The 124,206-nt window shown below is 54.4% G+C and overlaps 34 protein-coding genes across 34 annotated transcripts; 14 read left to right on the forward strand and 20 right to left on the reverse strand.

The window, feature by feature from the left end:
- Window positions 1–1,762: 1,762 nt before the first annotated feature.
- On the forward strand, window positions 1,763–2,705 carry J7T54_000742 (uncharacterized protein; the record flags this gene model as incomplete). The annotated part of the gene is made up of 3 exons (XM_051509398.1): window positions 1,763–1,791; window positions 1,858–2,219; window positions 2,293–2,705. 3 exons carry the CDS (start codon window positions 1,763–1,765, stop codon window positions 2,703–2,705), a joined length of 804 nt encoding a protein of 267 aa, XP_051359564.1.
- A 2,226-nt stretch (window positions 2,706–4,931) lies between these two features.
- On the reverse strand, window positions 4,932–5,432 carry J7T54_000743 (uncharacterized protein; the record flags this gene model as incomplete). Its single annotated transcript, XM_051509399.1, has 1 exon — window positions 4,932–5,432. The coding sequence occupies one exon, from the start codon at window positions 5,430–5,432 to the stop codon at window positions 4,932–4,934; it is 501 nt and encodes a 166-aa protein (XP_051359565.1).
- A 513-nt stretch (window positions 5,433–5,945) lies between these two features.
- J7T54_000744 (uncharacterized protein) lies at window positions 5,946–6,479 on the reverse strand (the record flags this gene model as incomplete). The annotated part of the gene is made up of 1 exon (XM_051509400.1): window positions 5,946–6,479. The coding sequence occupies one exon, from the start codon at window positions 6,477–6,479 to the stop codon at window positions 5,946–5,948; it is 534 nt and encodes a 177-aa protein (XP_051359566.1).
- Window positions 6,480–8,529: 2,050 nt separating this feature from the next.
- J7T54_000745 (Arabinose-proton symporter-like protein) lies at window positions 8,530–10,581 on the reverse strand (the record flags this gene model as incomplete). The annotated part of the gene is made up of 2 exons (XM_051509401.1): window positions 8,530–9,318; window positions 9,376–10,581. The coding sequence occupies 2 exons, from the start codon at window positions 10,579–10,581 to the stop codon at window positions 8,530–8,532; spliced, it is 1,995 nt and encodes a 664-aa protein (XP_051359567.1).
- A 4,398-nt stretch (window positions 10,582–14,979) lies between these two features.
- Window positions 14,980–17,724, forward strand: J7T54_000746 (uncharacterized protein; the record flags this gene model as incomplete). The annotated part of the gene is made up of 1 exon (XM_051509402.1): window positions 14,980–17,724. The coding sequence occupies one exon, from the start codon at window positions 14,980–14,982 to the stop codon at window positions 17,722–17,724; it is 2,745 nt and encodes a 914-aa protein (XP_051359568.1).
- Window positions 17,725–17,843: 119 nt separating this feature from the next.
- J7T54_000747 (Interferon-induced GTP-binding protein Mx-like protein) lies at window positions 17,844–20,323 on the reverse strand (the record flags this gene model as incomplete). The annotated part of the gene is made up of 3 exons (XM_051509403.1): window positions 17,844–18,124; window positions 18,173–18,407; window positions 18,503–20,323. The coding sequence occupies 3 exons, from the start codon at window positions 20,321–20,323 to the stop codon at window positions 17,844–17,846; spliced, it is 2,337 nt and encodes a 778-aa protein (XP_051359569.1).
- A 1,285-nt stretch (window positions 20,324–21,608) lies between these two features.
- J7T54_000748 (Quinate permease-like protein) lies at window positions 21,609–23,336 on the reverse strand (the record flags this gene model as incomplete). The annotated part of the gene is made up of 2 exons (XM_051509405.1): window positions 21,609–22,757; window positions 22,815–23,336. The coding sequence occupies 2 exons, from the start codon at window positions 23,334–23,336 to the stop codon at window positions 21,609–21,611; spliced, it is 1,671 nt and encodes a 556-aa protein (XP_051359570.1).
- Window positions 23,337–24,614: 1,278 nt separating this feature from the next.
- On the reverse strand, window positions 24,615–26,013 carry J7T54_000749 (Bifunctional polynucleotide phosphatase/kinase-like protein; the record flags this gene model as incomplete). Its single annotated transcript, XM_051509406.1, has 3 exons — window positions 24,615–24,798; window positions 24,976–25,255; window positions 25,308–26,013. The coding sequence occupies 3 exons, from the start codon at window positions 26,011–26,013 to the stop codon at window positions 24,615–24,617; spliced, it is 1,170 nt and encodes a 389-aa protein (XP_051359571.1).
- A 773-nt stretch (window positions 26,014–26,786) lies between these two features.
- On the forward strand, window positions 26,787–27,641 carry J7T54_000750 (Mediator of RNA polymerase II transcription subunit 18; the record flags this gene model as incomplete). The annotated part of the gene is made up of 1 exon (XM_051509407.1): window positions 26,787–27,641. One exon carries the CDS (start codon window positions 26,787–26,789, stop codon window positions 27,639–27,641), a length of 855 nt encoding a protein of 284 aa, XP_051359572.1.
- Window positions 27,642–27,724: 83 nt separating this feature from the next.
- On the reverse strand, window positions 27,725–28,287 carry J7T54_000751 (uncharacterized protein; the record flags this gene model as incomplete). The annotated part of the gene is made up of 3 exons (XM_051509408.1): window positions 27,725–27,955; window positions 28,012–28,130; window positions 28,182–28,287. 3 exons carry the CDS (start codon window positions 28,285–28,287, stop codon window positions 27,725–27,727), a joined length of 456 nt encoding a protein of 151 aa, XP_051359573.1.
- A 1,123-nt stretch (window positions 28,288–29,410) lies between these two features.
- J7T54_000752 (longiborneol synthase) lies at window positions 29,411–30,009 on the forward strand (the record flags this gene model as incomplete). Its single annotated transcript, XM_051509409.1, has 4 exons — window positions 29,411–29,496; window positions 29,576–29,601; window positions 29,655–29,761; window positions 29,836–30,009. 4 exons carry the CDS (start codon window positions 29,411–29,413, stop codon window positions 30,007–30,009), a joined length of 393 nt encoding a protein of 130 aa, XP_051359574.1.
- A 3,150-nt stretch (window positions 30,010–33,159) lies between these two features.
- On the forward strand, window positions 33,160–34,215 carry J7T54_000753 (uncharacterized protein; the record flags this gene model as incomplete). Its single annotated transcript, XM_051509410.1, has 2 exons — window positions 33,160–33,274; window positions 33,668–34,215. 2 exons carry the CDS (start codon window positions 33,160–33,162, stop codon window positions 34,213–34,215), a joined length of 663 nt encoding a protein of 220 aa, XP_051359575.1.
- Window positions 34,216–35,125: 910 nt separating this feature from the next.
- On the reverse strand, window positions 35,126–36,490 carry J7T54_000754 (uncharacterized protein; the record flags this gene model as incomplete). Its single annotated transcript, XM_051509411.1, has 1 exon — window positions 35,126–36,490. The coding sequence occupies one exon, from the start codon at window positions 36,488–36,490 to the stop codon at window positions 35,126–35,128; it is 1,365 nt and encodes a 454-aa protein (XP_051359576.1).
- Window positions 36,491–38,802: 2,312 nt separating this feature from the next.
- Window positions 38,803–39,216, forward strand: J7T54_000755 (uncharacterized protein; the record flags this gene model as incomplete). Its single annotated transcript, XM_051509412.1, has 2 exons — window positions 38,803–39,034; window positions 39,104–39,216. The coding sequence occupies 2 exons, from the start codon at window positions 38,803–38,805 to the stop codon at window positions 39,214–39,216; spliced, it is 345 nt and encodes a 114-aa protein (XP_051359577.1).
- Window positions 39,217–39,439: 223 nt separating this feature from the next.
- J7T54_000756 (uncharacterized protein) lies at window positions 39,440–40,378 on the reverse strand (the record flags this gene model as incomplete). Its single annotated transcript, XM_051509413.1, has 1 exon — window positions 39,440–40,378. One exon carries the CDS (start codon window positions 40,376–40,378, stop codon window positions 39,440–39,442), a length of 939 nt encoding a protein of 312 aa, XP_051359578.1.
- A 347-nt stretch (window positions 40,379–40,725) lies between these two features.
- J7T54_000757 (uncharacterized protein) lies at window positions 40,726–45,417 on the reverse strand (the record flags this gene model as incomplete). Its single annotated transcript, XM_051509414.1, has 7 exons — window positions 40,726–41,342; window positions 41,391–42,024; window positions 42,092–42,246; window positions 42,385–42,844; window positions 42,918–43,000; window positions 43,720–45,128; window positions 45,185–45,417. The coding sequence occupies 7 exons, from the start codon at window positions 45,415–45,417 to the stop codon at window positions 40,726–40,728; spliced, it is 3,591 nt and encodes a 1,196-aa protein (XP_051359579.1).
- Window positions 45,418–46,321: 904 nt separating this feature from the next.
- Window positions 46,322–47,766, forward strand: J7T54_000758 (uncharacterized protein; the record flags this gene model as incomplete). Its single annotated transcript, XM_051509416.1, has 5 exons — window positions 46,322–46,475; window positions 46,690–46,783; window positions 46,832–46,991; window positions 47,038–47,138; window positions 47,196–47,766. 5 exons carry the CDS (start codon window positions 46,322–46,324, stop codon window positions 47,764–47,766), a joined length of 1,080 nt encoding a protein of 359 aa, XP_051359580.1.
- Window positions 47,767–52,077: 4,311 nt separating this feature from the next.
- Window positions 52,078–53,813, forward strand: J7T54_000759 (uncharacterized protein; the record flags this gene model as incomplete). Its single annotated transcript, XM_051509417.1, has 2 exons — window positions 52,078–52,459; window positions 52,522–53,813. 2 exons carry the CDS (start codon window positions 52,078–52,080, stop codon window positions 53,811–53,813), a joined length of 1,674 nt encoding a protein of 557 aa, XP_051359581.1.
- Window positions 53,814–54,963: 1,150 nt separating this feature from the next.
- Window positions 54,964–55,705, reverse strand: J7T54_000760 (uncharacterized protein; the record flags this gene model as incomplete). The annotated part of the gene is made up of 2 exons (XM_051509418.1): window positions 54,964–55,364; window positions 55,432–55,705. 2 exons carry the CDS (start codon window positions 55,703–55,705, stop codon window positions 54,964–54,966), a joined length of 675 nt encoding a protein of 224 aa, XP_051359582.1.
- A 1,693-nt stretch (window positions 55,706–57,398) lies between these two features.
- Window positions 57,399–61,117, forward strand: J7T54_000761 (uncharacterized protein; the record flags this gene model as incomplete). The annotated part of the gene is made up of 5 exons (XM_051509419.1): window positions 57,399–59,877; window positions 59,943–59,951; window positions 60,539–60,752; window positions 60,802–60,924; window positions 60,985–61,117. 5 exons carry the CDS (start codon window positions 57,399–57,401, stop codon window positions 61,115–61,117), a joined length of 2,958 nt encoding a protein of 985 aa, XP_051359583.1.
- A 340-nt stretch (window positions 61,118–61,457) lies between these two features.
- On the reverse strand, window positions 61,458–63,509 carry J7T54_000762 (uncharacterized protein; the record flags this gene model as incomplete). Its single annotated transcript, XM_051509420.1, has 1 exon — window positions 61,458–63,509. One exon carries the CDS (start codon window positions 63,507–63,509, stop codon window positions 61,458–61,460), a length of 2,052 nt encoding a protein of 683 aa, XP_051359584.1.
- A 2,267-nt stretch (window positions 63,510–65,776) lies between these two features.
- J7T54_000763 (Snf7 protein) lies at window positions 65,777–66,415 on the forward strand (the record flags this gene model as incomplete). The annotated part of the gene is made up of 1 exon (XM_051509421.1): window positions 65,777–66,415. The coding sequence occupies one exon, from the start codon at window positions 65,777–65,779 to the stop codon at window positions 66,413–66,415; it is 639 nt and encodes a 212-aa protein (XP_051359585.1).
- Window positions 66,416–66,592: 177 nt separating this feature from the next.
- J7T54_000764 (F-box and WD-40 domain protein 1/11) lies at window positions 66,593–69,430 on the reverse strand (the record flags this gene model as incomplete). Its single annotated transcript, XM_051509422.1, has 2 exons — window positions 66,593–68,319; window positions 68,857–69,430. 2 exons carry the CDS (start codon window positions 69,428–69,430, stop codon window positions 66,593–66,595), a joined length of 2,301 nt encoding a protein of 766 aa, XP_051359586.1.
- Window positions 69,431–72,675: 3,245 nt separating this feature from the next.
- On the forward strand, window positions 72,676–75,767 carry J7T54_000765 (Rho guanine nucleotide exchange factor-like protein; the record flags this gene model as incomplete). The annotated part of the gene is made up of 4 exons (XM_051509423.1): window positions 72,676–73,692; window positions 73,756–73,998; window positions 74,047–74,233; window positions 74,284–75,767. The coding sequence occupies 4 exons, from the start codon at window positions 72,676–72,678 to the stop codon at window positions 75,765–75,767; spliced, it is 2,931 nt and encodes a 976-aa protein (XP_051359587.1).
- Window positions 75,768–77,925: 2,158 nt separating this feature from the next.
- On the reverse strand, window positions 77,926–78,453 carry J7T54_000766 (uncharacterized protein; the record flags this gene model as incomplete). Its single annotated transcript, XM_051509424.1, has 3 exons — window positions 77,926–77,991; window positions 78,042–78,122; window positions 78,223–78,453. 3 exons carry the CDS (start codon window positions 78,451–78,453, stop codon window positions 77,926–77,928), a joined length of 378 nt encoding a protein of 125 aa, XP_051359588.1.
- A 6,008-nt stretch (window positions 78,454–84,461) lies between these two features.
- Window positions 84,462–85,541, forward strand: J7T54_000767 (uncharacterized protein; the record flags this gene model as incomplete). Its single annotated transcript, XM_051509425.1, has 3 exons — window positions 84,462–84,486; window positions 84,552–84,958; window positions 85,023–85,541. 3 exons carry the CDS (start codon window positions 84,462–84,464, stop codon window positions 85,539–85,541), a joined length of 951 nt encoding a protein of 316 aa, XP_051359589.1.
- A 73-nt stretch (window positions 85,542–85,614) lies between these two features.
- On the reverse strand, window positions 85,615–88,061 carry J7T54_000768 (Histone chaperone-like protein; the record flags this gene model as incomplete). The annotated part of the gene is made up of 4 exons (XM_051509427.1): window positions 85,615–85,960; window positions 86,547–87,561; window positions 87,614–87,904; window positions 87,974–88,061. 4 exons carry the CDS (start codon window positions 88,059–88,061, stop codon window positions 85,615–85,617), a joined length of 1,740 nt encoding a protein of 579 aa, XP_051359590.1.
- Window positions 88,062–88,207: 146 nt separating this feature from the next.
- On the forward strand, window positions 88,208–88,994 carry J7T54_000769 (uncharacterized protein; the record flags this gene model as incomplete). The annotated part of the gene is made up of 3 exons (XM_051509428.1): window positions 88,208–88,237; window positions 88,472–88,809; window positions 88,856–88,994. The coding sequence occupies 3 exons, from the start codon at window positions 88,208–88,210 to the stop codon at window positions 88,992–88,994; spliced, it is 507 nt and encodes a 168-aa protein (XP_051359591.1).
- Window positions 88,995–91,086: 2,092 nt separating this feature from the next.
- On the reverse strand, window positions 91,087–92,937 carry J7T54_000770 (dual specificity phosphatase 12; the record flags this gene model as incomplete). Its single annotated transcript, XM_051509429.1, has 4 exons — window positions 91,087–91,385; window positions 91,464–92,251; window positions 92,372–92,647; window positions 92,933–92,937. 4 exons carry the CDS (start codon window positions 92,935–92,937, stop codon window positions 91,087–91,089), a joined length of 1,368 nt encoding a protein of 455 aa, XP_051359592.1.
- Window positions 92,938–95,049: 2,112 nt separating this feature from the next.
- On the reverse strand, window positions 95,050–96,991 carry J7T54_000771 (uncharacterized protein; the record flags this gene model as incomplete). The annotated part of the gene is made up of 3 exons (XM_051509430.1): window positions 95,050–95,506; window positions 95,559–96,557; window positions 96,612–96,991. 3 exons carry the CDS (start codon window positions 96,989–96,991, stop codon window positions 95,050–95,052), a joined length of 1,836 nt encoding a protein of 611 aa, XP_051359593.1.
- A 7,076-nt stretch (window positions 96,992–104,067) lies between these two features.
- On the reverse strand, window positions 104,068–104,814 carry J7T54_000772 (uncharacterized protein; the record flags this gene model as incomplete). Its single annotated transcript, XM_051509431.1, has 1 exon — window positions 104,068–104,814. The coding sequence occupies one exon, from the start codon at window positions 104,812–104,814 to the stop codon at window positions 104,068–104,070; it is 747 nt and encodes a 248-aa protein (XP_051359594.1).
- Window positions 104,815–108,695: 3,881 nt separating this feature from the next.
- Window positions 108,696–111,479, forward strand: J7T54_000773 (Sexual differentiation process protein-like protein; the record flags this gene model as incomplete). The annotated part of the gene is made up of 3 exons (XM_051509432.1): window positions 108,696–108,821; window positions 108,885–111,224; window positions 111,276–111,479. 3 exons carry the CDS (start codon window positions 108,696–108,698, stop codon window positions 111,477–111,479), a joined length of 2,670 nt encoding a protein of 889 aa, XP_051359595.1.
- Window positions 111,480–111,890: 411 nt separating this feature from the next.
- J7T54_000774 (uncharacterized protein) lies at window positions 111,891–120,388 on the reverse strand (the record flags this gene model as incomplete). The annotated part of the gene is made up of 2 exons (XM_051509433.1): window positions 111,891–117,065; window positions 117,116–120,388. 2 exons carry the CDS (start codon window positions 120,386–120,388, stop codon window positions 111,891–111,893), a joined length of 8,448 nt encoding a protein of 2,815 aa, XP_051359596.1.
- Window positions 120,389–122,914: 2,526 nt separating this feature from the next.
- J7T54_000775 (Extragenic suppressor of kinetochore protein-like protein) lies at window positions 122,915–123,800 on the reverse strand (the record flags this gene model as incomplete). The annotated part of the gene is made up of 2 exons (XM_051509434.1): window positions 122,915–123,580; window positions 123,756–123,800. 2 exons carry the CDS (start codon window positions 123,798–123,800, stop codon window positions 122,915–122,917), a joined length of 711 nt encoding a protein of 236 aa, XP_051359597.1.
- Between the last annotated feature and the right edge of the window lie 406 nt (window positions 123,801–124,206).

The following is a 124,206-nucleotide window of genomic DNA, read 5'->3' on the forward strand; positions in this document are numbered from 1 at the left end:
CCCCCCCCCCCCCCCCCCCCCCCCCCCCCCCCCCCCCCCCCCCCCCCCCCCCCCCCCCCCCCCCCCCCCCCCCCGGCGTGATCGATCTGGTCGATTGGGATTCGATATCGCGTTGACCTGCCTCGTGTTTGGCCAGCTTCCGTTCATGCTGAAATGAGATAGCTGTCCTACCTCCAGCCGTTCAACTCGGGTTCAATCCCGCGTCAACAGCGCTGCCTCTGCAAGCAGCCGCCCGGTCATCTTTCCCGAGTGAATCAGCCACTGACCATTGCACACATGCCGGTAGGTCGATCGGACGTGGCTCAAACTCAACAGAGCCTTGCCAATACCTGCCCTTGGCCGCCAGCCGGACTGCAAGTACTTGTACGACGCAAGGCACCCCGCGTGTCTCACGCCCGGCTTGCGAGCCGAGGAGTGCCTGACAAGTCTCATTCATGATCTGATGCATGCCCCTTGCGAGACACGCTCCGGGCCATTGCGCAGCTAAAAGCTGGAAAGGTCTCGGCTCCTGCGAGCGCTGCCGAGGTTCCCCTTGATTCATCACAAGACATCAACAGGCGTCATGCTATTTGCTGATATCTAGCGCAACCTACACGTTCAATTGCGCCAGTAGATCAAACACACGACAAGTGTCTCTGCGAGGCCGCAAATGATTCGTACTACCCGCCCTGCCGAGGACCTCACCCGTCTACATGAAGAATGGTCGCCTTGCACTTGAAGAGAGCTGCCCGAGGTGGCCAGAAACAGCCCCGAGACATGGCAGCGGCCAGAAACCGCACACACGCAGCATCAAGGCTTCGGTCCTTGGTATTACTCCATACCCTAAAGGGAAAGGTCCGGTCGTTGGAAGGGGTGTGAATGAGCGATCGAGTACTATCGTGGCTGCCACAAGCTCCGGTCCTCAAGCTTTGAAATGCCATGTCCCACCCCATGGCTTTCGAGGAATTACGAGCTATCGCGTCTTCAGGTGAGTTACTCGGTTTATAAATCCAGGAAGAAGCTCGAAACGGAACACGTCCCCTTGTCTTGGCGGCGTTGTTTTGGTACCGAGTCCTCCTTCCGGTCAACAGGCGACAATATAATCAGGGCTTTCAATTGATAACTTATAGCCAATTCATGCTCTGCGGTGTAAATCTGCTTAGCCCGTGTGAGATATTGCAACGATTGTTTTCCTAGTGATCAATTACACCATTTGAATTCACAAATTTTAATCAGCACCCACTTCCTTTGGCACCGAAGAGATTCAAATTTCAGAGCTCTTGACTACCTATAAAGGCACTAGCTGTCCATTTATACCCGTCTACATTTGCAGCAGTCCGTGCATCACTTGATGACTGCAAAGAACGAACAAATATACTACGCCTCTTCCTCGGACCCGGATGACAGGCCGTATATAGACCCACATCGGGTCCGGGCCCAGTCTAACTTACCCGGCACCCCCAAACACGATTGGCCCAGGGGGCGAACTGGGCAAGAGGGATCTACAGACTATCCAAAGAAAGATCAATTACGTGTAGACTATGCAAGGGAGCTATTTCTTAACAAAAGGCAACGGAGTTTGATTGAAGACAGCGTGAAGTGTATGTTTGTGTCAGCGTCACGCCATGCCATGCGGGGTAACTTATGTATTCACTGGGACCAACGCGTCGACTCTTGGTCAGCTTCGTGTTGATATCGTCCGTCTTTCAACGTTTGAGATCTCATCTTGACCTCACAAGTGAAGAACCTTGCACACACGAGTACCACCGACCAAGACATCGCAATGGCCAAGCTGGGAGCTCACGGGTGCGAGTGAGTACCTGTCCACCACCATTGATCCGCACCATAGACCCTCGCAAAGCTCACAATGCCACCCAGCTTGCGCGAGCTCGCACTGCGCATTCTTACGCACGAGCCTGAGAAGACGGAGCGCACACCTAAAAGAGTCCGCGTCGTCTACAATCATGCCTTCATCGCTGATGCCACGGATGCGCTGCTCGTCTGGGAGCATCCGTATTATCCGCAGTACTACCTTCCCGAGGGAACGCTACAGAACTGCACGCTGTCCAGCAAGCAAGACATTTCGCACAATGGAAAGATTCTCGCCTCTGTCTGTGAGCTGACCGTGGCGGCCCACGACGGGTTGGACCAGGTCGTGACGGACCGCGTGCTGCGCTTCCACAACAACACCGCCAATGGTGCCCTGGCTGGTAGGCTCCGACTCGAGTTCGGCAGCATGGGTCAGTCACTCCCCGTCGATAACAATAGCATTTCTACGTGGGGGCATTCCGAGCTGATCCCCGCCTCCCTCAGATCGATGGCTTGAGGAGGACATGCCGATACACGTCCACCCCAAAGACCCCTACAAACGCGTCGACGTGCTGCCCTCGCAACGGCCTATTGAGATGAAGGTTTCCGGCAAGACAGTGGCCAAGACAAATTGGGCCATGCACCTGTATGAAACGGGCCTACCCGTGCGATACTACATGCCGCTCAGTAGCGTCGATCAGTCGGTGCTACGCAAGAGCCCTCGGACGACAAAGTGCCCGTACAAGGGGGAGGCGGAGTACTACGACGTGATCGTGGATGGGAGCAGGCACGAGGGTCTCGTGTGGTACTACCGACACCCGGTGCCCGAGTGCGCCTCGATTGCCGAGCTCGTCTGCTTCTACAATGAGCAAGTCGACGTCTATCTTGGTGGCCATCTCCAGCGCCGCCCACAATGAGTGCCGCCCTTTCTGATCCCGGGTCCGTCGATGTCGCGCAGCTTTGACGTCGATGAGCCGAAGAAGCAAGGACTGCGACGTTGACGCCCCCGACACGGGAGGTGGGCGCCGGCGATAGGTAAGAGTGAAACGCTGCATGTCTGGGCCTGGCAATAGTCCCACATGAGAGTTTCCGGATCACCATCGGCGAGCCGACTGGCTTTCGCGTCTGGGGTTGGCGACTCAGTCATGAAACAGTACGGGCACCATGTCCAGCTCAGATTCCTGCAAATCGCATCCAAGTGTCGCGGGCCCGGTTTCGCGCCGTTCCTTTTAGAGGCCATGGCCCACGAGTCAATTGGCATCTGCTATTTCGATTCTCAGGTTCAGCTATTTTTGGGGTAGAGTCGCAATGAAGAAACTTGGATCTGCATGAGCGCGCATTACACGCTTCATTCTTAAAGTGCCACTCCCCATGTCTCGCAGGAGTCGTCTTGTGGCTTCCTTTGGATGCAGCGCTGGTGTTCGCCATGTTTCCTTCGTAAACCTCACCATCTTTGTTTATTTCCTTGTGTCGTCTGGCGCTGGCCGCCTTGCTTAATATTTCGTGCCAGCCGTGTTGGACACCCATTCTTGTCACCCACCACAATAGGCGAGCGAGCGGCTCAGTGAGATGGATTGCTCCAGCGCGAGGTCAAAGGAGGAGAGGTGAACTCGATATCGACATGTTACAGAGTACGAGCTATGCTGACGGTGAAAAGGTCTGGAGGGCCTCGGCAGTTTCGACGCCGCCACCCGCTGAAGCGTCAAGCACCCGGATCGAATGTCGACTCCGACTCCGACTCTGGAATCGAATCAGGACCAGAGTCAGATGACGAAGACGACATCTCGGATGGGACGAGTCCAGGTCGGCCAGGAGATAACTTGGGCTTGCCAAGCCTCCAGCCGCAGTCCACAAGAGGAATAAGGTCAAATGTACCAATCTTCTCTCCGATCGTGCCTCCACGATCAACACTATCTGGAGCACCGGTCGTGCCTACGCTATTTCCCAAGCTCCCGGAGACGACAGAGAGAGAACAAGAACAGGATGTGACGGTTACACGCAGCTCGGAAACGACAGAAAGGACAAGGTCGCAAGATGCCCCAGCCGGTAGCGTGACCAGAGCTCCCGAGTCCACGACCACGGAAGCAATGACTTCCCTCACTGAGGACGAATCGACAAGACCTGGAGCCACATCGATCGAGGACGATGTCAGAACGACCGATATCCCAGAGGATCCCAGCACGTTCGTGACTTCGGTTTTGGAAAGCACGACCGCGGCTAGTACCGCAGTCGAAGCCCCTGAACAGATTGGAAGCTCGTCCGGGACCAATACCAATATTGGCACCAATGTTGGCATCCTCATCGGAACAGTGTGTGAGTTCAACGATGCTCCCTATTTCCTGGAATACATTCTGACTTCAGTTCTAGCACTGGTTGCGTTGCTGTTCGGCGTGGCTATTTTTTTCTACAAACGGAGGAAGGGTTCCAAACATGAAGAATTGACCGATCCCCCCCCTGTTCAAATCACCACGTCCGCGCCGCGTCCTGACCCGGAGAGTGGAATGGGCGGACTAGGTCACAGCGCCTGGGCCAATCGTGTCTCGCGCACCCGAGTTGGACTGGGTAGTCCCACGTATGCGCTGCGTTCACCGGAGATGGCGCAGACGACTGGAGGATATGGCGCCCCTATACCGGGATTCTCGCCAGCCACGGTCATGCGCGATCCCGGCAGGCCTATTGCGAGACGGTCGGAAGTAGGGTCCGAGGCGTCTTCACCTTATGGTGGGGGTCAAGTTACGGGCCATCTCGTACCTCCCTTGCGGTCTGACATTCCCCGATCCCAAACTGGAGCCTATGCGTACTAGTGAGTAGAAGAATGCCTCTGGAACAAGCAGTGTGTCTGTTCTCCCGAAACAAGTGTGAAAGGCAGTCTTTACTTATCCTCGTCTTTGACTGAGATATCACAATCATTAAACCGTTTAGTAGATATAGATAAAATTGGCTTTACTTTCACTCAGCTAAAGGGGAATCTAATCTGCAGAGAAAAGTGCTAGAACGTGCTCACCAAGTCCCCCGATCTTGCCTCGTGCCGTACCTGATATTGCCCGCACATATTCTAGATTCACGTCTTTTTGACCCTTCTCTGCCGGACATGTGGAGAACACTAAAGAAATGCCACAGCCGGTCAGCAGCGGCTCGAAGATTTAGCACAGGCTAATTTCGACCCAGGCCTCATCGCCCTCTTGCTCTTCAGCAATCTGCCCCATACCAGGTGTCTTTGGGGCCTCGACGGCGTCTCCTGCCTGAAGAAAAACCCAGTTATCAGTCTTGACGGGAGGCAGCTCGAGCATTTCAGGGGTAGCCCAGCCCTCCTTGCCACAGTACTTCATGGTGTCTAGAATGTGGCGGTTAGCATTGACAATGTTCGAGTTCTTCATCTTGGCTTTGGTGAAGCCATTTAAGGAGGCCTTGTCCGTCGCGAGACGACGGGCATGGCATCGGGGGCAGATGCCGCCCAGGGGCGCGGTGGACTCTAGGGCCTCGGGCATGTAGGTAACGTAGTGGTGGTTGCGGGCGCAGAGGTACATGTCGTGGCCTTCGGGGTTCTTGCACCAGTCGCGGAAGACAGTGCTAAAGACAAAGGTATGGCACTGCTCATCCTTGGTGCCGCAGCACTTGACAAGGTGGCCCAGGTAGCCACACATCTCCAGACTTTGGTAGAGGACAAGTGTAGTGTAGCGTGGAGTAGAGTAGAGTAGAGTAGAGTGTAATAATGTTGGTTTGGATGGCAAAAAAGAAAGAGAGAAAGAAATGAGATTGTGTTGCAAAAATCGAAATTGAAATACCCGTCGAAATCCAGGATTCACTCGCTCGATCTTGTCGTGAGAAGTTCTGGTCGTTCTCCATACCAGCTGAGCTGGGGACAGGTCATCACACTTGGGTACACGCTACCGGCAACGGAGTTCTTGCTGAGATAGACATGAACAAGCCAGCACTGTAACAGTCTACAGCGTATGAGTGACTTCGATGAATGAGAGACTGGTCAATGTTGGAATAGCCAGCGTCGGTCTCGCAGCAGTCATGTTTGTGAAAGATCGCGTCATAGCCTGTGTACAAGGGGTTGCATGTAGAAGGACAGTATCAATCATGAAAGCTCCCAAAATCCTATGGACGAATTGCCGCTGTGCCATGTATAAGCAATATGCTGTTGGTGCAGCTCAACCCCCAGTCTGACCCTCGCGAGCCTCCACAGCGTCAACCATATCATAATCGCTGTCTTCAGAGGGCAAGTCGACTACAACAAATTCGGCGTCCAGCTGGATACCCTCGGCGCCGCCGTGAAGAGTGGCAATCTCCCAGCCCGTGGAGCGAGCCAGAGCAGCCGCCGCCAGGTCTTGAAGGGTGATGGGACCGTACTTACCAGTGTAGGCATGCGTATTCAGGGGCGAGCGGAAGAAGTTAGCCAGCTCCTCGTCACGCTCATCATTGCCAGTGAAGCCGCCCAAGGGATATGAGCCGTTGGACTCCTCTTCTTGCTCATAAAAGCAAGACTCGCAAATGCCGCCCAGCGGGGCGGACGCCTCCAAAACCTTGAGGTACTTCTTAAAGTGCGGGCTGTTCTTGCACTCCGTTGGGTTAGCTGGATCAGGGTTGGCACATTCTGTCAGCTCGGTGACTTCGTAGACGAACTTGTGGCACTCTTTGGCCTTGGTGCCGAAGCACTTGATCAGGATTCCACGGTAGACACACATGGCTTGATAGAGAGTGTTTAGTTGGGGGTTTGACCAGAGAATGGATACTTGGGACCTTTGAAGTGGTTGGTTGACTGTTGCACGGCTCTGTCTGCAATGTAGATGGAAGCGTGAGGATGAGGAGGAGTGACAGTTGGCGGCGAGGAACTCGACTTTTATACAACAAGGCATTGGAATCTCGGCTACATCCCTCTTGGCTTATTGAGAGTTCGCGAGCATGTCTGTGGGACAAGTGTTGGAGCACTGAAAACTATTGGACTGCAAGTGCGAACAGGCTGAAGCGCTTTGACTCGCATGCGGAACATGCACCTACTGAGAGGTACAAAGCTAGACAGCATAAGCCTGAGGGGTCAAGAAGTTCTCGCTTTGAACTGCAGTAATATTCGAGGTCCATGCGACTTTAACACTAATTCTGACCTGCAGCACTGTGTTCACCCCTGTCCAGCAAGTCGACGACCCAGTTCCATTGCTCGGATGCTCAACTTGTCCTGTCTGGGCAGCTGGCCGGCCCTAAATCATTTCGTAAAAGAATCCAACCTGTTCCTGTACTTCCGAAAGAGCGAATGCGATTCGAATTTTATCAACGGTAAAAGGGGTCTCTTCGGTATTCCGGTTGAGATCTCAACAACCATCCGTCGTGGAGCACGACTCAACAGATGTAGTATGCATCCCTGTTCGACTCTTTTAACATCTTCTTGCAAACATTGGCATTTGAACCACCCTATTGATTACTACTCGCTATTATTGAGCGCCGTGAGGTCTTGTAGTATTAAGCCCCAGTAGCTCTCAGAATGCATCGGCAGGAGAAGGGGTCCAATCAGACTGGGCATCGTCTAGGTGCTTTAGAATATCGAAATACGAAGGATTTCCTTGCGTTCGGGAAGCATGGACTCTGTGTACACTTTCAGACCCCCCTGAGATGCCGTTGGCCGCCTACTTCCAGTTGTCAATGTATGCTATGCTCTTGTAGCCCTTTACAAGGACCGCAACTGGGACATGATCGGCCTTAATGGTTTAAAGTACGGAGATTGCTTTCCATTTCCAGGGGATGATTGGAATTGCCCGATACCTCCGACCCAGGGTTGTCGAAAGATACGATGCTTGACCAATCGCTGGGACGCTGACGACAAAAATAACATGGACTTCATCTAGTTGTCTGTCTGTGGTGCCCTGGGATGGCACCTGTCCTAGCTTCCGCTCCTGCATTTTTCTTGGAGTTTTGATCATATCTAGCGTCTCGATCTGGTATTCTACCGCTTTTGAAGCATTTGGCCATGTAGTAGTTGAGGCCTCGAGGGAACTACGAGACCATCGAGCATAAATACCGTGGATTTTCAACATTGGATCTAACTCACCTAAGTACAGATCAATAGACCTTAAACCTGGATTGTACGAGCTTGATAACCGTGAAGTATGATGAATTGGAACATTGACCCTTCTAACTCCTCGGTTCACTTACATAGCAATCTCCCCATCACCATGGCTGTATTATCAAATTGGAGTATAGCAGGGACAAATCAGCATATGTTCTCCAGTTTGTACTTTTGTGATCTCAATTCTCTGGTAATCCACGCCTGACTTGGTAGAACTGACTCTTCCAGCCTGAATGCAGGGTGCTGGAGGTCCCTTGGGAGCTTTCTCGAGAACCCCTGCGGAAATTGGAGCGAATTACCCTTCCACAATATTACCCGTGTCTCACTGCCTATTCATACATCTCTTAAATAGCGAGAACTGATCATGAATCACCCATGAGCAAAAACAGGAATTCTGTTTATGTAGCGGCAGCATAGCTGAGCATCGTCACCAAGCAGAAGCATATGTGCAAGAAAGTATTTGGAGTCTAGCTTCAGAAATTCGCAGTACTTGTAGTGATAGCAAAACAAGAACTGAGATTTCTTATCAATCATGCTACGCTGCCAAGGGATTCAATAATTATGCTCCTTGACACGTAAATTTATCGTTAACACGTTACATCTCCCTCCAATTCCTCATCAGGGTATAATTTTGGCCAAAAAAACTCTCCCAAAACGATACACAATCACCTCCTCGCTTACGTGCCAACGCGCTTCTCTTCGTCCGGGTTGAAGAGACCCTCGCTGTGCTGGGCGGTGGGCTGCTCCTTACCGCTAGGTGCGTCGCTGGCGAATGAGTACAGGGGAGGGAAGGGCTCAACATCCTGACGCAGGAGATTCTTCTTGATGTACCAGGGCAGTTTCTTGGTGTAGTAGCCAGCGTGCTCGCGGTTGCGAACGCTAAAGACGTTGTCGAGCTCTTCCAATGTGAGACCCTTGGTCTCGGGGAGCATAAAGTACGTGAAGACAAAACCAATCATATTCCAGGTGGCGTAGAAGAAGAAACCACCGTGGTCACCAAAAGCCTTCGAGATGTTGGGCCAGGAGAAGGAGATGATGAAGTTGAAGCCCCATGTAATGGCCGTCGAGGCGGACATGCCAATATCGCGGAAGTGCAGCGGGAAGGCCTCTGCAGAGTAGGTGAACGGCACAGGGCCCTCACCAGGCGAGTATGCCATCATGAAGAGGTACATTCCAGTGGTCACACAGGCCAGCTTGGTGGTAGAATCTGTATTGCCGATGCCGTCGATCATAAAGGAACCACCGGTAAACCAGAGGAAGATGGACATGAGGGGGAAGCTGACGAGGAGGAGGTTTCTTCGTCCAAAAGTGTCGATGGTGTAGATCGCAGGGATGGCAAAGAAAAAGTTGATCAAGCCACCGCCCATGGACGCAAGAAGGGCTTGGTCACGAGGGAAGCCAGCCTCCATGAACATGATGGTGGAGTAATACGCAATAACGTTGACGCCGCAAAATTGCTGCATAAACTTTTGAAAGAAATCATTAGAGGTGCAATTTTGTAGAGACGGGGGCCGTGTACATACCATGGTAAACCAAGCCGACTGGGCGGCACGACGGTTGCGACGAACAGTGAAGAATTCGGTCCACTTGTGGCCCTCCTTGTTAGCCTGCTCGACCTCGAGCAGCTTGTAGGCGTAGTACATGTCGCGGGTGGCCTGGATCGGGATTCGACGAAGGCGCACCATGGACTCATAGGCCTTGAGGAAGCGGCCCCTCTCCATGTACCAGCGAGGGGACTCGGGGCAGAAGTACACCTGCGCCATAACAAACATGGGTGGGACAGCAGTAGAAGCCAACATCCAGCGCCAGGGAGAAAGCCTGCCAAAGACTGTCACATCGGAGAAGACCACCGAGGCAACGAAACCTAGACAGATACCAAACGCGGTCCACATCTGCCACATCATGGTGAGAGCACCACGGATGTTCTTGGGGGTGCACTCGGCCGAGTAGACGGGCGTCGTTGACGACTTGGCACCGACTGCGAAACCGAGGGCGAAGCGTGCAATGAGCAGGTTAACGAATGAGTCGGCGACGGCCATCCAGAAACCGGTGACCACAGAGATGAAGCAGGAGAAGAAGATGGTGAAGCGACGTCCGCCAATCTTGTTGAGGATGGGGTTTGACCAGCACCCAAGGAGGGCGGAGCAGAGGTAGGGGGCACCGTTGAGGAGACCTTGTAAACTGGGGCTATCCTCAATCTGGAACTCCTCATAGTAAAAAGTTTGAGCGCCGTTAACAGCAGTCTGGTCCATACCCTGGACAATGGCCGATCCGGCGCAGAGCGTGCAGAGGAAGTAAAGGGCAAAGGGCTGGTCCCATTTGTGTGTTTCTTCACGACGAAGGACAGCCTTTTCCTCCTCGCGGATGACATCGATATTTTCATAGGCACCGGGCGTGTGGTTGACCTGGGCGAGCAGGGCACCGCGACGGAAATCCTCGTGGCACTGCTCAAAGTCAAAGGGCTTCTGCTTCTTGAAGTTGAGCATGGCCTTTTTGCCCTCGCGCGAGCGGACGGCGTCCTTGTCGTTGTAAAGCTTCTCGTAGAACACGTCGACGTCGGCGAGGATCTCCTCGGTTGTCAGGCCGGCCAGGGGGTTGCGCAGCAAGGCAGCTGTCGAGACCTTGCGGTTGTCTAGGATGGAGCCCTTGCGAGGCTTCTCGCCGTTGGCGGTGCCATAATGGGTACTGCTCGAGTCGGTGTGCTCGGCGTCCGCGTTGGGGTTGGCCATGGTGGGCAGAGATGCTTTGCCAAATCAAAATGGTGTTGGTGGTGGTGGTGGTGGTGTTGATACTGAGTGCCAGTTTTGTTGCCTCACTCGCTTGGCAATCAACTGGATGTGAAGGGGAGCAGCAAGCCCTCAAGACGGTGCCAGCCTAATCAGCGAGTCAAACGTGGAGCAACTCGGGGAAGTGAAGAGATGATGAGTGAACAAGAACAAACTGGATGGTGAAGGGTGGGAAACCACGTAAATATACCTAGGGAAGTCGGTTCTGAACAGAAGGTCCAACCGTCCAAGACTGGGGCATCGGTAGAGTGTGGAGAAGTGGACCATGTTGATCAACTTCTTTAAACGGATGCCTGTTGGCCATCCTGGAGCTGGATGCGGTTGATGTTCGATCCTCTCAACAAAGGCTTGAGATCTAGAGGAGAGCAGCAGCACTGTGCGTGTGATGTTGACGGGCTAGGACCCGTCCACATGTACGCACACCCCTGACCATGTCCACCTCCATACTGTGCTCCCCCCTGTTCCACACACCTCCATTCCGAGCATCTTTGGAAGATCATGACGAGCCGCATGCTGGCTGGGATAATGCACGCGGCAGCACATTCGATCATCTTGCTGGACCTGGGTCGATGCTTGGATGAAGATGACGTCGATCGGCCAGCCTTCCCATCCTTCGTCGACATTGACCACAGAGGCGCTGCCCAGTTTATACTAGGTAAATGGGTTGGTCGGATCCTCTGCCCAGGGCCCTCGCTATATAATTAAAGCAACAATGTCGACATCGAAGCGGAATGCTCCGACAATTGAGTGGCACGATTGTCGAATAGCAGTCTTACTGGTCTTGCTGGAACAGTAGCCAGCTATCCCTCGCTGGTCTCGTTCATACTGTCCGTCTAGTGGCGGGCCGCGATCAGCATCTTCTAGGTGCGGTATCCATGTCCAGCGCCCCCTAAAGTAAGACCTAAAGTAAGCTTAAACTCACATTCCAGCCTATCAGACGCTGGCACTCTGGTTAGCGTCCACTGCCTAGGGCCTGAGCCTCTCCAGACCAGCGCAGTCCGGTGGAGAATAGCCCGTCATCTCTCAACCCACCCCGGTCTTGACATGCATGCAGCAACCGTCGTCATTCCGCCAACCGGCCAGTCGAGATGACGTACATCTCCAGCTGGTATGCGCCCAGCAGACTGGACATTTCAATCCCTATCTTCCTTCCGAGTGAGACATGCTAAATTACATTAAAACCGGATGGAAGGATTGAGTTAGGATCTGGGGGAGAGAAACAATATGGGCTGATCCAGTGGACCCGCCCGTCTAGGGCTCCAACGAGCACATCGTGATCCACACAGAGAAAACGCCCGTTTCAGAGAAAAGGATATAACCCTCTTGGCCAGGCTGCCGCATATTCAAAGCATGCCAAGTGCCCAGAGCCAAATGGTGCATGGGACGTGTCATTCCACAGTACAACAGACAGTGTATATCGATTTCTAAGATGTTCAAAGTCGTGTAAGCCAACTCGCAACATGCCGCCCTCGGAAGGACAAACAGTTTGGCGTGGAGAAGCGAACGAAGCTGGGTAAATCTGGGGAGTTGAGTCCCTCGCCAGTTCTTTGCAAAATGTTCACCCCGTGTGTGCATGCTTCACTCTGCCAGATGTGCTTGCGGTCATGAATCTTAATCCGATTCTCCACGATGTCCTTGTTTCAGCGACAAATGTGTTCTCTTGCTTCGAAACGATCGTCAGGGCATCAGCTTTCCTCACTTCTGAACGACCAAGGCGGCTGTGTCCCGGGGGCCCGAACCATGTGCCTGAGTAGTATCGTGGCTGCACACATCGATCTGGAGCCGGTGATGATTATGACGATGTCGTGGGCAGGATCCCCAATCAGCAGCATTCGTGCGAGCCGCGGCCGCATCGCTCTTGCGTCACCAAAAAGCCGATAGAAAGTACATGCACATGTAGCCTACGAGGAACGGCGACGCAGGGCCGTGCAACTTTTGTCACAGGCAATCGATCCGCTGCGTGATGTGAGGTCATCCTCGTCCAGTCCCGGAGACCCCTTTGCGTAGCCCACTGCATGCTCACTTGCCCCTGTCTGCATGATGTGCCCAAGCTGCAGCGACAGCCAGGGATTCCGAACCTTGCCACATCGTCAACTCACCACCTCGCCAGCCGTCTGAACTTCTCACAGTACGAGCATCGAGAAGCGAAGTTCTCCTCAAGTGAGGGTCTCGCTAGACAAAGACGAGACTAGTCCTTTCGCTTCGCTGTCTGGCCGCACGCCAATGCTGCTGCCTGGTTACAATGGAGACTGTCCAAGCCCACTTGGACCACCTGTACTGTGCGGACAGTGCGACTTACTTGTGGAACAGAGCCCAACTCCCGCGCAGATGCCGCTGCGGCTAAGGACATTTTCGTAGGGGTGTGAGGCTTGAGTCGCTCTCTCTTCTCGACAGGGGGGGGAGGTCCATGCGTGAAGCCTCGTGGAGAGATGCAGATCCTTAAATCCTTTGCAGGCAGTTCACGGAGAGCGTTTGGGATTAACATGCTGTTTGCAAGTGAAGACGCGCGCAACAGAAACTCGGGCAAAAAGTTCTTCATCGTTCATTGTCCACGCATCGAAGACATTGATCTAAACTCCGTGATTGATGGTGGGCGGCACGCACCGGCCCCCAACCTGTGGTCTTGACCTCGTCACTGGGCGGCTGCCTCCACCTCCATCACTGCGAATCGACAGTGTAATACTGTTGGCCGGTGGTAGATTGCGCATTGATTGGCGCATTCCTGCCCTCTCCATCGCGCACCGCTCAATGCATCGTTCTCTCGGCAACTGGCGACAATCTGCATTCCACGTCAGCTTTCTCGAAGAACACTCCTTCCAAGACTGGAAGCCAAGGCACGCGGCTTCATTTATATGGCTGCCTGGACTGCTTTGAGGCACCCGGGTGTCGTCTTTGAGTTCTTGAACATGCCGCCGTGGCTGTAGCGCTAATTAAGGTCATTGATTTGAGCGGGTCGATTTAACCTTAAAATCATAAGCACCCTTGGTGGAATGCTGCACGATGCAGATTGCTGGAACCGTAAGAACGAAGATAGAAAGTCGGTCAATAGATTGATCAATAGGGAGCTTGAGTACGAAGTTTGTGAACCCTTTGATCGTTGTAAAGTCTGATCACCGTTGTGGGTGTGTTGATATTGTCCTCACAAAGTCCCCAACCAGTGTTTTGTTCTTCTCACAATCATTCACAAGCAAATCCTCAGCTCTCGACTGTTTCACTCTTTGATATCTCTCGAAGACTCGTGCTTTATCGGAACACTCGCGCACAAGAACAACTGGGCAGGAACATCGGAAGGGATGCTGTATAGGGTAGGCCTGAGGGATGGACGTCAAGTCGACGCGGCCTGGGATTCTAGTCACTGGTCTAGCTCGTAGAAACCTGGATCAGAAGTTCACAACACGGAACTTCTCAAATCGTGCATTTTCTCACAAAATACTTTGTTGTGGATGACTATCGGCAACGATGGCCGCCAGCACTCGTGCTAAGAACCGGCGACTGATGTGGAAACGATCACGTGAGCACCTGAGCGCGTTCACCTCGCAGTCGCTCAAAATCGAGATGGTCTGATCACATTCTCGTCATTCCACGCGTCTCACCACGTGCCTTTCATGTGCGTCCGAAAGACAAAATCAGGCATGTTTCGCTCGTCGCCCGCAGCCGCTCGAGATCGAACACGCCGCACTCGCCTCCTCCCCTCGCATATCAAAAAATGCATATCGGTATCCTACCTCGCCTCACACGGCGGCGCTGCAGTCCGACGCAGGACACACTCGGACCCTCAATGGCACGAACGCGGCGTATAGACGCAGTATCTTAAGCCAACATCCACCAATGACCCAATGCGCTCGGCATTCGGGCAAAGACTCGTCGCATTCAAACAGACTGTTGCAACGTCTTCACTCTGGCCTCATTTCGTGCGAAATGGCTCCCCCGCTTCCCCGCATGCACGAGCTTGGGTGAGCCGACCTAACCTCCACACTGGCTTTCTCCTGACCAAGGACAGGACACCGTCACACTCCGCATTGCGTCGAGTGCCGAGGACTATTTTGCTCGCCAGGGGCCAGGGCCCAGGGTCTTCTCAGGCTAATACGGTACCTCATCTTTCGCCCTATCTTTGACCCGAGCAGAGATCACGCAGAAGCACGCCGACATGGCGAACCGGTTCGCGAGCCCGCAATTGACTTCTTCCAGGCACGGCGGAGTCAGTAGCCTACCCATGAACGGATGAACGGATCAAGATTGCAGCGCGATGGCCAGAGTATTTAAGAATGCGGCGCCCGCATAGTTCTGGAGCAAGCATCTGTCCAAGTCGACGACGAGCAACGCAAAATTGCAGCCTCGACAATGTCACAGCTCAAAGGTGCCCTGGTCGCCTTGCTGGGCCTCGTGGGCTCTGCGGTGACTGCGCCGTCAGGATGCACCAGCAACTCAGTCAAGCTGCAATGGGTTGGCGACACGCCCGACTACACTACAGGTACCACCTTCGGTGTACCTTGGCCGCAGGGCAAGTTCAAGCCCAATGACACGTCCTTCAGCATCTCGGGAGGGATGGATATGGAGTCCTGGGTCACCGGGTACTGGCGTGATGGGAGTGTCAAATGGTCCGCGCACGCAATTCCTCCCATCGAAGACGTGCAGGACGAGTACACCATCAAGGCGTCTCGCGGGTCCACTCCGAAAACGGGCAGTATCTCCGTGGACGACTCGGATTCCGAAGTGACCGTCGACACCGGAAAGATCACCGTCACCTTCCCCAAGGAGGGCAACTCTCTCATCAGCAGCATCCAGACAGCCAGTGGGAAGACGGTCGGTCGGAACGGGAAGCTCATCCTGCACTCCCAATCTACGATCGCCGACGACGCTGCCAGCCGTACTGGCACTTCGATCGACTACTTCAACTTTGAGAGCAACATTGAAAAGGTCGAGGTCAGCAAGGACTCGTCTGTGCGTGCCCTCGTCACCGTGCGCGGCAAGTACCAACTCCAATCCGGAGGCGAGCATGACGACTGGCTGCCATTCGTGCTTCGCTTCTACCTCTACTCCGAATCGGACAGCATCCGCGTCATTCACTCTGTGGTCTTTGATGGTGAGGCCGACAAAGATTTCGTCTCCGGCCTTGGCATTCGTCTCCAAGTTCCCCTCGCCGAGGAAGAGCTATACAACCGTCACGTCCGGCTGGGTGGTGTGGATGATGGCTTCCTCCACGAGGCTGTAAAGGGGATCACTGGCTTGCGAAGAGATCCTGGTGAAGAGGTCAGGTCCGCCCAGTTCAAAGGCAAGGAGACTCCCAACATTGACACCTGGGACACGCGCGTTTCCTCGCGCATGCACTGGATCCCTGACTGGAATGACTTCAGCCTGAGGCAGCTCACGGCGGATGGCTTCAGCCTGAGAAAACGTACAAAGCCCGGTCAGAGCTGGATCGACATCTCGGCTGGCACTCGCTCATCGGGTCTGGCGTACCTTGGCGGCGCTACCGTGGGTGGTCTGGCTGTTGGCCTCCGTGACTTCTACAAGCAGTATCCTTCTGGTCTCGATATCTCAAAGGCTGCATCTGACAATGGTGAGATCACGCTCTGGCTGCACAGTCCTGACGCGGAACCTCTTGATCTTCGCCCTTACCACGACGGCATGGGCCAGGACACGTTTGAGGAACAGCTCGATGCCCTTGAGATCACATATGAGGACTATGAGCCTGGCTTCGACACCCCCTACGGCATCGCCAAGACCAGCGAAATCTACATCCACGCCTTCGATGCTACCCCCTCCGCTGAGCGCCTGGGACAGCTGAGCAAGCACCTCCAGGCCCCTCCGGTCCTGTACGCTGATCCCAAGCACATCCACGCCACCAAGGGTTTCGGTTCGTACTGGGGCCTTGTGGACCGTTCTACCCCTCGGGCTGAAACAATTGAGGACAACATGGCTTTCCTCAACGAGTTCTACCAAGGCCAAGTCGATGAACGTCGCTGGTTCGGGTTCCTGCATTATGGCGACGTGATGCACACCTACGACAATGACCGCCACACCTGGCGATACGACATTGGTGGCTACGCCTGGGACAACTCCGAGCTGTCGCCCGATCTCTTCTTCTGGCAATACTTCCTCCACACCGGCGACGCCAGCGTCTACCGCTTTGCAGAGGCCATGACGCGCCACACGGGCGAGGTGGACTGCTACCACATTGGCGACTGGAAGGGCCTGGGCACTCGCCATGGCGTCCTCCACTTCTCCGACAGCGCCAAACAAGCTCGCATCGCGCAGCCGCAGTATCGCAAGTACTTTTACTACCTGTCAGGAGGCGACGAGCGCGTCGGCGAAATCCTCACCGAGACCCTCGACGCAGACAAGACCTACGGCAAGCTCGACCCCGTACGCAAGGTACGCGAGGACGGATGGGTCCCCGAGCCAGGGAAGCCCTTCACCTTTGGCCTGGGCACAGATTGGGGCGCGCTGGCTGCTGGATGGCTCATCGAGTGGGAGCGGCGCGGCCCACGCTGGGAGGAGGCCCGCGAGAAGCTCACCAACACGGCCACGGGCATTGCCAACCTAACCAACGGCTTCGTCACGGGCAGCGCCACCTACGACATTGAGGAGCGCACGCTCACAGCCCCGCCCGCGGACCCTAAAAACGAGGGCATCGTCGAGGTGTCGCACCTGTCCGCCGTCTTTGGCGCCCCCGAGGTCATCTCGGAAGCCCTGGAGTACTGGGGCGACGACGCGCCCGAGGGCTTCAAGGACGCCTGGCTCGACTATTGTTACTACTACAGCGCGCCCGCCTCCGAGCAGGAGGAGCGCTATGGCGAGGCGTTTGGGCGACTCAACCTGTACCAGGCCCACATGCGTCTCACGGCGTATTATGCGCAGCAGAAGGATGATAAGGAGGTGGCGATCCGCGCTTGGAAGGAATTTTACGAGTCGACCGACGGCTTCCTTGCGGACCAGGAGTGGGCCATGGAGGAGATCAGTGGTCCAGAGGTCCTGCTGCCGATTCACGAGGCTGCGTGGGTGTCGACGAATGCCGCTGCGCAGTATGGTTTGGCTGGTATCCAGGGGCTGGCGTTAGTGAAAGATGCTCTGGAGGAGTACTAGCCGCCCTCGTACGTAGTCGATATATCTGGTCCATGTGGTCTAAAGTGCTCATTGAAATCTGATATAGTCCCTGAATTGTCACGCCTGTTTACATCATGCGAAGACTCGTGTATTTATGTTCAATGCCATTGATAGTTCCTGATCTGCCATTCCGGCATGTTTTCACAATCTTCAACCGCCCAGCTGCCGTCTTTTGGAGGATCTTCTTCCCCAGGCAAATGAACAGCAGACTTCTTCTTCTTCGTCTTCTTTGTCTTCTTACTGATTTGTGCTGTTTCAGGTGTCTCGGGCTCCAGTTCTGGCGTGAGCGAGTCCGGGGTTTCCATTTCGATTTGCGTGTGTTCGCTGTCTGCATTGGTCCCTGGCTTTGGGGTCAACTCCTCGGAAAGTTCTGCGGTGTCTATTTTCTTGGTTAGCAGCTGAGAAGCATACGATGTTCCATACTCACAACCGTGGTTCTGTAGACTTTTGATGTCGCCAAGGCACCCGGTGAGAATGTGCAGCTTCGACTGGCTGGCTTGACGCTTCTGTCCAGAATCCTCACTCTCGCTGACGAGTTTCTCGATGTATTCGTCGGAAAAACCGTCCACGGCATCCCGACCGAGAAGGCTTGGCAACTTTTCCATGAGTTGCGGCTCGATAACGAGCTGTGCCATGTTGTCGATGAAGATTTTGGCAGCGAGCTGAGATGGGTGAGCATCTGCTTCCACAATACGCATTCGCAGAACAAGCGTCCACGGTATCCAGCTTAAAAGTAGACAGTGGCAGAGGGACTGACCTTGAAGTACGCTTCAGAGAAATCGATGGCCATGAAGCTAGCGTTATTCTCCATGTTGGGTTCAATTTGATCTTGCAAGAGAGCCCGCAACTGATCCGGCGTCACACTGTATCCACCCATGCGATTTCCTGCAAAGCAGTCCATGTGCTCTTTCAACTTGGCATCACGGCGTTCCTGCTGTACTTTCTGCACGGTATCGGTGAGGTAGTGGTTATACGTCTGGGGTATACCATTGATGTGTGGCCTGAGTATTTCTCGTGCTTTTTCAGCCATGAGGTCGGTGATCTTGTCCATCCTCTCATCAATGACACCTCTGATTGCATCCCGTGCCTCGGGGGCTGTCGTCTCTGAGAGAATGTATTTGATCAGAGAACGCGCATCGGCGGAGACACGAGCTTGGAGATGGCTAGCCAAGCCTTGCCATGGTTTGCACTGCTCTAGAAAGAGGTCCCCGATGATAAGGGGGTTGAAAGTGCCGCTTACCTCGCGGCCTTTATCCCGCCGCATCAGCTCCTTGACTTTCTCCGCATAGTCACTGCGATAGACATAGTTGTGGTTCCCGGGTTTCTCCGGCATCTCCGTCCCATCCTCCAGGATCTGACATGTCTTACCATGCTTCAACATGCGCGCCTCAAAGTCCCGGTAGTGTCTCTCAACCGTGGCGCGAAGTCGTCTAGCAGCTCCAGACTCGGTCATAGCATCGCCAAAGAAAGGATCCCTGTAGTGGCCCGAGGTGGCGGCTTCAGTCAGTCGAGTATAGTCGTGACTCACGCGACTGAGATACTTCCGGCGCAACGAGGCGGTGCTCCGCGAAGTTCCCAGAAGCGACAGCTGCTTCTCGCAGTCTTGGATGCCGGCTGTCACATCAGCCATAAGATCTGGAAGCACAGCCGAAATTTGCTTCCGCAGGATTGACGACAAGCGCGGCCTCAGCTCATTGATACCAAGCTGATGAGGACTCAACGTAGACCACGGTCCATTGGAGAAGAACTTGTGTTCCGCCTCGTCGCGCTGCTGACCGGTAAAGTCACGCTCTGGATAGTCCCGGTTGCGCAGGACGTGCCATCCCAAGCGACAAACCTTCTTCTTATTGTGAGCGAGCTCCACGAAATTGCTCTCACTTTCTGAGCCTGCATAGAGTGTGTCGGGCTTGGTGATCAGGCCCATTGTGCGCCTTCCTTTGGGATCAATTTCCGACAACATCTTGGTGACTGACTGGACAGCAATGTCTGACTTGGCCGAGATGACCGCAAGGATGATGCTTCGAGGGCGGCTCATGTGTGATCGCACCATAGAGACCACCTGGTCTCCATCGGACTCGGACTGATTGTTATCAATACCCGAGAACAGGCCGGGCAGATCAACTATCGTCAGGTGAGGCTGGTCAGAGGAACAGAGCTCGACTCTGAGAATGTCGTTACTGAAAGCGTTGGTGTCGGAGATCCCCATCCACGTCTTAGCCTCCTCAACGACACTGCTCAGTTCCAGCGTCTCTAGATCGATCTTGGGGGAAAAGAGGGCCAGTGTGTCCTTTTCGAGCTCGTTTCGCTTGGGATCCGGAGGGATAGATGCTACACACGATGTAGTGCCAGTGGTATGGCGCAAGACTACTTCAGTAGCGAAGCGGGTGCATAGGTTGTCTTTCGTGGGAAAGGACAGACCAGAGATGGCTTCCAGAACAGAGCTTTTTCCAGAAGACTGGTCGCCGCATACAATGATTTCAGGTAGGTCGACATACTTGGAGATTCCTTGGTGGCGCAATTTGTCGATGAGATCAAAGAGAGCGCGATACTCCCGCGAGCGAAGCGCGCCGACGGCCATGGCGAGCTTGTAATGTACGGTGAAACTTGAAGTCTGATCTGAAGCGACCTTGGGACAGGACTTGGAGCACCTGTCCAGTCTTGTACTTTCTGGATGCGTCAGGGAGAAGGTGCTGAGCGCGACGGCGTTGAGTTGGCACTTGGTAGCGGGGGCGATTGCATGCAGGAGGCCGGCCAGACTGCATGTGTGCCAGCCAAACACAAACACTCAGACGTCAAACAACAGTACAGTACAGTTAGGCGCCGATGCATCACAGTGAGACAGCACGGGCGGCATGCTGCGAGCAATGAGGCGCCTGCGCTGTTCCAGTACATGATGGGACACGCAGGCAAGGTTGTGCGTGCAACATGAAGTAGGCTTTGAACACCACAAATAAGCACATTATATGAACATCTACAGACATTGAATGTAACGGGTGCAGGGGATGTCCGTCATTTTGCACTTGTGAAGCAACATTACAACTGCATGAATGAGCCGCGCTCAGCCGTGATGCACCTTCACGGCAGCTGTGCAGCCAACTGCGTTTGCCTGAACCCCGGCAATCCATTTGCCCAAGACGGGCGGTAAAAACTAGGGGGGGCTGGAGCGTAATTCACTTATGAAAGACCGCGAAATACTTGGTCAGAAGACTTGCAGGTGTGGCCTCACCTTCGCCTTTCCATCACAACCCAGATACTATCGTGCTCAAGTGTTGCTTGGTCTCGTCCCTCATGCACTTGCTCGTGCTTCCACAATTTGTAAAACGTGGAAGAAAACTAGAAAACAATATCCGAAAGTCCAGGATGCATTAAATAGTCTCTAGTACCGTTCCTCATGCTGCGTTTGAAGCTTTCGTACTGATGGAGTACAGCATGGAAGGCCAAGAGGGAAGGGCACATGTCGATGTCGAAATATGGTAGATCGTTACGGTGGTATTGGCCAAGCACAATGCACTCCCCCGTCTGTGTAGTGGAAGGATGGGGATGTGCGCAGTTGTCTAGTCCTGTCGACCCCTGAGCCAAAGATCGGCAACCTTCATGGGACACCCTGTTTTGACGAGTCAGCGAGAGACAGCGAAGCACCCGGTAAGTAAAAGAACTACCCACTGCAAAGGCAAGATGCGCTTTGACTCGGGCGAGAAGGCTCTGGATGCGGACAGGGCTGGTAACAATACAACTACACACACCGCTGCGAGTAATCGCGTGCACTGGCGAGTGAAATACGACAGTCAAGATTCATGTATTCATCGCATCACGATAGATCATTCCTCGCTTGCTAAACATATCATGTCGTCCAAGCTTGAAACTTAAACATCACGCTTCTCGTACTGCTCGGTACGACCTTGCTCCTCCTCGGCCTGCCTCTGCTTCTCGTCGATCACCTCATCCTGGGCATCGGCGTCCTTGTTGCCGTACAGACCAATCCTGTACCAAGGGAGGTCGAAAAGCCTGTCCATGGACTCGAGAGTGCGGCCCGAGGTCTCGGGGACGAACAGCCAGACCCAGAGGCCACCGACAAAGGTGACGGCGGCAAAGCACCAAAAGGTACCCTTGGGGGAAATACCACCATCACTAACGGGCAGCAGCATGTTGGGCACCGCACGCGAGTTGCCGTACTGGTTGGCAAAGTGGAGCGTCATGGACCACGAGGTGGCCAGGGCACGGATGCGGAGAGGGAACAGCTCGGCGGTCAGGAGGTACTGCATCGTGTTCCAGCCGAGTGCCCAGCCCATGCCGGAGATGTAAATCATGGCAATCGCGCCGCGGCTCGCGGGCTTGAGGCTCTCGGGCAGGACCCAGCTGTCGTCGACGCCGAGCTTGGGAGCAGCAGTGAGGAAACCGGCCACGTAGATCATGGCGACGCACTGGAGGGTGATGCCGATGAGCAAGGAGCGCTTTCGGCCGATGACATCGACCAGGAATAGGGCGCAGCTAATGGCAGCAATGAGCTTGACGATACCAAAGACAGCCGTCACCAGAAGCCCCTCGCTCTCGCCGGCAACACCAATGAGGGCGAAGAGGTCCTGGGCGTAGAGGGTGATGGAGCCAGCACCAGACCACTGGGAAAGGAACTGGACCATGGAGGCCAACCACAATCGGTAGAGGTTGCTCTTGTTCATGAACATCTCCTTGAGCTTGCCGGCCCAGCCGACACCGCGGGTGGCCTCCTTCTCCATCTCGTGGGCGTTGACGATTTCCTGGATACAGTTGCGGACGTAGTCGCCGCTGGGATCCTGCTTGCGGAGCTTGCCCAGGGACTTGGCAGCCTGGTCAATCTTGCCCTGCTTCACGAGGAAGCGGGGTGACTCGTATTGGAAGAAGGACAGGATGAAGGCAATGCCGGCAAAGATGATGTGCAAGCTGGTGGGTACGAGCCATTGCTTGTGGCTCTCGCTGGAGATGTGAAGGTGGGCACCGTAGTTGGCAAAGTAGGCAAGCACGATTCCGATGTACACCTATGAGGTTATCAGTGTCATGTTCAGAGAGCGGGCGATGCGCGCAGGTTGACTCACAGCACCGGTGAAGAAACAGGTGCAAACACCACGGACCGAGGCGGGAGCTACTTCTGCCAAGTAGACAGGACCGACAACAGGCGTCATACCAACGCCGAGACCAGCAATGAAACGGCCGGCGTAGATGCCACCAAGGTTGCCCTTGACGCCAGTGACCATAAAGATGGCGATGCCAACAGCCCAGATAGTCGTCAGAACACGCGTAGCCCAGATACGGCCAATGCGATCGCAGATAGTGAAGGCAATGAGGGCACCTCCGACGGAACCAATCTGAACCATGGCCGAGACATTGGCCTTGATGTTGGCCTGTTCGACAGTCGAAAAAGACTCATAGTCGATCGCCTCCTGGAAGTCGTGCGAGTTGAAGGCACCGGTGATCAGGCCCTCGTCGATACCACGAGCGGCTCCGAGCAGGCCGAAGGAGACAACAGCGAACCACAGGCGCCAGTTGAAAGCGCCTTCGGGCTCGCCGGTGTTCTTCAGGCGAAAGATGTTGACGGGCTTCTTGACACCACCAGCCATGTTGACGGTCTTGTGAGACAGTTGGGCGAAAGGGTGAATGGAGGGGAGGTAGCTCGGACACCAAAGGGGAGTAGACCAGTTGGGGGGACCAGATCGGCTCGTCTTATATACCCAAGAGAGTGCCACGAGGTGAGCGAGGTCCACGTAAGTTAGGCGCCAGGCAGGCTCCCTCCCTCCCCGTTCGCCGACTCACCCCATACGGGGTCCCAGCAAACCCCTCACTGAATGTCGTTTCTCCATGATAGGGGCAGCGTATAAGTCTAAATCCTCCCTAGGATTGTTGCATGAGGTCCCATCATAGATGGGGGGATTACTGCCATGGCCACTAGTGGCACCCCGGAGGTTGGAGAAACAGTGATCTTGTGGACTACTCCGCGGGGCCCCCGACGGAGGGTGGGATATTTGGAGAACTAGTCCATGCGGGACCATAAACGGCGTAGATTGGGCGGCGGCACTCGAGTCGGTCGACATTAAGCATCAAACTTTGGGGAGTCTCCGAGCAGGCCGCCGCTTGGTCCTACCCAACAAATCGCACGATGAGGCCACCTTCCAGGCTTCCACGACGTCCCCGCCCCGGGGGGAAAAAGAATCTCGGGCAGTTTCCGTTGCTAGTCGCACATTAAGATGGGTGCATTGTATGATTTTGATGGAAACATGGCGCGCAGGAATCGCTAAATTCTGACTTGAGCCAGGGGAGCCACAACGGGGACAACGCGAATGGGGGTGTGAGCGCATCCCACGCGACGTCTTGAAACTCTGCGAACGCAGCTGGTTCTTCGTGAAGAGTTTGAGTGTTGCAAGAACTGCTTCTCGCCTCCGAGTAGACTGGCGGAGAGGGCTGTGGCGGCGATCTGCACAAAGAAAACCACAATGCTTGATTGACACTTGACACTCAACTCGGCACATCTCGAAGCAAGATCAACTTCCTTTGCTTGGCATGGAAAGTTGAACCAATCAAGATTTCAGGCACCTCCAATCCCGTCAAAAGTCCGGCAAAGACGGCACATCTTGCGCGGCGGACGCGTCCACAATTCCCGGCTCTGACGGCATGGCGATAGCTGACATTGCTCCACAATGGACTACCGATGCGCAACGACGCCATGCGAGTGTCGTCTGTTATAGCGACAGCCAACGATGCCGACAAAGGTATCTTTGCAGGTATCAGAGAACCAAGACCAGACAGACGTCTCAAGTGAAGTCTAACCAGAAAGATGCAAATCTAGCAGCTTGTCAGCCAGATACATGGCATGACACCTCTCAGTGTCACGTGCAGATCTATTACCCGTCCTGGGTGGACAGCCGGTGGATCGCGAGATTCGAGAACGGCGCCTTGACACGAGCAGACTGGGGCCGTCGGGCAGTCTCCGGTACCACGCTCGGATTTCTCGCGGACATCTCGCAGATATCGTGGTTCCCCTCGTAGACCGAGACAAGTTCCTCGCCCGGACGGCATTCCAGGACCCTCGTAGCGCAGCACGATGATGTTGGGCAAATGATTGCGAGATTGGGTTGGTCCTGCCAGCGAGTTCCGACATGACTGGCCGTCACGCTGACAAGTGTTGTGTCGGGGCGTTCCCCGGCCATCTCAAGTCCACCTGTGCTTCGTGGTTTTCACCAATACCTTGCCCAAATTTCGTACTCTTCTTTGGTGCCCTTGAACTCAAAGGGCATTTCGACAATGTCCTGAAATCCTTCCTCCAGACGAGGCTCCTTGTGTCGGGAGGCGAATCCACTGAAAGCCATTGGCGGCAGCACTGATCGACCTTCGCGGTTCAAGACCTTGTTCTGTGACCGGACAGCATCGTTGTGCTGAGCAATATGTATTGGCGTCTGGAACCACACGCATCGAATTGGTATGTTGGCTTTGCGGGCCAACTCGACCCAAAGGGCTCTGGTATCGGCATCTGCATTCGTATTGTCTATTCCGGGGTCAGTACGCATCGCAGCTGTGTTGCGTTCCAGTGAACGTACCTATCACGACGGACTCGCCGTCCTGGAGATACTCCCGCGCGACCTTGATACATCTATCTCGGCTCTTCAGAATGTCCTGATTGATCCGCTCGTAGCCAAGTGGTTGAAGATGTGTCCAGAAGAACGTGCTCTTGCCAGCACCCGGCGGGCCGCAGAAGAGGACAATGTCTTGTCTGTTGGCCTTCTCAAACACCTTTTGCTCGGCAGCTGCACCATTCTCGACAAACGAAAAGCTCGCCAGATCAAAATCCCTTGAAAACTCACGGGGCTTCTCCCCCAGAAAGAATTCCTCCGGTGTCTTGTATTCTATGCCCACATTGTGCGCAAAGTTGCGATCCGAGCAGCTAAAGTCCTTTTTCGCAGCAACAGCACCCGTGATGGGGTTCGCGACGGAGGCAACTCGACCGCCGGCATCGCCCACAAAGATACTCGCACCAAGATCAATCTCGTCCTCGGAAATGTCGTAATCCTCGCACATTTCTTTCCACATGCCAACCCTGGGCTTGCGGTATAGATCCTTTGCTGTTGCTGCGTAAATGGTAGTCGGCAGATTGAGCTGATTCAAGACGCCGTTGCACTTTAGCTTGAAGTCGGATACCCGTTTCTGCGCCCCAGCCTTGGGTCCCTTGTGGTTTGCATCGAAATGAAGTGTGAGCCCGGCCTGGTTTGACAATATGACGACCCTGTATCCCTCCTCCTCATACATCTGCCGTAATCTGCCAGGGACCTGGTTGCTCCACCATTTCCAGTCAGTGGCACTGTTCGCATGTGTCTTTCCCGACGCCGTCGTGATTAGCGTGGAGTCTAGGTCAAATGCTGCGATTTTTCGCCTGACTTTTGTCGTGTCCTCAGCCTGTTCTGGCTCGTATCTACCCACGAGCAGCGTTGCAAGAGAATCGTCGTCGGGCGCTCGCTCTGTCCATGAAGTCCTTTCTTTTGGTTTCTGGGACGCAGGCGTGAAAAAGCTTGCGACAGCGCTCTCTTGCGTCCTGTCAGCGTTGCTGTCACTGGCAGAAGCTTGGGAGGAGGCGCCTACTGGTTGTGCCGCTTTGCACTTTGCGCTTGAGGGGCGGCGGGGAAATAGGCGCGTCTGAGGCTTCGCGCTTAGGAGATTTCGGTGACATATCGGAGACGATACTCTAAACATTGAAGGTCTAGGTGCTCATAAAGGCAAGTTGCACGTGTCTAGAGTTGTGAACTTGTGGTTCAGGCATGCTGAGGCGACGTGAAGTCGCTGGCGCGATAAGAGTGGAGACCGTTGAGGCAGGCCGCGCCTGCCCAGCAAAGAAACGCGAAGTCACGTGCCTCAGCGTTAGACTGAACGTTGAGCTGCTGGCATCTTCAGAACGAGCCGAAACCATATTGTGATCATCATCATCTGCTCACTGCTTCCGCCTTACCTTACCCGTACGCGACCGCAAAGCGCGACTCTTTGTTTTTCAGACCAGGCTCGATCGTCGCAACCCGACCCCCCACAAAATGTACGAGTTGTTTCTCACAGCGCTCATCGAACAGGGCGATCTTGAAGCTGCCCTCTCTGTCCTCAGCGGCATCTGCGGCATGCAGTCATGGCATTCCATCCAACGCATACTCTACTTTCAATGTGCCTCGGCAACTGGGCGCCCAGCCGGGTTTCAAAACTATAAGAGCCTCGACAAACCCCTCCGACGTGACACTGAATGGTTCCTCAAGGAGCTCAACGCCGCCCTGAGCCGGCAATCCTTCATCATGCAAGCCCGGTACGACGTTTTCAAGGATCGTGACATGGGTGCCGACGCAAAGGAGATGGACTTTGACGCCATGTCGGGCATCCTGAGGTGGACAGAATTCCCCTCGGCGCCGCAGGGTAGGCCGCACATCACGCACAGGAAGAAAATCGAGCTGTGGGAGCAGAAGAAGATTTGGTCGCTCATGGCGGACAACAGCTGCATGTTCAAGACAGAGGTGATTGACGAGTGCTATCGTTTCTACCGCGAAGACGTCGAATTCTGTCTGACACGACAATTCTTCCTCCGACCGATCGAGGACTACACCCCCGTGGAACAGCGCCAGGGGCCCACAGCGCCGCCCGTCAGCCAGCTTCCCGCCTTCGAGGACCTTACACCCGTGGACGCCCAGAATCGCTGGGTGCTGCAGGTCAAGGCGCACGTCATGAAGGAGAATGACCTCGAGGCGTCGCGGAAGGCGCAAGGACAGCTCGAAGGGATCCGGGCTGAGCTGGAGGGCGTCTTTGACTTCAAATCCATCGATCGCAAAGTGCACGATACCAGAGTCGCCCAGCCGCAACAGAACATTCAAGTGCTGCCGCAAAGAGTAATGCTAGGAAAGGTCTAGCCACGGTTTGGGTATGGACTTCGGTCCCGATTATCTGACGACAATAACTACATATGAACAGGTTGGATACACTTGGTATCAACTTAGGCGAGGCCCAGAGCCTCCAAAACATCGGTCACGCCAAGCGCATCTTCAATGGATGTGATGGCTCCCCCCGTGGTCTCATCCAAGAACTCATTCACGGCGGTGACGCCCAGGCCATCCTCCAGCATGGCGATAGCCTCACCAATGGCCTGTACGGTGCCTGGCTCAGCACCGTCCTCCAGGAGGCCAAGAGCATACTCGGCAAAGGTAACGCCTAGGGCGTCCTCAAGCTAAGGCGTGTCAGTCTTGGTGCATCTTTTCTATTGGATCCCTGAAGCGGTCATACCTTGGTCAGACCACCCCCGAGGAGTTCGTCGAGCTTCTCGGTGACCTCTGTGACACCAAGGCCAGCCTCAAGGTCGGCAATGACGTTGCCAACGTCGGTGATCAGGGAGCGCTTTTCGGCTTCTTTTCCATGTCAGTGGCTGCATCGCTGAGCAGCAGGGTCTGACTCACGCAAGGGCACGGCAAGAGCGGCGCCGACAAAGGCGAGGCTGGCGGCAATGGTGAAGCGCATGTTGACTAGGTGGATGGGGTTGTTCTTGTTGAAGGACTCGAACATGAGATGGATGATTGAAACGTTGACGGCGCGAACTGGGACAGCTCTTTATAGACGCGCTTTCTAGTCCGTTACTCAATGACATAATCTCATATACGCCAGAGCTGATATCTTCCCTCGCGCTTCATTTCCCGGAAACCACCATTGCCGCGCATCATCGCAGATCACCATCCGTTCTCGATGCAGCTTATCTTGAGGAATCACACAACCGAAACCCCACGGCACCAGCTGCCGAGACTATCAAGGGATCTGCGATTGTTCCTGAGGCCGAGTCGCCCGATGCGTGCACCACCCGAACGGCTGTGTGGTCATATATGGATGTGTGGGTTGTTGAAGATCATTGCGCCATCCGGCCTCGGATTAAGCATAGCTAGGATGCTCATTTAAACTTCCCAAGAGGTTATATCTGATATCTCATTACGTATCGCCCTGATATGCCAAAGGCCCTAGCGGCAGCTGATCCCCCGTGCATCGCCACAAGAGGCAGTCGTCCACGCCGATCTTGCGGTGTCAACGGCCACCAACGTGGGAGCGATGCGTGACAGATAAGATAAATGACATGCAGGAAACAATCTGTGTGATCTTGATCACCAAACACTTTCATGGTGGCGGACGGTGCATCAGAGTGTGGTTACCTACCCTACAGAGGCCCTTGAACCTTCGCCAGACATTATCACGCAGTCATTGATGCAAGTGTTTGATGCGACTTTCCCACTTGTATACAGATATCTCAGGATAGCTGCGCCTCTATCATGTCAAAGTTGCCATGTCTAGAGCTTCGGGCTCAGGCTGGTCCCAATTGGAGTGACGTGGATACGTCTTTGTTTTCCGTAGTTTGGCATGCATTCTCAACCACAAAAACCAAACTAGTGGACACGGTGCTAAGCCCCGGATAGCCCCTGAGTATTCGCATGTGTCCTTTCCACATGGACACTTGCGACCTGGAGCGAGATTGGGGAAGCGGACTTGTATACGAAGCCCCGGATAGCTTTGGCGACCTCCCGATGCGCATGCCAAACAGATGATGCAATGGCTTGGTGCCAGTTTACTACAACTCTGCCAAATCCTCGAGAAGCGCCACGGAGGGTTAAAGACACAAGAAAGCGATTTAAGGATTGAACCTATAATGTCGAACCAAGGCCACTGCAATTGCGAGAGTATCAAGGTGACGTTAGACCCGAGGTTACAGAAGAATACAGTCTCGTGCTTTTGGTAAGCACTTGCGTTCATTGGGTGTCTTCCGTATTTCACGAAGACGTGCGAGATGAACCTGACACTGACATTCTACAAGCTCAAACTGTCAAAGAGCGGGTGGTCGTGCGTAACGAATCACCCAGTCCACAGCGCAACTAATTGTTGATCTCGTCCAGTCTTTGCACTAAACTATATCGTGGACGAGGAGCAGGTTCAGATCCACAACATAAGGGGCACCCTCAAGACATTTATTGCGACCGCAAACTCAGGCAACAAAGTTGATGTTGGTCGCCCTACGTCCCCACTTGCGCTGTTGTTCTTGACCTACGAATCTTGAAATACTGGTCTCTTGCACAGCGCTCGTTCTGCGGTGACGGTGGTAGTCCCGTGGTGACCCGCACCCCTGCCTTCCCAGGCAAGGCCATCATCAAGGCTGTCCTGTTCGACACGGTTGCTGCACCAGCTCGGGAGATCTTCACGCACCGCCGCCCTCAATGGCAGAAGGCCGCCGATGGCGCTGAGCAAGGTTGAGCGCTATCATTTATGGCGTATGTAGTTCCAAGCGGGGATATAAGGGGGTTCACTAGATTGTCGAGCACTCTCATGTTGCGATCCTACGGCTCGCACTTGTCATCGTCTACAGCCAATGCACATGTTGTGAATACCACCCTGAATGACTCTGGAAGAAGACTACTGAAGACGGACTCAGCGTGCGGCACCCGTGAATCAAACATTATTGTTCTTGGACGAGCTACGCTGATTAAAGCGATCACCGGCGACTAGTTGTCCTCCTTGATCCGCAATCGATGTATGGCTGCTCTCGGTCGTCCAATTATGTTTCGATGGTCGGACTAGGCAATTTTCTGTGGTGGGCGTTTTCATTCAAATATCTGTGCAGCACAGAGCTCAATAACCCACACCCATCAAGAAGCTGGCCATCCCCTCCCCGAAAGTGGCTCGATGATCAAAGGACAATTAAATTACTTGCATTCTGGACACCCTCGGCCCAAGCCCGAGGTCTGGTGTCTCGAACTAATGGGCTTCGACCAAGTATAGGACCACTTCGCCGTAGGACTGACGGCATCAGCCACTGCTCTATCGTAGAGAGAGAGAGAGAGAGAGAGAGAGAGAGAGAGAGAGAGAGAGAGAGAGAGAGAGAGAGAGAGAGAGAGAGAGAGAGCTGCCAATCGCGGGGTTTCGGGTGATTGATTATGACGCCACATGGATCCCAGTTCGCGATGATTCGAGGCATCTGCGGATGTTTATACCACGCGAGCACTGGAACAGTCTGGACAGCTAGCGCTGACATGTCAGGACAGTAGGGGTCACTCTAGGTGCACAATGTCAGCTCATGTCCATTAATACAATTGCAAAGACCACGATTTGACTTGCTCCAGTCGTGAGTAGTCCAGTCTGGAACGATTACTCAATGAGTGACCTCGAACGCGACTGATCGTCATGGCAGCTATGGGTCTTTAGCTTGAGTTGGAGACAGAGAAGTGGCGCGCCATTGACGATACCTGCCGGTCTGCTTGCTGCAACAGACATGGAGTCCACGAGTCCAGACTCGGAGATCTCCCATCGTGCATATCTTACCCAACCCCCGCAGACGCCTCGGGGGTTATCCGCCTCGTGGCGTGACTTACGGACCCGACGCACCTCGCACCTCGCATCCAATCCTTCCGCATTTCCACGTGGTTGGATCGCCCCAGGCATCGCTGCGCTGGAATGTGAACTTATCCACACGACAGACTGACAGCTCCAGACCAGCAATCGGCATGTATGATCAATAGCAGTACACGTGGCCGGGTGTGCGTGCAGTGCACGATGACGGCGTTCACTATTATTGGTACGTGGGAATGCTGGCAGGCACGGCATCTGCTGGTCCCCCGAGTCCAGCATCTAAGCACCGAAAGCAGCAAGTTCAACGCCCAGAGCACGACAGACAGTACATGTCCAACTGCACACGCACTGAGGCCTGGCTGCACCTGAAATCCGCCTCTGTACTTGCTACTGCGGCTGCTGGTGCGAGTAGCCAAATCCCATCGAGAACATGCAGGGTCCGTCCGCCCTTCTGTCTTTCGTGTCGTCATTGAGCATGGTCCAGTCTGACACGACCCCTCTGCAAACCGGCAATACCCGGCGTTGGCCAGTATGGGACCTCAATACCCGGTCATCCAAGTGTAGCTTTTCCTGGGGCTCAGATGATGTCAATACCGTGGTATTGACCGTGGCATCCTGGGACCTTGATTGCGTACGCGATCCTTCCGATGTTGTAAAGGCGTGATGGCAAAGGTGTGATGGCAGCATGATCTTCGTAGGAACTATGGTCTATAAACTAGTCCCAGGTCGCCAGTCATGCACAGATAGTTTGTCAGCGGAGGAAATGCACCCAATCTGAGAGAATAGGATGTCCGTTTGCAAGAGGGTTGGCAGCCACATGACTCGCATTGGATGTCGTGCATCGTGACAGGGTGATAATTAGTCGGTCACCAGAAGATGGACCCGCCCCACTCTCCAGTCCTCTGAGGCCTCGCACAGCGATGCGTGATGTCCGGACAAGCAAAAAGCCAGGAGAGAAGCCAAAGTGGCATTGAATAGCGCGTAAACTTTTGCCCATGTATCTCTCTCGGTTTCTAGTCATCCGCTTCCTATCTACAGTGTAGGTGTAGGGCGAGAAGAGCGGAGCGAGCTCAACCGTTCGTGATGCCAAGATGAGGGGGAAACGATGGATGTTCATCCACCTTCCCCAGTTTACCATGCAACGGGGGAATCTTGTGCATTCATCACTCGATCAAGTTTATCTGCGACCGGAGTGGTTGAGTACTTTACCGAAAACCACGAATAGCCGCCGCTGAAGACCTCAAGACCACTTGAGCAGGGCGTTTAGCACTTGTTGGGGGGACTGGACCCGGCTGCATATCACCGAAAACCCCGCAATGCATCGCGGGAATTGTACCGAACGGATGCTGAGGCTCTGCCTGATCTCGGTTGGGGTTAATTACATGTGATGCGATTGTCTGTCTTGCTGTTGTGTCCTGCTGGTGCTTCAGCGTCGCAGAGGGTGCGCCTTGTCTTGCGCTTATCACTTGGCTGATGTTGCAACGGCCTACCTTGGGACCTGCTGACAGACCGTAGCAGAGGAGGGAATAGAGATGAGCAGGTGTTCAAGGCACAGTCGAGAGGGCTGCAGTAAGACTAATAACACGCATTTTTACCATCTCGAGTCTCGGTGACACCGCGACACCGAGCCTAGCAGCCAGTTGCGTGGCTAGCGAAATGGCGGGATGCTAACGGCACACCCCTCGACGCTGACAGGTATCGCGATAAGCCTGGTGCTGCCCTTTGCCATTGATTGCAGCACTTTTGATTTTCAGCTTGCCGGAAAAGGTCTTTTGGCGCTGAGGTTGGTACGACACGGAAACGAGATCGAGTGAATGGACAACGGGTGATCCAGCGTCTTTAAGCGTTAGCCTTTACGATAAACTCATTCCACCACATGCAGGCTGTCATTGTTTGCTAATGGTGACACCGATAAGGTTGAATCTGGATGCTCCAGGATGACCATTGTGAGATTCACTTACTATTATTATTGGATTGCGTAGGCGAAGGAACTTGAAAGTTCCAAGAGAACGATCGGGCCTCTGATGCGGCGAGGCTTGCGCGGTTGTTCTTGGCTCGATGCGCCCGAGCCTTGTGTGGTATCTTGTCAGCATCACTCTCGCCTCTGCCAAGACCCGTGACTCTGCCTGCGGTCGCATTCGCCGAGATGACTGGGCGCAGTGCGTGGCAACAAGTAAGGCAGATTGGTGAACCAAACGTGGAAAAAGCAGCGGATCGATACTATTCAGCTGTAGACTGACCAAACTCAATGCCGACCTATCATCATTATTATGGCACATGGACGACAAGGAGATGATAGCTGCCGTGGTATCGCTGGAAGATAATGAAAGACGCGCCTGGACGCCGATCCTCCTGATGCACCCGGCCCTCCTCCCTTTCTGAGATGGACTGGACACACCCCCCTCCTCTATCTCCCCGCGCAGCGCAACAGGAACCGCCAGCCCGCCACCACCGGTACCAACCACCACCAGCAAAGTCCTTCAAAAGCATCGATCCATCCTCCCGCCCGATTCCCGCGGACCCTTGAATTCTCCTTCCCTCCCATTCACCATATCTCACAACACAGCAAAAATACGCGACACCGAAGCACGCCCGAAGAATACAGTCGCGGGTGAAGGCACACTCAATACACTGGACAACCGCACGCAGCCGAGAAGAGCAAGCGGACCGAACACGGACGCCTCCAGCGCTGGTCGCATCATCACCACGACAACGACAACCACCACCGCCGACACCAATACCAACACCAACACCACATCGCCCTCATCATCTACCGTCAATCCCGCAACGTCCGTCGATCCACCTGCTGCTGCTGTTTCCTCCACTTCATCAGCGTCGACGCAGAACATAAACGCGTCCACCATGTCTGGCGCACAATACCATGAGATGAGCTGGGTGCAACCCATCGATATTGACGACGAGGACCTCACATTCGGCGGCAAGTCCCTGAGCGAGTGGCACGAGGAAGACCGTCGCCGCTTCAGCAGTGCCAGCTCATGCGCGTCGTCGCATCACTACGCCCACTCCACATCCTCACAAGACGAGGAGGAGGAGAGGAGAGGTCGTGAACGTGTCAGGAGAAGCCACCACAACGGGAAGAAGAAGGCACAATGACGCCTTGCTTCCGTTCGTGATGAGTAGGAGGAGACCAAGCGCTTAAGCCGCTCTTCCTGTGCGGACCACCTTGCTTTGGATTTTCTGCATCATTCTTCTTTTTTACCCTGCACCCACCCACCCGGCATTAGACACTCACTCATTGGGGACGGCGTTGTTTTGGCCTTTGTTGTTCCTGCATTTCTTGGGCGGAGGAGCATTTTCTCTCATGATACCAGGAATCACTGTTTGTTTTTGGGCTTGGCTGAGTGCATGCAACTAGACTGCGCGCGCACCAGGACGCATTTTGAGCATGAGCTGGCAACATGCTCACTGAATGGCAGAAATACCATGAATTACCTTTTGATTACCATGTACTGTTTGCGTGACCTTGCAGCAACGTACAACCCCCCTTACCCCCCCAAAGCGGTGTGAGCGCAGATTTCTAGTACAGTCGCGACTCGTAGCTTTGAATCACTCAAGGGCGATCTCCCGCCGGTCTCGGTGAGCAGCACAGCTGCCGCCGCGGCGAGAGAAAAGAGTGGGCCAGCCACAGAGTCAGTCACCAGACCGGCGGCCACTGCCACCCATCGACGTCATCGACGGGCGGAGACAAGAAGTGCATGGTGGGATCATGGGAATCTGCCCTCCGCGCATCGAGGGGCAGCTGGTCTGACAGACGTGTCATCCTGACGATACGACTGACTGCCCAACATTCGGTTTCCCCTTGGGGTAAGGACGTGTCCATAGTAATGGCCGAGCCACTCTTGGCCTTACGCATTCTGTGGTCACCGGTACGACATGCTCGTATGATCAATGTTCTCTATATGCCAATTGCCCATGTATTCTCGTATTTGCTTGCCCATCGAGCCCTGGTCTACAAAGTCCCCTGGGTCTTGTATATTTATCTTTACACGGATATCTGTCTACACTATCTAGAAAAGTCCATTTCAACCAGCCATGCGTCCTCGAGACGGAGCTTGGTCTCGCCTAGCAGGTTGCAGTTCTCATGGCCCCATTTGCGCCTGTATACCTCCCGCCCAGCTTCTGTCATAACCTCGATGCCTTCGGCGATACCACGCGAGTGATAATAGAATGGTTCGCCCTGGCCCCCACGCTGACCAGTCTGCCACACATTCCGATCCCGAGAATGCTTGTAATGAAACATGTCGTTGGCCGTGGCTTGTAGTTTGTGAAAGTAGGCCAGGTCGGGCGATTCGTCGCGCTTGCTGGCCTTCTGCTCCCTTCTCGTCTTCTCCTCTGGCGGTGGCGGTGCCGGATTCGAGTCGACAAATCGGACTGGAACGTTGGGGTCGCGGTACAGGGCGAGTAGGTTCTCGAGCGCGGCGCCGACGTCTGTGATGATGCCTGCACGCGTGTCCTTGATAGACCACCTGTGCATATGCAAGCGCGTGTGCATATCGCAGTCGGTGACGTAGTACGGGATGAACGTGTCCCACCCGCCGACCTCGTCGTACGCCTCGCGGTTGACGAGCGTGAGGTGATCGTACGCGAAGAAACGGGCCGCCCAGCGGTCATCCATGTGAATGGTGTGGTTCAGCTCCTTGAGGCACAGCTCGTATACGGTCTTGTACTCGGGATCCGTCGCGGGAGGCGTGTGCTCGTTGCCGTCCTCATACGAAAGCACCAGGACGTCCATGTGGGACCAGAAATAGTATGGCCAGTCGTTCTCGTGCGCGAGGTGCGTGTAGAAATTCTGTAACTGCGCAAAGTTCATGAGCACGGGCGCCCGGACCACGTTGACGCCCAGCCTCTGCATCTCCTCGTGGTTGAAGTAATAGGGGTTCTGCAGCGTGAGCTTGCCCTCGACGTTGGCTCTCTGCACGCCCGTGTTTTCCACCACGTATATCTGGTCCGCCGGCCAGCCGGCAGTAATGTAAGACACCACAGCCTGCAACACCATCGGCCAGTTCCTGGTGAAGCCGATGAAGAGAGGAGGCTTGTAGTCCAACCCATACTTCTTGTGCACATCCTTCTTGGGCATATTCCATTTCGGTATAGGCGGCGGTGCCTCGGTCGCCAGCGAGGGGAATGGGTCTTTCACCGGGGGCGGCACCCATTCTGGTTCTGGCCGGTATTTCACGTCTGGTCTGTTATCAGCATTGGGGTCTTCGGGAGGCTGGCCGCCCCGCCAGAAGGCCGGCTTCTCGAGATATCGGTTCAGATAGCCTCGCGCTTGGTCTCGTCTCGGTTGGTCGGACGCGAAGAGTATGAATATGAGTATGAGCAAGGCAAACGCCACGAGAATCAGGCGACGGCTGCGAAAGAGGAACATGCTCGGTTTTGGGTGACCCCTTTTGGGGTCGACGTCGGTAGGACGGCCGGGTCGGGAGCAGCGTCAGTCAGGCAAGGTGGTCCAGGCGGGAGCCTGGGTCGCAGCGAACTGCACCGAAGACCAAGTACGGTCCGATTAACGTAGTTGTGCCGCTTATCGCTCGGTCGCGTGGTGATTTGCAGTGATCGACGCGTCTCGGCCTCTCAGGGCATGTTTGGCGAGTGGCCGCTTGCTGAGACTCTGGGTAGCAACTGATCGAGGAACCCTTCGCTTTGCTTTCTGCTGTGCTGGAAAGATTGTCCGGAGCGATGCCGAGCTCTGTATGGGCGATTGCGAACGGGGTTGATGATGCTGCCGTTTCTGAAGATGCGCAAAGATGCGCGTAAGCGCCCTGCAGGACGGACAGGCATGCAGGGTAGGTGGGCCAGACTTGGAAGCCTGGGGCTTGGCATGCGCCGGGCCTGCTCCAGCCCTATCCGCAGTCGTGCTGATTTGCCGCGGTTGCGTGTTGCCGTCCGGTGTCCGTGCCCGGTGTGAGCTGCTAAAGAATGAGGCTATTCGCAAGGTTGCTTATCCATTCCCTTGCATGTCGAAATTTTCACACACGTATTCGTTTTTATTACTCGCACTCACGTTCGTCCGTGCGCACATCCAGTTTCGGGAAAATCAGGGCTCAGGAGACTGGCGTGTCACCGCCATCGTGATTGATTCTAGCCTAGCTCTGGCATTCCAGTCATAGCTCCAGCTCCTGGGTCAACTGAAGCTTGTTTGTCTGCGCCGTGCATGCCAAACGCGCGTTCTGTGCGGCTTGTACAATTGACAGCTGCGTAGCCTGGCTCCTAGTTCCGAGTTTCCACATCATCAACAAAGCCCCTGACAAACGAGAAAGGCTATTTTCTTGCTCAGGCACCGGAACGAGATCCACGCATGGGAGACGATCGGACCCGCCCATCGGACCTCGACACCGGCAGCGTCGGCCGAAAGTGGCATTGCGCGGCTCTCTGATGCCGGCGAAAAAGTCATACATGCGTCAAGTTTCACAATTGATGAGATGAGAGTTATTGAAACTGTGATCCAGCTGCGGATTGCTGCCGTCCCTCAGCCCGCCATTTGACTTTTGACAGCCAGGTCAGCAGGTTCGTCTGCCGCTCGCCAGCTCGCCAATCATGGCCTGTATTCCTCTGTTGGATGGTAGTCGAGACTGCGAATGAATGTGATGGCTGACGCCACTTGTCTCGGTCCCGTGTATCCCGCGAGTGACAGCACGCACCTCTGGCAGCAATTTAGCGCAGCACCGCTCGATTTCTGCCCTGTTGAATGGATCCTGCCCGTGGACGTCTCTGCTTGATGGCGTGAACGTCGTCGTCATATATTTGACCAGACATGCTGTAGTCATGGACTAGAGTCGTCCCGCGCAGCAAATACTTGGGATCAATTGCAAGCAGGTGATTCCATTGAGGCGCACACGTGTGTGCTGTCCATGGGCCATGCCAATCCATCCGGTGCCGGACAATTCGTCGCCAATGGATGGACGATCATTGATCGCTCGCTACCTAACCTTGGGACAGCGCTGGCGGCAGACGCAGAGCTACTGCAAGCCCCCAACTGCCGACATTCCCACTGCCCTCACTGCCACGCCATGACGGTTATCACTGTACATCACCGCAGTGGAACAAGCAGATATTACTCCTGCGGCAATGATTTCAGTGACACCCGCCTGATCCGTCCAGCGCCTCGGCGTCTGCAACTGAATGACATTTCAGGCCCAACGAGGCCCACTGATATGAGCATTCCTTTTTCTTTTCTTTTCAGTCAGTGCGCCAGCGCAAGGCTAAGCTTTCTCCTGCCGCACTCCATTGGCAAGGGTGCTTCCGGGCGCTGATCGGGCATCCATCACCTCGCGAGCGTGGAGCTTGCTAGTCATGCACCAGCAAATCTCTCCTTGATGATTCCACAAGCTTGCGTATTGGCATTGCTATAGAACATGTATTAAAAGGAAATCCTGCCCGACCCTAGTCTGGTCTTCGCCCCCCCCTTGTGGCATTGAAAAGCCAACGCATCCCATCTAGCCTCACTCACCCATCTGCCAGTTACAGACAGACAGCCATTGTCCTGAGACAAAGCAACGCCATCCAAGGGCCATACAACAGTGACATTGACGCATCCACCGTCGCTTGTCTCGCATCACTACGCTCGCCAGCTTTTAATAGTCCACCGGCGCCCACACACCTGGTGTGCCCAGTAATTACTCTTCAGCTCCAACGACAGCATTTGCCAACGTGCCAGTGCCCCGCCACAATCAATACACCAAAATGTTCAACCGTTTCCGTCGAGCATCTTCCTCCTCCACTGAGAGCGTACCGACACCTGCTCGCCGCCATTCTCTCGCCTGTGAACCCGACCATTCCTGTGAAGGACTCAGCGCTAGCGACATCAGGCAACTTTGGAGGTGCATGCTAGAGCTCCAGGAGCGATATGGTTGCTACCACTCGGCCAGAATCGACGTCGCCATGGAAGCGGGTGATGAGGGTGTGGATTACATGCGTACGTTTTGCTCCCATGATTTCAACATGATTTCAATGTCCAATATCAGTACTGACTCTACATGAACAGCCAACCGCTTCATCATCGACACCCTGAACAACTCCGTCCTTGATTCCCTGCCTGAGGAAGGCTGGGAGCTGCTGGACAAATGCCTGCACCCCGAGTCGTCCCTCAAGAAATGATATGCTCGACCACTCACTCCGATAATCAACACGTCTCCCCTTCCGATACCTTGGTTCTTTCTTCTCATCACAATTGGCATTTCGGGCGTTCACAGCATACCTTTTTGGGCCACATTTCACTTCACGGATACCCCCTTTGACTCATCGCGCTCGTCGCGCTACTTGATTTACAGCATATGTCTTTACAAATTCACAAATACCTATTCTTGTGGCACAGTTTGCACTACAACGTGACCTTCATCAGAGGGTGATTTTCGCCGCCCATGTAGCGGCACTGAATCTGCATGCTCCTCAGCACGCGGCCCTTGACACCCTCATCCTCAATGTCCTGCCCCATAAACCCGCCATGCGTGCTCGTAAACGTGTACGGCTGCAGGACAGTCCACATCCGCAGCAGCTCATCCGCAGAGAGCGGTATCATGTTCGGGATGCTCCACTGAAAGGTGAATGTGTTCCTGTCCGGCGGCGGCGGGACGTGGGTGGTGTCCTCGCCGAGGGCGTTGACCGACCAGTCGCCGAGACCGGAGGGCGTGGTGAGGATCGTGTCGGCAATCAGCAACCGGCCTTGCCAGAGCAGGACTAGAGACCCGGGGAAGTGACCCCCCATTTTGATCACCTTGGTGCCAAAGATGTCTGTCTCTGTTTCGGTGATGAGCTTGCGATGCGCACTCGGCATCGTCGTCCAGGAGGCATCCTCCGCCGCCACGTACACGGGACACGCAAAGGCGCGCGCCCACTGGACGTGCGTGGTGTAGAAATGGGGATGGCTGATGACAATGGCCCGGAGGCCGCCCATGTCCTTGATCCTCTGAATGGTGGCCTCGTCGAGTAGGGTGATGCAGTCCCAGAGGACGTTGCCCTGGGGCGTCCGGACGATGATGCATCGCTGGCCTATGCCCACCTGCGGCACCGTCTTGACAAAGACGAGCCGCTCCTCGGCCTCGTACACCTCGAATTGATTGCGATGGCCCTGGGACGAGCTGCAGATGGCCTGCAGCGTGGTGAACGACTGCCCCGACCGAGGGACGTATTGCCTTACGTCATCGCAAATGTGGCATGTCTTGATCTGCTGCCGATCCGTCGCGGGGAATTGGGTGCCACAGGCTGTGCAGAGGAGGAGCCGGGAAGAGAGGCTTTGATCATAGGGCTCTGGGTATTCCATATTGCTTGCTCTGGACTGCGCCTGTTCTGGCAATATCCTGACGATGGTTTGGAGTACTTGATAGCTTAAATGGATGCCGTATTGCTGACAATTCTCAAGTGAATTCCGCCGGTCTCGGGGCAGCCAGCCAACCCCACGTTAGCGGCTCCCCACACGAGGTGGTCACTCTCATAGTGATTCTGGATTCTTTGTACGCACAAGAATTGTAAGCGAAAAATTGTATGACATGAATTACTTCTAGCAAAGCATTCGAATACACGCTGCCTTTGATGCTCCGTGTCCTCCGATCACGGTGGCAAGTCACCCCAACTCCATGTTGCCGTGTCCCTATAGCATGCAATAGACTTTCACCGCGCCTCCCACATTTGGCTTCCCATGGCAATGATACGGTTGAAAAGGTCGTCTCGTATCGTGACGGCCGTCAGTTGGAATTCCTCGCCCGACTTGGTTCGGATGATTATGCCATCCACAACCTCCTTGCCCGTGGCCCAACCGACCATCAGCTTGCTCTTCCAGCCCAGACCGCCCATCTTCTTGAGCTCCGAGATGTCGGCGATGGCGACCGTCCACGCTGGGTTGACGTCGTCAATGCTCGCCGTCCAGCTGAGAGCTGGCGTTGTCGCGCTTGATGTGATGTACGCATGTCCCTTCTTACCTCTGCACCGAGCAGGGAAGGTGACTGGGCCCCTGGGAGGCCACGGGTTGGGGCCCCTGACAGCACCAAGACGGTTCTTGGCGTGTTTGGCGCCCACCTTGGCTTTCGCCTTGTCGGCTGTCAGGGCTGTTTGGATGCCGCCCTTGGCAGTACCCTTGAAAAGGTTCAAAATCCGACGCCCCTTTTTGGGCTTCTGCTTGCCCAGGTCGTCATAGGCATCGGCACCGGCGACGGCACCTTCGTTGGCGTCCTCCTCCGGTGGACTCTCGCTTGGTTTCACGGCGTCATCCAACTCCTCTTCGGTGACCGCTCACTTGATGTCAGTATCACTTAAACCACGTGTTATGGCATGCGTACCTAGATGATCGAGATCCTGCCCAGCGGTCGGATGAGCCTCGACAGGAGGGGGTACATCGGACGAGGGAGGAGGTGGGATCGGAGCTTGGTTCTTCTCGCCAATGCGCAAAAGAGTGACGACGAGTTGGACATTAGTCGGAATGCCGCGCAGAACGGTGTGGCGCAGTTCCAAGTACTTCGGCCAGTTAGGAACCTTGTCGTGTAAAAATTGTATGGCAGGTGTCATGACCGGATCGCCGAAGAATCCGAACCCGACGGCGAAGCCCATCCCCTTGAGGAGGATGTACGACGTGGTCAAGTACGATCCGACGAGCACAGGCAGTAAGCACGCGGCAAGGGTCAGACGCGGTCTCTGACATGGGAAAGGAGGCGTTGCATCCAGAGCATTGCCAAAGCGCTCCCAAGTGTCGACAAAGTCTGCCATGGCGTGCATCACTGGCCTTGCCTTGCTCCAGACAGCCCTCGACACAGGTTCCTTTGTGCGGTCGTGCTCGTGAGTCGGTTCATTGCCATCGGACTTGTCCTTTGCGTGCGCGACATCAGCCGTAATGTCAGTAGGGTCGGGAGTGTTGGTGCTCTTGTCGTGCTCAGGATCGCCTTGCGGGTGTTTGCCTGCTGCGGTGCTGATCACCAACTTGACTACCCGTCAGTACACATGGTCTGATGGCATCAACGAAGAAGATTCATACGCCAGAACATACAGTAGAGATACTGGTGACAAAACTGTGCGCCTCTTGCTCCACGGCTTCGCCTTCATGCTTTTCCGGAGCGCCAGTCACAGAGTCATCGGAACCCAGAACGCCGGCGGGCGGCTTCTGTAGGCCCCCCGTCTTCGAGTCGATGAGAGATGGCGGCGCTGGTGGAAAACAGTAACTTCGAGATGGAGGGTATACAATCAAAACCATCAAGAACCCAACGATTGTCGGTACCAGAATATCCAGCAACCAGGCAAGCGCGTATACGCCCAGGAACGCCCAAGTCCGCTTCTGCTCACGCCACGATCTGAGTCGGACAATGTGATTCCAGAACGAGAGCAGGCTGACAAGGATGACCATGTACATCCTCTCCAGCTGCGCTCTCAGCTTCTCGGGTGAGAACTCCTCGCCTTCTGCAATGTTCATGTCCAAGCTGGCCAAGGGTGGCTCCTCGATACTTTTGACATGGAATACTTGCTTGTTGAATCGTCGCATCAGCGTCCACAGCTCCTCATTCGCAATCCCCCCCACCAGAGGCTTTGGGGTGCCCTCATCATTCCATCCCAGATTCTTCACCTCTGTGTGGTCATGGTCCACCTGGCTAACGCCTTGCTCTTCCGTCTCTGTCGAAAGTGCCTCCTCGGCGAGTGCATGGCTAGCTGTTGGATGTTCTTCCTCGTGACTCTCCACGACCTGGGGCTGATCGCCCGATGCGGCATCGTTGGCAGGTTGTCGTGAAAGGACAGGGTCAGGGGTGGCCTGGTCCAGTCTCGACGTTGCCATACTGGGTAGACAGGTTTCTTGGCAATCGCCAAGCTGTCGGCTCACGCACGGGCTGCTGCAGCAAGGTTGTCCAGGTTTTCCTGGCAATGTACTCGGGCGTTGTAAACGGGTCTATGGGTGTGCTGGGGGAAGCTAATGGTGAAGTGAAGATTGCAAGAACACACTGGCAGGATGATGTGCATTGGGATTTGAAGTGCACGTTTGCAGTTGCCATGCTTGACGCAACCAGCACCCAACCAACTCGAGGTCTACAACTTGAACTACAGTAGCTACGTCATGCTAAGAGACTTCAACTTGGCTACGAGACTAGTAGTGATATAGTGGGGTGAGGTGACTGCCCTCTGCGTAATAGTCGTCAGATATCGAGCTGATCGGATCGACAGCGGATAGCTCCGCCCAAATCTTGCCCAATTTTCAGCCTCTAGTCCTTGATGATTGTAAAATGGGATATCGAATTGAGGTGACAAGTGGCGGTGTCGTGGACGGCGATGACCTCATTGGGCTCTGGCTGCTTTGGAGGGGAAGGTAGCTGCTTACGGCCCGCCTGGTAGTAAGATTTCACATCAGCACGTGACAGGACCGAATCATCGCTAGCCGCTTGGCTTGCTGAGAATCCCGACTTTCGCATTCATTTTATCAACGGCATGATATGTTTGTGATTTGGTCAACAGAGACGACACTTGTTTGATGAATGAATGCGCAATCCGCATTCATGTGTCGACCTTCTGGCCCTCTGATGCTGAAAGCCTGGAATCCACAAGGTTCACAAAAGCGTACCTATGCGCCTTGGACGTTTGGTGCTTTGGCCCCCTTCTTTCTTATTCACGGCTCGTCGGACGCCCTGCACATACGACCATCAATGGAGACTGTCCACTCCTCGCTCCCGACGCCATTCAAAGCGTAGAAGAAGCCCTCGGGGTCCCACTTGCTCTTGATGCAGCTCAGTTGGCGGTAGTTTCTCCCGAAAAATTCCCTCTGGAAGTTTGGCTGGCGAAAGTCGGCCTCGTTCATGTACGCACCGCTGCCCGGCGTGAGTGCCTCGATTGCGGGCATGAGCTCGTTCGTCATGAGCGCTTGATTGGCAATCATGTCCTCCCAAGGAGCCTTAAAGTCCCAGGGGGTTGTTAGGGTCGCGTGGACGAGAGCGTCGCGCCAGGCGGGGAGCACAGAGTTGCTTTTGCCGGCGGCGAAGGGGCTCACGTCGGTGCCCACGCCGATAAAGATGGCACCGGGAGTAGAACCGATGAGGCGAGTGAATGAGGTGATGTTGTTGATCGAGTCACGGGGGATGAGACGGCCGCCATACTGCGCGATGCCGACCTGGATGTTGCCCAAGGGCAGAGGTCCAAAGTACTGATCAAAGTGGGTTCGGTAGTCGGGCGCCTCCGAATACGTCTCTGTGTAGGTGATGCCGAGACTCGTCAGGCGGCGGATGAAAGGCGAGAGCATGTTGCGCACGTCGGCCTCGGTCTGATCGTAGGCAGTGAGAGGGGCGATTTGGAAAAAGTCGGCGGAGAAGTAGTAGATGACAAGGGCGCCAGCATCTACCATGTCAGCCAGCTCCTCGTGGAACGCATCAATGGCCTTGTAAAAGGCAGTCGCCTCATTCTCGGCAGACATGATAACAACTGAGGCGCCGCTGCAAGCAGCATCCGCATGGGCCTTGACGGTCATGGAGGTCACGACACCCCAGTTACCGCCACCTCCTCCGCTAAGGGCCCAGTAGAGATCTGCATTCTCCTCGCAGTTGGCCTTGACAATCTCCCCGGCGGCAGTGACGACCTCCCATTCAAGGACATTGTCAGCAGAGAGGCCAAAGGAGGTCGACAGCGCCGAGTGGCCGCCGCCTTGGGTGTAGCCTCCTGCCAAGCCAACAGTAGGGCACTCGCCACCGACAACAACAAGACCGGCTTCATGAGCCGCGTCGACGGCCTCGAATCCTTGGACACCGGCGCCGACCTTGAGCGCTTTACCGTCGGTCCGGTCTAGGATCTCAATGTCCTTCATATGGTGAGTCCAGACAGACAGAGCGCCTGCGCCGGTGGATCGGCCGTTATAGTCGTGGCCGGTGTTCCGAATGACAAAGCGGATGCTGTGCTCCTGGGCAAAGGCAATGGCAGCCTGGACATCCGCGGCTGACTCTGCGCGCACCGAGTAGACCACGTAATTGCCCAGCTCGCAGGTCCGACTCTGAGGCTGAAAAGGATCACAGCTCTGGTTCGCGAAGAAGGGAGCCATGACCGAGGACGAGTCGTCCATACTGCCTAATTAGCACTGACTGCAGGATCGGACATGAGGGGACATGAGGACACTCACTGAATTCCAGCATACTGCCACTCACTCTGGAGATAGGCGCACTTCTCGCTGTCGTAGTCGGGTTCATGGCAAGGCGAGCCCAGTGGAACAGTCGCCACAAGGTGACCGCTAACGGTCGAGTTGAGTGCCTCCCATTGAGAGATGGAAGGCCAGCAGGAGTCGTCAGGCAGGCATTTGCAGTCCTGGGCCGCGACCGCGACGGCGGCCAACAGAAGTCCAAGGAGTCCCTTCATACTGTGGTCTCGAGAGAAGGAAGAGGTCGGAAAGATCGCAAAATGCAGGACAACGTCCACCACTGGACAACCGTGGAGGTTGCACCGTGTTATATACCTGCGTCCAGGGTCCAGGAACAGCGTACGGATAGATCAGGGGTATACATGTAGGCGCGCGGGGTTCGCTGCATCTACGTATATCCGTGCGCACCTCGCTTTGGTCGCCACTCATCGTGGACAGCAAGACCATACTTGGTCTCCAACACCAGAGCAACATGTCCACCGGTCCGCGAGGACAAATGGCAAATGACTTTGCACAAATGAACCAACGCTTTTAAGATCTCGAGAGTGTGGGATCCTCCTGGAACGAGAGAGGTCATTTCGAGTCTAGGGCCCAGCTTTAGACCTCAGAGGCCAGCACAACGGGAGCCACTGCTAGATTGGGATTGCAGTTCCTTTGCCGGCCTTGGCGGACCGAGGCAGATATCTTGGAAACATTCTATCCTCACTCCCTGCGCTACAACGGTTCAACAAAGGTCAAAATGCCAAAGTCCAGAAGCGGCTGAGACGATGTGGTTGGGTGACGAAGCCTGTAGGGATCACATCCCCGACTTGGCACACTTCGGTGCGGTGCACGACCAACATGCAGCGGGGACCTTTCCCGGGGAGCCTGATTACAGGACTGGTTCTTTACTTGCAGCAGAGCGAACTGTAAGCTCCCTGCATTGTCAACCACCTGCATATAAACGTACGCAGGAGAAATTGCCTGTTTGGAGACTGCTCCTTTGCCAGTGTGGCAGGCCGGCACGAAGCATGTCTCATAAACTCAACCACCTCATCAAATTGATGTCAAAATTCCGGCCCGCGATTCTTTTTGTCGAAGAGTAATAACTCTCCTGCGACGGACGGCTGTCGACAAGACAGCATGGCCGAATCGTGGACCTACAACACGCCTCCTGGCACGCCCTCGGATGGGCCCATGATCGCTGGGCTCGCGTCGGCTTTCACGGCGTTTTCTCTCGTCGTCCTTTTGCTGCGCATATACGTCCGCACAGTCTTCGTCAAGGCCATGGGAGCAGGTAAGCGGCATTATACTCACGCATGGTCTGGTAGTTGATTGACTTTCTTTATAGACGACTGGTCTGCCTTTGTCTCCTGGGTACGCCGTTCCTTCTTGTTGCCCAAATATATACCCCCCTAACAGGCTCAGATCGGATGCTGCGGATTTGCCGTGGTCACTGTCTTTCGTCAGTCTGTCGTCGAATCGCTGTTGCGCCATTACTGATGGGATAGAAACGAAATGGGGTCTCGGTTTGTTGGAACTCGACCATCTGCCGGATGAGAACATCTACTTCTTTGGTTTCTGGCAATTTGTCGGCGCGCCATTGTGAGATGCATGCTCCGTACCTTTCATTGAAACTCCTGACCTTTCTAGTTACATTATAAGCATTCTATTCTTCAAGCTCAGTCTGCTGCTGACTTACCTGCGCGTCGTTCCAGCGGGCGTATACAGCTGGACTATCGTTACCGTCATTGGGCTCTGCTTCGCATATCACGTCTGCTTCCTCATTGTCCAGATTAACCTTTGTACCCCTGTACGCACTCCCTTTTCTTGTTGATCCCGGCTGACTGACGTTGTAGCTCGCTTTTCAATGGGATCGGTCACTATCTGGCACTTGCGTCGAGACCGTCCCCTTCTACCTCAGCATGGCCTCTCTCACCATCATCTTTGACATTGTGGTGTAGGTTCGATGGGTTGAATGTATCCTCCCTTGGCAGTACGAACTGACAGTTGGCAGTATGCTCCTCCCAGTCCCCGTCCTGCTCAAGGCTCAGATCCAGCTACGGAAGAAGCTCGTCCTCCTAACCCTTCTCGGCCTTGGCATCTTCATCACTGTCATCCAAATCTTCCGCATTCAGACCGTCGTCCGTCTCGCCAACTACCTCGACTCGGCGCCCCTTATCATGTGGTCGACTGTTGAGAACAATCTCGGCGTCATTGTCGTCTGCGTGCCAACCCTCGCACCCCTTATCAAGTACTTTGACGGAAAGGTTCGGTCCAGCCGTGACAAGTCCAATTTCACCGGGCGAAAGTACGCGACGGGTAGTAGGAACCACCAAAGTTCAAGCTTCTCGGAACAGCAGTACCAACAAGCGAGCTATTCGTTGCATAACTGGGGAGGCAAGACGAATGGCATCACGACTCTCGGCCGTGGGGTCGATCACCACGTCTCGGGGGACAAAGACGATACCGCGAGCACCGAGTGTATTTTGGAGGGCTCGGGTGGGATAGTGAAGAGGGTAGAGATGACCATCACCGAGAGCAAGATCTCACAGAGCGACAGAGATTCGGATGACTTGGCGAGGTAGCTGGAACAAGAGTGTTTACGTGGCACCACTCCTCAAGACGACCATTGTCAAGAGGCAAACAGTCAGACAGGCAGGACGCGACTGTCGTCGAGGTGCATGGCATATTCAGGTCGCGATGGACCAGTAACAACTCCGACTGTGCCAATATCACATCCGAGGTGCCTTTACAGTTTGAGTACTGATAACTGGAATTTAGTAGCCAGTCGGGTCGGTCGCGGTTGGCAGCATGAATGCTGTCGACGTATATGGACGCGCCACGTCAGAGCTTATCCAACAAGCTGCCGACCCCCCAACGCTGGGTTGAGAGTTCACTCGAGAGGAGCGGTCAGTTCGACGGAGACACTGCGGCAATCAACAGCCAGTCTGGAAGAAGGCCCTCGGGGACTGCAGTATTCGTGGTAGCATGTGAAGTTCACGTTCGCTAATCGTCTGCGGCGTGCAACGTGCCGTAGCATGTGACTCGGGAACGCTTGTTGGAGGCTCTCAACGTCGGATTGGACCTGCAATTGTGTCTCCGGCCAGATGCGCATAACAGTAAGCCACCAAATCTTCTGCATTGTGCGTGATTCGTTCCATCGCTGATGAGAGGTATTATGCCAACAGCATCTAGCCAGCGCAGCCATGCGGCCGTGCACGCAAGCAGCTGCCACCTATTACTTCTCGCGCTTCCGAGCCAAGCGAGCTGCTGCGAACTCGCCGTTTTTCGTCCTGATCCTGACTGCCCTTCCAAAGTCCCCCAAAAAGGGTCGTCCGGCTTGCCAAGTTGCGAAAAAGCTTGGTAGTATGTACAAGATGGATCTTGGATAACTACCCAGTCTAGGTACCAGCTTACCCTACATAAGGTTGAGTCACTCCCAGGCTTTGCATCCGAAAACTATCGCTGCTGTGGAATGGAAAGGATTGGAGTGTGATAGCTCGGACCAGGTATTCTGCTCCGGAGTTAAAGGAGAATCAAGGCTGTGATGCATCTGTGCCGTGCGTGGTTTGTAGCGCCTTGTCAGGCTGCCCTACCCTGCGCACAAGGGAAAACGCACAATTTTGGCCCACCTCTGCATGTAATATCTTCAAGCAGAGGCAGGGTTCTCGCATGTGCATGGCTCGGTCAACATCATGGATGCATCATTAGTATCTCCAGGCCGAATTGGGTTTCTTTACACGATGCTGATGAAGGGATCGTGGCAGGCGTGCATCTGGACCCGTTGCAATTTTCTACCATAGCCCAGGCCATAGCAAGAGACAAAACACAACAGTTCCACGCCGATGAGGAAGGTGTAAATCCGCCTATCTACCCATTGTTGTCCGGCCACAACTGTCCACGATTCAAAACAAAGCGTCGGGCTTCAAGGTTTGACGCGGCGTCCGGTCACCACGTTGTGGAAGTGCGCTAGGATTATTGCGAGTACGAGCGTCCAATTGCGCGGGGTCCGCAGTTATCAATCTGTCAGTTTCGACTCTTCGAGCGTGAGGCCCGGGGCTAAATTAGTCCAAGCGCAAACGCTATTGCCATTCTTCCATCAATTCTTCCAAGTTCCAAGACATTGGGTCGGCAGACTGGCAGAGACTTGTTAGACTCATGTTTACATTTTCGCAGCCATGTCCTTATTAGTGACTCGCAGTCTCTCTGCCGCTGATGTCAGGCCCGAAGAGATTGCAAACGCATGGAAAGCAAAGGAATCGATGTCGGTCCGTAGCCATTGGCCAATCGTCTGCTCCATATTTCACGCGGCGCGGCGGTGCAGACACCGTCCTCGGAAGGCAAGGTAGCCCTGACCTGACGACTTGTCCTGCTGTTGCTCACTCACTCACGTAACCCCCGCCATATCCATCTCGATGGAAGCTCGATCTTGAAACAATGCCCACAATACAAGTCAATGCACTCATCGCAAGTCGTCCCCATCGGATGGGCAGGCATGGAAACCGCCATGAGGAATCCAATTCGCATTGTCATGCCAGAGACCACGGCATGGACGATCCACACTTGCACGGAACCTCTATCATGCAGTGACTACTGACTAGAGAGGCAGCGTCCTCGCCAGAAAGAGGACAATGCCGGAGCTGACAGCCTGACAGCCTCACAGAGCCTGGCAGTCGGTAAGGCCCCACGAGCCGGGGTCCCGCGGGACAAAGACGATGGGCCGCGACTGTGGCACTTGACCGTGATTGGAAGGAGGATTGGCCTCACAGTGTTAACTTGTTGACTTGTGATGATGCTGTGATAATTAGGTACGTATAAGTAACTGTGAGTATTGATTAACATGGCCAGCTGAGAAGAAACAACAAGTGCAGAGTCAATTGGATCCCAGCGAATGCCCCCACGGACGTCCCAGACGATTGCCGGCCTTGTTCTGAGCTTGTCTTCTCAACGCTGGAGAAGCAACGCGGCGGCTTCGAAGGGTTTGGTGAAAGAGCCGTGTTCCTAGTCGAGTACCATGCACCCACCTCGGGCAACTCAGGCTCACCTTGAGAAGGGTCCTCAGCAGGCTAGTCGAGGCGCGCATGGCCGGGCTCCCATACCATCACGTGTCCAGGCACTTTTGACGTGAACGACATATCGCGCCCGGGTGAGGCGTTCGCAAATGAGCACGCATTGATGCATTGTCAGAAAGCGTATCTGTAGCCCTGACAAATGGGCTTGAAGGTGGCTGGCGACTCGTGTGCATGCCGTGGTGTGGAAGTCAGCGGCAAGTCCTGAGGCGCTGGCTTGTTCAAGGCATCGAGCCAGAAGAAACGGAGGGCGAAACGGTACAATTGGGTGTGGGGCTTCTGTGGCTGTTCAGACTTCAAGGTTTTCCAATCCCACCAATCAAAATTGACGGGAGGGGGTTCAGGCTCAGCGGCTACCACGTCCCGACACCACCGTCGCCTTCTCCAATCGGGGGTACAAGTGATAGATAGGAAGGAAGGAAGGAAGGAAGGAAGGAAGCAACGCAGGAAGCAAGACTGGAAGGTGGTGAATGATATCACAGATAGGATCTCAATATCCGCACATGATCGATTCGTCTTTTGCGAATGCCAGAATCAATCCCTCGTGAGCTCGAGAGAGACGGGCAAATGATGTAAGAGTTGCGAAGCGTATTTGCTGAACCGCCGTGCCAGCATACGCTGTAGAACGTCGCCCAAGTGGCTGGCTGACCTGTCTCGCTCTCCACATCGCGTCGGAGAAAACAAACAGGCAAGACCCAGCGAGCCAACTGTGAGGTCCACGACAAGAGCGGTCTCAACAGCGACGGCCACCTCATCTTCCTCGTGACCATGATCGCAGCCAGCGGCTACCGACTGTTACGAGTCAACTGGTCTCTTCACCGCGATTATTCACACTCTGGCACTCAGTGTGGATAGTCCAACGGCTTCGGCAAGCCTGTGATTGGTGTGGACGGCATCAACAACTCACCACACAGGCCTTCCGCAGCTACGCAGTCGCGCCCAACCACCCACACGTGGACCAACATCCAGCACCTTGACGGCACGCTGCGTCTGATTGCTGCTCGTTTGTCCTGTGTATAATAAGAAGACAACAGAGTGTGTTTGGCCTCAAAACTTCCCCGCGCTCGTTGCTCAAACCTGTGGCTTTCCCCCTTCCTGTCAAGGCCACTGCAGTTGTCACACCCAGACGTGACCGTTCTGGCAACGCTTCACCGGTCGGTTCCTTACCTGGGCCGCTTCATTACGGTATCGATCCCTGGTGGACGGGACCCGGACCGGGCACACCCGTGCGAGCGTACCAACAGACTCGCTCACTACGTACGTACAAGAACAACCCCCGGCGGCCGTCTGGGAGACGGCCGGAAACGGACGAACGAACGAGCAAGGAAACAGCACTAACTTGACAGGCTGTATAGCACCCTGGTCCGTGACTCCGTTTGGCGTCCCTCATCCATCCATCCGCCTGGAATTTTTTTCATTTGTGTCTGGCTCCGCCCGCGGGTGGGACTGGCGCTCCAGCAAGGTTGACCCACCAGGATCCGCAAATCCATCCATCACCTTGCAGGCGACCCGACCAGGTCGAGAAGAAAACAGCGACTGGATATCGTCTCTTCTGCCGCCTACGGAAGTTCTGCCAGAGTCCAGCGCGCGCAGCCAAGCTCTTCCGCCCCAGCTTAGCCACCTTAGCTCCCGACGCACCGGCGCCCATCCTTTGCTCTTTTGACTCGACGCTGCCCTCTCCCCCATTTCTCTCACTAACAACAACAACACCACACCAAACACCAAACCCACAGCCACGCGACGACCACCTGAACGACGGCGAACGCTGAAGTTCATCGCCCGACCTCGCGTCCTCGTTGTGACGCCCGCAGCGGCAACCTGGTCACCATGGCGACTTCGATACGACCATTGCTGCTGCCGCAAAAGGTAGAGGCGGAACGCCAGAGAATCGACCAGATGTACCACCCCAACATCGAGGAGGATCTCTTCCCCTACATGTCCTACACAACAAACTCGTCTTCCTCAGATATCGTCTCTCCGGTCACGCCAACATTCTCTACACGAGGCCACTTCCGTGGCTCCAGCTCGTCCTCGTCACTCGACCTGTCCTACTCGCAGCATCAGGAAAACCCTACGTCGCCAACACAGCCACTCACCACCAAACAGAGCAAACGACAGCTCCTGCCTGATGTGCAAGAAGAACCCTACGAGCGCGAGGAGGAGAGGAGGTCCGCGAGCTACGAAGATTCGGATTTGTACAGCTGTCTATGTAAGATGAAGCCGTGTTTGCTTGGCTATCTGTCGATTTTGCAAACTAACCACGAGCGACAGGCGACGAGCCCTGCGAGCATCGCAACAGCACCGGCAACAGTCTAACCGGCGAGCATGACATCAACTACGAGCTTGGCTTTATGAGCGATGGCGACTACTCCAGTGCATCTCGCCCCGCCAAGCAGAGCGTCGACTCTCCCTTTACGGGGCTCACAGCCCGGTTCGGATCGCGCTTCAACACCATGAAACGACTCAACACAATGTCTCGGAAGCCAAGCTTCAAATCGTCGCCGACCGCCGACATGAGCTTTGATCAGGTTCTGTCACATGGTCCTTCTAGTCGATCATCATCATTGTCATCACCGAGCCAGAGCCAGCAACACGCAAACCACGTTTACGAACTGCCATCAGCTACCCATGTCCGATCACCCCACGGTAGCATGGACAGCATCGACTCACTTGGCGAGCTGGACGATGCCACCCCACTCGACCCGCGGCTCACGTTGGAGAGGGATCGCGCAAAGGCCATCACCCCTCTGTTGCCGCCGCTGATGATGTCGCCATTGGCCCAACCGCCTGCGGAATCGCCGTTGCAATCTCCTACAATTGCACCTTCATCCGCCCGCACGGAGATTTACCAGCCCACAGCGGGCCCCAACTTCTCGCGTCCCTCCATCAGCACGAAGCCTTCAGTCTCCTCACTCCGCCACCCGACGAAGACGAGCATGGACTTGCCGATTGCTTTTCCCTCGATTATGCAGCAGCACGACGAATGGTCAGACCGGCTGGGCCACGCCAACTTTACCATCATGCCCCAGCCTTACGAGATGGAGCAGGTGGATGCGGACGCCATCAACAAATTCAGGCAGGATTGGGAGGCAGCTAAGGTGAATTACACCAAGCACATTGTTCGTACTGGGGAGAACTACGGACAGACCAGCAAGATCTACGCCCTGACAGAAGCCAAGTGGGCGGAGACGGAGAGCCGGTGGAGGGCTGCCTACGAGAGCGCGACCCAGCAGACCCTGCCAGCGAACCATGGCTACACGGCAGCGCCGCGCAGCCGCAGCAGGGGTCGTGCGCGTGGCAGGTCTGGTAGCGCCAGCGCCGCCCTGAACAGACGCCCAACCAATGACGACTATTTTGCCGACATGCAGTGGCAGCGTATCGAGGACGGGCTTCCTAGCGCTGTGCCACGCATGCTGGACGAGGGCAAGTTTCCCGCCCGGGGAGACGAGGACATTGTTGGTCCCATGTATCGAGCTGTCGCCATGGAGCGTTCGCAGAGTGAAGAAAAGCATGGCGTCAGGTTTTGGAAGAACCTGGTCGAGAGGGTCGGACTCCGCAAGTAGCTGAGCCTGCCGAGGCGCTAGCTGCCTTACAGCCGGGTTGCCATGCTTCTTTGTCCAATCTCTCCCGGACTTCCTTTCCTGCTCCGCCAGCATTGATACCCCGAACTCACATCCACTCATTTCACGACTCATTTACACACGACATGCGGCTTACCAAATCAAGGGGATTAGCAAACCCGTTTCGCACGCGGAATAGGGAGCTTTTACCATGTATATAATGACGACTTGCTTTCCTTTACTGTACATAGAGGAAAGGGGCATTCACACGGAGATGAACGGCGTTTACATAATGGACTCGCTGAGCAGAACTCGGCCAGGAAAAATAGACTCGGGCGACGAATGGTCAGCATTGGGCCACGGAGTTATTTGCATTTATTCTCACTGGCAGCACTGGTTGCTGCTGTCGAGACGCGGACACAGCCAGAGCATGGCACGGGAAAGGACAGGACAGGTAGCGCGCGGGTACAACGGCTGTCACAACACTGTTCTATGATACTATACGAAGAGGAAGCGTTCCACGGAGCGCCCTGCCAGCAGGTGGACGCAATGACGAGGGGTGGGCCACTCTCTTTGGCGGCGGATGAAGACATGATGGCTGCACAAGTGGTGCAGTCCTCCAGCCCAGAGGAAGACGTGGCTAGGAGACGGGTAGAAGAGAGCCGGGGAAGGGGAGAGGGCAACACGACGCTCCCTCCCACGACAGAGCCCAGTTGCATCCACGAATCACGAAGAAATGAATTAATACCAAAAACATTTGATACAGTACATATGCAACTGTCCACATAGTGAACCCGACTTTGCGCGCTCCATGACGAATAACAAGACCATGACTCCGCGACTGTTTTGAATAGCCTGTGCAGTGTGACGCTTAAATAGACAACTCGGCACAAATATTCTTGACGGGCCGCCTTGCGGCCCGCGTAGCTGCGAGGGCTATGCATTGTCTACTCTGGAGAGTATGACAGGCCGTCGGGAGAGCACAGTGGAGGCTGGCAATGGGTGCACAAGGAGGAGCGCCACGTGTAAGAGGGAGGTGAGACGGCGCTTGCTGCACCCGAAAATAACGAAACCCCAAACGGCGACCAACATGAATGTGCCAGGTGGAGCTGAGAAACCAAGCAAGACAGAGAGAGAGAGACGGCCTCTTTTTCTACTTGAGGAGCTTCCAGGATCCCGTCTCGGCCCAGATCCTCGCGTACCATTGGTGCAGCTCCTCCATCCACGAGGGCATCGGGCCCTTGACCCCGTCCATCTTGCCCTGGCTCGAGAACAGACAGCTCTTGAGACGCAGCTCGACCTCCTCGCGTTGCCTGTCAATGGTGGCGCTAATCTCAAAGAGGCCGTCCGAGGGTCGTAGGGGCTGGTTCCTGGGCGAGTCGCCGCAGCGCACGGTGATGGCGGTGGGTGTCTTGTCGACGACCTCAAAGTGATCCGTGATGGCGGTGCCCTTTTCGTAGGTGCTGTCTGCAAGCTGCTCGTTGGTCCAGAGGTGCTGGCTCGTCTCGGGGCCGCGCCACTTGAAGTCGAGATAGCGGCGCTGGACGGCGAAGCCTGGACGGTGTGATTAGTTTCGCTGGCTTCTTCATTCATTGAGTCCGTCCGGCCATCCGTCACTCACCCCATCCGCTCCACACGCCCCGGCAGAACTCGAGGACGAGCGGGCCGTCGTTCTGCAGCAGCTCCGCGCGGATCTTGCTAAAGGGTATGCGTTTGATGCAGACGTCCTGCGTAGCCGGGTTGCGCGAGGGGTTGTGTTTTTTGAAGAGCTTTGAGGCCCAGATGGGGTCGTTGGCGGCTAGAGGGGAGATGACGGGGTTCCGGGCGGCCAGGTAGGCGGCTGCGCTCGAAGTGCCAAGCAAACCCGTGATAACCGTGGTGCGGACGATAGCCATTGTGCGGGATGATTTGAGAGTTGAAGGTCCTCAATGTTGACCATGTGCGAAGCGATGAGAGAGTCTCATTGTCGTATCTTGGAGGTGGGCTGATAAGCGAGTGAGCGAGTGGGAACGGTGATTGGCTCATGATGTGGTAACTGGGTCCATTTCATCGTGGCAAACAAAAAATTCCATGTCAAAGGTCTACATACCCTAGAGTCAGACTTTCTACGCGCACGAGACCGATTGTTAGCGCTTCTATACTGTAGGTTGTATGCTTGTTTCTTTTTGTGATCCAGTGGAATTACACTTGGTAGAATACTCACTCAATTGAATGCGGGATTAGTTGTTAACGTGCCGCTAAGTGACTAGTGGCTGTAGAAATGATTTTGCCCCTTTTGTCCAAAAGCATGTGAACAAAATCTGTCTTTAGAAAGCATGCAATGTTAATTTGTGAAATTCCTCTTGAGCCAAATCGGAGAATTTCAAATAATCAAGCAGAGCGTCGAATGACATGCGCGGCGTGATCGACAGTGTCATTGTGGATCATAATAGGAGATCGACATGCACATGGAAACTACGAGTACATAGTCACATAGTGCACTGTATTCTCTGCTGATCTTCTGCCTTGAGAAACGTATTGCGGTCCTTGTGGAATTAAAGCAAATTATTGCAAACCCGCCTGCCTATATACTAGGTGACTTGAACTTGCGGATCTTGTATTCATGCCCTATGTGACACGTCACGTGGCATTGAGAGTGACACCTGGACGAACATTCATCCTGCCCTCTATCACGCGCATGGTACCATCACTTGACAACAAGTCGAGATTCGAGGGCGGTCTGAAGAGCTTGGAAGATCAGCATCCTGCACGTCGATGTCCCAGTGAGAGTGGCCTTGAATCCTCCGGATAAAAGCGCGGGGTGTCATGTGAGGTTGACTGACGTTGCAGTCGGCGAATCTGGGCCACAGAGGAGGCAGTGACGCCGTTCAGATACTAGGGAGAACGGGCACAAGGGACCTAGAAATACCCCATGGGAACAAGATGTGGCCCCGTGGCCAGCACGATTGCGACCCAGAGGCTCAAGCCTGCCGCGAGGAAGGCCGCCAGAGGGATTTGCTTGTCTACCAAGTAAATCCGCTGTCAGCCACGCAGCCGCATAGATTCGGGCCGATATGGCAACGCTAATGGACTTGGCTCCTAGGCGCGTTTGCTCTTTAGGTTGCCCCTTCTACAGATCCGATCAATGGCTGTCTGGAATGCCTGAATAGGAAGGTTGGGATTCGATGGCTTAGCTCGAAGCGACGCTACCCCATACTGCTCGCAACATAAGCTTTGCCAGAGACAGGGGCATGCAGCCATGATGGAGCTGATGACTGACATGTGCTGTTCTAGGGAATGCTCAAGTGACAGTGGTTGACTGGTGCAGATGCGCTCTCTCCACTTGTTCAAGGTAACGTCTCACGGATACCAAGGCACTTGATGAGGAGCACTCGACCATCAACAGAAGCATTCTGATCCTTGAACAGCTTGGCAGAAACTGTGCCAAGTAGTCTGGCCAGATGAAGGAGAAGATGGTGTCGTTGATGCCCCTACGGAGAGAGAGCACCCGACTGTCAGTATAAAGCTTGCCAAATCTCTTGAAGAGAAACGATCGTGCAACCCGACTTGAGCTTCAAATCGCAGCTACATGGGCAGCTAGTCATCGTCATGAAGTTCACTACAGTCTGTGCCAGCCTGCTGTGCCTCGGGCAGGCCAACAGCTTCGCCGTTCCTCCGCTCCAGCCTCGACAGCAGTTCAAGGCGGAAGTCTTTTCCACCGATGAAATTATTCCTACCGACAGGACTGTCAAGATCGAGTCGACCCCCGTGCCTACTGGAACCCAGGAGGTACTTCCCGATCTCCCCGATGGCGTTGCGCCGCAGACGACCGGTACTGTCTACACCGAAATTTCTTCCCGGAGGAACCCACTCTTGACAAGCTCTATTTCCGAACCACGCAAGCTTCTCACGGCTGTTGCCTCACCAACCCTGGAGGCATACGGAGCCGAGATGACTACAGTTGACATGGACAAGCGTCAGAGCGCCGATATCTTCGCCAACCCCATTGGTACCAATGGACCCCCTTCCCAGATCCCGAGGCGTAGCGACCATCCCGTCTCTCGCGGTACGATTGTCAAGAATGGCGTCCTTTCCACCAACAAGTTCTACGCTGGCTTCCACTTGGGATCTCAGACGGACCCCATCTACCCCTTCCCCTATGCCTTGCAGTGGCCTCGTGGCGGGGGCGTCGCCCGCAGCTGGGGCATCTCCATCTCGCACTCTGAGGAGCGCCAGCGCGTTTTCGGCCCCGAAAAGTTCAACGGTGCGGCCGAGTACTATCTGAACCCCGTGGGCATCCAGTCCATGATCCTGTCTGCTGTCGAACTGGGGCCGGCTACGGTGATGCAGGTCGAGGATGTCACGGCCTTCTCTGCTCGCGCCGTACTCAGGCCTAGCGCTGGTGCTGCGCCCGCCGTGTCGTTTCCTCTTGTGCAGGGCATGCCATATGTGACAGGTCAGTTCACGGGTGGACGTCCCATGATCCAGACGGGCGTTTTCTTCCGCTCCATGACGCGTGTGCAGAACGACCCCAAGTCCGGCGTGGCCAAGTACAACTTTCTCCTTGAGGATGGAACTACCTGGATCGTGTATGGATATGCGACTAGCGGCAGCATGCTGGATCTCCAGCTTGTCAACCAGGGTCTCGCACAGAGCCGCAACAGTTTCACTGGCGTCGTCCAGATTGTCAAGAACCCTGGCGGCGCTGATGGTGTGCTCGACTATGGCGCTGGCATCTATCCCACAGGAGTGCGTCTGTCCGGCTCTGTCACGGGCAGCTCTGGCAGCTACTCGTTGAACTTCAACCGCGCCGGGCACATCCAGGGCAACCTGTACATGTATGCGCTGCCTCACCACGTCGAGTCCTTCAACAGCGACACGGCTGGACGTACCCAGAACATTAGGCTGGTCACCCTCACCAAGGGCCAGGCAAGACTCGTCAGGGGCAACTCGTGGACCATGCTGGAGAACAGCATCCCTACGGGCATGGACTTCGCCCCGTGGGACGGGACGACGAAGAGGACACTGTCCAGTGCTGCTAAATCGGCCATCCTGCCCATCGCCCGCTCTGACATCTCCCAGAACATGGATGTTCAGTCCAACTTGGACTCTATGTACTTTAGTGGCAAGGCTCTGGCCAAGTTTGCTCAGATTGTCTACCTCACCAACGACCTTCTAGGCGATGCTGGCCTGGCGCAAGCCGGCCTCAACAACCTCAAGGCTGCCTTCAACCGCTTCGCCAGCAACAGGCAGAAATACCCCCTGGTTTACGAGAGCGCATGGGGTGGTGTTGTCTCTTCTGCCTCCTACACAACTGGTGACGCCAACGCGGACTTTGGCAACGCCTACTACAACGACCACCACTTCCACTATGGTTATCACATCCTGGCCGCCGCGTACATTGGGCAGCTGGACCGCAACTGGATCAGCGCCAACCGCGACTACGTCAACATGCTCGTCCGCGACGTGGCCAATCCTTCCACCTCGGACACCTGGTTCCCCCAGTGGCGTAACTTTGACTGGTACCACGGCCACTCATGGGCCCACGGACTTTACCCATCCGCTGACGGGAAGAACCAGGAGTCGTCCTCGGAGGACGCCATGGCCGCCTATGCTATCAAGATGTGGGGGACCGTCACAGGCGACGCCGCCATGGTCGCGCGCGCCAACCTCATGCTCGCCGTGCAGACGCGCTCTTTCCGCAACTACTACTACTACGAGAACAACAACCCGACGCAGCCCGCGCGCTTCACCGGCAACAAGGTTGCCGGCATCCTGTTTGAGAACAAGATCCACCACACGACCTTCTTCTCGCCGGATATCGAGGCCATCCAGGGCATTCATATGATCCCCGTCCACGGTCCGACTGCCCTGGTGCGTAGTAAGAACTTTATCCGTGAGGAATGGGACGCCTTCTTCAGCAATGGACGGGTCGACCGCTTCGACAACCCGTGGAAGGGCATCGCGTACGCGCAGTATGCGCTGGTCAACCCACAAGCTGCCTGGTCATTCTTTGCGTCCGGTAGCTTTCAGGACCGCTGGATCGATGGCGGTGCCTCCAGGTCGTGGTACATGGCGTACGCTGCTGGTGAGTAGTTTCCCTGACTTGATCCCTCGCATGCTGAAGGCGCAACTGACCTTTCTTTTCTTTAGCCCTTGGCGGTGCGTAGGCGCACAAAGACCATGAGATACGCAGGTGCACAACATTGAGGAAAGGGGTTCTGACACTTATCACTGTGGTTGCATTCCTGTGGACGGGCATGTGCCAGCAAGGTCTATGCCCGGGCACATGAGATGGCGTTGAGATATGCCCATTACCTCTCATCAGTACCATATTGAGCAAAAGATGCAATGCCCTTCGGTCTGGCCCCGAAAGTCCGTACCATTCCCCGCATGCTCCCCCAGACACCACGTTGCTGATGCATGGGCCGCGCATGATACCTGGCAGCCCTGGTCTCCTTTGAATCAGCCCCCCACCCCCCGGGCTTTTTACCCCAGATTATTGCGTCACGACTCGGCAGTAGAAGCCCCAAAAGCCAACTGAGGATTCCCTCGTGACCAAGTAGAGCGTGACACAGCTCCATCTTCCGAGAATTACTCCATGTAGTCAGCACACCGACATCTCCAAAGTCCAGACGGCAAGGGGAAAGTGCCAATCCACTCGTGGCGCTATACAATTTCGTCGAGAAGGGCATAAAAACGAGCCAGGCTCCCCCTGGCCTTATGTGCTTAACTTCCAACGCCATCAGATCTACCCGACGATATGATGCTCCAAGCAAGTCTCGCCCTCGCTGCTCTCGCCAGCTTCGTATGTGCCTCACCTGTACTCGACAAGCGTGCAATCAGCTGTGTGAGCGCTGGTGCCACGGCGACTGCCCGATGGACTGACGCTGCCGGCAAGACGTGCACCTTCACGGGCATCGTGGGTAGCAACTTTGGCGCCAGCCCTTCTGGGAGCGGAGAGTGCGTACCGCAAGCCTGAGTGGCGAAGAAAATGGCTAACACGCTCCAGCTACTCATGCAACGGTCGTTGCGGCGCCGGGTGCAGTGGTACTGCTCTGGGCAATGCCTACACGCTGGACTGCTTCTCCCACGACATCTGCTCGTACTTCAACAACGCAAGCGGCGGCGCCAGGTACGTGGCTCACAAGTTACTTCACGAAGCGGTTCTAGGTGCTAACTGGCAGTATGATAGTGATCCCAACTGCGGAGCGGCATTCAATTCTGCCATTGACGACACTGCTTTCGGCGCTGTCCGAGGATGTGGCCAGACTAACCCCAATAACGATGTCTCAAAGCCAAGCAACCAGCCCGTGTGTGTTTCATAGCTGCTCACAAAGGAGAAGGACACGAAGAGGTTTTTTAAAACGTCTTCTATCTGGGTGCCATAGCGGCGACGCCAAGAGCTTCATCATTCCGTAGAATTGCCCAAGCCTCATCCGGGCCAAGTGCTTCCTCATTCCTTGCGCCTTCAGTCATCATTCCGTACAACTGCTCAAACCTCATCAGGGCGAGCCAAAAGCTTCTATCCAAAATAACAATAGGGGTATTTCCATGATCCAACGCCGACGCAATGCCACAAAACTTTCCAATCGAACCACAAACGCCCGCGAGATAATCCATGCCAAAAAGAACCAGTAGTAAGCAAACTCCAACACAACGTGATAGTCATACCATTTGAGACCTCGTTCGTGACCTGGTGATCCGAGGGGTGCCAGGCCTGGAGGAGGGGGCCACGGTGGTTTTCTTGGCCTTCTTGGGCTTGGGTGTGGCGGTTTTCTTCGCTGCCGCGACAGTCTTGACGACTGGGGCGATTTCTTCGAGGGGTTCTTTCCAACCCACGCCCTGGGTGCTGATGCGCTCGGACCCGTCATTCTCCGAGGGAGAGGAGCTCGAGTACGCCTCGAGGTACCTAGCCTGGACGACCTCGAGCGACTCATTCTTGCCGCGGTTCTTGCGCGTGTTGGCGCTGGTGCGGCGGGCCAATTCGGCCTGCTCCAGGCGCATGGCGCTCAGGCTGGGCGCCTTTCCGCTCTTGACGGCGGTGAGTATGGCGGACTTGGTAGAAGCAACTGCGCCAGGCTGCGCACGTGCTCGCACCGATCTACGGGGAGGCGGCTTGGAGGGTGTGGCTGGCGCCTCCTTTGTGATGCGCGTTTTCTTCGCGTCGCTGCCGTTCTCCTTGTCGTCCTCCAGCTTTTCCTCCAGCTTGCGTTTGGGGGGACTGGGAGAGGCGTTGGGGCTTCTTTCGCCCAGTGGCGTGCGCGCCAGGGCAGGCTTGGACTTCGAGATGAAGGCGCGCAGATAGGCGCGGCCAGGACTGTCCAGAGCCGTAGCTTTGTCCGCCATGTGCGGGAGCTGGTTGTATAATTCAACAGCCTGTGGCTGGGGCTGTGTGTCAAGCACGATTGGTGCAGAGGGTGCTTCGACCACGTCTTGTGGGAGCAAATCTTCAGCCTGTGACTGGGTCTGGATGTCGAGTACAGTAGGTGCAGATGTGGCTTCAACCACTTCTAGTGGGAGCCAATAATCAGCCTGGGACTGGGGCTCAATGTTGTGCGTAGAGGGGGCTTTCAGCACGTCTTGTGGGAGCGATATTCCATCAGCCTGTGACTGGGGCTGGTTGTCTGGTGCAGAGGGGGCTTCAACCATTTCTTGTGGGAGCAAAGAATCAACAGCATGTGGCTGGTTCTGGCGCGGGGACATGTCGCGACCATAGGGAGAGAAGTCGGAAACCATGAGGGTATCATCATCGAAATCAATGAGAGAAAAGTCCGCGACGGTCAGGGTATCGTCGTCGGTCCTCGGTGAATGAGCTAGCGAGGCGTCATAGACGGCAAGGGTATCGTCCCTTCCCACCGTCATCGTGCTGTCTTCAGAGAAGGATTCAGCATCAGGTGCTTGTTGAGGCATGAAGTCGAGGTATCGTTTGGGAAGCTTAATCCGCACAACACAACGATCGTCCTCCAACTCGGTTGAAACCTTAAAAGCAACACCTCCACACTTTGTGTCGACCAGACGAGCAAGCTTATTGACGGCTGTATTCTGACGTGTGTCGCGGAAAATGTCGTTTCCTGGGACGTGAACAGGTCCAGCAAATGGCGAAGAGACATCAGGTGATGCACCTGCTGCGTCACCAGCACAATCCAGCTTGGAAGGTGTCACGAGAAGCGAGGCAGAAACGGAGGCAGAGCGCTCGGAATCAGTGACAGAAGGCAAACTGAAGACGCGAGACGATCGGTTCAGCACCGGTGTACAGCTCAGAGCGGGCGAGCTGTGGGCCGACTCAGACGCAATGTCGGACAAAGCAGGACGACCAAGCTCAGCGAGACGAATGCGAGGCTGGCGTGAGGCGGCCAGCAGGTACATGCAGCCTGGCCGGTAGCGAAGCGCGGTGGCGTCCTCAACGGGCTCTCCGTGCAGAGTGCGCTTGGGGCGGGCGAAGTGGTCGGGGCGCGCGGCCAGCTCATTGATCGCCATGCTGTACGCAAGCTCTATCTCGAACTCCATAGGCCGCAGATTGGCGGGAGACTCAAATGCCGTGAGCCCAGGCACCTGCTCTTCCTCAACACGCTGATGCTTTGGCGTGCTGGTCGCGTGATGCTCGTCGAAGTAGTGTGAGTCCAGGCAAGAGGTACCGTGAGTTGAGGGCGCTGAGGTGACTGAATTGCCGATGGGTTTGGCCAAAGTGGTGTAGTAAGGTCGAACAGGCTTGATCATGTTCCGAGGATTGTTGTGTGGGACAAGTGACGCAGAGGGCTTGGGAATGCGATCCCAAGGCTTTAGCAGCCGGGTGAACCACCCAGAGGGCGTTGCCAGCACCCGCCCGGGCGGGGGATCGTTCAGTGGCATGGTGAGACACTGTTCCAGAACTTGAAAGTGTGAACTTGTATCGTACTTGTCAAGTTGTCAATGTGTGCGAGAATTGTATGCAGCCAATCTCTGGAATGCGTTCTTGAGTCAGGAATTATCTTGATTGACTGATCGATCTGAAAGTGAGTGGGGGGGAAGGAAAGACATCGTCTCATGAGGGCGGGAGCGACCCATCATATATACGCGGTTGCCCCAAGTAAACAATGCCAAGGATCATTCGGCAGAACCATGGCGCTAAGCCACATTTGGCCTCACCGCCAATGTCGAGGGCTATCAAATTGAGTTCAACGTCAAGGTTTCAACAAGGTTGGAATTTACAGGCGACAAACTACCACCAAGTCTGCTCAATTGACTGTCTTCTGCGTCATTCCAAAGCCAAAGCCAAACTGAACTCCCTCCCAGCCACAAAGATGCATCAGAACAGGCGACGTGGTTTCAATTCTGGTGAGGCTTGGATCAAACGCACGGACGACTGAACTCACCAACATGCGAGTTTCTCGCTAGGCGAACTTTGCAAACAGGAATCAGGACATGAGGTTGCCGTATTTCTTGCTCTTTGACTGGTCGGTAAATGGCTGTCAAAGTTCAACGCTCGCCACCTATCAAAAATTGGTGTTGCAATCACCATCAAAGATCACTCCAGGAAGGCGAGCAACACAAAGTGCAAAGTGTACGAATTTGGACGCCGCACACGCTATAGAAACGTATGGTTGATTGCGCACCTTTTGTTTTAGTTTGGCTGCAAAGGTGTCTCAACTGATTCATTTTGCCACCCTCGTCGCTGACCAGTTGAGGCATGCATCTACCGCGTACTCATATCATCTTTCTTGTCTGGCGTAGAGAGCTCAAAGACGAGTGTTAGGCAGCGCGGGTTGTACTATGCATAAGGCTGAACATAATCACGTTTGGCAATAGTTCACGTCCTTTCCTGACTGTGTGAGCTTGTTCCAAGGCTCGTTCAAGGTGCGATATAGGCATGACGTCCGTGGTGAGACATGAGCCTATCAATTCACCAGAACTACCATCTTTGCAAAAAAGGTCCGGGCTGTTCGCCGACATCCTCTGACTACCATTGGCAACGACCAGTGGAAAAAGTTTGGCCACCGGTTCAATATTGGGCTGGCCACCACGCAGCTCAAGTATGCTCGCTCTGCCACTGGGCCTTTCGCGCTGCAGGACATGATGATGGCAGCTGACAGTGAGATGAAAAGCTTACTTCTGACAGTCTAATGTCACTGCAATGGTTACAATAGGTGGCTCGTTGATTGTTGCATCGTGGGTCATCATTGCTGCCATTCATGCTGCTGAACGGTGACACCAGCGCCTGTTTGTCATGAAATAGATGTCTTTAAATCGCCAGCAAGTCTTGCCAATGGCCAAAAAAAAAAGTGCTGGAGTTGAGTATTAAGAGGCTCTGAAGGACGAAAATGTGCCGTACATCAAACGCTTCTGTCAACCTGGGCCCTGTTGCCCTCGCGCCTCATCCACGCATGGGGAGAAACATGCTTAGTATGTGGACTGAGTACTCCATCACTTTACATTGGGCAGCTGAGATAGGGATCTCATTGACCAGATATCTCATCGTGTCGATGAAAAGGTACCCGGTAAGGGTGTCGTTTCCGATTCTGTGTCAGAGGTAGACATTAGGGTAGGTCACCCGGAGCGTACGATAAGACCTATGGTGCTCTGTAGAGAATCGCACATGAATTCCACTCAAAAACCTACCCAGAACGCACTGACTTATACTAATTTACCACCTTCCAAAGTATTCTTATAGCAACTGAGCTCAGAATACCGCATTGTAGTACTGGGCACTTTGAGTCTTTGACCAATCAAGCTATAGTTCCACCTTGAACCCTTTTGAGCCTAGCGCACATGCCCCTCCCCTCCCTCCATGACCATGAGGCTCCAGTCCCTCCCACATCGCCAACCGGCAGCTGGCAGCCTGGAAGCTCAACGTCATCAGAATAGCTGCAGGCATCGTCCTATCAATCACCGACCAAGATCTCCTGACGACAAAGCGCATCAGACAAATCATCCACGCGCATCGCACATCTCTTTGAACCAGACGACACTCTTTCCGACAAGACGCCCCGAACGGTTGCGCCGCCACAATGAACCGCCTCTTTGGTGCCAAACAAACCGGGCCCAAGCCCACCCTCAACGGCGCAATTTCCAACATTGACACCCGCGTCGCCTCCATCGACACCAAGCTCAAAGCCCTCAATGGCGAACTCTCCGCCTACCAGGAGAAGCTCGCAAAGATGCGCGAGGGGCCCGGCAAGCAGGCCATCAAGCAAAAAGCCCTCAAGGTCCTGCAGAAGCGCAAGGCTTACGAGGCCGAAAAAGACAAGCTCGAGAGCCAGGTCTGGAACATGGAGCAGGCGCAGAGCATGCAGGACAACTTGAAGAACGTTATGACCCAGGTGGACGCCATGAAAACGACCAACAAGGAGCTGCGGAAACAGTACGGCAAGATTGACATTGACAAGATCGAGCGGCTGCAGGATGACATGGCGGATCTCATGGACGTGGGCAACGACATACAGGAGAGCCTGTCGAGGGGCTACGATATCCCCGACGACGTCGACGAGACGGAGCTGGACGCAGAGCTCGAGGCGCTGGGTCTGGAGCAGGAGCTCGAGCAGGAGATGGGTGGTGCGGTGCCTGGCTTTCTACAAGACGAAGTGGTGCCTGAATTTGTGGACGAGCCACCGCAGGCAGAAGACAAGGTGAAGCAGGTGGCAGGGTGAGCGTCAGCAAGGGAGTGTGCCTTCTCTTGTCCATATTTTACGTCCACATTTTGTTTCGAGCGCAATTTGAACAGATATTAGGTATTCATCTCCGCTATCATGTATATCGTCGGCTTGGTAGTAATTTTTATGGGACAGGTATGTACCGTGAGATATGCTATACACAAGACTATTCAGTCAGTCAATCGCGGCGAAGAAGCGACTGGCTTCCTCTAGCTCGGGATCTCCGTTGCAGAAATCCCACCCCACCAGGATCGAGGCCTGGCTGCAGCAGATAAGTTTGCGTGCGTCGAACTGGAGCTTGAACACGCGACACGACGCATTGTCTGCAAAGGGCAGAGGCTGACCTGGGTGAAGCGCGTTTGCGGGTGGATTGGCGTGCAGGGTTGGAACGTTACTTGGCACTGTGTGGTGCTGATGAGATTCGGCCGGCGGCGCTGGAGTCTGTGCTAGTGGCGCAGCGGGCATGGGCGCATCACCGTCGTTATCTGTCGTCGAGGTCTGCGAGCCTTGTCTGACGGATGCCACGCCCTGGGAGGCTGCAGACCCTGCCGTAGGTGCCATGGAGATGTTCGATGCCATGCTTTCCTGCCGCTGCAGTCTGCGTGCAGTCTGTAGCCCATTTACCGCTGCCTCCAACACCAATCGCAGGTCACGCCGCATATCCTGTGATGTTTCTCGATCAATGGCCTTTTGTAAATATGTGTAATGGGCCAAAAGACCTGGGTAATTCGCCAGCGCTTGTTGCAGCATCGACGATCCAGAAAGAACGACTTGGTCTATGAGCGCGGTGTAGATTCCCGATGACAGGTAGGGCTGTGAATCATGGACGTTGGGCATTGGGAGAGAGACTTGTCCCAGACCACACGCTTGCGCGACGACGCTGCTTTGCTGAGCCAGTCTCGCCACAGGGTCGGGATTCTCTAGTTCCTCCATAGCCCGCTGGTGCGCAGCCGTAGCGGCTTCGTTCTGACGGAGACGGTGCGCCGGTTTCCAAACACCCTCTTTATCGCGCCGCCAGATGATGATGCTATGGTCGTATGAACCGGAAACGATCCGGCCATACCTCCTACCGCCACCGCCATCTGGAGGCAAACTAAGATTGCCATATGCGTGGATGTCTTCAGGTCGTGATCCGCCAGCACTGGCTTCACGGGCGCGAGGTCTTGGATCTTCAAGGTCAATGCGGCCACTGTTGACAGCCTCCAAGAAGTCTTGATTAATCCGCCTCGCATCAACGATATCCTGGTGGCGACTATAAGGCAGATCGCCAAATCCAGCTTGCAGAGTGCGCACCAGCTGTTCATGGCCCTTGAGAGTGGCGATGTTAACACCCGTCGGGGCATCGAAGATGCTGACAGCGCAGTCACTGCTGCCGCTCACGATTCTTCGGCCGTCAAATTCGACGCATGCAACTCCCTTCTCGTGTGCAGGTATGGTCATGGTGCAGGTCATGGTCGGCCAGTCCCACACCTTGACGTGCCTGTCACCAGACACCGAGACAACCTGACGCCCTCGGATGGCGATGGAATTTACGGCAGCACCATGGCCTTCCAGCCTCCCAATCATGGAGAATGGTGGTTTGATGGGAAGCTCGCGGGCCAATTCCGGCTCATACCCCATGTATTGAAGCTTCTTGACGGCTGGGAGGAACACATCAGAATCGTACCCGAGCTCACCAAATCGCAGCGGTTTTCGATTGAAGATTTTGATGCTCTTGTCCTTGGATGATGTGATCAGAACGTCCTTGTCAAACTTAACATTGAGCACAGATTCGTAATGAGCTTTGGTAATCTTCTGGAGGATCTCGCCGGTAGAGAACTTCCACACAATGATATCGGAATCACTGCTCCCTGAAACGAGTAGATCCTCGGCGGGATCTGCGTCGAATTGCAGGCATAGCACTGAACCGCGATGACCGGTCAGGGGCGCCCTCATCAGTCTCCGCGTGTGCATATTCCAAATCCTCATAGACTTGTCCCGGCTCCCACTCACGAGAAAGTTGCTATCGTACATGAGGGTATATATGCATTCGTGATGGCCTTCCTCGGGGTGTCTGGGATGTGGTAGGGTGAAGGGTACTGCTTTCCCGAGTTCCCAATTTGATTCGAGGCGCCGCCTCATGTTGTATAGGTATTTCCAGTTGATTCGATAACGGGACTCGCGCGCATCCCAAGTCCATAGAGTCGATCGTCGTAAGCGTTGGGGGTTATGTGCGGTCAAAGTGGGGGGTAATATATTCTCTGGGGTCGCACACAGGTCGCGTCGTCGTGATCGGTCTGCCGTTGAACTTCGTGATATCCCTTCCTCTCGACCCGGACCGTCTGGGAAGGCCGCAACCATGCGGCTATTCGAGAAAGAGGAGTCTGGGGAACTGAAGATGCTTCTCGACCTCCCACCAGCGCCAAAATTGCTACTGGAGTCGCCTCGTGTACGCTCACTGCTGTCGGACATGAATATATCAGTGTCGCCATCGTCCCGCGCCACCCGTCGAATCTTGCTCGAGTGCCCATCGGTACTCTGCATGCGCTGTAAATGTCCTATAGACTCTGTGAGACCGTGCGTCACCCGCTGCTCCCATTTTGTGATCTCGTTGCGCACCACCTTCCAGCCCTCGAGATGGTACATTCGCTCCCATAGTTTGTAGTCGAGAGAGAGCTCATACCAAGCTCTGCACGTGCGGAGGACATTGATCAAAGAGTCGGGTTCGAGGAAGTTGAGGATCTTGAGGCAGACTTCGGTGGGCAGATAGCGGACAAAGTCGATGTACAATCGGGGGCTTAATCGTTCGACAATCTCGCAGACGGCCGCCGTGGGCAATTGGTTTAGGAGAGCCATAGTGAGCTCTTTCTTCAGCTCAAGGGGCAGATAGGCAGCGTTCGAGGCGATCCAGGCCGGCAGGTCTTCGGTTCTGACGTTTGACAGGGCGCTCGAGAGCTCGTTGTCCCCGGAAGTTCCCAAGGGATCCTCAGAGTAGCCTTCGTCGGGCTGGTGTGTGGGGGAGAAGGTGTCCATCGTCAGTCGATCTCTCTTCGACATGATCGCGTACTTCAAGCCTTGTTTGAACGAGCATCAGGTAGTAATCGACTCGGGCCAGGTGCGGAACGGCGCTTGGGGTCGAGGCGCAAGAAGGTGACAAGAATGCGACTGGGTAGATCGAGGACAGCCTTGGAGAGAGGAGAATTGAATGCTCTTGGTAGGAGCTAAATATTCTGTGGTGGGAGTTGAGTTAGAGGGGAATGCAGAACGATAGCGGTGGTCACTGGACAGTGGCGATGATGCTATTGTTGTTGTTGTCGGCAAGCAAGCAAGGCTTTTGGCGCAAGTGACGACCCAACGCCAAATACAGGGAATGAAGGCGGCGGGCGCTAGTGCCATCTTGAGGTGGGGCAATCCGACCTCAGGGACACGGACTCCGTGAGATTAGGTCACTGTGGGATGGGAACAGTGGACACAACTGTCTACAGAGTATTTTAGTACCTGCTAGAATCAGGATGATGATACCAACAAGTATACGTACAATCGCTCACAACAAGGGACTTTTGAATGTGTTTTGCACCTATGCGCTCGATCCCGCTTCTGATTACCTTCACAAAGCTTGACTTCAAGCATTTAGCCTGGTCGTGTGCCCTAAGCGTCAAAGCATAAATTTAGCTTAACCTGGAACATATGTCAGGAATTTTTTACAAGGAGTGCTGGCTTTCTTCCGAGCGGAAGTATAGAAAACGACTTAGACGGTGTTCGCCTTTTGTTTTCGTTAGTCAGAGAAACGTTAATAGCATAATGTCGCGGTCATTATTTAAGTCAGTACTTTTGTCTGTCCTGTTTGCTTGGGTTGTTCATGTTTCACCATCCACTGAAAGTTGTAAATGTATCTGAACTTAGCAGCTATACTAGTGGTCTGCGTGAGGCGATTCATTGACCTCCTAAAAAAAGAACCTTGAGGATGGCTGCATGCGCCGCTGGCAACTAATAAGCCACAAGACTGAACACTTGCTCCCCTCGCTTGAACTAATGTCGTCCGACAGAACACAAAAAGCAGCTAGGCCAGCAGGACTATAGAAAGCGTAACACGACATCTGGAGCTAGTCTCATCAAAGACAAACTTAATTCATGCCAGGGACGCGAAATGCGGAAAAGCACGACTAATAATACTACTCGAACGTGTTCTCGTGATGGGCGATGCGCCTGACAGAGCTGCCAAGCCGGCAGTGCTCTGCAAGGTCCACTCCATGATGCGAGTCGCCCGGCAATTATTACTACGCAGCTTTCTTGATCCTTTCATGGCTATTGACCCACGAGTAGCTGGAGTGATTTGCTGGCGACACGAGTGGCTGCCTACCCACATGCACTGAACAAGATCAAACTGGGAGCCCTGGAAAGGGCTTATTAATGATGACAGTATCGACTGATTTTTGAGCGGGAGGAGGAGTCATGTTCTAGGTGCGCGCTTGGCATGTCCAGTCGTCGGCGATAAAAGAAGGGCTTTGGTGAAATTGGTGTTGCACAACCGCAGATTGGCTGGATAGCGGCGCACATCTCGTCACGTCGCCCATATGTGCATTATCACATGTCTGGCCCGTCAATAAACGTGTTCCAGCGCTCCAAGTTTGTCCCTCTTCGTGGCGGATCAGATCGGGGCTACACAAGTTTGTAAATTGAGAATGCCATAACGCATCTTGAAAGATGCCAGATGCCGCAGTTATAGGGGCTCCTTGATTAGTCCGTATGCCCCATTCATATGGCAGTTCGAGGTAAGCAGATCGTGCTGTCTACACATTACCGATGCGGTAGGTACTACATGTAGACTAGCACAGTCGGGGAGCAGCGGAGAGACCCACGGGGAGGATGCGACTCGCGAGTCGTACATTGTCGCCCAGTCGTGACTCGGCGCAAAGCTGCGCTTTAAATTTGTGAGGATAATGGGCATTAGCGCCAACTGTTAGGCGAGAATGAGACAAGCCAGCGTGAACGACGCTCCTATGTCAGAGGAACTGCGCACAGCGATGAATGGTAGAAAGGGACAACATCAGCAGCGTAGTTCAGTTAAGTAGCTATGTAGTAGATGTCAAGAAATGAAATGGCAGGCAACTGTACTTGAAGTTGGCTGTTGTCAAACCTCTTACCGACAATACGGATAGTGCTGTGATGGGTAACAAGCGGCTCGAAGACGGGACAATAGCCCAACTGACTGCCAATTTACCATCATAAAACCCGCCACGGTTACTAGCCTCCCGCGTCAACAACCAACAACTAGCCTGACCGACTTCTGATCTTGCCCTCCTAACAAGCTTTCTCCTTTTGGGACAGACTGGACCCACGTGTTCGGACTCCACCAGCGGCCAGCCACCGACCGATCAGAAGGGCGGTTCAACAACAAGTCGAACGGGCTGATGGAGACATTCTAAAAACTATCAGCAGTAATGAAGATATCTAACCATCATTGTCGCTTGCTGCTCTCCTTTTTCTCTGACCAGCCTCGTCTACGTAGTGTGCACAGGCAGGCAATCCTTCACGTTCTCGACTGACCCCTCTGCTTTTGCTGCCCTGCATCCAGTCAGCGCCCAGCCGAATCCCTTAAATTCGTAGGTCCCTGGGTGGGCAGGGCACCACAATCCGAACACCCAGAGGTCCCAGACCAGCCTGACCGGAACCCCTCCTTCTCCTGACTCCTATACGTACCCGCCCTACCCAGCCAGCCAAGCGAGGGCTGCCCAAGTCAGCACACGACATACCTTCTGCTGCATCAGCCAGCCCACCAATAAGCCAGTCATCCAGCGGACAGAGGCAGGCTTCAGTCCGCATTTGAGTTACGACGACGAACTGCGCTTTCGAATCTTACACCAAGGACGCTGGACTCCGGACTCGACGAGCTCACTTCTACCGCTGGTGCACGGCCGTGACGTGACGGACGGCCACTTTTGCGCCTCACCCTCAACACCAGGACTTCCACTCTATTCAAGGATCTACGAAAGGGGGAGTGGCAGCTCGCCTGACAGTACTTATCCAACGCCTCTCGGCCGGCAGTGACGCAGTAGCAGCTGCTTCTAGGTTGCGCCTCCCTCATCGGCCTCCGAACCCAAGGTATTCCTTGACAACATCCATCGACCGTCGCTCGACTCCCCCGAATCGCATTCAATCAACCCGACTCCCAACGGCGCGCCCTTGCTACAGGGCCGTGCCGTCAACGCATGGAATAACTAGACCACTACCACCTCACGAATCGACCATCACCACCACCGGCCCTTTGCACGCCCAAGATGAGTCGCGTAAGCCAGTTGACGGGCTCAACCGCCGTCGGTGGCTCTTCAGCCTCGCTCAGCTCGCTGAGCAGCATGACGCCTGGTCCCAACGGTCACGTTGTTCCCACCTCCAACATCATCAACCAAAAGGCCGATGCCTCACGATCATTATATCAGATTTGCGTTGCGCTCAAGAATCGACTAGCCCAGGTCCCCGACTTCGAACAATATCTCGACCAGCTCGACCCTCTCGATCCCGTTGATTCACTGTGGAATCTACTCCGAACTGGCCTGCCCCTCATTGTCATCTACAACAACGCGCTACAGCCAGAAGAGCCCCTCGACGTTGATGAAGAGAAGGTGATACAGAAGCCCAAGATTGGTATCTTCAAATTCGTTAAGGCATGCCTCGAACAACTCCAGCTGCCATCGCAAGACTGCTTCGTGGTGTCCGATGTGATGAACAACGACACCAGTGGCTTCGTCAAGGTCACCCAAGTCGTCAATTACGTCCTTGACCTCGCTGCCCAGCGAGGCAACCTCGTGCCAATACAACCATACCCTGACGACGGGCCCGCAGACCCGAGCCAGAAGACTCAAATGACATATCGTGATCACATTGTCAAGGAGCTTGTGGACACAGAACGGAAGTATGTGCAAGACTTGGAGAATCTACACGATCTCAAGACGACACTGGAACAAAATTTGGTCATTCCGGGTGATGCGGTTCACTCAATCTTCCTCAACATCAACGCCATTCTCGATTTCCAACGCAGGTTCCTCATCAGAGTGGAGACGACGAATTCAAGAGCTGCGACAAGCCAAAAATGGGGCGAGATCTTTGTGCACCACGAACCTTCCTTCAGCATTTATGAGCCCTTCATTTCCAACCAGCGAAAGGCTGCCATGACGGCACAGGCTGTATTTGACCAGATCAAGTCAATAGACCACCCTGTGGCTCTCGAGTTCAATACGTTGGATGGGTTTCTCCTGAAGCCTATGCAGCGTCTGGTCAAATACCCTCTACTTCTCAAGGTGAGTGAGATTTGATACCTGGGTACCCAAACCCCCGAAGAGCAGGCCCTGACCACCGCGTAGGACCTCCACAAAAAGACCGAGGATGAAGAAACCAAAAACGATCTTTTGGCTGGCTGTGAAGCCGCAGAGCGGGTCCTATATCGCGCCAACGAGGCCGTGAATCGCGATCTGTTGGATGAAGCTCTCGTCGATCTCAAGACACGCGTGGATGATTGGAAGAACCACAACGTCGAGTCCTTTGGCAAACTCCTCATGCATGGCGTGCACGGTGTCGCCACTGGCAAGACAGACGTTGAGAAAGACGTGCGCAGTCCCTCACACCAGATATGAGTGCCAGCTAACGTTTGCTAGTACGAAATCTATCTTTTCGAGGCAATTCTGCTATGTTGCAAGGAGGTTTCACCCAACAAGGTCAAAGACAAAAAAGACAAGACCAAGTCGACGGGCAGCAAACCCAAAAACAAGAGCGCAAAGGTCACTCTGAAGGGCAGAATCTTCATGACAAATGTCACTGATGTGGTATCCCTTTCGAAACCTGGTAAGCACTCGTCCCTACCGCAGTACACCCAACGGTACTAACGAGAACAGGTACTGGGTCGCACTGTGTCCAAATCTGGTGGAAGGGTGAGCCAGCAGTGGAAAACTTCACCATCAAGTTCCCCAAGGAAGATATCATGCGCAAGTGGGCGGATGTACTCGAGCAGCAACGCAAGGTGCACGGTGCTCGCGTATCTGCCCAATCGGGATCCATGGCAAACGACTTTGTTTGGACGAGGGACCACACAGGCGCAATAGAAAATCCGTACAAGGAGACGGATGACGAAGATGATTTCGATGGGCCCGCTACGGCACCCGCACAATTTCCAATGCCCGGCCAGCAGCCTGCCATCATGCCACGAACCTCATCCAGCTCGAGCCTGAGGCAACGCTCTGCCACAAACGACAGCTCGCAGTCCTTGGCCGGCATTGCTAGAGCACCACCGCCACGATTCCCTCTGCCGCACCCCCCGGCTCCTCTGAGCTTGAGCCTGCAGACACAGAGCAGTGGCGCCATCTCGCCAGGCTCTCGCATCGGCGACAGCTATTTCTCGCCCGTCGATAACTCCCCCGCATCCTCCCGAACCAGCACAGCTAGCGGCATGTTTCCTACATACAAGCCAGGGCAGCCTCAGGCAGTCTGGGACGAGGGCACCAAATACACGACTGCGGCTGCCCCACGAGCGCCGTCGCGCGATGGTACTTCCCCGGGTCCTCATGGCATGAATGGGCGAAATGCTCGGGGCCCGTCGCTGCCGGCGATGGCAAAACAAAACAGCGCCGCGCAGAATCAGAGAAGCCGATCATACAGTACGCCCGATATCAACGGCCCCGGCGTCCCTCGCCAGAGACAACCCAGTCAAGGTGGGGGCAATGTTCCTGCTGTGCCCGGGATTCCCCAGCATCTTCACCCTGCCCACGATAGCGGAATCCCGCGATCGCAGAATGGCTCCCCACGCAACGATCAGCCGATCCGTACGCACACGCAAAGTCCGGGTGCGCAACATCGCATGCACCAGCACTCGGGCAGCCTTGGAGGGACCATGTCGCACTTCCCTTCGCAACCAATTTATCCACGAGGGGCCACACCTAACCCATCATCCGGTGGAAACTCTCTTCGCGTTGATATGACGGCCGCCAACACGCGGACAGTGTCCCCTGGGCTTGGCACGGGCACATTCGCGCCGCCCGGCTCCAATGCGATGGGCGAGGGCGACGCACCATTCCCGACACAACTCAAGGTCAAGGTGAATCTGGATGGCGGCAACTACGTGACACTTGTCGTGGCTTTCAACATTTCGTATCAATCCTTAATTGACAGGATTGATGCCAAGCTCGCACGGTTCACAGCGAGCAGCATCGGTAAGGAGCATCTGAAGCTGCACTACCGTGACGAGGACGGTGATCTGGTCCGCATCCAGAGCGACGAGGATATCCAGCTCGCATTCTTGGAACTTCGAGAAGGCATGAAAAGCATGTACTCCGGGGGCGTGGGAGAAATTGACCTCTACTGCATTTCGGCAACTGGTGCATGAACGTCGGCGAGAGACAGACAGACGGAGAGAACGGAGGAGTTTCACGAAACATGGATCACTACACTACCAGCATCAGGTTGCACCCAACCTCAGGATACCAACGGCGCATTCGACTCGAAACAATTTTTCTTACCTACATTTTACTTTTTTGTTTTTTTTGTTTCTTTGTTTTCAGTTATGATCCCTCGTCACTCGCAAACGTTCCCCGCCGACGGCAAAGAGCAGCATAGATATACAACCTGCAGCGGCTGGCATTGAATGTTGGCAGTGGTAGCGACACAGGAGCTATGTTGTTGGCGGAGCGCCTATTAAACGACAGGTTGGGGCGAGCGCGCAGCATCGGGCCGGGCAGCGGCATTTCTTGGATGATTCAGCGGGATAATAACTAGACATTTGAGCATGGATGAAAGGGCATGAGAACGGAATATCCACATAGCGGTGTTTTTGCGGTTTTCATGTTGAATTCTAGCTTGCCAACACGGATTGATCCTCGCGTGTGGTGCCAGTGTTGCCAATAATTGTACAATGTTACAATCCTCGCACTGCAATAGCCTGTCCCGGCCAGCGGCCAGCATAGTCGGTCTATAGTACAGATTCCCAAACGCCAGTATGCAGTATCCGCCCGCTATCACAGTGTGGGTGGGCATGGGATGATGATGGCCGGCCAGCGCAGGGCCCTCACGCCAAAGTGGCCAGACTATCCCTCTCGCAGGGCCCCTTGTGACTCCTCCTCCTCCTCCTCGATGATTATGAAATCGAGCCGCCACCTCGCCCAGCTTTCGACTTGGAGCCCTGAGTGACACTGTTCTTCATGCGTCCCAGGTGGTAGTTGATCGAATTCGACGAGGTGCGTGGCGCTTTGGGTCCATCCATGCAGGCACGTAGCTGGTTCTCGATCGCGAGGCAGCCCGTGGCGTTGTAACCAGCCGAAGCCCAGCATGCTGCTAGCGTGTTAGTTTAGAGGTCTCAACCCATCTCGCAAGAGCTATTCTTCGACGCGACGACGTAGGGAGGGCAGGAGGGCGCGCGGGCGTACAGAGCATGCTTGACATAATCGTCAAACAGGGGTTCTCGACTTGTCGCTTCGGGTTGTGCACACGCAAACGTGGCAAGGGCGGGAGTCGCATGGGTTTGTGACCGGTCATGATGGCGCGCTTGGGTTCCTCGCGAGGCTGGCGAGTCGAGCTGCTGTCCCCGGCCCGCTGCTTGAAGGTGGTCGCAATACTAGTACGATCGGCGAAAAGTTTGGGTCACGTGTGTCGAAGGCACCAAGCAGTCACGTGTGGTGCAACGACATCCTGGCTAAGGCAACTTACAGTAGACTTCAGTTCACCATCGTCTACTCATTCTAATAATAGACAATATATGTTTCGCGATCGGGGATGGGTTGCATAAAGTCCTCTGTAATATAAACTACAGCTCGATATTCGGTCCTCACCTGCATTTCGACATCTTGTTGCAACATGGCCATCTCGGTATTCTACTGGCTAAGGTAGACTCGCTTCAGGACCGTTTCGATTAGTTGAATATAATTATCGACAGCGACCTCGAGTACCCGGTGCTAGAAGACCGATTCAAAAAGCGTCAACGGTGTGACGGCGTCAGAGAGGTGCGAATTCCACCCATCACCAACATGAGCGCCTCAGACCTATCAATGAGAGGGCACCACAATCAAGTACGGGTACCAGCCCCAAACAGACTAACCGGTTTTGCGTTTCAACAGCCATTGCCACCCAAAAGCCAGCGCTCAACTCAAAAGCCTAGACCGACAACGTACAACCTTATGTGCATGGGGTAAGACTGCCAACACCAAGCTCGGCGAATGTTAACTTGTATCGATTGTGGCCGTGAAGTTACCCGTCCGCGTAGACACCTGGGTCCTAGTTGTGGGTGTCGCGCTCTCGACGACCTTGGTGGCTGGTGGGACGCCGGCCGTGATGGTGGCAGAACCGTCGCCCCGCTGGCCCTAGATGCCAATGATCATCTCGCCATGTCTCCCTAGGGTGAGACCGACGGCATTGAAGGAACGAAAGTGGTTGCCAGTGGTGATGGTACCGCCAACACGGCGCGTCGTCCTCACAGACCACAGCTGGTGGATGTTGCCGTTGTACTTGTCCCAGACCTTGTGGGTGCCTCCGTCGGATTCAAAGTGTCCGTATCAGACACTGTCGGCGTTGTCGGCAGGAAGGTGGACGCCAAATGATTCCAACACGTAGTACTCGCTCTGGTGCAGAGTGTCAGTCAGAGACTTGGGTCTTTTTCTCCATAACGTACCGTCGGACCGTAGGTCCAGCCGTACAGTGCAAGGTACGTGTTCGAGTGATTTCCGGGCGTGAAGGTTCCGGAACAATTGAACTTGCTGGAGTAGCTTCAGCAAGGGAGCTCCTCGGGACGACGTGAAGACTGAGGAACTTGTGGGACACTGAAAACTACGAGCCATCGGGAGAAGGAAGACTTTACATGTCGAAGCCAGTCCGATATCCTTTGCCAATGGCATATTCCCCCCATTGGGCTCGTCCCAGTTGACGGTGAGCTCTCCTCCGCTGAGGTTCTCGGCTTCGACCACGGCCTTGTCGTTAGCCCAGTACTTGTACCAGTGGGGATTGCCCCCTTGCCTGACCATCTCATGAACGGGCTCCTCCTGGGTAGAAGGGACTCCCAGAACTCCAAGCACGAGCGGCAGCATATGGCCGAAGACTTTAGCAAGTCACATTTTGTCCAAATATGAGAACTTCAGGTCGATTTGAAATTCATGGAAACAAAGGATGCCTAGATACAAGGTCGTGTCGACCGTCTTTGTCGTCATTGAGCCATGCTTTTATGTCTCTCGAGCCGCCGTTTACTGCACAGTTACAACGACAAGTCTTCCTCACTATACCCTTCATTCCCTTGCCAACCAAGGTCCCTGACGTCCTGGACGGCAAAGTCCGGGCACGCGTGTAGCAAGGCATGTCATGGCGCCGGAATACAAGGCCATAGCATGCCCCCGGTTTATTCAAATCAAATGAAGGATGCTCAGCTGGCTGCAGGATGGCAGACCAGACAGCCCCCGCCCGAATCATAGCGGAGTGCATCAGTTGTGCTTCACCGGCAGTGAGGTGCGAGCTGGAAGCATGTTAATGGTGAGAGTCTCCGCTACTCCATATTTGGGAGAACCGTCCTGTTCCAGTCTGATCCGGCGTACATGACAAAAGATGTGCGAGGACACAGAGCAAGTGCGTTGCTTCCAGGGCACCAGACAAGATCCTCTCAACACATAGGACCGCCACAGGAGATATCGACTTTTCAGCGCGCAGAGTAAACATCCAGGTAATCTGCTTCACAAGCAGCCCTTAGAGGTGCGGATTCGCCCCAAACCGAGGGCCATGAGTCCGGGGTCATCACATCAGCCCAAAGTCCAGTCGTCTCGCCGTTACGTTGCAAATTTAACTTACCGGTGGGCGCTGTGTATATGTAGCTGCAGGACTTTGATCGTTGTGCTCCTGTCCGGTACCTATGGACATGGTCAGCCAAGATTGACTTCTAACCCCAATGTCCAGAAGCACTAGTTGTGTTAGCGGTAAGGAATCACTAGGAATGGGAACTCCTTGTTGGTCGACATCAAAAGGCGGGGTGCGCTGTTGGCTGCCAACAGCGTCTGGCCAACTCATTCTTTTCCAAATCACTTCACACTTCACACTCTGAGGTAGCTTGGAGCCAAAATGGACCCTCTGCTGCTCGTCGTTCTGCACTCCGTCCTCTTATACGTCAGACATCAGGGACAAGGTCGCCTGGCCGATCTGCTGGCCTGCGCCTTGGTGGATAGGGCCTGGCACGATGCGGCCATGCCTATCCTCTGCGGCGTTGTCTCACCCGACCTTCCCCGACTGAAAGAGTTCACGCGAATCTTCGCTATGGAATGATGCAGCCGCTACATACAGTCTCTCACACTCCGGATCCAAGGCGATACAGGGTTGAATCGTGATCCTTCTAACGGCAAGGCGCCATATCCGGACCTCCGTGCGCGTGTGCAGAGGCTGGCTTCTATGCTTAAGGACATGGACAACCTAGCCTGCTCCCCCGTCGTGGCTGCGCCGACTTCTATCTACGTTTTCTCGCGCCAAGACCTGAACACTATCCTCGAGTCTCTTCCGCCAGTTTGTATCCATATTGAGATAGACACCTAAGAAATAGACGTGTGTATGATTGACGGGGAGAAGCGTGGAATAGGTTATATCTGTCTATTGGTAGATAGTTGCTTCCCTAGCTCGTGTAGCTACGTCTGCGCACGAGGACTATATGCCCCGCCCTTTTCTATATAGGAGTGGACGACTAAGATCTTCTAAGGGTGCAGCCCGGGAACCTATCGGGACACGGCTTTATACAAATACCCAGGATTCGCTTATTACTAGTGGAATGCGGCAGGGCATATATCGGAAACCGCCGTCAGTATGGCGCTGATATAGCCGCCGCCTATGAGGCGGATCCTAATATATCGGCCTGGAGCTGCGTTATACGGACAGTAGAAAGGATAGTAGCCGTTACTAGGACCATATATCAAGACGTCTTAGGCATAACTAGCGGGCGGGACAGCAGTAGCCCTTGGTCTTGGCTGCTCGACCCGAGTAAGGTTAAGATGCTGGCCATTGGCCACACCGACCACGACGATCACAATGACACGCTCTGCGCGGCCGTAGTGCGTGCTGATATACTCAATGAGCAGTCGTGGGCGATCCCTATCCGACAGTTCTGGCCCGCCGACGTACTGGGCAGCTGGCTCGTCAGGCTGCTAGACGGACGAGAGGTCATGGGGACGAGTGCTTACCTCCACACGCTGGCGGCGGACGAAGAAGATACCTAGCTTAACCGCTGGGACGGGACTAGGCTCTCTAGAAGGGTCCTCGAAGCGCACGAGGATGCTGGTCAAGGGCGAGTCATGCCCTAGCTTGCGGGGCTAGCCGAACTTTGCGGAGGTCTTGGTGGCGTACGACCTCCCACTCTATCGCTTAAGACCCGAGAGGAGTGGCAGATGGAGAATTCAAGAAAGAGCGCCGTACACTGGTAGAGAGGGGGCAAATGTGGGCAGCGGCTGTCGGCGCCGAGAAGAGAGCCGGTAGAGATGGCTATACTTCTCTTCGCCTGATCCAAGAAGTGGCAGGCGAGGTTATTGAAGAAGGCAGCATTCTAAGGAGACTCGATTTGGACCTTGGAACGAAACGCTGGCCTTCAAAGTTCAGACCCAGCTCTGCTTAGGTCTCCAGAACGAAGTGCCTCGGAGCGGCATAGCGAGGAAGACAATTCTACGGGTAGCTCTCCACAGTTCGAACGCGTGAAAACACAGTGTGTCTATTATTGGACTGAATGGATTCATCGCAACTAGCCTAGAACTTAGAATAGCCACCGGTCGTCTTAATTGGTGAAACACCGCTGAACAGCATCTTCGTTCTAAAGAGCAGACAACGCTCCGAGAAAGAAGGCGGCGAAGCTTGACAGCCTCCCAATATACCTTTGTGCTCTCGTCACCGTCCGAGTGAGTTGCCCGGGCCGTACTCTCCACCGGCTGGAAGAGGCTTTTGAAGTGGATATATTTTCAATGTTGGGGCAGAGCTGCCACATACGACCATACCCAGTGGAAAATACGGGATCCCGTCCGCTCTCCCATAGTCAAGCCGCTGAGGGGCTGATTAGTAGTTGGGTCGGTGACGACCAGCGAATACCGGCTGTTGTATGTTTTTTGGTTCTTGACTCGTGGGCAACGGATATGTATATAATTTGAAGCAAGCGCCACAACAACCACATACGACCATACCTAGTGGAAAATACGGGATCCCGTCCGCTCTCCCATAGTCAAGCCGCTAAGGGGCTGATTAGTAGTTGGGTCGGTGACGACCAGCGAATACCGGCTGTTGTATGTTGTTGTGTTTTTGCTGTTTTTGCCTTCATCGTAACAACCCCCTTCTCCCAACAATAACCCACCTCAAGTGTGTGCTCCCTAGCGGCACTCACCGTAATATTTCTGGTTGAGCGAATTCATCAGTGGGCGTATCCTTGCTTGATTATGGTATAGAGTACCGGGTACGTGTTATTCACGCTATTGGTTTATCTTACACCGGAATAGGTTCCACATTGCAATCCATGTCTGCGCCTTGTGCAACAATCGTAGAAAATGCGAGCGGTTGATCTCTACGCCTCACTTTTCACTCAGGCTTATTTATGAGTTGCTAGACCTAGCTTAGTTCTAGGTGAGTATCTTCACCTTCAACAAGAACGACTGTCTACAAACATGCCTTCCTCATTACCACCTTGGAATTGTTATAGTATCTTTATTAAACTAAACAATGTACGATACCGCACCTTACGTACATGAAAGCAGTTGAGTCTGACAGAGTGACGGCCAGGAACAAGAAGTCGCAGCAGCCTCTGTTGACAACCTCGCCCGGTCTGCGCGTTTCGGGGTCTCGATCTTAGCTTCGCCTCTCCACGTCCGCAGCCGGGCGGCTTGATCAAGGCTCGAGTCGTTGTTCATCTGCATGGCCAGACGTTATCAACGAGACGATGCAACATCTAGCCGCTGTCTTGGATATGTGCCTTGTTCCAACCAGGCCGCCAACGGCTCGAAGTGGCACTCCAGGCCACAAGACACGTAAACGCTTTTCGTAATCAGGAATATATGCTGCGAAGTAGTCCTCCACTCGCCTGTGGCGATACAGAACGCAATCGTCGTGAAGCGCCCTATCATGGAGGCACATTGATACACTTTGGAGGTTGTGTGGCCATTCAACCAAGATGCATCTACGCTGTGTGTGGGTGTCACGTGCTGGTCACGTACACGCACAGGTACGATAGCGATAAGATAGCATTGATAACGCCGCAGCCAATCAGGCTGCGCGCACACGATCCGAGGAGCAGCCGCGCCATGCCTATTTAGGCTGGCCGACTGGCTGCCCAAGGACGTTTGAATTGATCATCCTTTTCCACCTGTTTGATCTGCCTTTAGTGCATCACACATCCAGCGGCCGTGTGGTTGAACGGAAGGTTGGGGCGGCAGCTGCATTGATTGGTGCATGACACAGACGAGCGCAAAAACGGCTGGGAATCTGCATGACCGAGATGGCCGATTCCTCGCCGAGATCAATACCCGGCGAACGTGTTCTGATATAAGCAAAGACCCCGACGATGAGCAAGCTGCTCGAATGCCGACCAAGGCGTCCGGGTTGAATGCTATTATAGCTTGCCTAAAGTTCAAAGGACCACTTTGTACAGCCAGGGGTAACATTTCTGTCTGGTTCGAACCTGTCGCCGCGGAGATCCCCTCGCTGGCCGCCTTCCTCGTAGCTAATCGCCTGTCTTTGGAGTTAGTCTGTATCGCGCTCTGGAGTCCGCCCGTTCGTCACCCGGCGTCTGCATGCACTAATCGCCTTCATAGCACACCTTCGCCACCTTCCTGGTATTGTCGACCGATTTAATTTCCGGAATTACCTTTTTGTGCGAAGATCATTGCCGTCTGTGATTTATGTAGATGCTGTTGCAACTAGCGATCTGACGTTTGCGCGACCGACTTCGCTTGTAGTCTCCCCGCCGAGAATCACTTCCCATGCAACAACGCTTATTGCAAGATTTTCTTGCTTCAAACTTCGACCAAATGGGGTGCGGACCAAGTGTGCTCGTGACATGCTCTGCAGTGTCTGGCTAAAGGGTAGCTCTACCGGCAAGCACATTGAAATAATGATGGTGTTTCCTTGGTCGGGTTTCAGCAGGCTCATCCGGGTTTCGACACACAAGGATGTTAATGGGCTCAGGATCGGACTGAGCAAGCCAAGATCTGATGGCGCAGGCGTGGCAGCGGACATGTAAGCAGGAGGGAAACGGCCGGAAGTTGCTCGCATCACCTCCTTCTCCACGTCCGCTTGTCTCCGTGTTTGCTTCCGTATGCTGTATTGTCTATATGTATAGTACCGTAAGGAATGGATGCGATGGGGTGAATGGACTGAAGGCAGCTGGCTCCGCGACCCTCCGCAGAAGGAGCGTCGTCGGATCAAGCTGGCTAAATGCTGGCTAAATGCGAGACTTCCCGAGCTCAGCTCAGCTAGACCAACCACCAAATTAGCGCGCCCCATCTGACTTGTACTTCCGAACAGCCTACTTTATTACAGCTAGCTCTATCGTAAGTGTTATCCCGAAGTCATGTGTCTAGCCCGTACGTCGGCGCTAAAGCCGGCCGCTATGAACTCCATATTAGGACATGACCTATTTTACCTGTTTACCATTCTAGGCTTTATATGCTGAGCCTTTTTTTCGGTAGATGCGCTTATGCCGTGGGTCAGCAATAGACCTATCTTGTAACAAATCCGCTCACGAGAAGCTCTTTGCAAATGAAATTACGATATTAGAGTGATGTAAAAGGTGTGTTCTACTACTGTGTTCATGACCCCCATGCCACTAATCCGCATTGTAAATGTTTTCCTACTGCTCACGCCCTCAACTATCCACCATCCAGCCACCTGCCATCTTTCCCGCTGTGCCGGGTTGCGGCACAGCCTTCTGTTACTCGGCATTTAAGTGCCGGCCTCGAGAGATCTCGTACGCATCGGGCACTGGGTTCACCAATTGCGCCGTTAGCTCGCCTTAACAGTGCCACCCGGGCAAATCAGGTCGTCCATCTACCCACTACGTACGTAGTAGATCCGCGCCGGTCACTACGATGTCCGCAAGACAATGGTGTGGCTCGATGATGAGAATGGTGAAAATTTGAATAGGTAAAGTGGCTGCTATGCTATCCAATGTAAAGCGACAAGTGGCTGACAGAGCGCCCCGACAAAAGCTACTTCTTTCTTTTCTGGCTGACGACAACGAACGGTCGCAAGTTCCATGTCACCTTGGCTCCCAACTTTCGCTTGGGCGAGACAACTGGTATCTTTAGAGTTGAGGACCTCGAGGACTGCTCGTGGACCGGGGCCACAGTATTCGGCCCTGGTAGCGGAAACACCAAGTACCTCGACTTCCGTTCTGAAATCCAAAACCTCACTAGCCCCAGAGGAGGCGATAATTACACTAACCTCCACATTACTACGGACTACGCTGGAGTGGTGCTGGACGTACACATGAACCCCACCGGGAAGAATCTATACATCGGCGGGAATGGCGGTGTTGCCCTCGGCCCAAGGGGAAGCAATGACTATAGCGTCCTTATTCCCGGATGGTCTTGGTATTGGGTACGGTGTTCCTACTCCCGGTTCTTATGATCTATAGGCTTGCTAACCAGCTGTTACTCTACAGGGTAACCCTACGCTCCACCTTGAAGGTACAATTACCTTCGAGGGGGAGAAACTCGAGATTGATTGCGCCGAGTCTCGTGGCTATTTTGAGCGCCAAACCGGTAACTTCGGAATCAGCGGAGGACACTGGGGTTTCTGGCTCTACCTTTCAAACGGCCTCTTCGTCCACGGCTGGGTGGTTACTCCGACCATTGAAAATCCGGCGGGGAAGGAGGCTTGGGCAACGGTGTGGCATCCGAACGGTATGACCGAAGTTCTTGAGGTGGACAATACCACCTCCGCATGGAACATCTGGAAGAGTGAGGCCACGGGAAACAACTACTTCCAGGACTTTCGTCTTGATCTCTCCCAGCGCCAAGCTAGCATCAACCTACACCAGCTTATCAGGAAGAGCGAGATCACCCCTCTTCCCGACACGCGTGGCTATAACATCACCGAAGCCTACGGTCAAGGTGATGGAATCTGGGAAGGACAGAATGTTACGTGGTGGGGTCATATCGAGCAGTTATCCTATTGGTAAATTCTAGTATAGGATGAACTTCACTACCGTAATACCTGTGGTCCTTGACTATTCGCTGTTATTTTAGTAGTTTCTAGCAGTCCGCGGTGCAATGTCCAGTGAGCTTGAATAGTGCAATTCGTAAAGATTTCTCATTCATTGGTCCTACTGCGTAGATCTGTCTGTGCTCATGGCTCGCTTCGTCGTCCACATTCGTCGCGTTGTGATGTCCGCCATTGACGTTCCTCGACGCCTTTGTCTCGCGCTTCCTGGCCTCTTGCAACGAGACTGCGCCCTTCCTACTCTTGCCCCATCCGCTCTTCCTCGGCCTCGTGCCGGCTTTCCTGGCCTTCCTCCGTTTCCGCCACCACATCAAACCGCCTATCCCAAGAATCAGCGGTGTGCCGACTGAGAAGGCGACGATGAATGCCACGTTGCGACTATGACGGGCAGCCACGGCTCCGGCGCCTGCTGCCGCCCCGGCCCCAGACGCTCGACGCGAGTGAAAATGTAAGTCCATGGAACAAAGCTGATGCAATGTCAGTCATTGGCTGGCGAAAGTGAAGTAGGCTACATGCATTGATAGAGTTTGTGGGGCTTGCGAATATTCGGGGTTTGGTGACGAACCGACAGCATGGAATGTGTCTCAACAAGTTCAGTTCGTTTGAAAGATTGCCGTTCATATAGTGTCCCGTTCCGTACTTGGTAACGTCTGCCAAGCGTACTTGCACAGCCAGCCAGAGCGCAAGGCTGCATACGCGTCGTCCAGGATGGTCGTAAACGACCCAATGAGGACGATGGTGCCTGACAATGCTTGTTCTTGGCTTCTGGGCACAATCCACTTTATAGCCTTGATTGACCTTATCGCTAAGCACGTCCTGGATGCTCAATCAAGCTTGCTCCCATGAGCCGTGACGAGGAATAAAACCCACCGTCTCCAACGTCATACACAGGTGCTCTCATATATTTCGCCCCAACGTTGTCGAGACCGGTCAGCTCGTAATGGCGGTGATAGGTAGTCTTCACTTTTTCAACGCCGACCATCCTGACCGCAGTGGCATGGATCCCTCCGTCCCGGGAGGCTCATCCTCTTGGCCACCATCTTCCTCAGCGGAAACTTCGTCAATTTGCTCGCCATCATCGTCGTTGTCTTGTGGATTCTCGTCGTCGTCGTCGTCGTCTTCCTCGCTCGAGCAACCAGAACCTTCGCTCTCTCCTTCGCTGCCTGGATCATAGTCTTCCTCGTCCTCGTCTTCTTCATCCTGCGCAAGCTGCTCGGCCTCCATCTGCGCACGCTGCAGCTCCGTCATACCATCACCACCAGCAGCGTCTTCGGCCTGACCGTCGGGAGCCGCCGGGTCTTCGCCGTTAGCCCCTTTCTTGCCATTCCTGTTTTCGGCAAGTTGCAGCTTTGCTTTCCGTTGGTCGGCCATACTTCTGTCTTGCAAACGATTCTTGGCAATATAATCTGCGAGGCCGCCATAGTCTTGCTGGTCGATCATGCTGAATTCGAACTCTTGCGTCTGGTCCCCATCGCCGGTCAGGACCTCGACAACAATGTTGAAGGTCATCTGCAGGATGCTCGTGTAGCTGATCGCAAAGATCCGATTGAGAGGAATGAAGATCAGTGGTTTCTTGAACCCCCAGAATATGCCGTTTTCCAGAAAGAAGAGGTACCCGTCCTTGCTTCCCCTGTAAGCACTGATATGAACCGCTCGCTCGCTCGGCCTATGCGGTTGCTTGATGACACTGTGGAACTTGTTCGGGTCGGAGGACGTAATCTGGACAGAATTACCGGCCGACGCAAAGCGTCTGTTCAAGGCCCAAAGAAATAGGCCTTTGTATGTATCCGAAACAGAACAGGCCTGAACAGCCTCTTGACCGCCAATTGTGCCCTCCTTTGGTGCGGTTGCGGGAACTGTGAACACGAGTGGTTCTTTTTCGTTGCCTTCCTTCCCAGGGACTGCCGTTTCTCGGGGAAAGAGAACAAAGTTGTGTTGCACTTGGGTCTTCTCGGGAACCGGGAGGTAGAATGCATATTCTGCTCACGGTCAGCCACATAATCTAGTCTCAATGCTCTTGCAATCACCAACCTATTTCCGACAACTGATAGCATATGTTGGGCAGAGGATCTGTCGACCCGGGTGCTCGAGCGTACAGCCAGTTCTGGGTGAAATAGATCTCAAACTTCTTCCTCTGAGGGAGGGATACGGATATCTCCTTTACAATGAGCAAAACATCTTCATTTGCTGGAGCTCCTGCGTTCTCCTCCGTTTTCACACCACTGGTGGTTCCGTTGCTGTCAACCTTGCGCTTCTTCTGAGCAGGACCCTCGTTTTGCGCATAGTGATCGATGACGTGCGTCGCAATCTCGTTAAAGAGAGCTATTCTGCCGGGAGAATCTGGAACACATTAATTCGCTATCGTAATGGCAAAGTGAGTAGAGGGCGTACCAGCTGCTCTGCCAATACCATCAATGATGTCTTGGCGAGGCCCAAAGACACGCTTGAGCCTTTCAGCGTCAAGACTGGTGCTGTTCATGGCTGCTCGTGATATTGGGTCCGGAATGATGTCGATGTCTTCGTGTCGCCAAATCCAGGGACGCGTCTTGGCCGATTGCAACAATCTGTATGTGATTAGTCATCTTCGAATCATCTGTTTTTCCCACCACGTCATGAATGCCCCACATGCGAACGTCAACAACCTCACCAAAGGATGTGTCTCAGCTCATTCTCAGGGGCACATTCACTTTCCATGCTGGGTACCTTAAGTGATACTAGTCAATATGGCGGCATCATGGCCCAATCTTTACACGCATCGTAAAGTTGCCGAGCAGTCTTCCAAAGCATGCGACATTTGTTACAAGTCTAGCACTTCGGTCCTCATTACTCCTGACAAAAAAGTCGGATATGGCCTACCCTGTTGTCATTCAGTGACTAAATGTATCCCAGGACTTCTTCTACGTCTGCGCTGTGCATCTGAAAGACAAGAACTTTGCGACAGCCAAGGTCGATGAAGACGCCCTCAAGGCCAAGCGTGAGCGTGAGTTGGCCGAGGAGACCGAGCGACTGAAGAAGGAATACGAAGAGAAGCAGAAGAAGAAGAATGAAAAGGAATCCAAAGACAAAGAGGAGGACACAAAGAAGGCAGAGGAGGAAAAGAAGAAGTCAGGCGGAATCTACGGCTTCTTCGAGCGGCAGTTCAAGGGTGAACCTGACAAGCCAGCTGAGGAAGCCAGCACTCCACCACCTCCCCCAGAAGATGAGCCCAGAGTGTTTGAACTCAAGCCGTCAGTCACACCAAGTCCTCTTTTCGCCCATGCTGACCCGTCACAGGGCCTTCTACCAACAACGCATCCAGAAGAAGCGCCAAGTTGACGCTGCGAAGAGGGATCGTGAGCGGGTGAAGCAGCCAGATTACTTTCCCTCTGTGCCTTCAGACCCTCCCGTCAGGAAGCATGGACCGGCTCCGTAGGCAAAGGAAGACTTCGAGCCCGCTCGTGATGACGAAAACGCCCATCGTTGTGTTCACCCGAGCAGGTCGAAATGGAAGGAGAGGCCTGGGATCAACGCCTACCCGCGAGCAAGCTATGCCGTTGGGTCGCGATGGTGGAAGCTGACGGCATGATGCAGTCCGCCATGCATGCATGCAAATACCATGAATGAACGATAGCGACATTGAATTTGTTGAAGCACGCCTGATGCGCCACACCACCAATCACTGAAACTAACACATCATCTCTCGGGATCTCGGATGTTGTCAGCTGCGGCTCGTCTTGCACGCCAGCACCACCATCCGCTCAACAGCACATTGCGGGTGGGAATCATCATGCATCTGGTCATGAGATTGAACTCAAGCTGCTACCTACAGTCCCTAAAGGATGCACATTGCTGGGTAAAGCTTCCTTCGCTTCAGAATTCCTCATCTTATGCCACCCACCCACGAGCTCGGCGTTTTTTTTGTGAGGCGCATGTCAGATTCGACCTGTCTTGTCCAGGTAATGGCCAACAATGAACACCGGCTACAGTGTGCAACGAGATCCTTCGGATGTAGACTTGTACGTCCTTGTGTATTCGACGAAGCTGCGCTCCTTGGCAGGCTGGCACTGGATGCGGTCTTCTGTGACGAAGGGAGGGGCCTAGTGCTTACAGCTGCTGGGAAGCCTCGTATCGAGCGGGAACCTCCTCGGCCCAGCACCGAAAAGAAAGCCTAATATCTTGAGGGCCTGATCTGCATTATTGTCAACTGGGCAGTCCCTGGGTTGCTCGTGTCAGCACTCGGGCTGTGACTGGTATCAAGGCAAGGACGTCCATTTGTGCCGAGTCGTCCGTGAGGCTCCCGGTGTCGGCCGCAGGGATTTTCACGAGAGTGAGGAATAGCTCGCGCTGCTCACTTTCCCCATGGTATAAATTGTGAGTTTCCCCGGATATAGCCGCCAAATAAATATTATGTGGTAGATTACCAACCAGCCGACGGAACATCGACTATGGATAGTATGTACAGCATATTTCACGGTACATGTATATACTCGAATTTCAGCAAAGCACGGGCGGTGTAAGCCAACTCAATAAAGGATGCGCCTTACAGGGCGTACCGTGTACGTAGTACATAGGATCACTTTCCTGGTCGGCTTGGCGCCGTGGATGATGGGTTGGCTGGCTTGAAGTCATCATTGGTGAGCCCTGTGCGAAACGGAACGCAAGTCCTGTCATTGTGCATTGCGCAACTTGCTCAAATGCGCAGGAAATGTGAAAACCCCATGCCATCGCTGGCCGGCTGCCTTTTGAGGCTTATCGCGGGCGTAATAAATGGCCAGGGTCCGTCGTGACTCGTGACTACCTGACGCTTCCGTCGCAATTTTGTTGATTGACCCCGACCGCCTCCCACAGACCACACGGCGCCAAGCAGCGTTCACAATGTCGTTTGTCGGGGCCGACCTGATACTCGAAGGTAGAAGTGTCTCTTCGTTTCTGGCCCTCCATACGCCAAGGGCGTCGGTGTATCATTGGACCGGAGCAGCCCCCAAACAAGCTCAATCAGAGTTGAGAGGGCGTGAAGAATTGAGTTCATTGCGACAATAATTATGAGTCTCCTGCAAATAAGTTGAAGTGCAGAAGGATTTACTTCGGGTGAGGGAGGAAACTCCTCGAGGACCGCTATCATCAAGTTGTTGAAAAGTAAGCCAGCGACAGGCCTTGAGCTCCGTCGACAGGGCATGTCAGACGGGGTTCTGCAAAGCAGGAGACCAGTGTCCACACATCAACAGATGCCTGTCGTGAACGATTCATGGTCCATCAAAGTGCGCAGTTCCGAAACTTCCGATTGAGGCACCATTTTTGTCTCCGAGAGCGCACTCCCGCAACATGGCGGCTGTTTTGCAGCAAGTCAGGGAGCCAGAATGAAATTTAGCCGCGAGAAAATGATCTCGAACAGCAGGACAGATGCCGATCTTGTCAAGTCAAATATCTTGCCGAAGCGGGAACACGCTGGGAGAGGAGGAGGAGGAGATGACCATCTTTGGCCGAGTTGGGCAAAGTGTTCGATTAGGATCCTGTGTCTTTGATCATCACAGATTGACCTCTCGAACTCCTGGCGGCATGCGTATCCCTAAGCTCTGCTTTCGCGCCGCGTCACTCGTGGTGGTGGCTGGACTCCTAACTACAACATCATCCACCCTGCCCTTTTGCAGCGAGAAGGCCGGTGTCACCCACGCGCCACACGAACACTTGAACCCTTTCCAGTCGTATCTGCCTACTCCAGCGCCGCACCGTGGCGTGGGACATTGCAGTCGCCCATTGAGCTCGCCCTTTTCGAGCTCGCTCCGCATCCAGCCCAACGGCTCGATGAAGTGATGTTGGCACAGGGCTATACTACCCCCGGGGCTCTCTGGCCTGTGTGGAGCAATGTAAGGCGCTGTCGCAAGAGTCTTTCGGCATTTCTTACATCGTAGACTCAGACCTCCCAGCTCGTTGGTCTTGTCGCCGGCGGCCACCTCATCCTCGAAGCGTAAGCGTGGCGGTGCCTGACCTACGGCCACATTCTCCTCCACTTCTCGATGATACGCCCATCGTTGGTATAGTGGGTGCTGCTCAATATCACCCTCGACAGGGCAGCCCATCTCCCACCACAGCTCGAGTTGACTCATGAATCCATCATTGGGCTCGGCCATGGGTCTCGTGCGCTGTACATGGGTCAATGCCGCGTGTAATGTCTCGTGAGCCGTCTGGCGTCGCGAGCGCGGCTCGTTTGACGGTGGCGCGTCGTCCAGCTTCCCATTCCGACTCCCGACAATGTTAGGGTCGAAAAGGTTAGGATGCCGCCACAGCAGATACGCTATTACAACAGCCACGGAGCGGGACTTTCCTGCGGCACAATGCACAAAGACACCGCCGGGCACCGCCTCGGACCCCTTGGCCGCGGAAGAAGACTCTACGTCTAGAGCCTCGAGCCCTTCTTCAATCGTCTTGATCCCCAATGCTGACTTGGTCGCTATAGCACGGCCTGCTCGTAATCCGCCGTCGATGAACTTGACCGCACGGGGAAGCTCGATCAGAAGATCAGTATCGTCTACATCGTCAATGTCGATGACGAGGTGCTCGTAGTTGCGACCATAGTGCGTCCACGGCTCGTCCTTGAAGTTTTTAAGACTCGACTGGTTGAACCCCACCATGGACAGGACATGCGTGATGTGACGCTCAGCGAGCGAGTCGGAGCGGCGCAGAGCCCAGATGCTAAAGCAATGTCAGCATCTGGCTTAACACACTGTCGCAACATGATGCGCACACCCCTAGTCGAGCCAAACAAGCGCGTATAGTCCGTCGCGAAGGAGGTGGAGGAGGGAAAGGTCTTACCCGCCCACGTAGAGCTCGTCATGCCCATCAACCCGACTTAGCGCCATCGCGACGATGCTTCTTTTCAGGCTCTTTAGTTCTTGGGTGGCAAACTCGCGGCCAACGTTCTGCCAGATCTCTGGCTTGGTGTTCAGGTCTGCGTCCGGGTCGCTGGTATGATAAGATGTCACTTTGGAGGATAGTTTAACGGAGGGTGGCCCGAGGTGTTGATTTTGAAGCGGCAGGCTTACTTCGAGGTTGGTGGTCTGAGTCTCGGAGTTCCACTCCAAGTCGTGCCTGTGGCGGGGGTGAGGTGAGCGAAAAGTCTTGTGCAGTGGCGGCAACTACATCAAGCAAAGTAAATTACATTGGTGAGGGGACCAGAGTGACTAGGGGCGCAAGTCGTATCAAGCTGCTGCTTAGTCCAGCTTCGTCACAATAGTACTGGTTGCGTGCTGTTCACCCATCATCCTAATTTCGACTTCGTAACTCGACGGGTCTGCCCCTCGCTCGTGCACCGCCACACCATGCCGCTCAGCCACAACCTGCCCCTCCCAAGCCACTCCAGCCCCGTAGGGCTACCTCATCGACCGCCATGACCTTGGCATTTACACGTGATCCGTTTAGCCCCCAGCTGCCAGCAGGTGTCACCCGCTCCCTACCCGTACACGCCCACCAGAAATATATACTAACTTTATTTAATTCGGGCTATCTATGATAATAATACTAGGAGGAGGAATATCCTCACTCCCGAATCTAAATAATAACTAACAATACCTTCTATGTACTCCTTCCCCATGGCCCCTAGTTAGGGCTAACGGGGGCGTGATCCCATTCTAAGGCCCGTTTAGGCCGGGCAGGTGGCCACCTTCCGTCCCCTCTTTCTTCTACTTTTCACACCAAGGCTCGACTAGGCTAATGGCTAGCAACCAGGGCCGTTCAGCTTCAAGCCACACCGACGTGCATCAAATTTGCTGCCGTCCTCGACGGGAACCACTGCCGTCGCGTCACCACTTTTATCGTGGCTTGCCAAAGGGCTTGCAAGGAAACCCCACAGACTGCGGAACGACAGCGCGCGATTTCCAAGGGAACGGGACGAGTTCACGATCAGAGTGGCCAGGATTCCGCCCACTACCCACACGCACGCGTGCAACGGCTGAAAGCAAATGACTAACTTCTCATATGGGCGACCTACAGCGGCTAGAGTACGTACAGGCAATCGAAGTCTCTCTCTGGCTCACCTTGTATGTAAATCAAGCAGCCAGCCAGCCAACGTATCCCTTGTTTCATGCAGAGACGTATCGACGGCTCTCTACTTTGACATGCGTGCTACATAGGGAGCAGCCAAACGCCGTGTAACGCGCCCGCCGAGATCTGTCTCGCAGAGTCGCTAATCCCGACATCCCTCAACCACCTACGTAGTCGGCTGTCAGCCCTTTTCTTTAGCACGTCACCTGGCCCAACTTTAGCCCACTCGGGACGACATGGCGTGGCGGCAGCATGCGACGCGCCCTGTTTGGTCCCCCTTGGTTCTGCACCTTGATGCATGTGCCCGCGCTCCGCTTCTTCGAAGCCCGTGACTGACAGGCGTTCGTACGGTTAGAATCAATGACACCCAAATGACACCCACGACACGCTGGCAAGGCCGGCAGGCATTGAGGTATGCAATGCTCCGTCATAGAGAAGAAAGAGAAGAACATTCGGTGGAAGGAGCAGTGGAGCCCTGCCCTGACCTGACCTGCCATTCAACGACGGTGAACGCGATGTGGCCGATGCAAGTCCAGGTCTCCACCCACGCTCTCCTGTGTTCAGCCTTATGTGGTACGATGCGGACGCCGAGCAAGGTTGGGTTCTGTCCGTCCGCCCTGTTCCTCGACAAAGGGTGTGTGGGTGTGACCCATGCAGAGTCCATGCACGGATACGTACGGGATACACATGCAAGGTGCAGCAAGCGGTCCGCTGCCAGCAGCGGTTTATGTCTTCCGCGACGGATTCTGCAGCGAACATGCGCCAGTGGTCTGTCAAGTCGCTCAACGCCCGCAGTGTGGCAGCCAACGGGCACGCGCACGATGCCGGCTCCCCCCCATGTCGAGAAACGTGAGAGTGCAGTGTGTACAGTATTTTCATGATCGTGTGTAACTCTCGACCACCTGGTGTCGTATTCTTTTTTTGATTCGTTCAACGCCTCCAGTATGCCGTACTTGTGTGTGTGTAGTATATCAAACCTGCATGAGAATATGACAATCGCTAAAAACCCAGTCAAAGTGCCACCAGCCCGTCGATCCCGTAAACACACGTCCAGCAAGTGGATTCCAGCCCCATGCCAGCCCGTAAATTCTGTATCAAACGCCTAGGTCGATGAGTGATGAAACGAAAATGTCGTGATTCATGCCCCGTAGTGGTGTCAGTCGTGTCAGTCGTCGATGCATCGCTTGGGTTGCCTGTGCTGCGCCAATCGCTCCACGTCCATCCAGTCGCTGCTTGGAGGGACTGGACAGCTCCCTTTTCGAAGGCTGTCGACCCCGCCGACCAACCCCCCTGGCCAGTGTTGTTCACTGCCGCCACACCACTGCCGCCGCTAAAGGAGAAGGCGATGCATCTTGTATCTTCCTTGCCGTCTTTTTTCTCCATGTCCGGCTTTACCCAGCGTTCCATGTCTTTTCCTTTTGCCTTTTCCTTCTGGTTCAGGCTGGTCTTCTTCATCTTGGCGCCGGAGCCACCGGCGGTTCCTCCTCGATCATGCAGGCATTCTCAAGTAGGTTGGTCCATTTCCCACTGAGGCCTGCATGGCTGTGCTTGAGGTGCTGGCGGAAGTGGTCCGCCCGAAAAAACTTTTTGGACAAATTGCACTGGCGAAATTTGTGAGTATCGTTGAGGTGGAACATGCGCTCGTCCCAGTCGCTCGGTGTCGCAACCTTGCTACCGTTGGCTGCCACCCCTGACCGTGGAAAGTCCACGCCGCAGTATCCACAGGTGTCAGCTTCGCCAGGGCGCGCTGTTGCTTCGTGAAAGGCCAGTTCGAAAGCAGAAAGCGCCGAGCAGGACCAGGAGTGGCTTCTCACATGCAGTGAATTTTGATGCCGCTCAGCTTCGTTCTTGTTCTTGAAGCGGTTGCCGCAGTACTGGCAGTTGTATTGTTTCTCCGCGGTATGCGCCCTGGTGGTGGTTAGCTAGTGTGTCCCGGCGGTGACTGTCAATGATGACTTACTTGAGTTCTTCCTCGGTGTCAAACTTCCTGGGTTTCTTGGGGCAGCATTCACACATGAGCAAGGACAACTTCATACTTGGCCCAAATGACTGCAAACTGGCGTTGGCAGCCTGCGGCTGACTTGGGACCCTGCGAGCCGCAACGCTTGAAGTGTTCCTGCCATGTCCTGGGGCTCTCGATGAGGCGGAGGACTTGGGACTAGGGTTTAAGGACGTGGTTGTGGCGTACGGCGAGGTAGCCGACGTGGGGGACACGGTCCCGGATGAGTACGCTCCTGGCGATCGATGCTCAAATGTCGTCATGGTCGCAGTAGAGGTCGGTGCCAAGGACACGGACGATAAGTACGAGTTGGAGCGTGAGACCGTGGGCGTGGACCCACTGGTAGTGAGCCTTGGTGCCGGCGACCCGCGAGTCCTTCCCTCGCGGCGACATGCGTATTCGACGTGGGATGCCGCTGTACTGTCCATAGCCAAAGGGCTAGGGGCTCGACGCTTCTGTCCCTGGCCTCCTGCGCCGTAGCCATCGTCCATATGCAGTCTCTTCACCGAGCTGGGGTCGTCCAATTCCATATCGTCATGTCCGCCAAACCCATAGCTTCCCTGTGTAGACGAGGCGTCGTCGCTGTTGGTACGATAGCTACGGCCCTGTGGAGACTGCTCAGTGTCTGTCTCGCGCGGCGAGCGGTATTCCCCGCCAAAGTGTTCAAAGGGGGCGGAGCGAGGCGACATAGCGGAGATCAGGGGCGTATCTGCAGGAGAGTCGAGCATACGCTGATGCATAGGCAAGTTCGTAGGCATGGCCAGTTCGGGCAGGTGCCGTGATTCGAGCATGGGCCTCGGGCGCGGTTTGTCGATGGTCAAGAACGGCGACCCAATAGACTTTTCCGACATTCGCAGAGGGTTGAGTTTCTGTTTCATGCTGTCGCCATGTATCTCGGCCGGGGGTCTGAACTGGTGAGTTGTGTGCAGTCGAAAGCCGGAGGGATATGAATCCGAAGGCCTTGGCCTCGTGTCAGTACATGTACTTGGGCGACTGCGAGATGTCGAGACTCACTTGTCAACAGATGACCAGCTGGAGTAGCCCTCGTCACGGTCCTCTCGACTGGCAAACCTAGTCCTGAACCGATCCTCCGCCACGGACGAGGCAGCGCTTCCATATCCACTAGACCCAAGCGAAGATTGGTGTTGATGGTACAGATCCTTTCTGCCACCAAACATTTCGTCGCTTTGATATGCTTTGTCGGTGCAGGGAGGGTTGCGAGGTGGTGGTAGTGGCGGCGGGGCGTCGGGTCTCGAGTCGACACCGGGGATGCTCATGGATATGCTTCTGCCAAAGTGGTCGTCGCGATGCGAAGGGAAACGGTCGCGTGATGCCGGCGCAATGTCGCTTGCTACGGCGGGAGCAGGCTCCCTATAGATAGGAGGGAGCGGCATGATGTTGGAAGGCGAATGGAGGTGGTGGGTAGCTGAGGACGACGACAGTAGCAGCTGAGATTCGCAGCGTGACATGCTAAGCCTGGGCGACAAGCGGCGTCATGGATTCCAAGGTACCTAGCCAAGAGCCGATGGTGAAGACTGGATGTGACTGTGGAGATGTAAATAATCCAGCTGGACCCAACGAGCTGGGAGCAGACTGGTGGCAACGGTCTCGCGATGTCCGACTCGTAGAATGCAGTCGCGGTGGCTGGCGAATGAGGACGCAGACAACGGTTGTGCACAGCCAGCCTTCAGCAGCCCAGATCCCAACACAGCTGAGGACCGAAAATCTCGACGGCAATGACGAAAGAAACCGATGCGGACCGAGCTCCAGTCGGAATACCACAGGCGCAGTTGCTATGCCAGCCCGTCTGAGGCAGAGGTATCGCCGGACTAAGCGAAGCGAATATCGTGTGCCTGGCTGGCCGGCCGGCGGGTGGATGGATGTATGCTCGCGCTGCGTTCCGTTGAATCTCACCAGACACGGGACTGGACCCAAGGCGGCTTGTGTTAAACAGTGCAATGTGCAAGGTGAACCGGGGAATACGCGCCCTGGTGAAGTTGTGAAGATGAGATTGTCGAGGAGGGGTCTCAAGGCTGTGGGCATAGCAGTAACTTGAGAGAAGGTCGAACGCGCAACCTCAACCTGGAGACTGGTCACTAGCCGTCAGATGGAGGCCCCGCGAGGTATCCTTGGGCGCTGGGCGTAGGGCAGAGTGACAGGACTGGACTGGGATACAATGGACTGCCAGTGGGCCACCCACAGGCCGCAGAGAGCAAGCCCCCACATGGACAAGGATGGCCCCAGCCATGCTTGATGGATTCATATCTCCACTCTTCGGTTAACCTGGGGGTGGGTTTAGATGGCCAGCCTTAGGGGCCTGTTCCTCAACTTCCAGCCCTGTTGCTCTTGCCCTGGCGGCCTGGCTCCTCTGTCCCGGCCACAGCAGCGGCCCACTGACTGGAGCCCAGTCACCTGGGCGGCTTTGCCCAGTCGTTGTTATTACAATATTCCCTGTATCCTGCGACACCAGGTATTTAATTACCACTGTTAGGTACGAATACGATTCATCGACAGCAGTGAACTCCATCCCCACCCTTCTGCACCTCGCCTCGCCTAGTCATTCCTCTCGGTTCGTCACCCGAGTCAAGTCAACGATGGCGCATGCTGCATGCAAACGTCTCAGACGGCCTGTGTGTGCCATTCGTGAGGCGTCGCCACCAACGGGCCGAAAAGTTCAGTCTCGAGTCTCGCCCTGCCTTTTGCATTGCCTTGCTTCATGTTAGGATTGGATATCTTAGGAATCATTGCTTGTGGCCAAGCGGCAGTTGGTCGATCCTATCGCCGCCTCAAACTTGAAGTCTGCCGCTCCAGGTCCTCTTGTGTTATTTGTTCTTTTGCATGCCCCCCCATCACTCACTAATTACTAACAGACACCGCTTGATGATTCACTCATCAACAACTACGCACTACGTATCGTCAGGGAGTATTATCGGTTTGTCGGACTTTCGGACTTTAACGTCTTGCGTCACATCCAGGCGCAGCACCATCTTTGAAGGAAAAGACGCCACAGCTCGGTCCATCCCACCCACTCTTGTTGGGTTGGGCCAAACAGTCGCTCGTGTTCGCCCGTGCATTACTGTGCTCGTGTGCAAAGAGGCTGACAAATCTCCTCGTAAGGCGGCTGGCATTGACTAACGTTGCTCTTCGTCTGAGAAACTCAGCCCATGGCAGAATGGTGACTTTTCTGACAACGCTCCCAGCCTGCGCCTCCCACTCAAAGAGTCAAGACTACTTCCTGAAGGTATCTTCCGGCCTTGTGAGGCCCCAACTGACACGACGCATACCCATCGCGTGGTGAGTAATTATTACCTTACCTTACCTCACCTAGGAAATACACATGCGGGCAACACGGGACGGACCAGGTCGTTGGTTATTCCCGGCCACGCCGCACCGTAGCAGTATTACGTGCATAAGTACATAAGTGAATGACACCAGGGACAATGGCACGGCCTGGGGCGACATCGCTGTGCAGAGAACATTTAAAAAATGACTAGCGGGCTGTCTCAATGCGCTTGCCTCATCATGTTCTCTCGTGAGACAGACCGTGATCGCCTGGCTCGACCGAATGCCAGCGTATGTCATCACATGTACTCCGTACATCACGACAGATTCGGGGCGAGCCCAAAGGCTGGTGCGTGGCAAGTGCAGACGGCAGTCACTGCGGAGCGTTCCGCGCATGGAATGGGCTCAAACCAAGCTACTACTAATTGGTACTAGTTATCAATTAAAATCTGGATTCAGGGTGTGGCGTATCAAGGCCCAAGGACAGCAGGGCTGTGGGAGCTGGGAGGCGCCGTCTTTGCCTTCAGCCTTACCAATCGCACGAACTGCAGCGTTACATTGGAGCCCTCTTTGTACATAGCGTACGTACTGCCTGATAAAGATACAGGTCTCCTGAATCACAGGTGGACACTGGAGATCCAGTCGCCGAATGGACCAGCACTAGCGTCAGTGCATACACTATCGGTCCACGGTCCACCGCCGTCCACCACTGTTCACGACTCCATCTAGATGCAGGTGGGCTTTCTTGCTCTTGACACTTCTCGAGCAATATTCGCGGTCTTGTCACCACAATATGACATAACGATCATGGAGGGGACTTGCGCTGAGCGTTTCCGGTAGTTCACTCGGCACCTCCTGTCGCTCATAAACCGCGGCTCCAGCGGGGCCTAGTGGCGCACGAGCACGCGCGCGGCAGCAACGAAACGGTGATGCTGGAGGCCACAAATCTCTTCCGAGAGTCTAAAAAATGGACTTGTCCCCACTACCAACGAGACTCGACGGAACGCGGTGCTTGGCTGCCACTGCTTGCTCGACCGGCGGCGCATCGTCTCCGGCGCTCCAGGTTTTACAGGTCGTCGGTTGACGATAGTACACATAGCGGGTTCTAATCATTGAGATTAACACTGATTGCAAATATCCAGGGTTTGGGCTTGCAGTTGGGCATGCCTGGATGTAGCAATTGGCCTCGGCTGGCTAGATGAGGGTAGGTGTTCCCCTATCCGATTGAGCAACGATATGTATGAACGTACGTACGTACGTAGTACAGGTACATGTAGTACCGTATATAAAATTAGTATCCGTACGTCGTAGTCAATGTCGAACACATGGGATTTCATGTCGGGAACAGCATGTGGGAGGCTGAGAGCCTTGCTCTGACGCGTCGGGGGGCGAATAATCAATACGAGGCTCGTTCCACGAGCGTGGAATCGGTCCGTGGAATCGGTCATGCCTCCCATTTGATTGCCGTGAAACGAGGCCCGCGAGGCACAATGCCGTCGTACGTACGACTACGGAGTATAGTACATGTACGTTCTGCACTTGGACTACCTTGCCCACCTGTGCAGTCTACATTCCACACCTGACCGCAGTTCCAAGTATAAAATAGGCAATGCGCCGACGACCTGGACCGTAAGTCTTCAGCAAGCATGGTGAGACCCAAGATCAGGGCAGGGCTACAGCGCTTCATCTACGTAATACGTCGATGGTCGGGCAGCACATGAGATGCCTTGCAAGGCTCAAGCTCCAGCCGTTTCACCAATGTGGTCCAAGTGCCGAGGTGTGGTTACATTGAGGTTCGCAGTCGGCACATAAGACAGGCAATTATAGTGAATTACAATCAATCATTGGCGCCAGGCACCTGCGTGAATCGTCGTCCTCATGCCAAAAGCAGGACGAAGCACCGGTCCCACAAACGTCCCGAAGGGCCTTGCCGGTCTCCGTGGACCGAGTCGATCGACCAACCTTCCATGCCGCAGGCACCGAGCGCAGGGTGGTGCGACCCACACGAGACCTGAGGAGGCATCGCTGCATCGGCCGTACTGGTGTCGGGCGGCGGATGAAAGAAATGCTCAGAGTCACTGCTCTTGTCGGCGCTTTCGTCGTCACTTGGTGGGACCTACTATGTAGGGTCGGTCGCCTGCCGGCGGCTTACCACGCAGCGACTTGACATGTCGATTATTCTGTCGACCTACAGTCTTCAAATAATAAACACCTACAAGTACTCCGAATATTTCGCAGACTATTCATCACTTGGTCTTCCTGGCGTCTTGGGCTGCGTACGTGGCTTCGATCCCTTCTGGATACTTCAGGCGTCGATCGCTGAGATGCGTGCGCATTTGCCTCATGCTGTCGGTATCCTGTAATAAGCAGGATTCGGGGCAGAGAATATGCACGCCCATGCTCACTGTATTGGCCGTGATTCGTCTCCGGGAGGGACGGCTCAGCGGCTGAGAGCAAGCCTGAGTCTGCTGTGCTGCAATTTCCGGTGGCTGCCAGATCTTGAGCCGAGGCTCTCGCCTTCCAAGGCCTTTAGCTCTGGCCCCTGGCGTGTATACGTACGTACGTGTCTACGTAGTGATTTTATTGAATTATCGATCGAACAAAAATGGGGCTAGCAAGCTTTGAAGGATGAATAAACTCACGGGGCGATGCGCCCGTCACTTGGCACGACAAAATCCCCAGTCTCGTGGGACAGGTGAACTTCTGGACAGAGCGACAGGCTGGCACTTGAGGCTCCGCAGCACAGTTACTAGTTAGTGACCATGGAACATTTTCCCAGCGAGGCTGGTCCTTATCGCTTGGCAGCAGTGCTGTTGGTGATTATCGGACCCTATGTGACGATCGGGACACCCTGAGCGTGAGTGCCCACTGGCCTCGCACGCCCATCACCCCCCAGGGGCCAGAATCAAGTAGCTGTGGTGGGTAAGGGGATTGTCCTCTGTAGACCCTCGACTAGTGAGCGACGTGGACAAGGCCATGGTGGACGACGCGCCCTCTTCCAGAAAGGCACATGGTGTGCGGCCTGCCTTTCCAGCATTTTCAATATTCCGCGGTGGTTATTATAGCCTGGTATCCGTACTGTAGTTCGTACTGCCGTGCAGTTGAGCACAGCCCCCGGATTACCAGATGACGCTGGCGCTGTAACAATACCTTCTCACCAAAAGCTTTACAGGTCTAAAAACTGAGTACAGCCTTCTTTGTTGGTCGCGTCCTTAGGCGCATACTCTAGAAATCAGGCTTGATAGCAAGACATGGGCGTGGCTTGCTAGACGTCCAGAGAGGTCCCGGAGCGTTCAGACCCGATTTATTGAAATAAAAAAGCCACATGCACGTTCGACTTGCGCAAGTACAAGCACTAGGCGAGGTAGGGCTACCAGTGCGTAATTGGCGGGCGCGCAAGCAGCCAAGCTACTAATCGCTGACCATCAGTCGGCGAAATAATGTTGATGGCGAGAATGCTTGAGTGTTATTAAGGGGACGGAACTTATGAAGATGATGATGAACAACAGATCAGAAGAGAAGGAAGATGATGAGTTCTCTATCTGAAGAACATGCTGATGCTATCAAAAGAAGGAAGAACGCGATAGCGCGAAGATGCTGCCTTTGAGGGCAGCTGTGGGCCGAATGTGTGGCTGACTAATCAAGGCAAACCTGCCTGACAAACAACCTGCCTGACAAACAACAGAACTGCAATTCAACTTAGGTAATTACTACGTAGTCAGGTATCCATACCACTAGTAAGGTAACAACCGAAGGCCCAGTAGGCCCAGCACCCAGCACGTGACGCATGAACATGTAAACCAGACTGCGCGTGTTCGTCACCCCTTACCTACCCTGTATCGTGGCCACTACTTAAAGTGCGTCGGTCGAGTGTCTGCAAATTTGGAGTCAACAACGCCAACATGAGTCCCGGAAAAGGCTCATCTTACGTGTAGCTTATCTGTTGGGGCTCTGGAAACAACACTATGCAAAATAAAACAAAAAACGCCGAGCTGAACAAGCTACTATAGTAGTAACTCTATGTGTGATCTCTATTTTCAAGTTGCTTGGCAAAGGGGCGTGAACTTTGGTTGGCCCTGTTGCTGAAACTACGGAGCCTGAAATCAGAAAAGTTTGATTGCTACTTTAGTTTTCGAGCTCTACATGATCCCATATAGCGTGATCTTTTTTACCTTATCCTTTGTCGCCGTCTTAATCGGACTTGCTGTTTGCAACCGCCGGTTTTTCGACCCATCCTTCCCAAAGCGATGCAGCAACCGCGCGCGAAGGATCATTTCATATGTGCACTCAGTACGTCTACCGCGCACGAATAAATTGCATGCAGTTCTGATACCGGTAGTGCTCACGACGGGCCCGGCTGTCTCGAGAACCCAGAAGGACCCTGTCGCATTCTTCGCCCGAGAGCGGTAGAAACGGGCAGTGTTCCTACATATAGAAATGCACGCCCGACAAGTGAGATCAAGTGGGCTTCTTAGCTTGCTATTATTCTTTGGAGAAGCGTCAGGCAACTTTCAAGGCATGGCTTGAAACTGGTCTTGGTGGAAAAGCCGCATGGTTAATTTCAAGCAGGAAGATCGCTTTAAACAAGCCTAGTGGTTCCGGCTTTTGCACGTTGCCACGTTTGATCATGACAGAAACACTGGAATTGCACTCACAGGTCCTATGCTAGTGAGCTGACTTGGGCTCCCGATAACGAAGAAGTCAGCAATCTCCACTCCGCTGAACCTCAGCTGATTGACTTTACCTCGGCGGAGATGCATCCAGCATAGCTTTGTCCTGGGTAAGAGCGAGTGCGCCTCAATCGGGTCGTCACCAGTTGGGAACTCGAACTGTCAAAACCACGCCAACGAGGAGAGCTAAGGATTGTTTGCCCATGCGGGTGCTCTTTGCCAACTTAAACGCTACTCACAAAAATAAAAGGGGATAAGCAAGCCTATACTACCTCCTCGGATAAAGGGGGCCAGGGTGACCATGATTCCAAGATGCGAAGCGATAACGGAACACTCCATAAAACCTGTACACATATGTAGAATAGCATCTGTCACACAAGTCATTTGAAATGCAGAAATTATCAGAATCACAATCCACTGTTTTTTCTCTTGAGAGATAGAAGCCGTGCGATGAGGCATAACATGAACGTGAAGCCAGCAAAACAACATCCACAGGTGTCCGGGTCCCTCTGCAATATCTATTCAAGAGGTAGCCACTGACTCGCTAGTTTTCGAAGCTCATCTGGATAAAAGTCCTCACCAACCTGCACACTGTCTCGTTCCTCAAAGTCCAGACAGAAACTGCGCAGATGCGACAGCTCGGCGTCGTCCAGGAGATCCAGATTGTACAAGTTGCGAGCAAACTGTAATGTCGAGAACAAGACACAGTCGACGACCCTGACTGGCCTCTCTGCATTTTTGCCCGCATCCTCCGCGTAGTACCGATCTAGCAGTCTGAGGTTCTTTGTGCAGAACTCGAGGGCCAGCTTTGCCGTGAGCGCGCTTGTCGTCTCCAAATCCACAAACAATGCGGTGCCCTTGTGACATGCAAAGCCGAAGAGACTGGTGGCCTCATCTGCCAGGATGACCATGTCACGATGACTCGCTCGCTCCTCCGCTGTGGTGCCTCTCATGTCGGTGTTCCGGTCGGCGCTTTCCGCTAGCTCCTTCTGCCATGCCTGCGCAGGGTCTGGTTGGGCGCAGATGTCTTCAAGGTAGTCGATAATGGCCACAGACTGCTTGATGAATGAACCGTCTGGTAGACGTAATACCGGCACAGTGCCTGGTGGCTTGCCCTCTGCAATCAGAGTACCGGCCTCAGAGACGTCGCAAGACACAACGTCGATGTGCGGCGAGTGGGACAAGCCTTTTTCAGCGAGATATATGAGAACTCGACGAGGGTATACACCCCACGTGAGGGTGTAAAGCGTGAGCGTGGCGAACATTGTGGTCGAGTGGCAATGATACTGTTCGGTGTCCCAGTTGTTGGAGTGAAAGCTGCCATAGGACTCAGAGTGAGCTCTTTCAGCGAAGGGATCCTTACTAAATACCATGAACTGAGCTCGGTCACTTGTATCCTGATTGCCATCTCGTAGGTTACATTTTCTAAAAGTCTCCGACGTTGCGTCGGAGATATATGATGCCTGAAAGCAAACCAGGACTAGATTGACACCAAGAATAATGAAAGGTAGACATGATGAGGAACTAGGGACAAAATGATCATGGATAGTCTCTCTTTGGGTTCGCGCATGAGCGCGAAATTGACTGACAATATGTGACCATTGCCACCAAGCAGACATTGGCTGATCTTAGCAACTTGTCGAGTGGTCCTCAATGTAATGCTGATGTCTTTTAAGTACAACGCGCCATGAAATCATTCTAGGTGGAAGAAACACACATCTATGTTCGTAGTCCGACGCTGTCCCCAATGTCCTCGCATGACTGTCTCATACTCTTTCGTCAGGTGGAAATCGGTCATGAAACACACAAGCAGAAGCCATCATTTCTGAGTCAGGGGCCTCGATGAGGTTCAGTTCGCTCCTCGGCCTCGTGACAAATAGTATGCCTGCCATGCTCGAAGAAGCCCATGGGTCATCAAACACGTTGCATCCCTTTTTACCTTGAGTACGTCGAAGAGAGTAGTAGATGTGGGTTCATTTGCTCTCATCAGCCTCGCTTCTCGTCATACCAGTGTGTAAGAGCTATTCGGCTCACTCTTTCAAGGACTTGACAATACCAAGGGCTGTGTGCGGTGAGCCCCCTGGACTCTGGCTTGTGCGTGGAACTTCCCGACGTGCCTCAATGTCGAACATTGCACCGCGAGTAGCTGAGTCTAGCTCACAAAGAAACGATCTTCATTGACATCTTGGAGCTGACGGCCGTAAACTGTCCTTACCCGCGGGCATTGGCGCCGACTTGGGTATCGACTTGACCAGTAAAGGACGACGAGGACGGCGAACGTTGGCAAAGAAGACTTGCCCGAAAGCATCGTCTTATCAGCTCAGAGTAGGAAGTGGATAATCGCTGCCGTAGATACGGAGGGCTCCCGCCGCATCTCAAGCGATCACGAATCAGATATTTAGGGTGGACTCTCTCTTCGACTCTCGAAGCTCGGGGAAGCGCGGTGTCCTGTATTTTTTGCGGTGCGTATTACTCCGTAGGTCACTAGGTGCCCATTTGCTTGTATTCGCACAAAACACGCGTGGCAACGATTACGACAATGTTGGGCCTTCTCGGGCAGTAACGGGCTGCGGGCATTGTCGGCATTTTACGCTCAGCCACTGTCGCCTGACTTTTCGCATGTCAACCCTTTGCGCAGCTTCCGACTCGTAAAAACATCTCTCGTTGACAGCGACCATTGCAATGTGAGCGAGCACACGTGGGGAATCAGTGTCGAAACCCCGAAGATGTACGGAGTGTAGTTAATCCCGACAATATGACTACTTGTTGAGAGACAAGGAGCAGCCACACTCATCAATCCCAGCGGCCTGTCCATAATGAGTTCTTCATTTCATCACATTGATCATAACTTTAGGTTTAGATCAGGCGCTTCCATAGTTCGGGGGTTGAACTGATGTATGGTATCGGGTAGGTCAATCACGCTTCTGACCTGGGACCCATGTGCCGGGCGGCCGTCAGACACGTGCGACAAACATGAACGTGAAAGCATGTTGAGACTGTTCAATTTTTCGCTGCAATTACTTGTTGCCTAGGCAGTATACGTACGGAGCCCCGATGTATGCATGCAGCCAGTGAAGTGCTTGATTGGCTGAGTGTGCGCAGCTGCGAGGTCCGGCAAGGCTACCGAGAGATCAAGCAGAGGGATCTTCCACTAGTGGCTATCGGCCGTAACATAGATACGGTATAACCAAGTGATCACCTGGCGGTAAAATCAACCAGGGACCCGTGGCAGCAATGCCGAACTTGCCCTCGAGGTGAAAGGCTTAGGTCAATGTGCACAATGGCCGCAGAGAGCTGATAGTAATTGCCTTGGCGGTTGCGCCATGCGATATCAGGTCGAGTAGTAGTTGTTGGTCTGTCGGATCTTCGTGGGTGAAGCTTGATCCGCAACAATGGCGTGAAGACAGGCGACAATCAATACAGAGTAGAAAGAGATCGACCAGGTCTGAGCCGCCTTGCCGTGAGCACAGGGCTGGCTGCCTGAGTGAGACCCTGTACCGACGATGCCCGATTGGGGATAGGCCGTCAAATCGGATGGGCCGTCAACAGTTGACCACTGGAACATGAAGTCCAACCACGACGAAAAGTTGCTGGGTCTATTCATATAACCTCGCCTACTTAGTTACTACACACCGCCTATTGACAACATGCCATCTTGTGAAAAACTTCAAACGTCGATAGCCGTTGACAGTGGTCTTGCATTTTAGCTGCTGCACGAGTTCGTCGCGCCGCGTTTGTGCACCAGCGGCGGTGCCGAACAGCCGGGCGGCCTCGATCATGAATAATTGTATGGATGCCGGTTTGCCGTTTGATCCATACAAGTGCGCCAGCCAGGTGGCCCAGGTCCGCGCTTGGCCGACTGACAATTGTCACATTGGTTCAATGTTTGTCGAAATAGTTTATGACTTTCTGCCGAGCCCGCCATGATTGGTGGAAGGAGCTCTTGCGCTCTTGTCCTTCATGTCCATGTCGCGCCGTGTGCCGTCATGGCTCCTGTTTGTATCAGAGAGCATTGGCATGAAGGTCTGTGGCTGATGCCGACAATTCCGTGCTCGCTGCATCCGGAACAGAGCAAGCACTATGGCCTGATATCCTGTCCGTGCATTGCGATTCATGTTCTAGAAAGATAAATCCGGGGTTCGAGGGTTGTTCAAGGCCGTGCTGTCGGCAGCAGATGCGAGATAGCACTGTGCAGCACCACGGTGTTATAGAGGCGACCCAGATTACGTACGAGTTCACGAGCGCCGATATTCGCCTGCTGCGATACTAACGACATTCACCTTGCTACTCACGTGCCCAGTTCACCACTCGTAGCCCGGAAATTGGCAAGATGAGAGCAAAAGTCTTCTGGGAGCATGGAAGAAGGACATGGACATGCCTCGCAAGCCTCATGTCTGAGGTCTCTCCTATTCTCCTTCACAGCACATGAGAGGATTCGACGTGGGGGATTTCGAAGCCTGGACGCTGGATCAGCACAGTGCGCAACCAGACGACTATATTCCGTGATCCGTCTTGGCATCGTCGACTACTGCAGGTGCCTGAAGGGATACGCAACCCGCTGAATGCCATTTCGTTGTAGGCTTCGACAGCGGTGCCGCGGGCGGCTTGGCACCGATTTAGCGGTCGCGCTTCCCACTGTAGGTACCTACCTAACCTGCTACCGCCCCCTCTTCTGAAGGCGCTGGCCTTCAAGTCCACCTCAGTCTTTCCATTCCATTCATCAAGTTAATCCCCCCCAGTCCGCCTGCCGTCCCGTTCGTTAATTGATCGACTTGGCACCTCATCCCCATTCTCACCTCTCTCCCTCCAAACCAAATCCCAGCCTGCGATTCTCGAGGGACCGTCCTAGTTCGTTGCGACACGGCATCGCCATCACCATTCATTCAAGTCACCCGACCGGCAGACACTCACCCGGTCGCTTGAGGCGGCCCCTCCGCTATCCAACGCCGCCAAGTGCGTAATCCGTCCTGCGACTGCCTTTCACGAAAGTAGCGAGCGAGCAAAGTCAATTCCCCAGCCAGCCGCGCAATCACCCTGGCGAGCATTACCGAGTCCACTACCATAGCCACGCCTGGCAACCGCGCCCGCTCAGAGAGCAGCACCCTTCTCGCGATTCAGGCATCGCGCCTACCACAAATCCACCGCCATGGCCGACGAGGAGAAGAAAGGGTCGCCAACCGAGACGGTCGAGGCCGCGACCACACATTCGCATACCTCGCACCCGTCGTCCAGAGGGACCTCGGAGCCGCCGCCCTTTATCGAGTCACATCTGGTAGGATAATCCCATGCATCGCCAGGTTGGAGGTTCGGCCTGAGAAACTGACGGTAGTCCCAGCAGCCTCAATATGTGGTCGAGAATGACGAACAAGAGTTGCCGCAGCGCGCTGGGCAAGATCTACATGTCACCGAAGACGACCTTCTCGAGGCGCAAGAGTTGGCCGACAGACTGACGCTCGCAGAGGTGCGCGACATCATGATACGTGTGCATCGAATCCACGAGTTCGATCCCAACTTTCCAATTGTCGTTCTCCACAAGATCAAGGCCTTTCTTGACCATGAGTATCTTTTCGTACCGCTAGACGATATCGACGACGAGAAAAACAAATTTACCGCACACGAGGATCTGATTGCCGAAATGAAGCTGGAGGCGGCTCTGATCACAACCAACAGTCCGTATGCCGAGGTCCGTGCCGTCGTTGACAACCACGACGACGTCAATGCGCCCTCGTCAACGATCCGCAGCTGGGCAATCGGCTTGATGTTCTCATTGGCCCTCGCCTTCGTCAACCAGCTGTTCGATATCCGTCAGCCAACAATCAGGGTGATGGCCAATGTTGCCCAACTCTTGGCTTATCCCATGGGTAAGGCATGCGAGAATTGGCTACCCGACAAGGGGTTCACACTCTTCGGCGTCAGGCACACACTCAACCCTGGACCGTTCCATCGCAAGGAGCATATGCTCATTACCATAATGGCCAACGTGGCGTACAACACACCATACACCAACTACATCATTTGGGTTCAATACCTTCCGCAGTATTTTGACCAGCCTTATGCGGCCCATGCGGCATACCAGATTCTCATTGCTTTGAGTACCAATTTTATTGGCTACGGAATGGCGGGAATATGCCGGAGGTTCATCGTCTACCCGTCTTACTGCGTGTGGCCCGCGTCTTTGGTCACAATTGCTCTCAACTCCGCCTTCCACACGGGCGAGAACACGCCTGTTAAGGGACCTCTTGGTACGACATGGCGAATCTCGCGCATCAAGTTCTTTTATGCCATGTTTGGCGCCATGTTTGTTTGGTTCTGGTTCCCTGGCTACATCGCTACCGCCTTGTCAAAATTTAGCTGGCTGAGCTGGATTGCCCCTAACAACATGGTTCTCAACTCCATTGTCGGATTCAACAACGGCCTTGGCATCAACCCTTTCCCGACTTGGGACTGGAACACCTTGTTGTGGGACTCATCTGATCCCCTTATGGTTCCCTTTTTCAGCACCATCAACCGCTTCTTGGGCGCCTTCGCGTCCATGTGGGTCGTCCTTGCCATCTGGTATCGAAACGTCTACAACACAGGATACTTGCCGATCAACACGAACCGAGTGTACGACCATTTCGGTCACTTGTACAACGTTACCTTGGCCACCAACGACAAAGGCCTCTTTGACGCCGAGAAGTACGAGCAATACTCACCTCCATTCCTAGGCGCCGGCAACGTCGTCATTTACATGTTTTTCTTTGGCGTCTATACTTCCACGTTGACGTACGCGGCCTTGTACCATCGCCGTGAGATGGTCACTGGCTTCAAAGGCCTCGTCAACAGTTTCCGTCGCAACAAGGTGGCAACCGACGAGTCCGAGCTTGACGTTCACCACCGCCTGATGAAGAAGTACCCCGAGGTGCCTGAGTGGTGGTACTTTGTATGCCTTGTCGTTGCCATCGGGCTTGGCATTGCTGGCATCAAGGGCTGGGATACCAACACGTCTCCGGGGGTCGTCTTCTACGGCTTGGCCCTCTGTATAATCTTCGTGATCCCTGTCGGCATCATCAAGGCCATGACTGGTATCGAAGTCACACTCAACGTTCTGGCCGAGTTTATCGGTGGATCCTTTGTTGAGGGAAATGCTCTAGCGATGAACTACTTCAAGTCATTCGGCTATGTCACCTGCGCTCATGCGGTGTGGTTCTCCAACGACCTCAAGCTCGCTCACTATGTCAAGATCCCGCCTCGGCATACCTTTACCGCACAAATGGTGGCCACCTTTGTCGGAACCCTCGTCTGTGTTGGCGTCCTCAATTTCCAGATGCGCCACATTGACGGTGTTTGCACGCCCGATGCCCAGTTCCGTCTGACCTGTCCTGGGGTTAACACCTTCTTCACCGCCTCCGTCCTTTGGGGCACCGTTGGGCCTACCAAGATTTGGGGTCACAATGGCCAGTATACCGAAACACTGGTCGGGTTTCCTCTGGGTGTTATCATTGTCGTCTTTTTCTACATACTTCACAAGAAGTTCCCCAAGTTGGCATGGGCTCGCCAGATCCACCCCGTCGCCATCATGTATGGTGGGATAGTCTGGGCCCCGTACAACATGTCCTACGTCTGGCCATCAGTTCCCATTGCCTACCTATCGTGGATCTACCTCAAGTCCCGCTTCCTCGGCTTGTGGTCTAAGGTATGCGTTTCTCGATTACTATACATCCGAATTTCCGACTAACAATCCTAGTACAATTTTGTCCTCTCGGCAGCTTGGTCGTGCGGCATCGCTATCGCGGGCATTATCATCTTCTTCACCCTCCAGTGGACAGAGACCGAGTTCGTATGGTGGGGCAATGAAATTCCATACGAAGGCTGCGAGGGCAAGGCATGTACGTTGAAGACGCTCGAGCCCGGCGAGTACTTTGGCCCACGGATAGGCAACTTCCATTGAGCCAGTAAGCTGTTCTGTTCTTTCGATGCACAATTGGGACACGGGACTTGGATTTCGGGGAACGGTGTTATGGGCCTATCAAAACTTTTGGGAACTTGCGAATGCATATGGGCTTTGGAGTTGTCTGATTTGCTAGGGACTGGCGAAACTTGTTGATTTATGTATTGAGGGGAACGGTCGGTCGGTGATTTTGGATGAGTTATACCCCCGATCCTCCTTGCTCAGCTTTATATGGCAAATTCGAATTTGATGAATAGATCAGTCAACCGTTGTTCTGTTGTTTTCATGAGCAAATGAAGTGAAGTGAAGTTTCCAGCGCAGGAAAGACAAGCAAGAAGCACGAACGCTAAGATGACTACTAATTCAATGTACAGAGACTCGACAAATGCCACGATAAGATCGCCAACCTCATCACGTAGCTAACCAAGCTGGACCCAGTGGCGACACTGGGCTCTCCTCATTCGTACTGCTCGAGTCGCCGCTCGCTCTTCTTGCCGAGGGGCTCATGGGGCTAAAAGCCAGTTCCGTTGGCTGCTGCGCTGTTCCGCTCTGCGGATTCAACGGCCTAGGGGTATTCGATCTCAACGTTGTGGGTGTTGTCGACCGACCCTCATTCTGGATGGGTGTCCAGCGCCCTCCGTTCTGCTCGTTGTACTCATGTTGCAGCTCCAGAGCACGCGGGGGCAGCTCGGTCGGGACAGGCTCGCTGATCATCACGCCTTTGGGCCCGGACCCGACGCTGTCGTGTGACTTGTGCGATGAGCGGTGGCGACGCACCCAATCTCCTGCTTTGGAGCCGAGGTCACGGACGCTACCACTGTGTTGGAGGCCGCGGAAGCGACCGAAAGTGCTCTTGCGAGCAATGCCTTGGTTGTTGGACGGCCACTTGTTCTCCGTAGGCGTACTCCTGCCACCCGGAGGCGCGTGATTGTTGGCTGATGCTACATTGACGCCGCCGTTGGACCCGTTGGCCCATGACATGACCTGCTTGCGGCGTGTGATGCTCGAGACGATACCTGCTTCCGACATCTTCTTGACGATCAGCTCGTACTGCGCTGCCATGGTCGGATGCTCAATGATCTCCGCGGGTGTCACGCGGAGCTTGTTCAGGCCCTTGATGGGCTGCTTGGCGAACTCGGCGTTGATGCGGTCGGCAAATGTCTGTGCAGGCAGCACGGAGCCCCAGAGATCAAAAAATTTGGCCTTGTGCACCTGGTCATCTGGCACGCCGAGTGCCTTAGGGTCAACGACGCCCGACCATACGGCGGATATAAGGGATTGCAGGGCCTGGCGTTCGTCGTGAGGGAGTGATTGATGGCGTTTGGAAGTGTCGTCTCCGACAACGGGTGACCCAAAGGCGATGGGGATCTTAGGCGCCGAACGAGTGATCTCTGTGGCAGACTGAACCATTGGCTTCTCAATTGTATCATAGCTGGTGATCATGTCAACGGCAATGGTCAGCACACGAAGAGCATCCTCGGCGAAACTGCTTGGGACGCGACCCTCAGAGTACTTGAGCTCGAAGTTGACCGTATGAGGCCCGTCGGTCGTGGTCTGGATCAGAATATCCGGCAGGTCCTGCATTCCCGGCTCGATCACCGTGTGGGTGAAAGTTGTGTCGCCCATGTTCAAGGTAGTGGCACCATCGGGTGGAGGCTGGGGACGGTGGTGCACGACGGTACTGAAGCGAGTCCAGTAGGGCCAGTCGGTACAATTCTGAACGAGTTCCAAAATCCCCATGCCCTCATGGGCTCGTACCTCTGTGCGTGACGCTTGCACCACACGCATAAAGTCAAGTGGCGTCTCTTGCGTATCGGGGAATCTGACGCGCATGGGGACAATATTGGCTGTTGGGGCAATCATGGCGGACGCATCAAAGCGATCGGGCAGAGGAATATTTTGTGCCTGGGTGACGACACCAAAGACAACATCAGAAGAGGCAGCGTACTGGGCGAGCACAATCGCCCATGCTGCCTTGAGGACAGTGCCAAAGTTCAGCCCATACTCAGAGACTGGGTCGATTTGAATGCTTTGGCGCAGCGTTTGTATGTCAGACGCAGGGGAGCAGGGCTTCACATGCGCGGCGAACTGTGTCATCTTGGCGCCGTCAAGCTTCTCCCTCCAAAAGTCAATGGTGCCTTGGTTATTAGCAGCCTGCGCTGCGCGGGTGTAGTCAAAGAAGTTGGGCCTAGACGAGACATTGCCGTGGCCTTCATAGAGCGCAGCAAGCTCCTGCACAAGCAAAGTGACGGAAGCCTCATCAATCTGCGCGCTACTGAGGCGGACGATCAAGGTACTTTGCTGGCCAGCATCGAGAAAAGTGAACTTGGTGGCCGGTTCCTCTGGCTTGAAGTCGACACCTTGATCCTCGGCGATGACATTGTCAGCAACACTGCCCAGGCACCACGCAGGGCAAGGGTACCGCTGGAATTCGGGCCGGAAACCGTCCAGGAGCACCTGGTAGACATGGCGATCGTGAACGGCGAAGGCAGTACGGAAGATGGGATGCAAGCGGGACAGAGTCTCGCACGCCGTCTGCAGCTTCTGCGCACGGATTGGGCCATTAAAGTTGAAGACGAGGCATTTGATACCGCCCTTCTTGCCGTACATGCGAGTTTCCAAACCATGGATTTGAAAAGCCGAAGCCTCCACAACGTCCAACACTTCACGATAATGAACCTTCATCTGAGGAGCAACGTAGTCCTTGACAAAGTTTTCCTCAATGTTGGGGATCTTGAACGAGTCGATCCTACTCTCGGTGCGTTGGAGCGATCGGCGTACCTCTAATACAGGCTTGATGTCAGCGGCGGCCATGGCTTGGCAAACTTCTGTCAGAGAAGCACCACCGAGAATATCGTTCAGAGTGACGGTCAAGGACGACCGGCGAGCTGCCACCACCAGCTTCTTAGCAAGGTATTTGTCGCCTCCCAGCCAAAGGAAGCTATCGTTGCTCTTGATATTGGAAGGGGGTATGTCCAAAGTTCCAGCCCAGACGTGCCGCATGCGCTCCTCGACATGTGTCAACGGTAAAGGCTTCTCGGCAGCCTCAGCCTCTTCAGCGTTGGCAGTTGTTGCAACTCCCATCAATTGTGAATAGTTCATAGCTGATACCATTTTCTGCAGCTTACGCCTGTTGACCTTGAGCGAGCTTGAGATGGGCAACTGCTTTAATGGGATAAAAACTGAAGGGATGTGTTCCATAGCCAACCCCTTCGCCCCTCCAGTTGGCGAAGAGGCTCTACGCAGCGCTTTGGCAAGTTGCGTGCGTTCTTTGGTGCGGGCGCGAAGCTGGTAAAGATCTTCAGAGCCCTCCTCGAGGTCATCACCGAGCTCCAAGAATGCAGCCAAAAGCTGAATCGAGTCATGCGTGGTCACGGATTCCACGACGACGTCGTACTTGGAGCCCAAACATCGGCGAAGTTGATGCTCAATGTCAGAAACGGATACGCGGGTCCCATCGATATAAACATCATCGCGCATGCTCGAGAGAAATTGGATGCTCTTGTCATCCAAGTATCGCACGCGGTGACCCGTCTTGAGGTAGCGCAGCCTGCCTGGGCTGTCGGCAGTACCGGTTCGAGACGGAGCCTCCGCGATTTGCCCAGGTACAAACTTGTGAGGCGTCAGCAGCGGACAATCGATTGCCAGCTCGCCAACAGCACCAAGCGGTGTCAGTTTCTTGGGGTCTTCTGGATTGAGAATCCAAAATCTCCCCGCCAGAGGCTGTGGAACCATGGTAGTGTTGTTACTAGCCTCAACTTCGGCGACAGAAATACCCAGGGGACAAATGTCTGGCGCTCCGTAGGCCAATAGGACATGTCGATTCGGCATCCAAGACTGGCGCGTGTATTCGTCCAGCCGACGAGTTCGGAAGCAAAGTGTCTTGAGATTGGGGACCTTAGCAGGGTCAATCCGGCGAGCAAGTGTCGAGGTCATGTACGACCAAGTCACGTTCATGCTGGCCAGCACACCAGCCAGGTTGTCCTGACGATCCTTGGCGGATGGAATGCAGATACAACCGCCGTGAACCATAGTACCTAGGATCTCAACGAGGGCGACGTCGACGTTAAAGGCCGCCAACTGCAGGACTCTACTGTCCCTGTTGAGCTTCAGGGCAGGGCCCTGCGCTTTGAATGCTGCACATAGTGAACCGTGAGTAAAGAACAGACTCCTCAAGGCGCCCGACCGGGACTTTCCGGGCGAGTAGATCATACAAGCGCCATGATCAGGAGTCGGGTCCCGTGCGGGAATCGTGACCTGGGGTGGTAGGATGGAGAAGAAGCGCTCGTTGACAATGACGAGGTTGGGAACAATGCACACAATGTCATTCCAGGCCGAATCCGTAGCCACGACAATGCGAGAATCGAGCTGCTTTACTGAAGCTTCCACAGCGCTGCATTCATGAGCATCGAGGCTGACGACAGTACCACCAGCCTTGAGAACGGCGAGCATGATCACAGGCGCCCACTTGCTCTTTTCCAAAACAACAGGCACGGGCATCCCAGGAGTGATACCAATGTTGCGGAGGTACGTCGACAGGGTCGAGACACAGTAGACCATCTGATGGTAGGTCATGTTGCCGTCCCAAGCACAGATGGCAGGCGCTTCAGGGCGTGACTGCGCGTGAGGAAGAATGAGCTGAGGCAGTGTCGTATTGACCTTATCTCCGACAGGCTTGGAGTCAAAGTCTTGGACAACGAGTTGAGCATGGTCGCGATCAGTGAATAGGTCAATGGTGCCAATGTTCTGCGTGGGGGTATCGAGAATGATGCGGATGGCTCTCTCAAATGTGTGTACAATATTCTGCGCCTGGACAGGCGTCATGCGACGGAAGGCGAGGTTGGCGTGAAGGTGATCGTCGATGAACATGGTGGACATGGACAGATCAGTGTCAGATATGCGCGAGGATGTGACCAGGTTCGCCCGGAAGCTCGCGGCGTCCAACTCGGGATATTTGTGGCGTGCATTGTCAAAGTCCCTCATCGACAAGCATGTATTGAACAGGTCGTCCGTATTGAGCTTCAGCGTATGTTGGATTTCTGCCATGGTTGGGTTGCGGCCTTGCTTTGCAATGGCAGCAACTTCGCCCAGACTGTGCAGACACTCGATGATGGTACGTCCAGGACTCAAGTCGACTGTGCAGGGTGTTTGCGCAGCAAAACTCCCAATCTCGTGCTTGATGCCGGGCATTTGATTCTCATCCCTTCCAGCGGCTTCATAGCCAAATGTGACATGATCCATGCCTACGTACACGCGGAGCACAATAGCCCATGCCAGCTGGAGGACATATATAACCTCGACCTCGCGCTGTCTGGAGAACTCTTGGAGCTTAGCGCAGTTTACCTCGAGGCCGAAGGGCCGCGAACAAGGTGACATGTGATCGTTGGGCTTGCTTGTCAGTGTCGGGAAGTTGCACGGCTTAGCGTCAGCCAATAGTCCTTGCCAGCTTTCTAGGATCTGCGATGTGTCCGAGGTCGAAGCTTGATATAACCAGGTTTGCAATAGAAGGGTGTTGTCACCGGCTTCGTCGGTCTCTTCCGCGTAGGCCATCCTCAACCGAGTAATAAGATTGTCGATAGCGATGGACTGTCGAGCTTATTAGCAATAGGCTGTCTTGCTTTCATGCCGGAACTCACATCACAAATGGCTTGACTAGCATCGATGCGAACAAAAGTCTTCGTGGACGTTTTGCATACGCAAAAGCGGTGTCTAGGGCGTGTTGACGAAGTTTTCAGTTTCGGGAGACTCTCCAATGTTTCAACAGGGCTCTCGCTATCAAGAAACAGCATCTCAGGAGAAATCTTCTTGAGAACAACCTGGTCAAACAGGCCGTCTTCGGTGACACTGTCGATGAACACACTGCGCAGTGCTGAGTGCGACTGGACAATGCTAGTCCATGCGGCACACAACTTGCCCTGACTGACAGGCCTCCTTTCCGAAGTGCTGAATTCATAGATGGCATGATTCCAAAAATGTTCCGGGTTGAGGCTCTGTGCAATCAAGATCTCTTGCTGAGATGGGTTAATTGGATAGACCGTCTCTATTTCGCCGACGTTGTCAAGACCAAGCTGCTCTAAGCGATCCTCGGCAATCTGCGACAGTCCTCTGTACGTGGTTTTTAGAAGCGGAGCGTCGGCCAAGGTTAGCTCAGGGCCCATCATCTTGAGCTTGCCAATAGCGCCAACAGCCAACGCTTCGAAGTGCTTGAGCCATTGTTCGATACGGTTTTGACGCTGAGGTTTGATGTAAACAGCTTCAATACGAGCCTCGGCGTCCTCGATGGCAACAGATATTTCGAACAAAGCAACCCGGCCTACGTTAGGGCCGATGTCTGAGGTGACTGTATCAGCAACACGGTCTGGCCTCGCGACAGGTTCCAAGGCCCCATTCTTGCGGTGGAGTTTGTGCATCTTGTCGACGCAGCTGAAGAGGATTTCAACGGGGATGGTAGTGAAGGGCGCCGAAGGAGTGAGAAATTCAGTGTTGAAGAAGGGGATACCGGAATTGGGTATCGCCTTGCGAGTGTCCTTCATCAGCTTGAGCAGCTCCATAAAGTCGGAGTCTGAACTAGCCATCAGGCTGATGGGGCATAATGAGGTGAACCATCCGACAGTCTCGTCGATGTTGAAGTCCTCGTTCTTGGTTTGACGCCCATGCTCCTGAGTCCATAAGGTCGGTGCCTCGCGATCAAGGAATGTCTGGCAGAACGAGAGAAGCAAGGCCGTCAGAAGCAGGTCTGCCGGTTCTGTACGAAACACTTGGCGACAAGCTGTCCGCAACGAGTGCGTCAACTCCGAGTTAAGGGCAAAGGAAAACTGCTGTGTGTTGCCGTACACATTGCCGTCAAGATCCAGGTCCCAGTAGCCAAGACTCGGCGGTGAGATCTCGAAAGGAAGCTTGGGCTGCACCAACCGATGGCTCATTTCATAGCCCTGGTACTCTATCCAGTTCGAGAAGGGAATCGATGGATTAGATAGCAGAGTCCCCTCACGTAGGAGCTCGTCCATGTCATGAATCACAATCCGCCAGGAGACCAGGTCAATAGCCAAGTGATGGGCTACAAGAAAGATGAATTGCTGATTATCACCCGCCCTGATGTGCTCGGCAGAGAAGATAGGGCCGTTGATCGGGTTGATGGCCGCATGGGCGCGTTCCACAACGCCAGTAATCTCTTTTTCGTCCGTGACCTGATGATGACCGTATCGATAGGTGTTCCGTGACTCGGGAAGGATGACTTGAGCCCAACCCTCACGCGTCAAGCGAAATCGAGACCGGAGCATAGAATGGCGATTCACCAACGCTTCGACAGCGGCTTCAATGTCGGGTGATTCCGAGTCAGCTTTGACACGAAGAAGAACACTCTGGCTGAATCGGTATCCTGGTTCGGTGATCGATTCGGGCTTGGGATTGAGGTTCATGGAGGTGCGGAAGAAAAGCTGCTGCATGGCAGAGAGAGGGAAGAACTCCACATCATCGGGAGTGTCTGCCATCTGCTCGTGAACCTCGAGACGACCAGACTCATCTTCTACCCACATCGAGAAGGTCTTTTCAGGTCGCGTGGTCGATAGTCGATTCTGGATGATGAGCGAGTCCTGCTGGGAATACGACGGGGGATGAATTTTGAGACCCATGGAGTCGCGCACCCCAGGTCTGGCAATCTTTGCCGCCGCCGGTACTGCTTTAGCCTGTTGCAGGGCGATTTCGATCTCTTCTTCGGGCTCATCCTCCTCGGGGATTGGCTCGGGCTTGAAGACAATAATGTCTGGCTGTCCTCTGGACGCCTGACGCATAAGCTTGTCGGTGAGAAGCGCCTGTGGTTCGGGTTGATGTGCCTGTTCCAGTTGGGGCATTTCAGAGATCGCAGGCTGTTCACTGCTAGGAGCTGCGAGCTGTTCCTGGGCTAGAGGTGGTAGCGTAACCGGCGCTTCTTGCTGCGTCTGTTCTTCAATTTGCGACTCTCCTTTCGGCTGTCGGTCCAAGAGCTGCAGACTGAGCAGACGTTGAAGGCTCAGGACGCGTTGCTCAACGTCCTCCGTCAAGTTCCTCAGCCACCACTGTAATGCTCGGGTCGCAGGCTTGCCATTACTTTTAGTGATCATTGAGTGCAGAGGGACCCATACGTCAGGCCAAGGCACACTTCCGCCCCATTCTCGCAGAGCCGTGTAAAACCTTTTGATTCTTCCTTCAACCGCTTCGTAATCGCGTTCGGGGGGCAGTGAGATACCCTCGGCTTCACTGACGGACTGGTTGCGGGTGCTGACAAAGGCAACGAGTTGGTGCTCAAAGGGGCCGGCTGATGCTCTGACAAGACAGAAGTACTCGCCGCGAGCCACTGAGCATAGAAACTGCACAAGCTCTGTGGCATCGTCGAGATCGATTTGAACATTGTTGGAGGGCTCTTTGCCGAGAGCCTTTTCAGATTTCGGCTCTTCGACCTGCTGATGAGCGCCCTGTCCTTCCCGGAGGGTCGCATCCTTCCAAACGTCAATATCTGGAGGTGGCCCATAGATAGATTCTTGGGTTTCCCGTCCCTTGGTAGGCGTGAAGACCCGTTCCGGCTCGTTAAGTGACGCTGCCGTATCAGCCGAGGTTCTTTCCGATGTGTCTTGCGAGGAACTCGAAGCTGAGTCGTGTATCGAGGTTGTGTGCGCCTGTAGCTCGGCCAATGTCTTGCAGCGCAGAATATCCTCGCAGCTTATTCTGACACCGTAACGCAGCATGCGCTGCTCCAACTTCGTTGCCAACTCCTTGTTGCCTCCCAAATCGGCGAAAGAGTCGCAGAGCAAGATGTCGCTTTGAGGAATCTCCAATGTCTTTGATATACCAACGAGCAGGCAATCTGAATTTGACTCGCTTGGTGGGATTTCGGTGGGAACCCTGTCAGGCCGTGGCCGTGTTGGGTGAGCCATAGCTGGCGTCTCTGTGCTATTTGGACTCGAGGTCCGTGGCCGATGCGAAACTTTCACAAGGTCTTTAGCATGCTCTAGCCAGTTCCACCCACTTGAGCGATCGCCGGTTTGACGAAGACCTTATTATAGGTTTTTATCTGCAACCAGGCAGACAAGTCGTGGACAAGGGGAGAAGCGAGATGCGATCGATCAAGAGAGACGCTTGCAGCTCGATGTAAGGACTCCAGATCTCTCACGAGGCGCAGCTCTATTTGGCAGACGATTTGCGAAACGCTTCTTCAGGTTCTTGCAAGGCCGATAATGGGAAGCACGAGCACTGGTGTATGAGAGCGGCTCGCTGTGTGTATACAGAGCATATCACAGTGTCTGTTCTTAGGGAATGAAAAGGATTGAAGCAATCATTAGAAGGGAATCGAAGCAATCTGCCCGACAGGGATTGCGGTGGCCGCTGAGGCCCCATCGCTCCTATGTAAGAGATCCGGTGGCTCATGTCAGGTTGATGACGTTGCTGACGCTGGGAGGGATCTTGTGCAAGCCATGTTCATGGTGAAGATGGCCCGCTAGGAGCCAGCAGTCTTGTGTGCCAGCCACATTGGCCAGTACAGCCCCAGCATCCTTGACTCCAGACGGCGATGCTGGACTGGACTGCTGCACGAGGTGGTGGTGCTATTAGCAGCTCCGGCCCGCTTCGAGCCGGGGGTTGCAGGCATGGTAAGAGCCTCGGAGCACTCGTGGGCCGATACAGCGTCTTTGCGACGCATCTCGACGCAAAGCAATCAGATCGCTCGATGGATTGGTCTTGTGGGATGCGACGTTGGTACCGAAGATTGCCTGACTGGGGCTAGCCAGCAAGAGACTTACGTGTGAGCAGTCATATGCGACGCGCCAGGGCTGTGAGCTGGGGGGCGGAGGGGTAATTGTCGAAGCTGATCAGCAAAGGGTTTGAAGTTGGGCTAGCTGACAGGCCTAGTGATGTGAGCCTTGTGATGGCGAACAGAGAGTGAAGCGAAGCGGATTGGAGTGAAGCTGCTGCCGCTGCCGCTGAAGGATTCTTTCCATGCGCCTTGTGACGGAAAGTGCCACCCACTCCATACGCAATGACGTAGCGTAGGTGCTTACTTAATGCCCCTTTGAACTGAATTGACCTATTATCTAAACCTTCAAGCGTTTGCAGATCATCTGGCAGACATCCCTCTCGTAACGCTCATTCAAAGTGCAAGTCCGATTGACAACCAGACAGCGCCCCCGAATAAATGTCGGGTACGTGGCCCGCAAGGATTACTAAGACGAACACAAAGAATTAGCGACCCTCGATCGCCCTACAGCTGCCAGACGACGGCACAGGCTTCGCACTTAGTATTCGCAGCTAGCTTAGTGATGACCGAATTAGAGACAGGACATTGGGAGTAGACCTTCTGTCTCTGACGATCAGGTTAGCGGCTACCTCTATCATGAACGGGCAATTTGTGAGGTACAGGGTAAGGCGATCGCTTAAAGATTAACTTAACTTAACTAGTTAAGTTACGCACAGTCTTCGTGGTGTCATACAATTTTCTTGTGATCATGTACGAAAGTCTCAAGGCATACCTGGGTTGACGGGAATCGGAAAATGCATATGTTTCCTCACTTACTCGGGGTTGAACTTTGTGAAATGCATTTGGGACATGCTCTTCTGTTCACTACTCACTCTGCCCGCATGGTCTATAGCGAGCATATAGACAATGGTTCACCACTAAAATGCAGTCGACCTTTTCTTCCGTTGTCTTGAGACACTGCCTTCCCCAATGCAATTGCAATCGAATTGCTCCCTTTCTATTACCATTTTCGGAAACCCTTTCAGCTGTTCCCGCCAACGAACGGACGTCGCTAGTCAGCTTCGACGCAACCACTTGAACAAGCCAAGGATGCCACGAGGCTACGTATGCTGCAGGATCCACGAGGCCTCTCCTGTCGATCTGAGCGAGACAATGGAAGCTTGTGCCGGGTACACCTCTCGCTCCAACAAAGGGGTGCGTGCTTGTGTAATTATCATCCTCCGATCTGAGGCTGCGGCCGTCGTTTCCCAATCACCTAGGACAGATTTGAGTATACAGCACGATACGAGTTGGCAGGATACTTTACTCTGAGGCAAATCCCGACATATATGGCCAGCGTGAACGCAAATAAGGCTCGGACAGCCATGTTGTGCGTACCTTAACCAAAGATCGAGGGACGAGGGTAGCCCATTGTGTATGTGCGGACATTGGGTTCTCCTCCTTGAGTGAGGGGCAGCAGATATAATATCACCTCAGATGGAGATCACGCAAAGCCAAGCAGTATTCCATACTTCTACAGTCCGATACCCGGTGGACACATTTCAACGACGTTGTTGTGCCCAACAGGTACGGAGGATATGTATAGTATACATCTCTCCATTCATCATAGCATCCGTCCTGTCTGTTCAAACGGCATTACGGATCCATCATCGTCTAATGCATTGCCTACGTATTCCAACAGCACCCAAGCCCAGCCATGCATATATAAACCTCAGACCTTGACGGGTTCGTCGTCATCGGGATCCTCAATGCTAGTCCTCCGCTTCGCTTCTTTGACCTCAACGGCAGCCGAGGGGGCAGCCTCGGACTCTGGCTTCTTTTCGAACAGTGATTCACCTCCCGACTGTGGTTCGTTCGGGGCTGCTTGCTCTGACCTGGTGCTGAACGGCCAGAGTCCACTAAGACTCCGATTGCCGTCTTTAGCAGGGTTGACTGCTAGCGGCCTTAAGACAACGTTCTCGTCGGGCTTCTCGTCATTATCCTCGGCCATAGCAAAATCTCCAAATTCATCGTCGTTGTCTTCTTCCAGGTTGCGCTCCTCTTCGCTGGCTTTCCTTCGCACGACTCCTCGCCACCAGGAATCCCGCCCGTCTTCTCGAAGTATATCGTCATCATCGTCAAGGTCGTCTTCCCCATCGGCAAAGGGATCTTTGAGGTCATCATCGTCATCGTCGCCACCCTCCTTGTCACCGTGATGGGAAGCAGATGAGGGCTCTGCAGTCTCGTTGTTCTTCTGATGCAGCGCAAGCCTTGCAGCTAGCTGCCTCCTAGCTCTGGAGGGAGGTATGTTCAGAGGAGGCGGTGGCGGGGGCGGGGGAGGTATTGAAGGAGGCGCAAGCGAGCTGTCAGCGTTGCTAGGGTCTGTGTATGCGCGAAACTGTGAGGACGACATCAGCATCTCAATCCCACGAGTGTAGAGAAAAAAAGGAGATGAGAGCCACGGCGCGAGCGAGAACACCAGGGACATGCTTGCACCAGCGTCGCGGCACGTCAGAATATAAAAGATGCCCCATCGCCATTCAACGCAACAAACAACAACGCCAGCTTCGAACCTCCACACCAGCCCAGCTCAAGCCGTCCACCTCAATCGTGGGCATTGCCGAGGAGTCGCGATATGATCCTGGGGTCCAGATCGCCAAATTCCTCGAGCTCCTCGTCCAGCTCTGGACCCACCGCATTGGGCAATGCCACGCCAACATCAGCTTCCATCTCGATGGCTCTACCGCGCTAAAATAGAGAATCTTGCGACACTGTGTCTCCGGCAATACGCGCGCTCAGACCAGGTGAGTGAGGGGGTGACTCCATCACCACGTCCACATCGGTACGAGTCGTGTCTGGGGAATCCACGACGACCTCAGGCGACAGCATGACAGCATCGTCCGAGGGCACCTTCGACTCACCGGACTTGGGAGACTCTAGCTCTTGCTCTCGCTCTTCTCGCTCTTCTCGCTCTTCTCGCTCTTCTCGCTCTTCTCGCTCTTCTCGCTCTTCTCGCTCTTCTCG

This window comes from Emericellopsis cladophorae (genome assembly GCF_022114955.1).
Source record: "Emericellopsis cladophorae strain MUM 19.33 chromosome Unknown NODE_61_length_124206_cov_123_114172, whole genome shotgun sequence".
Classification (NCBI taxonomy): Eukaryota; Fungi; Ascomycota; class Sordariomycetes; order Hypocreales; family Bionectriaceae; genus Emericellopsis; species Emericellopsis cladophorae.